A 110081-nucleotide genomic window follows, 5' to 3' on the forward strand; every position below is an offset into this window, starting at 1 on the left:
TTTGAATAAAGCATTTAAACGGTTTTAACGATCTCTAGGAATATACCGTTCTCCTATAATTGCGATTGCAATTAGGCTTATTCCAGTAAATGAAGGTTGTTTTTATTAATATTTTATTGCACATTTTGCGATGGTGGCAGTCTCCATATTAAAATCAATAAATGTGATAGTAAATCGCGCGCAGCGCGAAGAAAAATATCATGCATCAGCATAAATATTCCCAAAAAATATTGTTTTTATGCTGATTTACGAAAAAATTATGAGGCTACGTCAAGTCTTCAAAATTCCGGACATTTGGCATATTTTAGAAATTCCTCCCGGACGCCAGTTTGAACAGTGAAATTCCGGACATGTCCGGGAAATTCCGGACGTATGGCAACCCTACTATAGTTACCATGCATGATTATGACCAAGTAACAGCATGTAATTCTGCCATCGGACAGCACCTATTGCAACACCAAGAGTGTGCAAAACATTACAATATCAATCAGTTTTCCATAGTTGCTCGTGGTCGTTCTCTTTTTCATTTAAAGGTCCTTGAATCAACCATTATAAAGCTGCAAAAGCCGATCCTCTGCCGCCAGAAGGAACATCTCTACACGCTGGGAATCTTCCATTAGTGTTGTTCTGTCATTCGGCTGTTTTACAGCTGATTTTGTGTGTGCTGTACCGTAACCGTGCGCTGTTTACTGCCGTTCGCGACTTGTGTACTTGTCATTATTACGTCATAACGACAAAATTCTTTCCATATTTAGAACTTGGTTAACCTCATTCACTGGCGTTCACTGCTGAAGAGAGCCAGTCGAAAAGCTTCCAGTGGAATAAATTTAACGATATGAACGTATTGTTTGCTGCAATATTTATCTAACAATGTACATGTTTCTCCACGGCAGTCTGCATCAGGGTTGTAACCAAGTCACAAGTCAATCTCACTTTCATAGTTTTGACTCGGGTCGAGTCGAGTCATATTCAATTCACCCCCAAGTCCAAGTCCAAGTCCAAGTCAGCGAGCAGAAGGTCAAGTCCGAGTCCAAGTCATTGTTTTGACTGCTCAGTTTCCAGTTAAGTCTTGTTGAACCGACTTTTTATAACTCTGTTTGTTGATATCGAATGGTTCACAATTATAATATACTCATTTTCCTCACTTTTGGCAGTTTCTGGTCGCATTTCAAAGTGCCAGTACCAATAGACGAAATCCCAATAGTGTGGTTACTTTACCATTCTTCGAAATTACAATGGAATGTCAGTCTTGGCCGCCTGTGTCTCGAGTCATATGACTTGGTTCGAGTCATCAACAATGACTCGAGTCCAAGTCGAGTCAATACACAGATTGACTCGAGTCGAGTCATTTCCGTATTTGGAGAAAATGACTCTAGTCAAGTCATGCTGTGCGCGTTGTTGCTCCAAATCTTCTCTGTGCCGAGCATTTTGCTGCTACACATCTTTTTTACGCCGTGCTTTTTCATTTGCCATTGTTTCATGTAGGCTCGCCATCATTGCCTGCTGCTTCTGGAGCAGCTTTAGTATACGTGAATCCATGCTTTATCTTCGCCGCAGAAATGAATAGGACACCAATTGTTATGTTCTTGATCTTGTTTGAACAATAACTCATACGACGAGGTTGCAATATGAAATCAGTATATTATCAGCAGAGTAACTTTTAAACAGGCGACACGATCCAGAGCAGTGGTACTCAACCTTTTTCACCTCGCGGACCGGCAAAATTTCAAAAAATATTTGGCGGACCGGTGGACTTTCTAAAATTGGAATCAACTCAAAACGTGAAGTATGCAGCCGATTTTTTGCAATTATATGGTGCTGGAGAGTGACAATTGAGGGTTTTGATTGGAATTAATTATGTTCATGATGGCATCCATGTGAGTTTACCGTATAATGAGTCTGGTGAGTCGAGGTAAAATATTGTTATTTTCGACAATATCGAGAGAACAAGCGTTTCGGAGTCGATAACCAAGCACCTCGTCGTTTTACCTTGCTCATTGCCCACTGCCAGCAGACGTAGGTTACTCTGGCTACTATGAATACAATGCGCCGAACGAAAACACCCGACTACAGCTATACCTGGCATCTGAAGGGGGCGCGAAGATGCGTTCAACCGTAAAGAATTTCGCGCTATATGCACGATTTACGCCCAATTCCTAGTTATTGCTCTGTGTATAGTCCTAATTTCATATTTGAGAACTATCTCATCCACATTCATGACCTTCCATGCCATCAAACTATCTGTTGAGATTGCTGGCGTTCTGGTTGCATTTTGTGAAATGATGACAAGGGAGGGGGCGCGAAAGTTTTCACTATTATAAAGGGAGGCGTGTCTAAAAAAAGTGTGAGAACCACTGCTCTAGGCAGCTGGTTTATGTAACATACTCGCGCGGAGCGCTAAAAATTTATATAATTCATGACTGAATCGATCAATAATATTGTTAATACGCATATATATTGCTGTATTTTTTAAGCTCTCTGAATCATCAGATTTTCCGGTAAAGTTGATTGAGGTGGCGTCTTGGAAAATTTAGGGCATGTTATTATTAATAAAATTAAACATAGTCATGTCAATATTTCGTGACCTAATGTCTGTTATATGGCGAGTAGATATTGAAATCACGCAAGCGTACTAAACTAAAGGAAGCACACGATTCCAAATTGGCATTTCTTCACTGGCAAATAACTTTTCTCTGTGGTCTGGCATTTGTCGTGTGGGGTCAGATTGCCAGGACAGGTAAATTCGCACTAGCCATTTTGGAGCCTATGGACAATTAGACATATATATCGAAGTATTCGGTGAACAAGGGCCGGTTCTTTCCGGCCAACGTTATCTCGCTGGCGAGTTTTTAGCACACTTTTCGGAGTCCTATGTTAGTCTAGCTTAATTATGTGTCGGCGCGTCGTGGCTTGGTGATGACTGACGCCGAAATGCCTATTTCTATAAATCAGGAGTATTTCTTGAGGGAAGGACACCCAATAATCAAGACATATAGTGACACCAAACCGCGCGAAGCGTGAAAAGTTTTTTAAAAAAGTTTAATTAAGTTTCAAAGAATGCTATATAAATTATGTTCATTCAAGAAATAATTTTGGGCTCCACTACAATTGGAGGTTTGGGGTGCGGCAGTTACGATCCTTCGCAAAATTAATGAATCGAAAATAAATGATCGAGCGAACTGCACGGTTCAGCGAGTCAGGTCGTACTCGTCACTCACACTTCGTCAAATGAGACGGCTTGAACTACAAGTCAAATCAAACGTGTTTCCAAACGTTACGTTACTTCACGAAGTTCTGAATGAGTATAAAATTTTATGTTTAATTTATTTTATCAATAAGCAAGCCTTCAACATATTGCATCTTGAAATTATGGTATAAAATAGTAATTTACCTCGCGGACCGGCTGGGAAGACGTCGCGGACCGGAACCGGTCCGCGGACCGGCGGTTGAGAACCACTGATCCAGAGTACAGATAAATTACGACTTGGCTCGATAAAATCGTGACTCGAGTCATTACAACCCTGGTCTGCATTCTGCGCTGCCGATTCGCAGAATCCTGTCGAATGGGTTATCTACGGATGCTGATCGTTGTAATTCATACACGTATTCCATGACTTTATAGTAACACAATAGCACGCTCAAATCTGATTCAAATGAAGATAGCTGACAAATTGTGTAGCAACAGCAACATAGAACTTGATGAAGATAGCAGGCACGTAGTGCAGCAACATGCGAATTGATGAAGATAGCAGGCTCGTAGTACAGCAACATTCAACTTGATGAAGATAGCTGACACTTATCACAGCAACAGCAACAAACGGCCGACGAACGTAATAGAAGTAAGATTGACGCAGGTAGGTAATGAACGAACGTAAGTGAGTCGAGTTGGTAAGATTTACAATTAATTTTGCGTCGACGTAAGTAACCAACAAATACGATGGTTCGCAGACGCTTTATATAGCGGTAAAAACAACCTATCTCAGAAGGCTTGATTACAATTGATTACTAAAATCAAGATTAACAAATGAAATGCCTAAGCGCAAACACTCCCCCATTTTACTGATCCCAGTCAACAGAATTATAAATGTTATACACGTTCCGATCACTGGAATCATCATTCATATATAGGCAAAGTGAAGTCGAACAATGAACAACAAACTATAGGAGCTCCTGAACTTTCGATCAAAAAGACGTTCAATATATCACCCGAAATAGTAGAAAGGCGTTCACCAGCTCTACAAGAGACAAGAATGAATAACGTTTAAAATGGTAGCGAGGCGTTCGGCAATTCTATACAGGTGGGGAGAATAACTCATTTGGGATAAATAGGGAAGTGATCAGCAACTCTACACTATAGCGATGAGAATAAATTACTTTGAATTGGTACAGAGGCGTTCGACATCTCTACAAGCGACGAGAATAAATCCCTCTGAATGCTCGCAGAGAATCGAACGCGGCTGCAAATAATAGTTTCACCTAGGCGCGGCATGAAGAATCTCGATGTCGGATGAATCGTATCAGTCTCGAAAAGTCGTCGCCATCGGAGAAGTTGGGATAACCTTAATAGAGACGTCCCTGCAACGTGCAAACGCTCGTAATGAATATCATCGCTGTCTTAAGAATACATCGGACTTTTCTTGGTAGAAATTCTTCGAATATCCGAATTCCTCTCGACAAGTCTCATGAAACGAGTCCAGCAGACGACGTGCGTTATAAAATGAAGGAACGGTAGCGAAGGCGAAACTGGAGGGACTGCGCAGAGAAATAAATGTCTGTGCAAAGAATTGTCCCGTCTCAACCATCGGCTGCCTTGAATCACAGCCCGATTCATCGTCGGGTGAAGTTCTCGATCATCTCGGAGACCGTTTCTGTTGCAACGAAATCACAAAACACAGAATCTGCGTCTTCGTCGGTTTCAAGCAACAGACCAATCTTCCGCATCCAACGGTTCTTCATCTCTGTCAGCAACTGCGACTCAGCCACCCGAGTGAATATGGTCCCGGGTGATATCATCTGCAAAGAGAACAAAATACTCTCCTTGCAGCTGCGCTGCCATCTTTGCAATGATCCTTTATGTGACAGCCATTCAATCGAAGCGACTTTCAGACAAACGGAGATTGCTAAGATCTAACGCATTGTCGAAATACGCAACATGAACTGACGGTATGAATCTACTTCTAGGCTTTTATAAGACACCGCCTACACGGATGAGTTGGTGTTGAGGAGCCTAGATAAAAAAAAATACCTCCAACACTTAGGAATTCTGGCCATGGTAAAACACCATCTAGATTCCCCCATAAGCAATGCATGAGGGTGGTTTCTCGGTAATAAATTCTCGACCACAAGCTCGATCGAGATGATATCGCTACCGTCGAGTTCGTCTCAACGCGCCGGTTACGCTGATATACGATACGCTTCGAAACGATTATAGAAACTTCGACCTATTTTATGTGGTTGTTAGGCAACGGCTTGTCGGATCCGGATAAATCCAGACGCGTCTCTCCGAGCGAGGGACCCATGCAACAGATTCTATACCCCGAGAACTCGTATCTCCGTAACGAAGCGCCGTTTCCGAAATGTACACGGTGGGCGTAACACGTTGGCGCATTCTGTCAGAGAGGTGAAAAATCGAAATTTTCGACGGACCGTTTCTCGGCCGCCACCGGTCGAGGACACCCCCGGAAGGTGTCGGCACGTTCGTCCCGATCCGGTCTTTGCTGTAAACGACAAACCGAATCGATCGGGTATCTGACAGGGTCAAAACGGCCGTTTAAAAAGTCACCGTTTTCGACATATTATCGACCGTCGCCTATATACTGTGCGACTATGCCCGACTACTATCGGAAATGTCCATTTTCGGTAATGTCCATTCTCGGTGGTGTCCATTCTCGGTAGTGTCCATTCTCGGTGGTGTCAATTCCATTCTCGGTAATGTCCATTCTCGGTGGTGCCCATTCTCGGTTATGTCCATTCTCGATGGTGTCCATTCTCGGTAATGACATCCTCGGCAATATCTTTTCTCGGTATTGACCGGACACCGAATAGTACATGGTTCGGTATCAGTCAAAATCTAGAATTTGTTCGTGGACTGCGGATCGTGCGAAGCAATTACGACATTTAAACTCGAAATTAAATTAGGATTATTCGTCTTGTTGAAAATTGAAAGTGTCAGCACAAATTAAAACTCATTTTGAGTTCAAGAATCATCATTTCTCACAGCCCTCCCGCCTATGATATCTCGCCCCCGAGTTTGAGAACCACTGATTTAGCAGTGGTTCCAAACCTTTTTCTACGCGTCGCCCCCTTATTAACCTCGGCACAAATTTTCGCTTCCCATGTTTATTGATCCGAAAATGGGGATATATAAACGTGACATTGATTCGCCTATATCTGGTCGCTTTTTAATTGACCCTAAAAAAAGGTATTTTTGTGAGTATAGATGCTCGGAAAACCGGCTTCCGCGTCTACTTGCCGTTGAGTTGACCTTTTCTTCGCATCATATGCAGAATAAGCCGCCTTCAACTGCATTTTTGGTCATGATAGTTAATTATACCTCACTGGACGTTCTAACATTATAGCCCCCTTCCTCATCGCCCCCAGTCGCCCACTTTAGGAGTTTCGCAACCTTGTTTCTCAAAATCGCCCACTGGGGGGGGGGGGGCGATATCGCCCACGTTGGAATTGGGAAAGACTGCTAGAGTGTTAGATCCTACATTCTTGTCCCTGCTTATCGGAATTAACGCAACGAATCTAACGTATATAACCAGGCCGTGTTATTTTTGGCATTTCAGGAGCCAGATGCCAAAACTGCCAAAAATAAAAATTTGAATATGCCAAAAATAAGCAATTTTTGGCATATGCCAAAAATAACACGGCCTGTCAAATAGTGTATTTCGTTCATGGTGTTGTGTTAATAGGACCGCGTTACAAGCGAGAAGAGCGTTTATGAAAGGCAGGTTTCTTAATCTGGGTCCAGCCCACCCATTAGGGGTGAAAGCATGGTGTCCTAAATGGTGAGGGCACAGCGAGATTGAACGGCTGACTGCTTTGGGTTTACGTCATACTTTCCATTGTCCGAAGGCAATTTTACGACCATTTTTGACCGGCTTGTCGAGCGCTAAATTTGATAAAACGTGTTTCAATGAGAAGCTGCCGCAGTACTGATTATTAAATTATAAATTATATTCTGCTCATGGAACTGGAACCCCCAAAATCAACCACGACTTTTGCATCGTGATCGAGTTGAACATTGTGACGCAACAAACTGTCTGGCTATTTTTGAACTGCATGGTCTCGTTTTGCCAGACAGTCTTGTTGCGTCAATGTTCTTACAAGCAAACCTTCCCAGGACTATTCCCTGTGAGTTGGTAATATTAAAGCCACCTGAAGTGACAAAAGTCCTCTGAAAATATATCGGTAGACTGAAGGAGAAATTATAGTCGGGCTACTAAATAGAATGTGTTGAGAGACAACACAGGTAACTCCTGGAAAAGGATCGGGAAGAAAATTCTTTCCGCGATGAGATCGATGGCACTGGCGAAGTGATCTCTTTTCATGATGCATGGAAGCCGGTTCGGCCCGCCTAAGATTTTGAAGCTCTGAAAACCTTTTGTGGATGACTGGCAACATTCTTTCCCTTAACGGCTACTGTTGAAGCCAATATTTCCCAGATTCGCTGGGCGAGAAATGAATTTAGGAGAAACTTAGCTGACCTGAGTTTGGCGAAGCACTGTTACAGTGCAAACGATTTAAGTCTATTCAACAGCTGTTGAGCGGGTTTGTTAGGCTTTTCTTTATTTTTTTGCTTATTGGCACCGATTCCGATGAATACTGCACATTTTGTGGTTTCGTTTGATATTATTAACCTATGAAATCGTTAGGTTTTTTTTTCTTCTTATTTTTTGTTGGCACTTTTTGTGGTGTCTTCTGACAAACTAGCCCAAATAAAGCGTTTTTGTGACTAATTTGAGGCTGAAACTATCTATTTAGAGGACGATGCCAAAACTGCCAAAAATAAAAATCGAAAAATGCCAAAAATAAGTTATTTTTGGCAGTTTTGGCATATGCCAAATATAACACGGCCTGTATATAACCCTGTCACTCTGCAAAACACCTCCTTACGTATCGGGTGATCTAAAAAAAGTCAACTGCCACAGAGACTGACGTCTTCAAAAGAACCCGGCCGGAGAATCAGACAGACACAAATGCGGAACTGAAAGTAGTAGGCGTCGTGTCTATAACAGTCATAGGGGGCAGTATAGAGCACGGCTGTCTATCAGCGCGTAGATGTGGCCAAACCTCCGTATTATTTACAACCAGAACAGCGTGATATATCAAGCAAAATCCTCAGCAACGAGTATATTTTATGACGAAATATGGTTCCCTCTATGGTTCCATGTCGAATTTTCCTCTTGCTGCCACCGTGATGCGGAATGATAGCAAGTTGAAATCCAAGGAATTTCGATCTTCGATTTTAGACAGAGGTGGTCAAAGTAGTCAAGAATGCTACTCAAGTACAAGTAGAAGTAGCAACGCAAAAATCTACTCAAGTACGAGTAGAAGTACTTTTTTCACAAGCAACCTCAAACTACTTGAAGTAGAAGTAGAATTTGCTGGCTTTAAATCTACTCAAGTAAGTAAGTAGTTTTGAAACGGTCATAATACGTTCGCATGGACTTTCAAAAGCAAATTGAGCTATCCGGAAGGTGCAGAGACCTTCATGTACATAGTACAATAATGCATATTGATGCATCCCAGAAGGTATAAATTTCCGACAGCATGAGCATTCGACTGCGTCATGAGATGCAAATGATAGTTTTGCTATGGAAATGAGATACTAATCTTTTGTTTACTCGAACATCCCGTTTTACAAAATTCATGGCATGTTCCCTCACGCTTATTACGGCCTATAGTTTAGTTGAAGAGCAATACGGAGAAGTTGTATGGATACGATGTTAACACTTTGCGCGATTCGTATACGATGATAAAAAATATGGCGTAACGTAAAAATGCCATATGGTGTAATTGTATTTTAGGAAAATAGACGGTGATGATACACTTGCTTTTAAAGATAAACATGTATGTTCTCCAGACAAAATAACTGAAACTAAATAGAACTCTAAATAATGATAATGCGAATTGAACGAGAACTACCATTACTATATCAGAAAAGCGGAAAATGTATTTTATGTGTTTTGTCAAGACAGTTTTAACGGTGGTCTGCTAAAACAGAGCTAACGCTCAAAAAGTCAGAGCCTACTTTTCCAGATTAGGTCAACGCCATGGACTGCTAGATTACGATATGATGGGTAAATGCTAGATTGCGAAACGGTAGTTACAAACTTTATGATGGGCCATATTTACTGTGATGAAATATGTCATATAGGCGACAATGCAGTGCAATGCAACCTGCAACCTATATAATATTCACTTTCGTGAAAACATATTTGTAACTCTATATCTACTTGATGTGAAGCGCGACGGAAATTCTGGGTTTGACTTAATTTTTCCAAAAATTGAAAGTTAGAACTCCGTGAAAACAGCCCGAGAATTCCTCAGTTTCTCTTTCTAATTGGAGGGTTACACTAATTCTACTTGACAAACTGAAAATAGCGACAAGTAAGTAGGTAGATCACAAAATATTATGAAGTAGAAGTAGAAGTAGCGAACATTCTAACTACTTGAGTAAGTACCAGAAGTAGATGAAAACTACTTGAGTACTTCGAAAAAGTAGAAGTACTTCGTTACTGACCACCTTTGATAATAACTGGAAGGTAATGCTGAAGTAACCAAGTATTCCGGCGGGGGCTCATGTCGTATAAGCCCTACCTATATCTTTACCACCCCTGACGACGTGAGATGCTATGGTAGAGTTGCTTTGGACTGAGTCATATTCTTGATACATTATTACTAGCCTCTGCTTTGTTACATATAATAGAAGTATACCTATCGTTTCGACTATAAAATTTCTAGTTACATAATAACAACTGAAACCACACAATCCATTTACTTCCGTGGGTAGGGGCAATCCCACCAATGACGGCCTACGGCAGGGGTGGGCAAACTACGGCCCGCGGGCCGCATGCGGCCCGCAACACCGTTCTGTGCGGCCCGCGAGAGTCTAAAGAAACTTGGTAAAAATATTGATAAAATGCGTACTAAAAATCGAATTAATGCAGTGTCTTGATTAAACTTTTTCTCGGTATATTTCACCATGATAATTCTAAGGCAGTGGGACTCAACCTTGGGGACGCGTGCCCCTTGGGCCATTAAAGCATCTGAAGGGGATCGCGAAGCTGAGCTCGACTAAAAAATCTTCGCGCTTCGCGCGATTTACTTCCAATTCATAATTGTTGCTCTGTATTTAGTATGAATTTCATATTTAGAAATATCTCATCAATAGTCGTAACCCCCCATGCTACCAAACTATCCGTTAGGTTTGCTATAGCATCCTGGTTGCGTTTTGTGATATGACGATAAGGGGGGGGGGTCTACACATATAGTATAAGCGTGTTTGAAGCTAACGTGGTTATGATGCTGTCAGCATTGTGTCTCCTGAAACTGAACCCAAAGCAGAATTAGTAAATCTATGAACAGATCACTGCTCACAGATTTATATTTCAATCATGTTCTAAGAATCGGGACAACAGACTTTCATCTCTATAGATTTGACAAATTATTGGTTATTGAGGTCGACCGGCCTATGAAATCTCGCTAATTGTTTCTGGCGCGTGTACGATATCATCATAGCAATGTTTGGTTTGTTTCAAATAAGCATTATCTCCATGTCCTCACTATATGATCAAATGCCAGCAATATTGCGTTTGGGTTTATGATCCCAATTTTATATAGTGCGGCCCGCGAATTGATTCAGATGTTGAATGCGGCCCGCGAGCTCAAAAGTTTGCCCACCCCTGGCCTACGGGGACGAGATCTAGTCGTAAAGCATTGGGATTCTTACCTAACAAAATTCTGTTTTAATATATTTGACCACAAGAATTCCAAATGGGTCCACTACAGAAATCATACACTGCGCCTTAAAATGCGCAGTTTATTTTCTGTTTCGCTGCCTTCGGCAGCTCAACACCGCGATCACTATCTTTGAAAATCGATCACCACGAGAGGGCGTTATCAAAGTTTATTCAGCAATGCAGTAGGTGTGACGTCACAGAGCCACAGAAGTCAATTTCACACTCTTTTTCGGAACTTCATCTTCGAGAAGCTCAGGTCGATAGAGGTGGTGACGTTACACAACGCGATTCCCTTGTCGCCTGTTTTGTTGAAATTTCCGTTCAGGTTGCTGGCGTAGCAATGGTCATACCACCAGGCTCCTTCGTAACGAGAAGCGCAATTCACTGACGACCAACGATCGTGATCCGCGCCCTTCGTTGAGAATTGTTGATTGTTGTGATATGCGAGACGATCTCCGACGGTTGCATTCCCGGAGTATCCGGATACGTGCAGCCTGTACTTGTCGGATTTGGGGCCGATGCGGAAGGAGCTGGAAATGAGGATGAAGATGAAAAAACATGGAAGTTAAATTGTGAGTCAAATATCATCAACGAGTCAACGAGCCTTTGTTCGCCGACTTTTATTCCTCCAATTTTTTTGACCAACGTATACGTGTTGGAGGTTTATCTGGGCTCCTCATCGCCGACCTCGCTACTACGGCAGTGCATTGAAAAGCCCAGACTGAAAGTGAGCCGTGCTACAAGTCGGCAGCAGAGACCACGATGGGGACACATGGGAGCGAGAGAGAATGAAGAATGACTGCGAGAGAGATTGAAAGACGTTCCCAAGAATACTAAAGCAAAGACCAATGAACATTATGAAATTCATGTCGTGGAGCACAAGGCGTATAAAGGCGATAAGCTCCACTGTGCTGTGCCCATAATACATACATACATTCCACCAATTCATATTTCATAATTTAAATAGTATATTCATATTGAAATGAACCCGAATATTTTCGGCTGACACTCGTCAGGGGTAATCGTCAGCAACTAGTAGAGAATTGGAAAGAACATTGTATATCAACAATCGTATCACAAAATATGACGTCACCAGCATGGAATTTCGAATGAGAGAGCGTTCAATGTACTATTTTTAGGTGGTACACGAACTCCTTTTGTTGACAGAGTTTTGGTTGGTGTATTTTGATAAAAGTTGATTCCAAGGCACACAAATGGAATTGTGAACGGCCTCGCCCTACGATTCGAAATCGGTCGTCTCGATAATTATTCGCAGAAATCGGATTATCCAACAGATGTTTGCCGATGGCAGAATTAATGGCCTTTGATCGATCAGCATCAATCTTAAGTGGATGAGTTAAGGGTGAGCTTTTCACTGAGCGTGTTCTGATAAATCTGGGGACATGTTGGTTTATGCGGTCCTGCAGACGTCTTGACGTTCTTCCCACGTAGCCACAATCACAGTGGCACCTATATTCGTACACTACATTACTTTGTTGAAATGCAGGAAGCATGTCTTTGCGTGTTGAAGGGAGCAGTTGTGTTGTTGTATAAATCACATTGGTTTTGACTGTGTCGTAACACTTACTGACAGCAGAAATCAATTGTTTTTCAAAGCGGGTGGAAATGGGGCCAATCCAAGGTAGACGGATATAAACATCTTTTATTGTTCGTGCGGTGGGCTCTGTTCGTTTTTCTGCGTTGAATTGCGTTAATTTACTCTCCATGCCGCGGCTGATGACGTGTTCAGGGTAACCGTTATCCAGTAAGGTTTTTCGGATGTAGTCAAGTTCTAAACTCAGTTTGTTACCCGAACATATCATCAACGCTCTATGCACGAGTGTGCCTATGAGGTTAATTTTTCTGCGCCGAGGACTAAATGAATTCCAGCGAAGGTATTGGCCTGTGAATGTCGGTTTCTTGAATACAGACGTTTCAAATTTGTTGGTATTGCGCTTTTCAACTAATACGTCCAGAAATGATAATGAGTTATTGCGTTCTTTTTCTATTGTGAATTGCAAGGCCGGGTGAAGCGAGTTTAAGCGAATGAGAAATTGGTCACACTCCGATTCATTCCTGAATATGACAAACGTGTCATCTACGTATCGGCGGTACAATAGTGGTTTGGCGGACTCACGCTGGGAGAGAAGCTCGCCCTCGTAATACCCTACGAAAATGTTGGCCAAGATAGGTCCCAGAGGACTACCCATGGCTAAGCCGTCTATTTGGCGAAACATGACCTCGTTAAAGCTAAATTCCACGGAGCAAGTTGCCGCTTGTAAAAGTTCAACAAAGACGTTACGCGGGATTGATGGTGGTGGTAACTTACCACCGTACAGCGCGTTGGCACAAATATCAATAGTCTCATGCCACGGAACGTTCGTAAAAAGACTAGAGATATCAAATGAGCTCAGAAACACGTCTGGATTCGGCAAATCCAGGTTTCGTATTTCACCAGCGAACGTGAACGAATCGCGAACACATTCCGTGCCGTACAATTTCCGAACCGGTTCCAAAATGTCAATAACCCATTTTGCCAGCTGATGGTGAGCAGACCCGATCATGGAAAGTATAAATAGGTCTCACTGGGACATTGTCTTTGTGAACGAATCGAGCTTGCCTGTATTTTGCCACCCAATGAATTCCTTCATCTCTCGTGATCATGTTGATTTCCAATTCCATATTCCCGTCCTTTGTCATTTCACGCAATTCCTGGAGCCCTTGAGATTATTTTGCAAACCAACAAAAGATGGAGATTATTTTGCAAACCAACAATATATGATGATCTGGACAGATTTATTCAATTCTAAATTTTTATTCACACTACCTGCGAAGAGCATCGGGACGTGCTTGCTATCGCTATAATCGACAATCCTGATCGGGGTTCAAGAAATAACAGCATGCAACAAAGTGACTTATAAAATTTGGCCCACCTGAAGATGCATTATCATTTATAACTTGCCCTAAATTTTCGAAAGCAATCCCTCAATGAACCCTATCGGTGAATCTGATCACATGGGCTGAGAGAGGATATTCGATAGCAATATATGTGATACTGCTACTATTAATTACGGAATTCATTCGTGAATCTGAAAAATTATCCCGCTCCGCGCGACAATATGCAATCCCAGCATATATCCATAACATTGCGACTCGCAATTTCGGTGCGTACAATAGGCTTTTGTTAAAAATATAATAGTCCAGAGTTCACCGGGAATGGATATATGGACAGATTAACATAGGTATTTTGCGTCCAGTTAGTTCATTACGGCTATGCCCTGGAATGTGCCCTTAGGCTACATAAGTAATTGAAATCGGCCGTGATTAGCAAAAAGGTTGCCTGCCTCTGTATTAGATGATGTGCTCTTTTTGACATGACGATAAGTGTAGGGGGGGTTGGGGCAGGAGAGCAATATTTTTGACCATCCCCGAGGGGGCGCATGTCCCAAAAGGTTGAGAACCGCGCTGGATTACATGAAATTCAAAACCTTCCTACCGAGCCAGAAATCTCCATCACGATCCCCGAATCCTTTCTCATAATCATCCCAACCTAGGTAGAAATCAACGTTTCCGTGTTTTCTACGCTGGAAAACCTGCAAGCAATTCGTCAGGCAATCAAAATCTCACGAATTCTCCAAGTTTGAGGTTCAATGGTTCAGAATTTCATGTCCCGACCTTATCTTAAACCGAGCTTGTTCGTTACGTTACAGACGATGGAATTTTCAAAGATTTCAAAATCGACTCACAGTCCATTTCTTCTCTTCTTCTGATCTGCGTTTAAGATCACTCATTATCTCCGACATCATGTCCGCACCCTACATGAAATGTACACGGAGTAGAACGTTTGTCGGAGACGTAAAGCTACTTGCATACCCACCCCACAATACCCCTCTGAGATCCATTTGCCGTCGACGTAACTTCTCGAGCAAAATTGCGCTGAAAAAGAGACATTTCAATCCGATTTGAAATGGAACACAATTTGTTTGTACCTGACGAACGCGAGCAGACTGCTATCACAAACATACTGAAAATCCAATACTTGAGCGACATTTTTGGAACTGAATTTTATAGGACAGATGGGGTGGGTAGGTGCGCAATAACATGCGACCAACTTCAACTAAGTCACACCCCCAAATGTCTATCATAGTTCCGCGTGCAACAATTTATTAGAAATTTCATTTTTAGATACGCAATCAACTTTCTATCAAGTGCAAAACGTATGTAACTGTGCATGTGTGCAATGACGATATGGTGTGTTGCTTCAGCGCCGACTGTAATTTCGAGGAAAAGTCAGACTCAGACCATCGTTGTCGTTTATTAAATACGTAGAATCGCAATTATCAGGAAGCTCACCTGATGATGCAAACAAGGAAACGTTGACTTTCGAACAAACTGTACGGTTTTGGCGTGGAATTTTCCACGACCTTCACAAAACGGGCAGCAACTATTCGTATCGATAGTGCAGCGGTTCTCAACTATCCATGCATAACAGACGACATTATTGTAACAACGACAGATGCGACGGGCCGCAGAACATTATTGCCATGTATTTGCAATAATTAATTCACTGCATTAACCAGTTTGTTTGTTTTATATTCATAGCATTTCGACTACATTGGTCATTTTACACCAGGCCGCTATTCTTTAATATGATTACGTATTTACCGACTTGTAGCACGGCCCACTCTTAAGCTTTAGGTAAGGTTATATAGTCCGCACCATGCTATCACTGAGTGTTGAGCGCCGCGCGGGATAGATGCGGACCATGTATGTACGAGGAACACAAAAATGAAAATGAAATCGTTTATTAAATACAAAAAGCTCAATGGCGAAAGCGATCGGGTTCTGTCTTGCTCCAATGCGATTTCAGGAACTTTTTTTGACCAGACACGGGGGTCGACTCGGCTCTTTCATCGATTCCGCGCCATTGCGATAACGGACGGAGGCATACTTCGAATTTGGATCCATCAAATCCACGGGCTCACACAAGGCTTCATCTCTGTTGTTTTTTTCGTAGCAGAACAGAATCAGTTTGAAGCAACAAATCTGGTAAAGATTGCCCGAACTTATGCGAAATGCGAAACCCTTCCGTGTGGAGTGCACAGCTGTGAGAGAGAGATGATATTCTTTTTCGCCTGTACCATCGTGGTGCTTTGACGATGGAGTTGCGATACGGCCGTGAGGTTATCTAGTCTGCGCCCCCGTTTTTTTTCTCCTCCATACTACCCGCGATTGCTGAGCGCCTAGCATGATAACTGCGGATACCAATTCCCGATTCTTAGGTATGACCCGACCGGGGATCAAACCTACCGCTCGAGAACCCGGACGCATAACCATTACACTATGTCGCTCGGCGAACATTTCACAGTCATCTTTGCGTAGAATTTGCGATGCCAGCTGAAGTGTCGTACCAGTAAACAGAAGACTCTTGTTTCGTTGGCTTTTACTAACTTAAATCTCGGCGTCAAATAGAACAGTACCACTAACAGTAGCGATTTAAGTAACGGAGGAATAGGAAACTAATGATTAGAAAAGCAATGATTACATGATGCAGGAACGCTTGAATACAATAGAGTATACGAATCACCACAATCTCCCCCACCGAATAAAATTAAATACAAAATAGACACATCAGCACATCAAAATCACTTTACACGGTCGCCGTACCATTCCGGACACTTTCGAACTCTATTATTAGATCGGCGCGGCATTGGCGTATGCGACGAATTGTCCTTCATTAGAGATGTCTCATTTTCGGGCACTTTATCACCCGACGCCTCGGCACGATCATTCGATGTCGGAATCATTTCAGCCCTTGACGTATCGGCTCTCGCTTCCGGCTTCTCCACATCGATGGTGGTAGGGTTCGGAGCCAAGTCTCTCACGGACACGGTGGACTCTCTTCCATCTTCGTGGCGTATTAACGCGTACTTAGGATTCACATCAAGCAGCTCGACCGGGTCGCAAAGCGGTTCTGACTTCGAGGATCTATGAAAACGTCGCAACAGTACAGAGTCGGCGAAAAGTAACCAATCAGGAATCGAGGGTCCAATCATCGAGCGTCTAGTAAAACCAAAAAATCGTTCATGTGGTGTCACGTTAGTAGCTGTACAAAGCAGCGATCGCACGCTATGTAGCGCATCATTCAACACCATTTCCCACGCAGATTCCGGCAGCCGCTCCGTAGCAAGAATCAATTTGCTGGTTCTCCAAATCGTTTGGTTGACGCGTTCACACTGAGAATTACCAGTGGGATGATACGGAGTAGACCTGCTAGTAGCGACACCACGTTTTGTTAAAAATGTAATCAAATCTCTGGAGATAAAGGAGCTTCCTCGATCGCTATGGATATATTCGGGAACTCCTACGAGCGAAAACAGTGTCTTCAAGTTGCGCATCACGGTTGGAGTTGACATATCACGACATGGAAATACAAAGGGAAATCGACTGTATCCATCCACCACAATCAATAAAAACCTGTTTCTCCCAGCCACGGGGCCTTCGAAGTCCATACTGATGCGTTCCCATGGGCGAGTGGCTCTGACAAGCTTATGATGCTCGTTGTTGTTGAAAAACCTAGGCTTCAATTCGGAGCATTGTCTACAGTTACCACAAACGTTACATCTTCCATTGAATCGGGTAGGTTTTTAGATTTAACAAAATGACTCAACCTACGGATGCCCGGATGTCCCAAAATGTTGTGAAGTTCGCGTAAATCAGTGGACAAAGCCGTTAGACTGCAAATCCGAGAGATAGTGTCAGGCGCAATATTTTCTACACCTGGTCTGTGAACAATCTCGTATTCGAAAACACTAAGTTCCAGCTTCCACAGTGTCAATTTAGTATTTTTTATTTTACTGCGATGCTTTTTCTTAAAATGAACGACAGGGCCTTTTGGTCAGTTATCAATCGGAATTTACGACCATGTAAAAGATACCCCCACTTTCTTATAGCATGCATGATTGCGGCTGCTTCTTTTTCGACAGCAGGATAATTTAATTCACTTTTAGAAAATGTTCGCGATGCAAATGCCACAGGTCTACCTCGTTGACTGAGAATAGCAGCAATAGCGTTGTCAGACGCATCACATTCAATTTCAAACGGTTCAGATTCGTCAATATAACAAAGGGATGATTTTATCAAGTCTTCCTTCAGAACATTGAATGAGGTCAGGGCAGGCCCACTCAGTGGAAAAACCGAATTGCTAAGCATTGGTTTGATTTTATCAGAAAAGTTTGGAATCCACTTTGAATAATATGCGAACATACCCAAGATCCTTTTCATCTCTTTATCCGATTTAGGGGGTGGCAACTCAATCAACGGTTTCAGATGATCTGGGTCGGGTTTAATGCGACACCAGATGGCCCAATAGACGCAGTTCACTCACGGTGTAGACGGATTTGTTCTCGTTCAACGTTAGTCGACAATCAGATGCAGCTTTGAGGAAAGCTTGAAGTCTCTCGTCGTGTTCCGCGGCATCTTTACCGAATATAGTGATGTTGTCCAAGTAAGCCAGAGTCCCCTTCAAATTGTATTCGTCGATGAACGAATCTATAAAACGTTGGAAAGCAGCCATACTCCATTGGTGATACCGAAAGGCAATCTGCAAAACTGATAAAGGGAGCCGCAAGCTTCAAAGGCGGTAAACGGCTTGTCAGATGAAGATAGCGGGACTTGGTGATAAGCCGACTTCAAATCAATAGTCGAATATACTTTAATTTTCGACACTTCATTTACGATAGTTTCAATTTTTGGCAAGGGATACGAGTCAAGCGCAGTATACCTGTTTACGGTTTGCGAATAATCAATGACAAGTCTTTTCTTGTGCCTGGAATCCTTCGTAACCAATACCTGAGCACGCCAAGGAGAACGAGAAGGCTCAATTATTCCTCATTCGAGTAAGCGATTAACTTCGTCCTTGATGAACGATTGATCTTCGCGACTATAATTTCTTGATGGGGTGGCGATAGGCTTGCAATTGGAATCTAGGAACCGAAATAGCTGAAGAGGTACTGCCTTAGCAGGGGACAAAGCGCACGATCGACTTTGTATTGTCAGCGGTTCTTCGTTTCCGTCAAACTCGAAGATGACTTTCTTGTGCTTCTTCATGAAATCATGACCAAGAATTACATCAGCGCACAAATCCTTAAAACCACCCCAAATGTGACACCCACATAGTTTCGAGATAGCATTTCGAAAGAAACAGTAAAGGTGCCGGAAACTTCGGCTGTTGATGTCTTGGACGCGAGTGATATAGTAGTAGACTGACGACTGACCTCGTGGCAGGAATCCTAGTTTAATGGCTAGCAACTCGTCCATATAATTTTCGAAAGAGCCCGAGTCTAATAGAACGCCGACAAGAAATTTATGAATTTTAGCTGTGCACGACGCACGCCAGAGACAATTTGGAACTCCTGCTAGAAGCATGCTGGCGGTAGCTCGGATGTCATATGAACGAGGGGATCGACATACCTTTGCAAAATGCCCCTTTCTTCCGCATTTCAGGCATTCGACGTCCTTTGCAGGACAATAGCGCTTGTCTGCCACATGAGATCCGCCACAGAAGAAGCATTTGCGCAGTAATCTCGGTGCTCCAGGCTTTTCTACAGCGGCGGCAGAATCTGTCCCGTGTTCCGGATCGCTTTTCCGAACTGCTGCAATTTCCGTAGAAGCGATGGTATCAGACGAAGGAGGGTTGACATTGTACGAGCTTGCGAACAATTGGGCTCTTTCTAACGTGTCCGCAGTCTGGAAGGCTTTTTGCATAGTTAGTTCATCGCATTCCAGTAATCTCTGTCGAATTGCAGGGGACCTCAGCCCAGTGATGAAAGCGTCTCTTACAGCTTCCTCTTTATGCTTTTGAGCACTTACAGCCAAGAAGTTACAATCTTTAGACAATGTCATCAATTTTCTAGAAAATTCTGACACGTTAACTCCGACCTCTTGCGTTGCAGTTGCTAGCAGATGTCGGGCGTAGACTTCGTTTTTCTTCTTTTTGTAAAGGGACTGCAGCTCGGTAATAGCAGCATCGTAATTATCAATTTCTTCAATAAATGAGAAGACTTCAGGTGATAAATAACCTGACAATATCGCGAGCTTGTTTACATCAGTTGAAGGAGCAGTTATAGCTTCGATTAAACTCTTCAACATCCGCTCCCAATGAGAGAATATCTTCACACTATCTGCAGAGTCTGGTAAAACGTCCAATGTTGGAACTTTAATGTACTTCTCTCCAGACATTACTACAGGCGATCTTTCTCCAAGCAGCGAGATACAATTTAAGTTAGTAAAATTGTCGTACCAGTAAACAGAAGACTCTTGTTTCGTTGGCTTTTACTAACTTAAATCTCGGCGTCAAATAGAACAGTACCACTAACAGTAGCGATTTAAGTAACGGAGGAATAGGAAACTAATGATTAGAAAAGCAATGATTACATGATGCAGGAACGCTTGAATACAATAGAGTATACGAATCACCACATGAAGCTTGACAGTTCTCGATATTGTTTGGTTCACTCTTTCTGGCACACTCCGGCTTTGAAGTCATCAATCGAAAAGGCAGAATTTTTATCCCTGACGAAATGAATCAGCCGCCGAACATAATAGAACGTATCCTTGATACATAAGGATAGGCAAACTGCGACTCACGAGCCTTTGGTTGCGGCTCTTTAATGATTGCATTTTCACAATGCACAATGTACATATACGTTTCGCCATTTTGCTGGTGAGGTTTAACCTGATTATAAATTGATGCATTCTATCACGTACTAACAAATGGGTATTGTTTTCGTGTTGTTTTTGTACTTATAGTTTACGTAACACTTGTAAAATTTAAGGGAAGGTGGCTCTACAGCAGGGGTTCTTATAACCAAGGGTCCGGGGACCCGGTGGAGTACGAAGCACCGAACCAAGGGAGTGCGAGATACATTGTGAAATTAACGCCTATACGCTATCTAGAGCCCAAAATTATTTTGCAAACCAACAAAAAATGGGATTTTCTAGGCAGATTCAGTCAATTCAAAAATTTTATTCACGCTGCGTGCGAATTCATAACTATGGTTTTTTTTATTTTAATATAGGTATAGCATCAGAAGTTGTGTTAAAAATGGACAGGGGGTGCGAGAAATTTTGTTGAAAATCTCAAATGGTACGAGCGCTAAAAAGGTTAAGAAACACTGCACTATACAGGTTTAGACCTTTCCAATTGTACTCTCGGATCGATTTCACATAAACAAACGTTTCACCCGCAACAATGAACTTGATAATTAATTAATTACGGTAGTACAGGTCACGATGCAAAACAAATTTGACTCAATTCCAACCCGTAGAAGCTATAAGTTATTTGAGTTTTTCATTTATAATTCTGAGATTATCCACCGTCGTGCTATTTTTGCAAATCCAGAACTTTCAACTGCAATAACTCCACTTCTACGGGTTAGAATTGAGTCGAATTTGTTTTGCTTCGTTGTTGAAGACAGCCGAACAATTTCATGGGGTTGACGGAATTTTTTTAATAAATTTAAAAAATTAATTGGCTCTGCGGCGGCTTAACTGGTTAACATTGAACCAAATTTGTTGTACGGCGTTTTTAAGGGTAACCTGACAATTTAATCAGCGATTGGGTGGAACACCCTATTGCGCAGAGAATTGTTCCGACTCAACGCTCTGCTGCACTGAATGTCCATTGCCGGACCACGAACTGACCGATCTCACCTTCCGTGACATGCCACCTCATTTTTGTCGCTTGCTGTTTCATATCATCTTCTTTTACTTTACATTCAGTGTGCATGCCTCCTCTTTACATCGCTTAGGACAAGGTGGGTGTTTGATTTCAAAGTCTATAGGCTACTCCAAGTCGTTTCGAGACTTTCCTATCTTTTCATTGTATCGGAATTTTTACACAAAAGTCTGGTGACCGGTTTAGAAAACTGCCGATTCTAAAATTCTCACGGTATATCCTGTTGTGCTGATTTTAAAAAATAGGTCATTTTCCCATTCCTACTGCAGAAATACCTGCTATGAACGATCACATTACAGTTGTCAATTGAATAATGGTAATGGCTGATTTGCATTGGCGTGCGAGCTTCGAGCGGTCATTTGCGCAAGTTTTGCCATTTTGGTTTTGAATCTGCTTAAATCCCTTTGGTGAGCCGTTTTAACTCTTGAAGAGGCGCCCGAAAAGTCTTCGAGTTCAATAAATGTTCTACTACAATGGATGTTGTATTGAAAGCTATATTACAGTTGTCGCGTCATTTATGCCATTTTCCATTTCCTGAAAAAGGAGGGTGCATGGTAGCCCTTGTCACCCCATACACGATACTCGACCGCTAATCAGAATGGCACCAGATACTTACCTTCCATTCCTGTGATTAATCCTCATTCAGCAGCGTGATTTCTACAAAAATCCGCCACAACACGAGCGAAAATCGCCGAAAGTTTCTCAATAATTTATTTCTTGTTCTGATTTGTGATGTAACTCGCGGGAACAAAGAGTTTAACAACACAAACTATACGCATCATAGTAAAACAAACACGCTAATATTTAAATCGGGACGACGACACGCAATCAATTAAGAAACCGCTCTAATTAGGTAAGGAATTAAATGAAAATACGCAGACGATTTATTCACTATATAATAACAGACTGAGAGTGTGTTACAAAGAAACTGCGATATCTAGTGTGAAATCAGAAATACGAGACGTGTAGGGTTGGGCACGGTGATTAGAGAGAGAGAGAGAGAGATGATATTTTTTTCGCCTGCACCGTCGAGATGCTTTGACGACGGAGTTGCGATACGGCCCTGAGGTCATCTAGTCTGCGCCCCCGTTTTTTTCTCCTCCATGCTATCCGTGATTGCTGAGCGCCTAGCAGGATAGCTGTAGATACCAATTTTCGAGTCTTTGGTATGACCCGGCCGGGGATCGAACCCACGATCAACCGATCGAGAAGCCGGACGCATAACCATTAGACTATCTCGCTCGGTACAGTAGTAAATATAAGTATTTCAATTTGAGCATTGGTAAATGTTTTTACGGGTACCGAAATTATACTATCTTTGCGTCTAAGAGTTCTTTACCAACGAAAATTGTAGTTTCGATACTATTTTCATAATGTGGAAGCCTTTAATCCACGACTGGTTGTATCGCAGCATACGAAACATGTATAGTTCGTTGTATAAATGACATATTTGCGAAGGCGTGATCAACCCACAGCATTGTCACAAAGAGCTATGAAATATGAATGCAAAGTGCCAAATATTCTTCGATGTGATGTAGATCTGACATTGTATTCCTTGCGGTCCCATAAAAGGTACATATTTGAACTTGACAGTGACACAAATCATCAAACACATGTCATACTTCTAAATCGAAAGTACGATCGCTCTCTGTATCGTCACTGTTAGGAGGCAATGTCTCTGTTTGTTCGGAGTACAATTTTTTGACGTAATTGACGTGCTCGCATATTCTTTTTGCCGTGTCTTCCGAGTGACACATCACGATCCTCGGCTTTTTAGTTTGATAGCTCAGAGAATGGGTGGACGAGCTCGAATAGCGTATAGACAGTCCGCCGCCGTGACGACCATCCTGTGGAAATAATTACACGCAGGTTTGATATACGCGGAAGTAAAAGCGATTAGTCGGGCTAGGCAGGTAGGACTAGTTCTAGTTGACGATTTTGAAAAATGAGTAGTTCTAGACCTAGTTCCAGTAGCGTATTTTGAAAATCTTGTAAAATGACTAGATCTAATTCTAGTAGCGAGTTTTGAAAAAATGAGTAGTTCTAGTTATAGTTATGAGTTTTGTAAAATGATTAGTTCTAGTTCTAGTTGCGAATTTTGCAAAGTGAGTAGTTCTAGTTCTAGTTCTGGTAGAGCATTTGAAAATCTAGCAGTTTGAACAAGTCCAATAACCAGCAATAACCAAAAAGCCTTACCATTCTGTAAGTTAACAAAGTTGTATGCTAAACAGGTCTAAAGCTAAAAAAAGTCAGAGCCCACTGTTCCAGATTAGGACACGCCATTGACTGCTAAACTACGATATGATAAGTAAATGCTAGATTGCGAAACATCAGTTTCAAACGTTATGAATTTATGATGGACCATATATACGGTGATGAAATATGGGCAACAATGCGGTGTGAACGGAACCACGCAACCCGATACCAAAATTAAATTCACCGATACTTTCGTGAAATCATATTGGTCGCTCCACATCCACTATGCGCGACGAAAATGATGGGCTTTACTCAACTTTTCTGAACATTGAATGTTGATATTCCAGGAAAACAGCCCTGAAATTCCTCAGGCTATCTTCCTGATTTGAGGATTAAACTACTTCTACTTGACAAATTGAAAATAGCGAAAAGTAAGTAAATAGATCACAAAATATTATGAAGTAGAAGTAGAAGTAGCAAAAATTAGTTCTACTTGAGTAAGTACTAGAAGTAGAGGAAAACTACTTGAGTACTTCAAAAAAGTAGAAGTACTTCGTTACTGACCACCTCTGATTTTAGATTACTAGATTTTAGATGACTAGAAAATTCTGGTAATTCACAAAAATGCTCACAGGGTAGAACCTGCCAAGGATGCGAGCGCGAATCTCTGAATGATCAAGGTTCAACCCAACACGAATGTGAACAGAACATTCGAATACTTTGCTAATATTTACCCGAAGTTCAACGTTAACGAAACACACGCACCAACATCACCACCACAGAGGGAATTTCGCCTAGCAAAACAAATAGTAAATGATATGAAGAGCAAGAGCAATTATAAGTGTGTGTGATATGCACCAAAATAATTCATAGAAACCCGGGTGTCGGGTTCGGGTTTACCCTGGTTAAAACACTGCTCCTGATGCAGCTGTCGCTATTGCAATCCCGATATATCAGTATATCCGAGACAAATCGCCGCTAATGCGTAGGAATTCCACGACATGACAGTTGGACTGATATTGTTTGCATTTACATTTCTGAACTGCTTCGCACTTATGTACTCTTCGAGCCTTCCATGTGTCAATAAAGCCATTCCGCTCTCGATTCCGACTGGTTTGGACAACGTTGTCGTAGTGGTCATTAAATATATCTATGATGATGAAATAAAGTAAATTATCTTCGCCAATGACTTGCGACATATTTGATGCGCTGCCACAATCCTCTTGACCAGTGATTCCCAACCGCGGCCCCCACAAAATATTAAGAAATCGAGTATCGACAAAAAATAAAATTTTATATTTATAAAATGCACGTACTTGGCTTGAAGTCTGGAGTTTTTGGGATTGCAGGAAAGTCGTGAGTAGACTGCTAACGTTAGGTCGCTGCTGTTTCAATGCAATGTGCCCTAACTTTCCAGTTGAACGAGCAGTAGCTATAGATATAGGTATAGACATGATCATGACCATAACTGCGGCATACCACACCCTCCAGTGGGGAGGGGCGAGCTCGAAGGGGGCTCAATATTATTTCGTGAATAAGCATAAATTATAGAGTATTTTTTGAAAATTTGTGCATCTTTTTACTCTAGGCGTGATTTCATGCTGCCAAATATCTTGACTTTTGGGTACTCATCCCCCCAAAAATTTATTTATCGATTATTAACAAATTAGCGCCATGTAACATGCGACTCCAAGAAGTATGTCAGAACGATTGGCAGCGAGAAAACCTTGGCCGAAAAGGGCTGTCCTTGCGCTGACCGAATGCTTCGTTATATATACAAAATACTGTCTTGGCAATCTGAACCTCACAAGACACATATTATCCCGCAGGGACAAATTATATTCCAGTGAAGAAATACCAATTTGAAATAGTGTGCGTCTCTTAGTTTAGTAGCCTACGTTTTGGCTATTCTAGATTTTTTGATGTAGCAGACAGGAGGTCACGAAATAACATCGTGTTACGGGGTCGTACGAACGGGTTATACAGTGTCCAATACACCTCACTTAGCTCTACCGGTAAATATGATTACGTGAGAAGCGAGGACAAGAAATTGGTAGCAATATATATGCAATTCCCAATAATATTTACCGAATTTATCATAAATTATCGAAAATTTCGCGCTGGCTCACTTAACGGTACAGCTTATTTCGTGGTAAAAGCGAACGAGGTGATAGGGTTAGGTTTTTCTCCCTATGGGAGCCCAAGACCAAAGTTTTTTTGCGGGGAGGGGTGCTCACGAAGTGCTTTTTTGTTCCTGCCAACGGATATACGCCCGGAGATGTTTAATTATTATTGAGGGGTCTTACCTTTTCAAACACACCTCCCTCGGCTCTTACTGTAAAACTGATCACGTGAGCAGAGAGAGGATAAAAATTGATAGCAAAATATATGCGATTCCCGATCATATTGACCGATTCAATTATGAATTACGGTAAATTTCCGCGCTTGGCGCGTCTAGGCAATAAAAGCTAACTCACTAAACGGCCCCGAAAGCAGCATAATTGGTAGTCCTACAGCTTACGACCCAAGCGTCCGAATAATTTGAAAGCTACTGTCGCACTGATTCCGAAAATACGAGTTGAAATCTAGCCAGGGCAATAAAACTGCTCCGGAATAGCCAACAAAGTCGATTGTTCTGAACAGTGGGAGCGCAGCAACACAATGGCCACAACAATTATGGCCAATGGCTTCGAGCGATTGATCGGAACAATGCCCATTTTCATATTTTGATGACTATTTTGGGTCCGTTTCATTGCCCTGGTATTCGTGCGGCCCCGACCGTACTCTGAAATTCTAAATTTGGCCCCGACACCGAAAAAGGTTGGGAACCACTGCTCTTGACCCTAAACTTTACTTGACTGACTTTTACTTAAGATTAATACATTCTGATTATTTCACGATTTTATCACCAATTCGCGAAGTGGATTCAACACACTCAGTGTTCCAATGTAGATTAATCAAACCTTCTAGCATGGTGGATCTACACTACAGCTTCTATTTTGGACGATGGCGCTAAGTGTCAATGTCGATAGAATTTATTGGCCTGACCTTGCCCGATTAGGCTCGCGGTACCGTTTACATTTACATTATCTTATCTACTGACTCGCGATTATTGCAACGGTCGCCGAGTTCACTATTGCATTTCGAAAGATATATAGGTTTTAGAATTGTGTTCAATTGTGTTCGCCCACATGGTATAAAAAGCCTATATATAGCTATATGTGTTTCATATCCCATAAAACGTATTACTCTCCGTGGCTCACAAAGCCGGACAGCCCTATTGCCTGAATATGCCACGATACTGTTATCAAACACCTGTGTTTGCAAACAACGTTTGTAGCAGTCATGCAACGGAATACCTGAGTTCCTTTGATTTTGATATAGATGATAATAATTATGATTTTCTGCGACCATAAAAAGGACCATTCCATCTCAGAAAATTGGTCTAGTAAGCAGCTCATTGCATTCGCGACAGCGCTCAGCGCGGTGTAAATCGAGTACAACATTTTAATTCAAATTATGCATGTACGTACGTAGGAACGTATAAGAAGGTTGGATTTATGACCGCGATAGAATTCTGAGTTAGGTCTACCACCCGTTTCTGTCCTTTGCGTGTGAATATACACAGTTTTCTTCGCTAGGAGTGTATGCTCAATCTGGCATGATGTAGTCGTACATGTGTCCTCACTTACCCGGTGATAATGAACAGTTAGCACACAGTATCAATATGTTTGTAATGTCAGATTCGAATGACAGATCGCGATGCTATATTGCCACTAGAAAAACCTTGAGAAATGTAAACCCAGTAAACATTGCGTTGCGAAATCCGGTGGCTTGTGGCGTGTACAGCATGCGAGCTTGTTAAAATGTTTAATGTTATTTCAATTTGCCATTTCGACCACAAAGCAGATAGCAAGCGGTCAAACAAAGTGTTATGAATACATCCCGCCCAAATACCGGTACACGCCCAGATATATACGATCAGTCGTAAATAACTAAGTATATTATATAGAAATCTTGAAAATACGCGTATTTTGTCCATTTGCGAAGAGGTAGTCGAGTGAGATGCCTAAACTAAATGTGTTCTGTGACATTCAGAAACACTGTTATAGGTTAATAGTGTTGCTGAAAGTTTGAAACATCAGTATATATGCTGTATGATATTTGGGACTGGGTTTAATGTGGATGGCGATCAATGATCAAGAGATATGCGATGTCCATATTCAAATCATAATCTAAAATCGTTATTGTCGTACCTATAGTGTATTAAAAAGTGTCACACCATTGAACCACAGTACTGTAGGGAAATATAAACCTTTAATAAGCGTCACTTATCCATTCATGGCACAACCAAATCATGGCAGAAGTAATATATGTATAATTGTATATATGTGTGTTTGTTTTGAATGTTTCTTGTAGGGTTGCCATACGTCCGGAATTTCACTGTTAAAACTGCGTCCGGGAGGAATTTCTAAAATATACCTAAATGTCCGGAATTTTGAAGGCTTGAATAAACTCATAATTTTTTCGTAAATCAACCTAAACAATATAATTTTGGGGCAGATTTATACTACATGAAAGTTTTCTTCGCGCTTCGCTTGATTTATCACATGTAGCCGACTGATTTTAATATGGGGACTACCAGCCTCGCAATAACTGCGATCAAAAATAGATAAATATAACCTTCATTTACAGAAATAAGTCTAATGGTAATCGTAATTATAGGAGAATGGTATATTCCTATAGTCGGTTTAAGCCGTTTAGATGCTTTATTCAACGATAGTGGTTCTAAACCTTGGGGTCGTTTGCCTTTATTCTGGGCGTCGCGAAGATGTTGAAGGTAATCGGCTTCCACATTAGGTCGTGACTAAGTCAGGATAAAGGTGCTGACCGACCGATCAAATTTTGAGCTGGGCCACGGAACATTTTCAAATTGGAAATGGAGTCACGACCATAAAAGGTTTGAAACCACCGGATGTGGTGGTGGGATCAGTGGTGCGCCCCGGCATTAGGCTGATTAATAATCTCATCGGTGTGACATGAACATGACTTGACGATGTACAATTACGCTCCCTCATTTTCGAAGTCGTCATCCTCTACCAGCTCTACCTCTATAACTCTAATCATGCGGGCGGAGAGAGGACCAAAATTCTATAGTAATATCTTGAAGAATCAATATTATTGACAGAATTCGTTCAAATCCTTTAAAGACCAGATACATGTAGAAACCAGATGCATATAGTAAGCCTCCAGAAGTTGCCTCGATTACTCTACGGTGGGCCCAAGACCAGTGTTTATTTGGGCGGGAGGAGGCTGGAAAAATGTGGCTTCGGCCCTGGTTACAGCTTACAACACACAACCACTTACCCCTGAACCGGATCGTGACCACCTCTAGTCGAGAAGCAAAGCTTTGCTGGTGTGACGTTATATTGATCGACAATGTGTTCATACCTCATTTTGAAATCCACTCGTGGGCGCTAAAGAGCGCCCGGAATTTGGCAAAAAATATGGTAACCCTAGTTTCTTGCTAGTTGTTGTTGTTGCTGTTATTTATTAAACAACAAGATTTGGCGCTTATCTCTTGTCGGCCTTGTGCACCGTTTCTTGTCAGTAATTATGGCTATGCTGAGATTTGTATGTGGCTTTGGTCTTCTCCTAGCCCTGGCATTCAATATTGTTGCTCTGGCCACCCCGGCATGGCTGATTTCTCCTGGCGCGTCTTCCGGTCTTTTCAAGTCAGCAACTCGCCACGGATCATTGGACAGTAAGTGCAAGTTAGTGTTTCTTCACATGGCATCCGCGGCCAAAATTCCATAATTTATATTTATTTATGCTTGATTTGTAGCGACATTCCTGGTATCGTATGGCCACTCTTTGGGGTCAATGTGGAATCATAACAACAATAAAGAAATTATACGATCGCCGAAGAAATATCATTACCAAGTATCCTATACTGCTCAAGTATAGATTTCTTCTCATAGAGTTTCTCTTATTGAGTTTGCCTCGGTCTATCCTACCTTTTCAACTGTACGACAATTCCTTGTCCCATATAAATTATGTTTTACTTGGCTTATTGGGCTGATTTGAAGGCGTGTCTTCCAGTAGGGAATGAGTCGGCTCTTCATTACAATCACGCAAAATAGAAATGACATAGCGCCTGATCTTAGTCGCAGTAATCGTTCGCCACCAACCTACCTGTATTCTGTGGTTTCGAGGGCTTTACTTTTTAATTCATAACTCAAGTCATCGGGCTCCGCGGCCAGCATGCCCCGTTTAATTTTAAAACAACTTGATTGAATACCAGAGAAAACCACAAGTCTTTTACTTCTGTCTAAGGTAGTTTCTATCGTCTTTATTTTTGCTTATTTATGCTGCTTATGCTGCTTATTGTAATTTAGTAAGAAACTTGCAGGTGAATTTAAATTATAAAAGACAAGCCGCTGCTTTTGTAGGACCGAAGACCGAGTACGAGAAACTCGTGATCGCCTTCAACATCATATCGGACGTTTTTATCATATTTGCTGTTCTTCTCATTATGAAAATAGGAAAGGACGGGCGATTATTGTCGATTGGCCTCGCTCTCTCAGCTTTATCCGGTAAGACAAATTGGTACGACTGAAAATAATAGGATTTTACAAGGAATCCATAATTTCAATAATCATACTTCTACTTCGATGTTGCTTTAAATATAAGTAAAGTCCGTCGAAATTTGACTAGTACTATATTGCAGCGGCTATACAAGGCGGGCTCGTCGATCGTGTTGATTATTTGATAACCAATTTGTGAATGCTTCCGCGTCCCTTTTCAATGCATGCATGTTGATGCGTTTACGCGTCAGTTACTACCTTTGCTCGCAATAAACGGAGCTCTCGCTTCATTGGTGACCCCGACGCTTCAATTTGTTCATAATACAATGTCACTACTGTGGCCTAAAAACAAGTACCTGCATTTACTCATGAAAAATTATCTCTCAAGCCAGACAAAAGAGGCGAATATCACAAGTTTTCTAATTACAATCCTCATAAGATAATCTCACGTTTGCGAAATGATGATGTATTCGCAATATAGCAGTTTAGTTGACAATTTTAACATTCTGACTGCAAAGAAATATTTTACAGCTCTCATGATCTTGATTGCGATGTCCTGTTACACGGCACATTACGAAGACAGGATACGAAACACGGCAGGCGCCGTGACTTGGGGATACAGTTTTGCCTTTGGTTGGACAGCATTCTGTCTGACGTCAATCAGCAGCGTTATCGCAGTCGCGTTGCGGAGATCGCTAGATGGCGGCAAACCATCCTACAGTGACATTGATTGATTGACTTCGCATTTCTGCCCAACATAGTTACATAGATTTATATTTCTAATTTGTGCGGAAGTAATGTATAGCAGCTGAGCCTTGAGAGATTTCTCTCTCACGTATCCATGACAGCCATACAGCCTAATGAGCCTATGCATGATATTTGGCCAACAATTTCTTCAGTTAAAAATACAAATTTCTGTACTATATTGTTAGATTTTTACTGGATCGCAATGGATTTATTTGAGTCTTAGTGGAGAAATTACTACCGTGTTGTCAAAATGCTACCATCACTCAAAATTGTTTCATAGTTCAAAAGAATATAAATCTCGCTCACGTAAGGGAGGATGATGGTTAAATACTGTCTTATACTGGCTCTCTTCGTTTTAGAGTCGAACGTGAATTCATTATTATCGTTCTCGTGCGACAGGCTTGTGCTTAAAACAAAAATCAATTCAACTCAAACATGATTGAAGCAAAGCCCTTAATTAAAACATATTTTCATTGTTCTTGTTTGTTGTTGTTTTTTCAAGCCACGACGCCAGAAATATTCAATTGTGACGTCACAGTGGATTGACATTGACAGTTGAAAATATAGGATAAATATAGCTCCCATGATGAAATATCTACGTACTATCAAAGGTGGTCAAAGTAGTCAAGAAATCTACTCAAGTAGAAGTAGAAGTATCGACGCAAAAATCTACTTCTTCAATAAGCATCATAAAACTACTTGAAGTAGAAGTAGAATTTGCTGACTTTAAATCTACTCAACTAAGTAAGTAGTTTTGAAAACAGCCATAATACGTTCGCATGGACTTTCAAAATCTGCAAATTCAGCAGTGCGGAAGGTGCAGACAGCTTCCCGTACAATGCACATTGATTTATTGGTGGAAATGAGATACTAATCCTTTGTTTACTCGAACATCCCATTTCGGAAAGTGTCATGGCATGTTCCCTCGCGCATATTACGGCCTTTAGTTTTGTCGAAGAGCAATACGGAGTTGTTTGGATGAATACAATGTTAACACTTTGCGCGATTCGTATAAGATGATAAAAAAATATGGCGTAACGTAAAAATGCCATATAGTGTAATTGTATTTTCGGAAAATAGACGGCGACGCTACATTTGCTTTTAGACTTGAACATGTCTGTTCTCCAGACAAATGATCTGAAACTAATTAGAACTCAAACTAATGATACTGCGAATTGAGCAAGAATACCAATACTACATCAGAAAAGCGGAAAACGAATTTCATGTCTTTTTTCGAGACAGTGGTCTGCTAAAACAGATCTAACGCTCAAAAAGTCAGAGCCCACTTTTCCAAATTATGAGACGTCATGGGCTACTAGATTACGATATGATGGGTAAATGCTAGATTGTGAAACGGTAGTTTCAAACGATATGATGGGCCATATTTACTGTGATGAAATATGTGATATGGGCGACAATGCGGTGCAATGCAACCTGCAACCTTAATAATATTCACTTTCGTGAAAACAAATTTGTAACTCTAAATCTACTTGATGTGAAGCGCGACGGTAATTCTGACTTCAATATTCTTATAATTGAAAGTTAAAACCCTATGAAAACAGCCCGGGAATGCCCCGGTTTCTCTTTCTAATTGGAGGGTTACACTACTTCTACTTCACAAAATATTATGAAGTAGAAGTAGAAGTAAGGAAGATTATATCTACTTTAGTAAGTACCAGAAGTAGAGGAAAACTACTTCGAAAAAGTAGACGTACTTCGTTACTGACCTCCTCTGCGTGCTATAGCTGTTAAACGGACTATTTTGATGGCTCCAACTATACCATACGACAAGGGTGGGCAAACTACGGCCCGCAACACCGTGTTGTGCGACCCGCGAGAGTCTAAAGAAACTTATTGAAAATATTGATAAAATGCGTACTAAAAATCGAATTAATGCAGGGACTTGATTTTACTATTCCTTATTATATGTCACCATGATAATTCTAAGGCAGTGGCTCTCAAACTGGGGGTGCGCCCCTCTTGGGGGCGTGAAAGCATCTGAAGGGGGGTGCAAAGCTGAGCTCAACTGAATTTATTTTTCGCGTTCCGCGCGACTTATATCCAATTCATAATTGCCCTTATGTTGACCGTAAACTTTGATGTATATATGTCTAATTGTCCATAATAGGTGCTTAGATCGCTCGTGCCGAATTATCATGCTGTCGTAATCTGCACCCCACAGGCCAAATAACATCCATTAGAGAAAAATTACTTGCCAGTGAAGAAATACCAATTTTGAACCGTGTGCTTACTTCAGTTTAATATGTTTATGTGTTTAATATCTTTTTACTATATAGCGGACAATACGTAACAAAATAACAACTTGTAACGAAGTACTTTGTACCAACGGGCACGCTCAAATATGTTTAATTATCAATTAGCTGGCCTTTATTTTTCAAGAGAACAGCTCACTCAGCGCTACTGGCAAATCTGATTACGTGGGGGCTGAGAGGATAAAAAATTTATAGCGACATATTTTTGCAATTACCAGCAGTTCATTCATGCATTATAGAAAAATTTGGCGGCAAGAGCGACCAGGCCGTGCAAACCTTGCTCACTATCGCAATCACGCGACGAGATTCTTGGGTGCGAAGCCCCAAGAAGTTTGGTTTGTCACGCTATAGGTGGCCAAAACAATCGTTTTTATTGGGACTGGCGAAATGCTGTTACGGCCCACCCTCTTACCCATTGTCTTTATTACAGTCCCTACAATATGGGGTGGGAGCGCTGGAGTACGATAATTTTTGAAAGGGGGCGCTAGAGGAAAAAAGGTTAAGAACCACTGTTCTAAATGAAGTGTTTTAAAACATCATTTGTCTTAAATGCAACCCTAGTCATGGCATATAGCCCTGATATATTGTTATGCCTTCAGCAATCACGGATAATATCGAAATATAGCGTGTACCCTCTCATGGGCCCCTTCTTTAAGTCAGAATCAAGGATCAAATATTGATAATTCCAAAAAACACTGGATAATGGAAAACAGGTAATTTCACGCCTTTAGAATAGGCGCAATTCCACAGAACATTTTGCTCTTTACACACTGCGCTAGTTGTTGCTCTAGCCACACGGATCGAGGAATGGGCGTAATAAGGATCGTATGTTGAATCGGAATCCTTGCAGCGTTGGCTTGCAATCTTGTGTCTCTATAATCTCACCGGGATGGATTTACGGCAGCAACTTCAGTGCCGGACTTTTTGGTGTTCAAGTTGGTTCGATTTTCGTGGAACTTAAGCTATTATGTTATCCAACTTCACAGATCACATACCTTTACCACAGGAAAGAACATGAATGAATTTATTTTACAATAAATGTTTCTTAGCATTTCCGTTCAAGATTTTGGTATGTATATGCCTAATTCGTTTTCCATTCATTTGATAATGCAGGGCTAATATTTTGAGAACGATGTACTGATTTAAACCTGACAGTCAACACAACGAAGTTCCACATGAAGATTTGAGTGATACCGTGTCTTCTGAGCCAATGTCCAAATACTGGTGGTATAGGCACAAGCGACAGACACGCCCGCACTATACTTGTACTTATATTGCAATGGCAATCCTAAGATATATGGCGGCACGAATATTTTTCCGTAGCAATGTCAGTTTTCAGGCTTGGGGGCGATTTTGCACGTTCAGGTGATGCAGTACGAATGCACATTTCGATTGATACCATGATGGTATGCAGTTGATAACCGATAGTCATCCCCAAATACAATATTCCCATCTAGACAAAGGTCCATTGATTGGTTGTACGTACATCAATGTCATTATGGTTATAATGGAGGAAGGGTAATTTACAAATGATTTGAAAGTCGAAATTTGTAGTTTTCGCTTTACAGGGACGGGGTATGACCACGAGAATGTTGCCATACTGTTAAGTGTTGTTATCCCCATTCACGTTAAAGTTAAGAGCTTGGTGCCGAACTAAATTTAATATGAGCTAATCTCTACCACATCCTCAATTTGTTTATTAGTCACACAAAGCAATAAAGCAAAACTCAACCTGCCCGTATTGTCAATCGCAGAAAATTCGGGATGTGTATATCGATCTCGAACCAAATGCTATGAGCCGGTATAGGCCATGCCTGATTGTTGCTATAACAACCTGGATTTAATCCCCAAGATAGCACATACAATTATACCGTTAATTAGTCGAGTGGTCTTATAGTGAAGCCCCAACCCAAAACCCTGCATCGACCACTTACCCATTGTTTTACTACAGTCCTTACAATAGGGGGGCGCCAGACTCGAAAAATTTTTGAAGGGGGCGCGGGAGATAAAACGGTTAAGAACCACTGAGGTCAATTCTCTATTGAATCACGATGTACATCATTTTGGTTGGGTGATGACTGATGAGGTCGGTTTAAATCAGCGGTTCTCAACCTTTTTTGACACGCGCCCCCCTTGGCGATGGACAAAAAAATCGCGCCCCCTGACCCCCTTACATTTATCATCATGTCAAAAAGAGCACATCATCTAATACAGAGGTGGGCAACTTTCCTGCTAATCATGGCCGCATTTCGATTACTTGTGTAGCCTAAGGCCGCATTCCAGGGCATAGCCGCAATGAACGATCTGGACGCAAAATGCCTATGGTAAACTGTCCATATCCATTCCCGATGAACTCCGGATTATTCTACTTTTCACGACGGCCTATTGTACGCACCGAAATCGCGAGTGACAATGTTATGAATAGTTTGCTGGAAGTGCATATTGTCGCGCGGAGCGCAAAAATTTTTCAGAGCCGCGAATGAATTGTTATTTCTTGAGGATTCTCATTCCTGCTTCAATTAAGAAGGGCACTACTGCATTAAAATCGAAAAATGAAGTCTTATTGAATTGCGCGGAGCGCGAAGAAAATTTCAAGATACAATAAAATCTCTCGGAAATTCGGGAGTGAATTCGTAATTGCAATTTGCATGTCTACGGCTGCCAACACATACTAATTGAATTAGGCGTCGACCGCCGCACAAATTCCCTTCTACGGCCGCATGTGCCCGTACGAGCTGCCCACCCCTGATATAATAGTATAGACATAAGGTATATCATACGCCAATTTTGAATCCGCATTACAGTTGTTTAGTCTTTTACATTGCTGACAAACTTCCCCAAACTTGTTTGAAAATAACAAAAAAAAAACATTGAAAAGGACATCAATAAATTTCAAGGTAGGTTGCACTGAGACTAATCCTGATGCTGGTAGTGACTACAGAGAGCACGGCGTCGTTCTGTCCTGCCAAGCTAAGTCTGTCTTAGGCAGTGCAGTTCGCCAGCTATCAACAACAGCTACCTAGCGCACAGAGATTTGGGCTACTGCCAAAGCTATAGAGTAATGAATGACTTGCACGTAGGAATTTCTCTAAATCTTCAAAGAATATCAAAAAATTGCTCAAATGAAGTTGAAGTCAGCCTATACCCCGTTGCGCGCGACTGCTGGAGTTTGAGTTTGTCAAGCTCTCTAGAATACGAATTAGGTTTAATCTTCAATAATCGTATCTTCAGAATAATTGTGAAACACATGTTTAGTTACAATTTATACAGACATTGACAAAATTGTCAAAAATTTCTCGACCCCCCCCTGAGAGCGTCCCGCGCCCCCTGGTTTAAATGCATCTATGGGTGATTTGATTCATTCAAATAGGTCTGTGTGATTAATTGTAAATCATAAATGCTCAGCTACATAATTCAGTGTTGTCCATAGATAAAGTATAACACGCTTTTCAGCTGTTTCAGCAATGTTTATTCTGGTTGGAATGTCTACGCACACCGCATTCTACGGTCACACCATAACTTCCATTTCTGTATTCTCCTGGGGGTACAGCTAATCCTTGGATGGGTTGCGTTTTCCTCGTCTATCACATGTGGAGTGTTCGCTTTGGCGGGAAAATGAGGTTCGCTAGACTGTCTCACTAAATTTGTGTAATGTGAGAGTGTTATCGACGATCATGCAAATGATGAGAGGAAATCACGAAGTGTCCGGACCTCTTTGCATTGTATACCTGCTGACTTATTTTACTCCGAAAGTTCTGTTAACCGTAATACACACTATGCTGCAAGCTGTGAGGTGATACTGGAGGGATAGGAATTTCTCTACACTACATTCCACTCCTTACCAGTAACAGATCAACTCTAGTCGGGACTAGGGACTACTCACACCAGCGTATCCAAGTTCAGTTGCGTTGCCAAACTCCGTGTCGAAGCTCCATTCTCCGCTTCCAGGCTCGGGAATATTAACTAAATTCCTGTTAAGTCTACGCGAGAGCGAAGACGAGCATCGTCCCAATCGAAAACGGCGTTCGCGTGTTCCTCTGGGTCATCTGACCCATGTTCAGCAGTTGTTCATGTGTTCGACCTTTAAAATTCTCGTTTAGTATTTGCTACTGAGACGGCGGGATACGCATGTGGTCCTGACCGGCAACCTGGCACCCACGGGTACCGCATTATTAACCCTGGTCTAAAGTCACAACATCCTGTCTAAATGGTTGCAATTACATAAAAACTACTTAAATTGTTGAGTACTTTGAACAAACAGAAGTACTCCGTTACTGACCACTGCTCATGACTACATCTGAAGACTGCTAGCGCGCTATAATGGATACCAATTAACTTATGGCAGAGATGTAATTTCCTAGCAAACATGTTCAATTGGCAGAAAAACGAATTTGAGAGGATATATCTTACTCACAGTAACCGTTCAACGGCAAAGTTGCGACGCGCTAATGAAAATTAGGTACCTAATGAGAAAAAGATATTTGCACAATAATTTATAAGAAAAAATAGAATGTGACGAAAAGGACATAAAGAGAATCATTTAAAAAGCTTAAGTCAGTGTGATAATTCCGCCAAGAATTGCCAGACTGAATGACAACCATCCAAGCGCAAAACTGTATCCCCACGACAAAGTCACACCGTCCACCTGCATAATTCTCACTCCGGTATAGCTTGCCATCCCAATCATGAGAAAGATTCCTGTGAGAAGAACGAAACAGTGGTTTTTAACCCGTTGTATAAGGTACTCAACCCCACAATCACTATACAATTATACATGCATTCATCGAACCCTGCGAAGTTGGAAATATAAATTATGCATATTTTTAATTAATCTTATAGCGGGCCAGTGTGGCCACACATACAGGAAATGAATGAAATGGGCCTCAACCTGAGCTATCTGTCATACTGATTCCGAGAATGTAAATTTCAATCAATCAGGGTAGCTGGATCCGCCTTAAATCCACCCTAAAATCTGAACATCGTCATTGTTCCGAACAATCGCAGCACCATGAAACAACGAGGCGTTGACACTGAGCTTCCATTATTCAGTAACAATACGCCAGGACGAATTTGATCAGGTTTTTGAGAGACTATTTCAGGACTGGTCGGTTTCAACTTGGAAAGATTAAACCTTCGAATGAATTTTAGTCACATCCATATTAGGCGTTAGATGTGGGTACGATACGGCGAATGCGTTTAGGATATGGACTTGGATTTACATTTACAACATATGTCCTGAACAGACATGGGGTGATTACTAGGGATGGTGTGAACGCGAGGTTCACGTTCGTGTTCTGTGTGTGAACCTCGGAAATTTAGAGGTTCGTGTTCACAACAGAACCTTGGTAGGTTCTGCACTGTGAACCTTTTGGTAAATTGTAATTTTCACTCCATTATAAGATCTTTGGCTCAAATTTATTGCATTTCAACTGCGGGCCACTCCATGCATGGTGCTGGCAGCATAAAAAATCAACGCTTAACGAGCATGCACCATGCACCTTGACAACCTTAAAAGTTTTAGTTGCTTTGTTGCAAAAATTTTCTCGGAATAACCAGCTTTCCGTTTGTGAATATTTAGTGACTATCTGCTGTGAGCTTGACCCGCAATCACACAAGATCACGAGCGATATACGTAGTCAGCGAATGATGCTTATTCATTCAACCAATCAATGATATTGATATCGTCTTCTGATGTAAAAAATCGAACGGGCGTACGGGGTCAATCTTGACTTCATATCTTAACTGTATCATTAAAACCAAATCCGTGCGATTAAAAGGTGCTTGCTACTGCTGCATAACTTGTTGTTGTTTGTGGTATCGGTAGCGAGTATTGAAACTAGTTGTACACACTGCTCAATATCAATGTAGCATAGCAATACTCAGACTCCGAACACATTGTCCGGTCTGGCTAAGACCGTTAAGGCGTAAGCTTATATTCCTTGGTAAGTCCTCGTCGAAATTGTTGGCAAAGCGACGGAATGTATTGATTTTACGCAATCATTATCAACGCTTAACGAGCATGCACCATGCACCTTGACAACCTTAAAAGTTTTAGTTGCTTTGTTGCAAAAATTTTCTCGGAATAACCAGCTTTCCGTTTGTGAATATTTAGTGACTATCTGCTGTGAACTTGACCCGCAATCACACAAGATCACGAGCGATATACGTAGTCAGCAAATGATGCTTATTCATTCAACCAATCAATGATATTGATATCGTCTTCTGATGTAAAAAATCGAACGGGCGTATGGGGTCAATCTTGACTTCATATCTTAACTGTATCATTAAAACCAAATCCGTGCGATTAAGGTGCTTGCTACTGCTGCATAACTTGTTGTTGTTTGTGGTATCGGTAGCGAGTATTGAAACCAGTTGTACACACTGCTCAATATCAATGTAGCATAGCAATACTCAGACTCCGAACACATTGTCCGGTTTGGCTAAGACCGTTAAGGCGTCAGCTTATATTCCTTGGTAAGTCCTCGTCGAAATTGTTGGCAAAGCGACGGAATGTATTGATTTTACGCAATTATTATATCCTTTGATTACCGCTGTTGAGTGTTGATACATTTAGCGACGTTTAACACGCCGACATGTACTTCAGCATTGTGGCATTATGTGGACCGAGTCTTCGCTAGGTATCGTGTACATTAATATAGGCTATCACTTCATTGGAAGATAGGGTTGGAATTAGCAATATGACGTCACGTGACGTCACGAGGTTCACGTTCGTGTTCACACAGAACCTTTCAAAAAGGTTCGCGTTCACACGAACCTGAACCTTTCAGAGGTTCACACCATCCCTAGTGATTACTTCACGAATGTAATCGATTGCGATTACGATTACTTGTGAATCCCGCGATTAAGATTACGATTACGATTACAGCAAAATCAGGAAGTAGTCGATTAGATTACGATTACATTTCAAAAGTAATCACGATTACTCACGAATACATTTGTTTTGCTTCCTAGAACTAATTTCAGAAGAGATATTGGAAGACAATATAATACTTGCGATGAAAAGGTCTAATTAGATAACAACTTTCTTTATAAATCATACGTCATTTGCTTGTTACGTCATAATGCACCCATTGCCCAACTCTATGCAGGACTATTCGTCGCACCCAACGATTTGCATTCTTGCCAGGTCTGTAACTGCCACACCCCAAACTCCCCAATACACTGTAAACGAAAATGGTGTGTTTTCGCAATTCACACCCTAGCGTAAGGTGTGTTTTGGGTCATCACACCTATTGGGTACTAAATTTGTCATTTACACCTAAGCTATTGGTGGAAATGAGCCGAACACACCCCTACACACATATCCCATAAGATATACACCCCAAGCATTGGCATTTGGGGTGAATTGTTAAAGATTACACCTTTTGTCAGACAAATATGAAGTTTGGGATTCAATCCGCGCTAGCCGCTTCCACAAAACTTTACTGTTGAAGTTTTAAGTCTGTGTCGGTCAGAAGCCTGGTTAAGCAGGCAGGGGTGCGGCAAGTCTGCATTCTTGTTAAAAATTCAGTCGAATCACTGTACTGATCATTGTATGGGCACTTGAGAACTTCTCTGCTGTGTCTAACTGTAGGTCGTGTAGGACATATTCTCTTTGGGGTTGAATTATCCACCGAAAATGCGTGTTTTCGCCCACTTTATTGTTGTCCATGTCTTTAAGGCTTCTTGGGTAGGCTTCGGCAATGTTCCATTGTTCAGTTTTTATGGATTTAACCCGGTTCGGTCAAGTAAATTCGCCTACGCATATAGTTTCAGCTTCAGTGACAAATAAGCATTCGTTGTATAACATTCGTGTGCTACATTGACATGAATGAATAATAGCTAAGTCCGCAATATCATATTGTAATTCACATTTATCGTGCACTGCGGTACTCGTACTTTGGCTGAAATTTCACCCTGTCTACTATAGTGTGGCCGATGTATCTCAAGTGTGTGGCAAAAATACGACACATTATGAAGTTGTCACGATACTGGTTTATAATTTCTTTAATGTCACGTCAAATGCACAATTGTACAATGTACATTGTACGTAGCCTATATGTACAAAATATATCGGGCCTATTCCGCACAGCATTAGTGTATAACCACAATATAATGCAGGTTAAGGGTATTTAGAGCTGGGAATACTAGAAGGAGTTAAATTTCAGCCACAAACTTATATGAGCAGTACGCAATATGGGCGTAGCAAGAATTCAAATTAGAATGGAACACCAGGTTACGTCACGGAACAATCATTGAATTGGGCGAAAGAGGGACTAAATTGGGCAAAGTTTCCTGGTTATTTTCATATCTATATTGATGTGTTATTCACTATTTGGTAGCTTTATGAATTGCACACTAAGCCTAACCGACAATTCGCATACAGCTTTCGGATCTTATCAATGGTTCGATCTATGAAGATAAATCTAGTACTGCAAGACTTTTTGAAGCTTATTATGATGCAATCTGCAGCTTCACAGCTATCAAATCCATATTTCCGATAAATCAATTATAGTATACATACAAATATTCCGGAGATCCTTAACTTCAATATAGTTATTACATCAGTGAGTCAATTGTCACATCATAAGGGAATATACAAACCGTCGTCACCAGAACAGCTGCTGCTATGTTTGGCTACAGCTATGTAAAATGTTTCGTTATATGCCGTATTTCCGCGCTGAAGAGACCAGACTGGCTATCGACTGACCGTATTAGTCGTCGTGAATCTGTGAAGAAAGCCTCTTTCGAGATTGAAAATATCTGGATGGTGAGTTACATTTCGTATCTGTACTATTGTAGTAAAGAACATTTGTTCCGTTGCGTTTCCAGTACAGATCCGATTCAGACTGTTACTCAGTGTCGCAGCTGTACTGAACAGAATTATATGTAGCAAGTAGGAATTTTAAACGTACCGGTAGTGACGATACATTGAATTCACATAAATTGTTGTATCACCAGTACCGATACCAATCTCCAAGACACAGTAGCTCAATGTCTCTAATGGAGATACTGTTGACAGGTCCAGCATAAACTATGATTATAAACTACGGTAATTTGGGTTTGAGCGACATCGTTTGTAAGTGCATTGAAAAAAAATCGACTCGATTGTCGTTATATTGATTACCAAAGCACATCACGGCCTGTTTAAGTGTAAAGGGTAGCCTACCACTGACTATGCAGAGCTATGTTTATAGGCCTATCACCCTGTCATTATCACTGAGCTATATACACATTATATATTATGTTATGTTATGGTAGGAAGGTAAACATATTATCTATTCTACTTCAGACTTGCATGGGCAAAGATCGCAAATTTGGGGCTCTTGAAGAATGAAATTATTGATTTCTCCTCATGAGAAAACAAGTGTAACATACAAACAGCAAAGGGCTGAAGCATATGAAGCAATGGTATCTGAGGTGAGCAATGGACATTTGATGAAAGCGTTCGATCCCCGTAAATTGGGGCCAGTAAATGTTAATGATATTATGACATGGGTGAAAATATGACGATGCTATATTGCTATCACTATGAATATGAGAGACTTGACTAGGAACAGGCTTACCTCATTGAACATATTTTGCAGTGGCCAACTCAGACTATCTGTTGAGAGTATGTGACCCATCAACCAGACTACTTCTTTTGAAACTACTTCTCTGAGTTCTGTTCATATATTTATTTTAATTTGAAGCAGCTTGACATGGATTTGACGTAGCCACTTCTATATGCTTGTCATTGAGTAGAAATTGACATCTATGGCTTGAGTAGCAATGCGCACTACTGCGGTCAACTCGGTGTGCAACAATGCACGGATTAGCTGGGTCTTCAATGTTTTGACCAATATGAAGAGGCAAACATAGCCTTGCCAAAGTTTATCAAACTATCCTTTCGATCAATATAAACAAATCATAATATATGCACTTCTTGACTCATGATATGACATACATACGATCTGTGCATATGCACAAATCTGCTTTTTGTTAGATTCAAGGACTGATTGCTATTAGTAGCAGACTCTTACTCTGTGAATGTGAAATCAAATATGTTGTTGGTGAGTAATATACTATGCGTAGGATAGTTACAAAATTGTACTTTAACTCGCTTATTTACAAGCATAAAGCAAGTCAAGGCTACAACATCAGTACACATTTCGGATGTCGTGGGCCTTTCGAATCCAATCCAAATTGTCAACTAAACGTTTACCGTATGCCTCATGGTTATTTTTTCAATTTTAGGATGCTGCTATACAAGCTAATATCATGGAATTTCAACCAAATCGACGTCACATTCAACGGTGGAAGCGTATGCTGCGAAACAGTAAAGGATCGTTATCAAACAGCTTATATTCCAAGGTAATCATTATCATTCAGCTAATTTGCAAATTTCCATGTATAGGCTAAGGCAGTGGTTCCCAACGTGGGCGATATCGCCCCCCAGGGGGCGATTTGGCAGTCTAGGGGAGCGAAAATGACGAAGGGGGCGACAGGGGGGCGAAAATGGACAAAGGGGGCGACGGGGGGCGAAAATAGGAAGGGGCGATAGGGGGGCGATGACGCGTCAAAACGGCTGACCTTTTTTTTTAGTCAACCCACGGAAATTTAGTTACAAAAGTGTGTCTAATTAGACATCGAGCCGAAAATTTGACCTTTTTTTTTAGTCAACCCGCCGGTGATTACAGTTTGTATGCCCAATTTTCGGTACACGAAATTTTGGGGGCGATGATCGGTGTTGACCTTGAAAAGGGGGCGATGGGTCGAAAAAGGTTGGGAACCACTGGGCTAAGGCAAGTCAAGGTTTCCTAATCAGACCTGTATCTGCGGTCGCTTTGAATCCATTCTGAAAGTCAATATTGCCCAACTAGAAAACGTTTCGTGTTTTGGATTAATACCAAGTAGTCAAATTTAAATCAAGTCCATGCATCTCTTTCTCTGATTATTTTTTAAATTTTAGGATGCTGCTTAAAGACTGCATGCTCCAAGAGCAAGATTATATCACTGGAACTAACCGAGTTTAGGAGTATGCTGCGACAACTGAAAGACTCGTTATCAAGCCAGCAGGTATGACAACTTTGTTAACGACACCTGATGTCAACTTTCGTAGTCGCATATATGAAGTAAACCAAAGCAGAGATGGTCAAAGTTACTAGCGTTGCTACTCAAGTCTATGTAGAAATACCCCGTCAATTTATACTCGATTACAAGTAGATGCAACAGATCCCAATACAAGTCAAAACTACGTCAAGTGGAAGTAGAATACGAAATGTCGGAAAAATAGTCAAGTATGGTAAGTAGTTTTTCGGAAGTTTGTACTTTGAAAATTGCAATATGAATCTTCGCGACTAATATAGAATTACTAATGGCATATGACACTACTAACAGGAACAATCTTCAAAAATATATTCAGTTATTCCTGGTACAGGTGGTGTTGCTAGACTTGGACAACTAGATATTCTAGTTGTCTAATTATACTAATTGAAGCTATTCTAATTTGTGAAATGTTTCTATGCTCTAATTCTAATTCTAATCGAATTTATGAAATCTTTCTATGGTCTACGGTAATTTTAATTCTAATCTAATGTCTGGGTTTCCTGAAAAGGCTACAGGAGAACTGTAGAATGCAAAACGAGCCAAGCTTGCGGTGCAGTAGGGGTGTTCAAAAATGACTTTTTATTCTCAAATTCTACTCGCTACTTGATAAAATTGTTAGGTTACCTTATTGAAGCTTGCACACTAACTTTGGTTTGATTCCAACCAGCAGCCGCATTGCTACTGGAGAAGAAAGTTTTTTTAATTTATTATATTAAAATGAGTCAAAATTTTCTGTTCACCCATGAAATTGTTGTCTATAAACGATGCCCACCAAATTTGCCACAATTCAAACCAGCCGGAGCGGAGTTACTGATGTCGAAAAATTTGGATTTGAATAAAATAGTATTTACGGTGGGCACAACTGTAATAACTGATTAAAGAATCGGTCACCGTAAAAATACTATTATATTAAAATCCAATATTTTTCAACGGCAATAACTCCGCTTCCACTAGTTGGAATTGAGCCAAATCGGTTGAGCAATGTTTCTATAGAAAACCTAACAATTTAATGGGGTGAACAGAAAATTTCAAATCTTCTTTTATTCATTTTCATATAATAAATAAAAAACTTTCTTCTCCTGTAGCAATGCGGCTACCGGTTGGAATCGAACCAAATTTTGTGTGTAGGCTTCAATTAGGTAACCTAACAATTTTATCAAGTAGCCAGTAGAATTTGAAAGAAAAAGTCATTTTTGAACACCCCTACTGTGCAGTAGACATTTGCTATTCTCATGCTCATAAGATGAACTATGATTTGATGATAACGGAGTTTGATTCAACTTTTGGCGATTTCAGTAATTCTAATTCTAATCTAATTTGAAAAAAACTGTTAGGTAGAATTATAATTTTAATCTAATTTCCAACTGTGTAGCTCAAATTTTAATTCTACTCTAATTCGAAAAAAAAACTTGTAGTTGTAATATAATTCCAATCCAATTTGGAAAAAGGGAACGTTTTCTAGTTGTCCAAGTCTGCCTGTTACATGCGGCTTGCATGAAAACTATCCATCAATTTCCATCTTGTCGATGCCTAATTGCCCACACATACAGTGATCGTGTGTGAACATGTTTCCTATAGCGGTACGTTCACCCTATCGGACCACAGTCTGTGCTGCAATTCCTTAGCAAGTGTAACATCTGATTTTTTGCAAGTACTTTGTGAAAATATATATACTTTGTAATGGCTTCTATTTTTGTGGTCTTTCATTAAGTTATGCATGTCAGCATATGTGCCTGTTATTTGGGTTGTGAATATGCATTTTGATTTCAGGATGATGCCACAAGTTCTTGCTGAAGATAGTGACTCAGCCTTCGCCGTACAAGAGTGTTTTTCGGAAACCTGGAGGAGGCGACTTCCCAATACTACATGGGCAATGTTCTTCGAGCAGTATTTTCAGTGAATTTTTTCTCCGTCGCTGGGATCTCTGTTTTTGTTATTTCACGAAATATGTTTCCATTTTATGTTATTATGGTTCAATTGATATCGAATATATGCAATCAAGAAAGTTTACTTGCAATAGCGTGCCATTTGGAAGAAGATGCAGGATTTCAAGTGGGGTGTATATATTGAAATTCCGCCCCAATCAATTCTAATGGCTAGGGTGAGATATCCGATATACACCGCAAGGAATGGGGTGGATTCTGGTCATTCACACCGGCAGGGTTACGTAAGTTCTGTTTTCGTGTACCACCTTTTGGGGTGAGTATAACCACTCTTTTCGCTAAGAGTGTAGGACCGGGAGCGAGCTCTAAGGGGACTCAAAAGTATTTTCAAAAGAGTTAATTAACTCGAAAATTTTCTTCGAGCTTCGGGATTTAATGTCTCTAAATAACTTGATTTTGAAATGCATACCGCTCTTCCTCAAGAAAAAAAAAGCGTGCATAATTTATAGGAATAGGCATTTCGGTGGCGGTCATTACCCCACCACGACACACCAAAAGACGTATGCAATTACGGGTTTACGGCCAACATGCAGCTCCCCAAAGTGTGCTACCAAAGAATGACCTTGGCCAAAACATTGGGTATGTGTCCATTGTCAGTAGCGGCGATCTGTGGGCGTGACGAATAGTCCGGTCTATCTAATCTGAGCCCAAACAATACAAATGCCAACCGGGGCAGTCACAGAGGAATGAAGACATGACAATTTGTGTGTGCGTCTCACGAAAGTTTTTCTTTTAGTCTGCTACGTTTGGCGACTACAGTAACTTTTGATTATATAAAAGACGCGAGGTCACGAATTAACAACATACAATAAATTAATTATAACAACATGCCAGATGCTATAATTATAAATTACGTGCCCCCAGCTCTACCGGTAAATCTGAATGAATAGCAGTATCATGCAATTACCAATACTATTTACGAAATTCAGTCATCAACTTGAAAACTGACCACACTATGGGTTCGACTCGAGTCGCGATATTTTGGTGGCTAGATCTGACTCGAGTCATTTTTTGAAATGCGTAAATTGACTCGACTCGAGTCAATTTTTATATTGACTCGACATGTACTCGAGTCATGCAAGTCATATAAGTCATATGACTCGAGACTAAAACGGCCAAGACAGACATCCCATGTAACTTCGAAAAATAGTAAAGTTATCACATTATTTGTATTACGTCTATCAGTCCTGATACTTGGAAATGGGGCCGTAAACTGTGAAATCTGATGAAAATTACGATATTATGAACACGAGCCATTCCATATCACTCGAGCAGAGTTGAAAAAAGTGGGTTGAACCGGAATGATCTGAAAACTGATCTGAGAACATAACTACTTGGATTCGTACTCGAGTCAAACACTATGACACGGACTCGACCCTCTACTAGCTGACTTGGACTCGGACTTGACTCGGGGGTGAATTGAAAATGACTCGACTTGACTTGGAGTGAGATTGACCTGTGACTCAGACAATTGTGACTTTGGTTACAACCCTACCAATACCAATGTTTGGAGTGGGGGACGAATTGCTGTTTTGGTCCTGATTGTACCTACAACCCACGTGAACATGGTGTACAAGCGGATGGCTATGGGGACAGGTATAAATGTCGAGTGAAGAATTGTGAAATAACTACTGGCACCCGCTCCAAGTAGAGTCATATGAGAATAAGATGAAGTGAACTTAAAATTCTACCTTACACTTAATACAGATACTGAAATATGCCGTTACGAGAAACGGCAAAGAACGGCTCGGTTACGAAATATATCACCAGCTGTTGATTTTAACCATCGCAATGTTTTACTTGAGGAGTACAAAATTTCAAATCTCTGTCCGGTGTACGTACAATACATACGTATACTACATAGATAGGCCAACTGCTCGTCAAGCAGGAACGGTTAGACTGTGTTTAACTAAGCATAACCAAATACCAATACATAAATTACTATTTGAAACTATAGGCAGAGTGGTGATTATATTATCTACTGCGAGGTAGTGGCGTCTGGAGTGTCTTGATAACCTGATAAGCAGCTTGGTTTACACCGGTGGTTCCCAACGTGGGCGATATCGCCCCCCAGGGGGCGATTTGGCGATCTAGGGGGGCGAAAATAACGAAGGGGGCGATAGGGGGGCGAAAACGGACGAAAGGGGCGATAGGGGGGCGAAAACGTTGGAACGTTCGGTCAAATATGATTCATTATGTGCTTGGTTTATTGAGCAGTTCAATTTATATGAGATCGATGTTGATAGAAAACTGGCTCAATACTTGACCCATTCCAGCCTGCGATACCTGAAATAAATTTCAAGTTACGTAAATTTGCCTCATATTACACCTATTTTTCATTTCTTTACGAACTCTCTGAACCTCGTACCGTCGGGTTGTTGGCGTGCGTTTATTCTCGATGGATATACAGCAGTTGTTACATCATAATCAAATATCAGCTGTTTCTGCGTGAGCCACCATGCACGAACACTTTCTGTCAAAACTGCTAATTAGTGTGTCATTGCGAAGTATCCAGTGTTGCCAATTGGCGCATATTGGGACCAAATTTTGTAATATTGGTACATTTTCACGTTAGTTGGCACCAGAATTTCGAGTCTAGCACGTTGGCACTATTTTTGCTCGTTCGATTTTCTTCAACTATCACTGTGAAAATTTGTTTTCAGCATTTTAGATAAGTAGCAAGTATGGTCCTTACCCGCGCACCCAATGAAATATTGAGGTTGTTTTACATAATTTAGACCTGCAGTAGGCATACTAGGGTATTACGTCTTATAAATCGTTGTCCTATATTACATCGATATTATAGGTCCCGAGTCACTTTATCTGCTACTCACTGCCAAAGCCGATTTGTTATGCAAGTCATTTAGGCTACCAGGTATCCTCTAGCTGGGATTTATGAGCCCGCCCCGAGTCTAGATATGGAGGCCGTATATATAATTCGTGATGTAACTATGCAAGCTGATATATTGGAAAACTTGCTGGTTCGTTTTCGTGCCGATTTGGTTGCAGAATTGTTGACGTCAGTAAATGTAACTTGACGACCTTATGCACACGGAAATTAATTCCACGAAAGTGTAGCCTACTTTCTTGCAGCGTAATTTTGATCGTAAGTTAAGCGTAATTGAACCATTGAAACTGATCAACACGTAAAGACATCTCAAACGATTGAGATAATTTGGTTATATTTCAGTCAGTTTGGCATTATGTTATGAAATATTTGACTCCCAGAGCCTTCCCGCCGTTGGCAACCCTATTTATGACATATGAAGCAAGCGAAACAGTTGATTCTCAATTACCGATGTAGTTTTAATTGGTGTACTTTTTAGACGTAACACAATAGCATTGCTTCTTGAAGAAGCCATATTTTTATCGCCTACTAGTAACTCCAATGATTGCCAAGACATTGATAACCCTGTGCGGTTAGATTTGTGGAGGACAGTATGTTGTTATGATACCGAATAGTACAGTAATGGCCATCTAACTTATCGTCGAACGTTAAGGTTTTAGGCAAAACGCTGTCGCTGTATGTGCGCACTCACCAACTCACAGCGCGATCCCTTGGACAGCAGTGCGTTACGACTAAAAAAAGGTCATCCCTTTGATTGGACTGCGGAATTATTCGTTAATTTTGTGGTGTTGACTAAAAAAGGTCACCACTTCGGCTTTTTTGTGCGCAGCTTAGATTTTCTGTGTGCAGATACCGTGTTAGCACTGTGCAATTGCGCACGCTCGCAGCTTAGAGGGAACAGTGGTCACGAGATGTTAATAAAACTCGGATTTGCGTCGCCTTGTTATAGGGGGGCGATGAAAATGTTTCGAGCGTGATAAGGGGGCGATGAGTCGAAAAAGGTTACGAACCACTGGTTTACACTGTTCTAACAATCACACAACAATGTACATCAAATATATATTTACTACGTGTGGATACTTCTTACGCAAGGAATAGCAAAGCTAATACTTCTTGACGTAATAATGAGCAGTGACGTTTGAAAATCAACCGTTTGCGCTATCAATAACCTGATCTAATATCTCTTCCATGTTCACGAATGTTCGGTTATGTCATATTCATTGTACAAATAAAAAGTAATCGTTCTTTCACAAAGAAATCGATTAGATATGTGAAGTAGTCGATTACGATTACGATTACTTTGGATTTTTTTCGAATGTAATCGATTGCGATTACGATTACTTGAAAATGCTGTAATCGTCGTAATCGATTACGATTACTAATCGCGATTACCCCATGTCTGGTCCTGAATAGTAATTGACTTGGGAAAAATATAATCATACTAACCCCTGTAAATTACAATCAATGTTTGTTATTGGTTCGCTGTAAAGAGGTCATAGTATATTGTAATGGAACGAAAATTTTCCACGGCTAACTCACTTCCATACTGTACCAATATTCATCTATATTCTATATTATATTTGATACATTTTCCATATTTTATACTACTACCAACCAATGTGATAGACATATTGTCAATCAAGGCTTCGTGAGCTTGGACGCAGACCGTAATAAGGACGTGCAAAATACCACGATTCAGTATACCATATTCAGCTTTGTACCAAGAACGGATGTATTTATTTTTTTACATGCTAGACTTGAAACCTTCCATACCATATATATATTTCCATGTTCCATACCGAAATTTCGTTCCTTACCATATCATACTATGCTATGCCCTGGCTAACGATAACAGACTGTGTTTCTTTTAACGCTGTCTAATTACGCCATAATTGCTTTAAAGGCGACCCAATTACGCGAAACAAATCTTATTTTCGCACCAGTGTTAGGATCAAGTCACTGCCTTCGAGTCACGAGTCATCTCGGGTCATTGCACATTTTTACTATAGTCAATTCAAGTCAATCGATTTTCGAAGGTGACTCGAGTGAAGTCACGTCAAGTCAAGTCACAATTCCAGTCAAATTGAATTATCGAAGTATGAATGATGAATATAAGTCATTACATTTTGCTAGCTGTGTAAAATACAGATTGATTGGCCATTTATCTTGAATCAAATAACGAATTTACACGCGTGGAGTTGCTAATAAAGTAGTGAGCCGAAATAGAGGATCGAATACGATGTCTTGAGAAGTTGAAACAAATTGGTATGGTTCAGTTCATCTACCTACACATCCGCGAGAATATAAACGCATGGGCTATATTCGTTCGCTTTAAATCATACGAGAGTGTTGGTTAAGGTGAGCACTGCGTAATGTGTACACAGAGTCGTCCAAGGAACAAAGATACGTTGTTATTAGATTAATCTATTGCTAGCACATTAAGGCAAGCTTTGGCCCTTTCGTTCGCGTTCAATTTATTTTGATGTGACAATGGGGTATCTGTTCAACGTACAATCCGTGAATGACTGGTTGCTCTTACAAGTCACACATGCGTGTCGCGAACAATACCAACATAAACAAGATAAAGTCATTTAATCGACACCGTTTATTTGATGACTTGAAATTGGCTAGTAAATTTTGCTCCGAGTCACCAGTCAATCTACGTTACTAAAGCGCCGAGTCAAGTCGTTTTTACAAAGTGACTCAAGTCACGTCGAGTCATACGAAAAAGGAGTTAGACTCGAGTCAAGTCATGTCTCGAGTCATCCCAACACTGTTTCACACCAACACAGTACATACACCTATTCGCATCGTAAACGTCAATGCAATATCCTTCGCAATACCTGAGCGTAACACACCAGCCATTCGTTAACAGTATTCCCAACTCGCACACAAGTCAACACGGCCTTATCGTACTCAATCAACGTTGTTACCTGCTACAATTCCCAAGACGCCGCCTAGGATTCCTGTTATACCGTCACCTTTTTCGAGAAAAGCAAACGCATTCGCTGCTATAGCCACGAGTAAAAGCACATCAGCTATTATGCTGAGAGCGAAGACAACGTTCTCGGCGGAGGTTCGAGTGACTGTATGTGAAAAAGGACCATGTTTTTAATGAGTCGGGTCAGCTGTTCTGATACACTCACAAGAGACGGAATCAGCTCCGGATACAGATTGAAAGAGACCGAATGCTGTTGTCGAAGAATAATACCATCCGTGCGTAGAGAGCGCGATAATGTTTGTAATCAAAGCTGATATAAATATCAGGGTACCGATGACCTGCCCGCTTCCCATGCTGGAATTCGCTTTTCAGTGCACAGTAAAGTTGGAATATTGATGACCCCACTATACCACTCATAGACACACCATCATTAATATTAACGATTCTGAAACTGCAAACTGAATGAACAATACGTGATGTACTGAGAATGTTTGCGATAAGGTAACTCGTTATTTTTTATCATTTCGATTTTGTCACTAAATATATCGACAATATCACCGCGGCTAGAGTATCTTCAAAGCGTCACAAACACAATTCTGTGTTACAAAATCCTTTCAATATTGGTTCATTTACTAGGGAGGCGATACTTATTTCCCATAGATTATTAAGATTTTTGGCTACTACCTCGTTTACAGCGGTTCGATTTGACATTCATTTCCAAGCACTGATATGGTACTTGACACCATTTAACTAGCGACTGCTTGGACATTGTAGATATATGGATACCAGAATAGGCAACCAATCAGTAACCCGACAATGGCTGTAACTGGGTACAAAACCGAATTGTAACCCTCGAGTCGATTGAGTAACAGATCCCATTTAACCGCGACGAGTCTATTTTAAGTGCAGTACGCAACCGAATCCTTTACATAGGCCTATATCAATCAATATTGCCGAAAATGTCGGAGTACCTGACGTACCACTGATCTCTGTTGGATTCCGCTCTGCCATATAGTATATTGTAACATACGGGGAATAAGTTTCTCTGGGATTACTCACATCAAATGCGACTCATTTCCGTACACATGTTCTCCGTTGTAAATATTTATTCGCCCTATTTATCACGACCTAACCTCATGCTAACGACACGACGATATATGATTGAAACAAAACAAAAAGACATGTGTCGATCGTAACAAGCTTCTCATCCTGACTCTGGTTTTACCGCCCGATCTATCACGAAAAAGTTCAAGAAGGAATTCAAGTGTTCTCAGCAAATATTAATTCTTAGTTTAGAGTCCTGTGTAATCGCATTGTTCTAGTAAAGAGAAAATATGATCTGTAGTCGCTTTGAGACCTCTTATTAAAGGCGTGCGCTGTCCAAATACTATTATTCTCTTGGATGTGAAATATAGGCCACGAGAAATACTTATGTCACTAGTGACGTAAGGCGTACAGCTCATCATTGGAGTTTAATCCGAAAAGAGCGTTGTCATACTGGTATCATATTCTCACACGGGTGTCTGTTTAATATCATAAAGCTCGGTGGACCTGGACGTTTTTGTCTCCGAGGACCAGGCTCCGTATGATAATCCTGATGCGCCAGAGTAAAACTAAGTGGGCAATGCTATAATACAGCAGCTCAGGAATCCTATGCACGAATATTGACCTGGTGTAATATAACCACGAATGCCGAACCATCGTGATTACAGAGAACGACAACAACGGTTGTTCGTAAAGATGCTGAAGGAATACGAAGGTGTACCGCCTGTAGCAACTTGTTTTGGGTTTCATGAAGGAAAGAAACGGACACCAATTCCTATCAACATTATCGCGATTTATCCAATTAGTGGGTCCACTCTAATAGAGAACTCCTGGTCTATAGGTTGAAACCGTTACAACGTCACCGAAAACCACATTTGTATTCGTTTAAATTAATTATTCGTTGCATATACGCAAGTAATCGTTACCTAATTCATCGCAGTACATCATATATAAGAAAACTGAGACATGAGTTCATATATTCAAAAAATAACCTAACCGTTAATATCGCTGGTCAGCCCGTTTCCAACACAGATAATGCCAAATATCTCGGAGTTTTACTGGACTCGAACATGTCCTGGAAGAGTCATATTCAGTCCCTAGAAACTAAATTATCACCGAAGTGCGGCCTGTTCTACAACCTTGGGCGCTTCATGCCAGCATGGGTTCTCCTGATACTCTTTAAATCCTTAATCCAATCGAAGTTACATTATGGCATCCTCTGTTGGGGGGCTGCCAGTAAAACTGCACTCAAGCCACTGCAGAAACTACAGCATAAAGTGCTCCGAATCATAGCTAGGGCCCCAAAGGGGCCTGGCTGCCCATCCAATAAGTCGCTGCTGAAGAGATTCGGCGTCCTAAACATAGAAGATATGCGGAAACTAGAAATCGCCAAGTTTATGTATCAGTTTCACTGCGGTCGTTGCCCCGAATATTTCAATGACTTCTTTACCTCTGAATCAAAAGCGCACAAGTACAACACACGCGCGTCCACGTCGTCCAAATATCATATGATCGACCGAAAAGTTCATCGCTCCATCAAATATGCCGGACCTGATGTGTGGAACAGTATCCCGCCGGCCATCCGACAGTCGACGAGCATGTCCACATTCAAGTCGAAATACAAGCAATTACTACTAAATAAATACAGTCCATCCTCAAGATTACCGGACCACGACTGACCTATCGATCTCGCTTCCCATGACATGCCGCCCTATTTCTTGTCGCTTTCTTTTTCTATACTGTATTCTTTACTTTCATTCAGTGTGCATGCCTCCTCTTTACTACGCCTAGGCCAAGGTGGGTGTCCGATTCCATTGACAAATCCAAGTCGCTTCGACATCTTCCTGTCTACTCATTGCATCGCATTTTTTGTGGTGTATTGAACTGATAAAATTGCTAATAAACCAATGATGATGATGATGATGATGATATTTTGACTTAAAACTACAAGCATTCACCATACGTTTTTGCGTGACTACATATTGTGTTGTGGATGCCCTGTGCCCGCCCATGATAGGTGACCAGGAGTATTTTCAGAAACTCAGGTAACAGAGATTTCACACTTACAAGGATAAATTTATTATCCAACATCTTCCGATATGCATGTGATCCGAATAACTTTAGTTCAACAGATTCGCGGCTAATTTGTGGCGGAATACAAGGGCATTGCTATCATTACAGCCTTTAACCTCCCATTATCATTTCCGACATCTATACGAATCGCGGTCCTCTATGCTTCATGCCGAATTATACGGCTGTCACGGTGGTTTTTGTCCGTATCAATGGTTGGTCACGCTCGAGTATCCTCGCCGCACGCAAGAAGAAACCGGATCACGAAACGTTCTTTCCGAAAGCGGTCGTGCTGTAAACAGGGCTTCCACGCCGCTCTGAATCTGACTCCAATTAATGTAATTTCTCATTTAGAGTATATGCCAGCGTATTTTTTAACGGTATGATATAGTTTGGGTTGTTTGATCGATATTCTACAATACACACAAAAGGAAACTTATTGTGTCCGGACTTACTAAACCAGTTAAGTATACTCAGTCAGTCATTCCTCGCAACGATTGCTCCAGTCCAACTCGCCGTCGAGTTGCAACAGTTCTGTGAAGGACTGATTGTGTCAATAACAAGGACAACGGCTTTAACGCACGTAAAGACGGGGACATTGACACCCTCTTTGATGGGCCGCAGCATAGGTGTCATGAACGAGTCCGAGGAGATAGAAGGGTGATATAAGAAGATATACCAAATCTAAAATTCCTAACAATGGACATCATAACTTTCGATGACTCATCGAGACGATATTTTAAGTCAATAGAATCTTGGCTCTTGATTCGAGAAAAATGCTCTCCCCCTTTCGGAGCCATCGTCAACTTCGGTCCTTCCAGCTGTGTCGAACTATAAGTAGGCCGATATTGGGGATTTCCGGATACACACCTAAATGGGACGAAAAACTTTGGAACTGCGTATACCAAGCGATGCTTAGCCAGCAAGTATCCTTGAACACATTTCATTGCAAGTAATCTTATATTGGTACAACTTTAATATTGTATACGCCAGACTTGTCAAACATACGGCACGCGGGCCGCATCCGACCCGCGGCAAGATTCTGAAACTTGCCTGTTTCATCCAGTACATTTCTAACAAATGTTGAAATTTTTAGTAGGAAATACTTTCATCAAATAATCCCTCACTGTAGAAAATGCCAAGTATGTTCATTGTTCATGTTCGTAGGCCACATTATAATCATACAACAGCGGTGTTGTGATTGCACTTTAGTAACCAATAAAACAGGGGCGGCCAGCTTCTCCAGTCGGCGGGCCGGTCTAGGAAAATTAAGTACTTGGTGGGCCGAATTGCTGAATCGATACATTCGCCATTTATCCACATTAGGGGTGTTGGATGTTCAAAAATGACTTTTTTCGCCAATTCTACTGGCTACTTGCTAAAATTGTTAGGTCACCTAATTGAAACCTGCACACCAAATTTGGTTCAATTCCAACCAGTAGTCGCATTGCTACAGCAGAAGAAAGTTTTTTATTTATTACTTTAAAATAAATAAAGAAAATTTCACAATTTTCTGTTCGCGCCATGAAATTGTTCAGTTGTCTATAGAAACGATGTTCACCAAATTTGGCTCAATTCCAACCAGCGGAAGCGGATTTATTGATGTCGAAAAATTTGGATTTGAATAAAATCGTATTTACGGTGGGCACAACTATAATAAATATTCAAAGAATTTGTCACAGGAAATACTATTTTATTCAAATCCAAATTTTTTCGACGGCAATAACTCCGCTTCCGCTAGTTGGAATTGAGCAAAATTTCGTGAGCATCGTTTCTATAGACAACCTAACATTTATTTATAATGAATAAAATACTTTCTTCTCCTCTAGCAATGCGGCTCCTAGTTGGAATTGGACCAAATTTGGTGTGCAGGCTTCAATTAGGTAACCTGACAATTTTATCAAGTAGTCAGTAGAATTTGAGAAAAAAAAGTCATTTTTTAACACCCTTATTCCACATCTACAAGGCAACAGCAATGTCATATCAAAGCCAATTCTCGTCGGTTTTGACGAAGACCATGTGGATTTGAGAACAGCATTGTCATACAGGCACCGCCATGTCTGCTTCCCTCTGATCAATCAACGCGCGGTGCAAGATTTCAAGGCGTTCGATAAGCCCGGTACCCCAAATTTATCAAAATATCAATTCACTAGGGTTGAGTAGGTGGAAAGATAGCGTGTTGGCGTAATCCACAGTTACAACACCAGCGGGTTGTGGGTTCGAGTCCGCCCGAGGTCGACTCCAGAATTTCTACCTAAGTGCTGGAGGTTTATCTAGGCCACTCCTCGCCATCTCAATTGTATAGGCGGTCTCTAACAAAAGCCTAGAAGTGTGCCGTGCTGCAAGTCGGCGGCTACGGAATCAAATGTAATACATATCGGCCTGATGTAAATCACCATTGTAGTCGACAAACACCATGATTACCACAAACAACATTAGGGTTGGGTAGATCGTAAATGCCGATAACGCAAGCCTTCTCCCTTCGACGAACTTACGCGTAAGCTCCACTCTCGCCCGCTGCGCACACCCCACATACGTATATATTAACATAGAGTCACTAAAATTTGACGTAGTAGGCAAGTATAGCGGAGAATATCGGCATACTAGGGCTGCGGGCCACATTATCATGGAAGACAGGAAACTGTCCGCAGGCCGGACAAAATCCCTTCGCGGGCCGGATACGGCCCGCGACCGTATGATGCCTGACCCTACAATTAAGGAAAAAGTAGCTGTCATTGACGCCGATTCAGAGAAGGCAAAAAAGTACACATTGAGTTCACAGTTTTATGGAAAAATGGACGAAAGTACTTACGTGCAGAAATGAAAACGTCAATTAGAAACCGATTTCTGAAGGTTACATGACTCCTCGGCCTCCAGAGAAACCCGAATCGCGATATAATAATAATGAACCGAATTTCAACGTCTGCGTTCAGGATTAAATCGGTTGTATTCCTCACAATGCAGGCCTACACATGGCTATATTGTCAGTTTATGACTGTAACCAAGCAATCATAGCAATGTGCCAACTTATATGGTCGGCAAAGCCGCTGATTTCGCAGTATATAAAACTGTTAAAATCGGCCAATCATCGTAATTTTTCCAATTCCATTGTTTGCGGATAGATGTGTTGATACCCTGATAAGAACGTTATGGTCCGTGATAGACGGAAATGATTATTATGCTTATAGGCTTGATATCTGATTATTCCAGCGAAAAACAAGCTCATAGATTTTGAGGTAACATTTTGGAATCATTTGACAGGTCCGGCTCGCGACGCAAGTGGAGTTTGACACCCTTGGTATACGCACAGAGCAGGTAGCTATGACAAGGCAACAACATCATATAGAAATCTTTAAAACTAACAATAAAGCGAATACCTTCAATAATAATTTTGGTAAAAAAAAGCAATTCTACATAGTCTCCGACAAACAGATATATACCAACAATCTCTATTCGTCATCATTTCTACTGTATTGCCATTTCGACGGTAATTTCATAATTGCATACAATACGGATGCCATATAACTACGCTACGCATTAGTCGAATGTGGTACTGCGTCAGTAGGGTCTAAATCAAGGCTACAATTCCTCCGATAAATGCCAGAACGAAAGAAGCCCATCCAAGAGCGAAGCTGTAACCCCATGTTATGAAAACGAAGTCAACCGTGGTAGTTAATTTTAGTCCGGTATATACTGCCATTCCCATCATGATGAAGAGGGCTGCAAAAAATAAACGAAAAATTAACGGATGAACGAATGAGGTTAACTGACAAAAGGGGACTGAGACATATTGCATAGACAATTTTCGGACTATACGATGATGCGCGCACTTACAAGTCCTCGTTGACTGGTACGCTATACTTAATCCTTGTTTGCGTCGTTGCTTACAATATTTAAAGAAGACATTTGGGGTACAGAACTTCAGATTAACCCGAAACAAAAACTATTTTGTCTATAAGACGTAATAATGACAAAAACAAACAAATAGTTGACAGACAAGATACGGCATACAAAATAGTTCTGCATTTCGAATTTAATTTACCCTATTACTGACGTTCGCTACTGATGAGCGTCAGCCGCAGGTATTGTTCTGACCATTTAAAGACTGAAGCCAGGGGTGGCCAACCCGTCACCCGCGGGCCAAATGTGACCCGCGAGAATGTAATTTATTGTGAACTTGCAAGGCCTGCTTGCAAGGGATCTTGATGACTAAAATATCAGTTCCGCCGCATTAGCGTTGCCAGGGGCAGGTCATATTTTCATAGACCGTCGTATATGGTCACTAATTAGATTATTTCGTGGCATATTTATTTGACCTGATCTTTCTCTTAGCACTGCGCGTGATTTATTGTCAGTCGACCCTTGCTTTTAATATGGGAGAACATATCTTTCAACATGCGACTTCGCGTCTGCACTCGCAGAAAAATCGTCGGCGAGGAAAGCATTGCACAAAATGATCTACGCGTCTTCGGTGTTAATATGTCCACGCGACGAATAGCCCTATCCTTGCCAAATGGGTCCAGTGGTAGTCAGAGGCGACCTGCAATATATGCAAATGACGTAATGATTGACCGAATTCAATTAACTTAGATTTTTCCGCGCTTGTCGTGGTTACAACATTGATGCGCACTAAATTTCGGTGACATAATTGCTATCGATGTTGATGCATAGTGATAGAAGTCTTGTTTTCACCGTTACCTGATCCTGTTCGCACCCATTAAACGGCTAAAAAAGCTCATCAGCATTCATGTGGCCTTTTGGCCGAAAAGGTTGGCCACCCCTGACAAAAGGGCTAGTTTTATTAGGATTAAGTGGGTTTTGGCAATGTTAACACGGAATCTGTCGTAAAATAAATCCCATATACATCGACCAACAGTGACACACAATGAAATAACAGATTCATATAGGTAGGTCCAGTGGCGTAGCAGCCACTTGGCGGTTCTGGCTCTGCGCCAGGGGCGGCAGGCTCCAAGGGGGCGGCAAAATGTGGTAGCACAGTGAGAGAGAGAGAGAGATAGATAGATATGGTATTCTTTTTCGCCTGCGCCATCGAGATGCTCTGACGACGGAAATGCGAGACGGGCTTGTTTTTATAATAAGGTCATCTAGTCTGCACCCCGGTCTTTCCCTCTGTGATTGCTGAGCGCCTAGCGGGATAACCGCGGATACCAGTTTTCGAGTCCTTGGTATGATCGGCCGGGGATCGAACACACGACCTACTGAACAAGAAGCCGGACGCATCACTGTTGCACTATCTCGCTCGGCACAGTGTACACAGCCGGCTGAAAGAAGCGTTAATTGGTAGTCCTATAGCTGGCGTGCCGTGAGCTAAAATTTAATCAAAGAGATCTCAATCGAAAGCTAGTGTCGCGCTGATTCCGAAAACACGAATTAATATGTTACATGGCGATGGAACCACTCCGAAATAGCCGTCAAGGCCGATTGTTCGGAGAGTTCGCAGAAAAGGAGAATGCCTGGCGAACAATCAGAAGATTCTTGCCTCAGTGTTGTTGAAAAAGTTAGACGATGCATGTTTCAAGCTTTTTAGACAGCTTTAAACTTGAAGCTGAAACTAGGTTTACCGGCATACACCACTTAAATGATATGTTTGGATTTTTGAATTCCCACGCGCTGCTGCAAAGCGAAAGTCACAATTTATTCACCAGCGCTTTTAGAACCACTTATGACAACGAGGTGGACTTTTTGGAGTTAGCTGCGAAAATTGTCATGCCTTATACCTTCGAATTAGGGATCATATAAATCAGAAGATTGCTAGCTTTTCGTACAAACCAATATGAGGCCTAGGACGAACACAAATTAAGATATGATCATATGAAGTTGTTCAACTTGAGATTTTAAAAGGGTTAAGAGGCTGGTGCGGAGCAGTGAAACCACGTTTGATCGTAGTGCAACAGCGTTTGCTGTTTTACAGTGGTTAGTTAATGCAAAGCTACTTGATTCGACACCATATTTATGCTCGTGTCTGAAACTTTATCTGACCATTGGGGTTTCAATTGCGAGCTGTGTGAGGCGAGCTTCTCAAAGCTCAAACTGATTAAGTTTTATTTACATTCTACCATGAATGATGATCGGTTATCAGCTCTATCCATTCTGTCTATTGAAAGAGATTACGTTCAAAAACTTGAATTTGAGGATCTATCGCTGATTTTGCTTTGAGGCGGCTATTGATTGTCTATTTGCACAACACAATCGTTCGCTATTTCTTGTCTTTTTATTTATTGTTGAGACTGTGAGGCTGAGACGCGGCATTTTTTGTAGTTATTTTTATTGACAAGGTTGCTTGGACATGAATCTATGTCGAAATTTGCTGCGGTCTACTTAGGGGAGGGGGCGGCATTTCAGGCGAGAGCCAGGGGCGGCAGCACATGCTGCTACGCCAGTGGGTAGGTCTACTTCTATATAGTTGATGCAATGTAGATTCCGCAAGCTCCAATCCACGGTACAATTTGTTGCCTATAACTGTGACTTCGTTCGAGTAGTATCGACAGTGAGCCTATTAAAACGCTTACACGCCGAAAGACCGAGCAGACCACCGAGTTTTTCCACGATGCCGACTAAATCCTTGCAAGAAGCTATAGCAACCACGACGATTGCGGCTATCAGGAAGACATCGGCGATGATGCTGAACGCAAATGCAACATTTTCCGAGGCCGCTCGGGGGACTAAAAATTAATAGTGTTAGTGCCTTCTACTGTGACTTCATGTCTAGGAACCGTTACCTTCCAAAGACGTCGATTCAAACAAAATCGTGAACAGGCCTGCAGAATACGTCGGCGATGTGTTTATGACATAAAACCATCCCGGCGTTGCAATCGCGACAAGGTTAGCCGCCAATGCAGCGAAGAATAGCATAAGGCCTGCAATCTGACCGACGCCCATGTTGTCAAAGTCAGTGTAAATCAAAGCCTTTAAAATCACAAATATACGTGGAGCAATGTGTCAATCTGGTATTTAGTTCTATACCAAATTATTGGCCATACATTAATAATACTAATAATAGTCACTGGCTGTCCCAGCTGATCACAACATACAACAAAAAGAATCAGAAAAGCAATCCAACTACGCAGACCCCAAAATGGAATGTGAAAAAATGTGGTGATGCAAAATAAACATTGTACCGATAGTCATTGGCGCTACAGGGGTCGTAAGCAAAAAACTCGTGAGACATATCCAACAGATTCCGGGTAACGTTCGATTCGACATGATCCAAAAGATTTCGTTATTGGGCACGGTGCATATTCTTGAATGCACCACTGGACTGAAATTACACTTGTGAATCACAGCATAATTTCTGTAATTTCGATTCTTCATTCTCAATCATCTCTACCTCTGCTCTGTAACCCTTGCCAATTCTTTATCTGCTGCAATTCTGTAATCTGACTTGTCCATGTATTGCATAGGAATAACAATTTGAAATTTTAAAAATTTACTTCAATCTCGCCATTTTCCTTTAGGGGCAGGTTGTTCCCCGGATTATGTGTGTATGTACCAGTTTTACTGTGAATAAAGAATATAATAGTTCGAGTGAACTCGAATTCCCAAATAACATATTCATACTAAATGCGAACGCCAACCTATGGTGTGATATGCATCGATTGCGAATTTGGATGTAATTCATCTGAAACTTCAAATCAGCCAACCGAACAGCCAATCGTGGTTTATAATATGAATATCAAATTATATTTAAAATAAATTATTACTATCAAATTATAATTACAATATATTATTCCTATGTATATTGAATATTCGTACCGAAGACCACCTATTCATATAACCTTCTGACAATGCGGGGACACTTCTTCAAAAATGCGTAATTTAGATATTGAAAAGGAATCGCGATCATTGATATAGAATATATAAATGATATCAACTAGAAAGGTAGTTTTTCATGGTTTTCACTTATTTTTATGATTTTGCTTGGGCACCAGAGGCTTTATTGGCGGGAAATTGTTTTCTAATGAGCAAAGTAATATTGTCTTCTAAGAATATTGCTCTATTTCACTGTGATATCTCGAGCAAATTGAAAACAACTATTCAGTTCACAGATATACATTCCAAGATCATGGCTTTTATAGGCCTGCTATCATGGCTTTTATAGGCCTGCTATCTCCTGCGCAGTTGGAACAAGTGGATATATTATTTAATCCCTTCGTGCCCATTGCCCATGCTCAACTTGTTACCTTCAATACGTTTTTAAAAAAGCTATACGACTGATCAAAGCGTTTACTCGCCATTAATTGGCGTGACGAAAATCTATCAACACATCCGCAAGTAATTTTCAGTTATGACCAGCCCTCTTACTGGCTGACGGTATTTACAACTGTCACGTGTATTTATAGTGAACCTGGACGCTCTGCTGGGAGAAAACTCCAACGCTATGTTAACTTCAAGAACCATTTAAGCGTTTGATAATATTTCAACATCTTTGCTGTTTCGATCACTATGATTATTGCGCCTAATTGCACAATTGTATCAATACCTTTCTACAATGAATATAGGATAATTGAAATTATACAAAGCTTGAATTGTTCGAATACGTCGAACCGTCGGCCAACCTCATTGAACAAACATCCGTCATTAATTGTTCATCTTATTCTTGTCATCTGTGAGATAAGGGATTTTCAGAATTTACTATGCCCAGTACCATCTTCCGCCATTATAAAGAGTGTATTCTACAGGTAAGTCAAATACTGAGACCTTATTCACTGCCACGTCTGACAAACCATAAGACACAATGTCTAATCGGTGTCAGATTTACATTGTACAATGATAAAACTGTAATTGAGAACACCATATTTTATTTTTAGTCAGGAGCGATCGGAGGATGTCAATAAACTTAATAGGTGACAGCTACAGTCAAAGTAATTGTTCACGATTGGATGATGATGAGGAATTAGTTACCACTCCCCACACTTCGACCTATATCATGTCTGCAACTCGCCACAGCCATATGGTATATAAAGGAACACTGCGCTATAACTATGATGCGGTCTCAAATTAAAGTTGAAATTGAGAAGAAAAAAGACATTTTAGCAGCAGTTTTTTTTTTCTATGGGGTCACCGTATCCGGACTATACAGTCAAAAGATTTTTACTAGTAGTACCATTCCAATCCAGATATCACTGGTGTTTTAAAAAATAAATTCTGTTCAAATTGTGTGTAAATACTTTCGAAGAAAACATGTAGTATGATCCTAATGAAGATGATGCGCTCCCGATATAGTCGACGTATACTATATAGAACAGTGATTCCCGACGTGGACTATTTTAGAAACAAGGGGACGAAAATTCCAAAGAAAATGTTCGGACATTTATTAAGATGTATGTAATTAACACGGCCAAAAACGCCTGTGCGAGGACCGCTTATTCGGCATATGATGCGAAATTCGACTAGAAAAAGTCAAATCAACGGAAAGTAGGCGCGAAAACTGGTTTTCCGAGCACCTACTCCGGAAATGTACCCTTTTCTAGTTAATTTTTGATTCCGTAACTGCCGACTTGTTGCACGGCCCACTACTATACTTTTCGTAAAACACCGATCACGCAGATCATTGGGCGAGGAGGAGCCTAGGTAAACCTCCAACAGTTAGGTTGGAATTCTGGAGTCGACTTCGGTCGGACTCGAACCCACGACCCATTGATGTTTTAGCTGTGGATTATACCATTGCGCTATATCTCGCCACACCTCTGACTTGTGTGTGACTCTTGACGTTGTGAGGAATGGAAACACGGTCGTTGGAACTTGCTCCATAGTATTATATCGCGAATCGAGTTTCTCTAGAGGCTGCTGGAAACCTCTAATATATTTTCCATGTAACCTGCTTACCAGGGTTCATGGCGTTTTCCCTTCTGTGAATAACTAATCTTTCGTCAGTGAAATGAGATCGCACTTTCTTACCTTCTCGGAGGGTGTCAATGTCAGCGACCTGGTACTAATGGTGACTATAGAAACCACAACGCCGTAGTCTGGTGGTTATAATGTTGTCCATAAACATGCTCGACATGTGCTATCTTTGGGGACTATATATTGGTTATATTTCTTACTAAAAATCTCAACATCTTTTAGAAATGCTCTGGAAATGAGAAGCATTTATCAATCTACTCAAAATTGCTTCGCGGGCCGGATGTTTGACACCCCTGGAGTAAACAGTATAGTACAACCGCAACACGCAAAGGAATTTAATTCACCCTAATTTGAAATCGCGTGCGTCAGACATATTTTGTAGAGCTGTGTTGGATAGAATTATTGTGTGCGCTTTCTGTATGTCATGCATGTCCGTCACATCATAGCATACTACTGTAATATTAAAAATGAATTCTTTTTTATGGGTGAGGCTCGGGTCGCGAGATGCCACAAAAACTCAGATGTTGGTGGTATTCAAAATAACTGCTTTAGCGTTATTAAACCGCCATGAATTCTCAAGTTATATTGAGCTAAAGAGCAGAACACACACGATTTTGTCCACCAAGCATTTTTCACTCTTGAAAAATACGCTGTATGTTGAATAGGAGTGCAGAACAGACTTCAAGACCTGGTCATCCAAGCACTAGTAGAAGGGCTTTAGTGAAATAGTTGGAATCAAAACGAGCGACAATAGTAGCCTATTTTATGAGACACTTAATAGCTTGAGATTATTAATATTATTATTGATGAAAAGTTGAGTGACGCTTTTCGCCTGTGAGGCCAGGTGCGTCACGGACTAGAATGAGCGATCGATATACCAAAATGTAGGCAAGAACCGATTTACAAGTAAGTACCACAAGATAGAACAACTTCTGCAACATGGGATACCATTTCGGGGATGATCAGTAGATTTTCGAGTGTTGCAATGATTTTGAGCTCGCGTGCCCTGTCTAATAAAAAGTTCCGATGAAAATCATATCGACTGCAGTGCAGCAAAAAATGCTCGACTGTTTCAGGTACTGTACAATGGTCGCATAGGTCGGTGTCGCTACATCCAATTTTGTATAAATGCGCTTTCAGGCGGCAACGGCCTGAACGAAGCCGAAATATTAATCGTTCATAAAGCCTATGTCGATGCATCGATGGAAAGTGGCCATCAGTCAATGACCTATGGAAATTTCGATAGTGACCTCCTCGTTCATTTCGTTGATATTCGGCGTTCCCGCTTAAGATAGCTTAAGATAGATAGTAGCCAATTTGTTGCACTTCTGAGCAAATAAATGTTGTATTTTCATCTTCTTTTTGTATAACAATATTAGGTTAGTTTGTGCGAATGAAATTTATTTTACAAAAAAAGTGCGAATGAAACTCAAAAAGGTGGAAAAGCACTGGTCCAGAGTATCGAACCTATAGCAGAGTGATGACTATGGCGCATAATAGTTGCCCACTATACCTTCCGTCGCCGAAACACCAATCTGTCACGAGTTCGAGTCCGACTGAGGTCGACGACAGCGACAACAACAACAAAATTAGTTTGTCAAAAATTTGAAGGAATACGCCTGTAGCAGGATATTTGAAACTGGTGTCTATAGAGGAAAGAAACCATAATTTGTCATCAATTAGTTATAATTTTACAGCGTTTAATCGAATTAATGGGACTAATCTATGTACTACAGCAGGGGTGGGCAAACTTTTTAGCCGCATTCAGCATCTTAATCCATTCGCGGGCAGCACTATATATGACTAGGTTTATAAACCAAAACGCGATATTGGTATTTGATTATATAGTGAGGATATGGAAATAATATTTGATTGTTTTTTAAACCAACCAACCATTAATTTGATGATAACTTACGCGCGTCAGAAACATTGGCAAGGTTTCATAAGCTGTTCAACCTCAATAACCAACTTTCAAAACTAAAGATGGAAGTCGGTTGTCCCGATTCTTAGAACAGGATGGAGATATGAATCTTGTAGCAGTGATCTGTTTATAGATTTGCTGATTCTACTTTTAACTTAACCGCAGGACACATAATGCTGACAGCGTCATAACCAAAGTTCCCTCTAAGCTGCGCAGTGCGCACGTTCGCAAATGCACAGTGCAGAGACGGTATCTGCGCACAGAAAATCTAAGTTGCGCAAAAAATTCCGAAGTGATGACCTTTTTTTAGTCGTTACGCACTGTTGACCAAGGGTATGCGGCATGTGCAGTGAGTTGGTCAGTGTGCGCATACATTGGTCATAACCATGCTAGCTTCAAATATGCTCCCAGTAAAATATATAGATTTTATTAATAAAAGTTCTTCTGCACATACAGAGAAAGAATCTACCTAACCCACGCGCGAATCTATTTTCCAATAGCAGCACTAAAAGTAAAAAACTTGCTGGAGTAGCCAATGTAAAACTACACTCGTGATCCTAAAGTCATTTCCGTTTTGACTTTCTGTGATGTTTAGCAGTTGAAACCTTTTAAAATGGGTCGGCATTGAGGTCGGGCTACATTGCGCCAGCAAGCAAATAACATTATACTCTAGCAAGAATGAACATATAATTGTCGTGGTAAAATAACATATGAGAAAGTTTAATCGAGTCCCTGCGTTAACTAGATTTTTAGTACGCATTTGATCAACATTTTAATGCATTTCTTGAGACTTCCGCACAAAACGGTGTTGCAGTCCACATGCATGCCGTAGTTTGCCCACCCCTGTACTATAGGTTGAGACCGTTACAACGTCACCGAAAACGAAATTTCATTTACGTTCAAATTAGTTAGTCATTGCATATACACTAGACTTACCATACGTCCTCTTTTAAGAGGATTTGTCCTCTTTTTTGACTTTTGTAAAAGTGTCCTCGGGGGACGGCCTTTTGTCCTCTTTTTTGAGCTTTTGTCCTCTTTTTAGACAATTTAGGTCAGATTTAGAGCAAATTGCGAGTGATATGCCGCATATTAGCACAAAAGTGAAGCGCCGGCGGGTATGTCGGAGTGAAAAAGGGTGATTTTAGCCCTGAGCGAAAAGTTGACCAATTTTTTTTAGTCATCCACCTGGCAATGTGGAGAGAAAAACGGTATTTTGAGGTCTGAGCGGAAAGATGACCTTTTTTTTATTTTTTTTAGTCAACCGATCACAAAGTGGGAAAAATTCACCGGTTTTGCAAGTCTGGAATTTCTGAAAAAGTGTCCTCTTTTTAGATTTCCAAAATATGGTAAGCCTAATATACACCAGTACACCACCAATACACCACATCGTTATCTAATCCATCACAGTCCATCAAATAAAAAACTGAGACATGAAATCAAATAATGTGACTGAAACCCATAAGCATTGTACATACTCGTTGGTGCGGATATACATTGTGTCATGGATGCCCGGATTGCCCGCCCAACATGTTAGGTGGCAAGGAGAATTTTCACAAACCCAGGTAACAGAGATTTAATAATTACAAGGATGAATTTATTATTCAACATTTTGTGATATGCATGTGAATAAATAGTTCAACAGATTCGAATTTGTGACAGATAACAAATGTATCGCCATCATATTACAGCCTTTAAACTCCCGTTTTGATTTTCGACATCTTACGAATCGCGGTCTTCTGCGCCATACCGGATAAACGCCGTTTTTAAAAGGTTCTAGTTCGCATGAGTTCGAACTTTCCGCGACTTGGCGCCGTCACTATGAGCATCAGCTGTTTTCAGGTGGAGTCGTCGCATATCTTTCAATGAGCAGGCTCAGGGAATCTCGTTCCTGGGTGATTGATCACATATGCAAATAGAAAACGCTAGATCAGACGTCTCAAACATGCGGCCCGTGAGATCATTTTGTGCGGCCCGCGACGACCTTTTAACTGCCATTCTTTAAAAATTTGAGAGCTTAAAATTCGCTCTGAAACTACTCCAGAATCTTGAAACTACTCATGAAACTTCACTATTATATAGGCTTACCATATTTCGGAAATGAAAAAAGAGGACACTTTTTCAGAAATTTCAGACAAGCAAAACTGGAGAAGAATTCTCAAAAACAGGTAAATTTCACCCGCTTCATGATCGGATGACTAAAAAAAAAAAAAAAAGGTCATCACTTTTGCTCAGAGCTCAAAAACACGTTTTTCACTCCACATTGCCAGGTGGATGACTAAAAAAAAAAAAAAAAAAAAAAAAAAAAGGTCATCACTTCCGCTCAGAGCTGAAATCACCCCTTTTCCCTCCGAAATACCCGCCGGAGCTTCACTTCTGCGCTAATTTGCGGCATATGACTCGCGATTTCCTCTAAATATGACCTAAATTTTCAAAAAAGAGGACAAAAGGGCGTCCTCCGAGGACACTTTCAAAAAAGTCAAAAAAGAGGACAAATCCTCTTAAAAGAGGACGTATGGTAAGCCTACTATTATATCACTTTTGAAAGTTACGACGCAGTGGAAGGTTACCTATTACGTCACATTACTTGTTTAGGAATGTTAAACATGACCCGTTAATGATTCGTACCGGTATTTGTGATTTGGACTTGGGCGAGACCTGTTGTAGAATTGCTTGAACTCGAACTCAATGGGTGATAAAATAATAATGAGTCGAGTTAAGTCGCGTCAGAAGATGCAATGAAACTCGGAACGACTTGACTTGGTACAACCACGTACGCGACAAACCATCAAACAGGTATGGAGAACAGTAAAATATCATATCATATAAATGTCATAGCTTGCGTTTCGTAGCTTATTTAGATATATATGCAGGTCGGTATGGCAACCATTGGTATTATGTTGCCCTTTTGATGTATTGTTGATTACATCCTGTGTCACCATTTGTCATTGATCTGTTCAAATACTCGAAGGTAAATCTAACGATGATTTAATTCGACTTCGGTAATGACATGATCAATAGCCTAGTTATCAGGAGTAACCCGAAACCCGGATTAGGCTGTACTGCCCCAATCCTCCAATATCAGATCAATCTTCGTAAAATTCTAAAATTCTACCTATAATTGTGGTACGTCAAATGTTCGCGTGCTGCGAAATTATCACGCGACAGTTTTTACGATGTCCTGATGCATTTGAACTCTCGCTTGGTGTCCACAATTAAATATTTCGACAAACTATGCCAAGTACAGCAACAATTTTATTGAAATATATAGAAATGTTATTTTTTTCGAGCCAGCCGAGAATTCACAGTAGTAAATCACATTTTTACGATGCGTGGGGAATGTCAGTTTGCAAGGCCCCGTCAAATAAGGCCTACTGGGAAATACATTGAATTTCGCTATTATTGGTGCTACGGCCCGCGGCGCCATCACAAAACAGGAAATTGGCCCGCTAGCACATTTGAGTTTGAGACCTCTGCCTTAGATATACGTTTTCGGTCGTGTTATACGGTTTTAAAGTATGTAATAAGGACGACGAGATCATTCTCTTTGGTGGGCCGCAGCAGAGCTGTTATGAACCGGTCCTAGGAGACAAAAGGGAGATAATATGAGAAGTTATGCCAAATGTAAATTTCCTGACAATAAACATCATAACTTATATGGCTCATCGAGACGATATTTTAAGCCAGTAGACTTTGGGCTCTGGATTCGAGTCAAAGGGTCTCCCCATTTCGGAGCGATAGTCACCTTCGTCCTTCCTGCTGTACCGAGCCATAAGTACGCCTAAACCGGACGAAAATCTTCGGAACTGCGAACCATGCGATACTGAGCTATATATTGTCTTTCCACAATTTTGGCAAATCAAGTATCCTTGAACACATTTCATTGCAAGTAGTCTTATATTTGTGAAACTTCAATATTGTATACGCACAGTGTAGGTATAGATGTGTGACAAGGCAACAACGTTATATAGAAATCTTAGAAAATAACGATAGTGCAAAGGACTCAAATAATGACTTTGGTCAAAGAAGCAATTTTACATAGTCTCCGACAAACAGAGATATACCAACCGTCTCTATTCGTCATCATTTCTACTATTGCCATTCCGATGGAGATTTTACAATTGAATACAATATGAATACCATATAAATAGGCTATGCATTAGTCGAACGCTGTACTGCGTAGGGTCTAAATCAAGGCTACAATTCCTCCGATAAATGACAGGATGAAAGAAGCCCATCCAAGAGCGAAGCTATATCCCCATGACTGCAGAGCGAAGTCAAACCCGGCTGCTATTTCTAGTCCGGTATAAACTGCCATTCCAATCATGATGAAGAGAGCTGCAAAAAATGAACAAAAAATTGAAGGATGAATGAATGAGGCAAACTGACAAAAGAGGACTTTCAAATTAAGATGTTACGTGCATACTTGGACAACTAGAAAATTTTAAGCGTTTCCAAATTAGATTAGTAGTAGAATTAGAGCATGGAAACATTTTACAAATAATATTAAAATTAGATTACTGGCATTTCGCTCTAATTTAGTGAAATTAGACAACCAAGAATTATTTAGTTGTCTAAGTCTGGTTGTGTGCACTTTCCAGCCCTACATTTCGAATTTGATTCACACTATTAACTGACGTTTGTTACTGATGAGAGTCAGTTGAAACTATTGTTTTGCGTTATTTTGAATATTTAAAGACTTCAGGGCTAGTTCTATTCGGAGTAGGTGAATTTTTGCAAAAGTGAACGCGGAATCAGTGGTGACGCATTTGAATGATATATTCTTAATTATTCCCGAAGCTTATCGTGTGACACTCATCAGGGAATACAATCAGCAATAATGCGAGCATTCGAATAACTATGTTCAACAACAATCGGTATCGCTGATTATGACGTCACACTGGGTAAATACAAAGTTCGAAAAACGAGAGAATTCTATCAAAGGCACGGTGACAGCGAAACAAAACAAGTTAATGCGCGATTTCTCATGATAAACTAATTCTTTCTGTTCGCCCAGGTCAGGGCCGGCCAACCCGTGGCCCGCGGGCCACATGTGGCCCGCGAGAAGGTTTTGAGTGGCCCGCGAGGTAATTTCCGAAATTTCGATTATCAAAAATGGATTGCACAGATTGTGAACTTGCAAGGCCAACCAAAAATTTGATTAGTTTGGCCGCAACACTTGAGATGTGATGACTAAAATATCAGTTCCGACGCATTGACAGATCCATCAGCCAGTCACATATTGGTATATCTTCGTACACTACAATAAAGCAGAATAATTTGGGATGGATTTATCAAAAGTAAAAATTTTCTGCATGCTTAGCGCAACATGTTGTCACTCGATTCCTTGTTTTTAATATTGCTGCCCTTTTCGTGAAAATGGAAGAACGCCTGATGTATCAGATTGAGTCTAACTATATTCGCGATTACGGGACAAAGTGTCGTTCAACATATGCGACCTTGCGTTTGCACTCACAGTAAGATCGTTGACTATGAAACCTAGGCACGGAAAGATTGACGCATGTTGGTCGCAGCTTTCGATATCGATATGTCCATGCGCCGAATAGCCCATTACCCGCAAACTTAGCCCAGCGATATACGGCAGGCTCGCAATATAGTCAAGTGACAATATTATTGACCTATGAACTTCAAAAAATTTTCGCGCTTCGCGCGGTAAGTGGCCCGCGCAATATTTCGTCAATCGAATGTGGCCCTTTGGCTGAAAAGGTTGGCCGGCCCTGGCCTAGGTCAAGGATCACCAACCTTTTTACAACCAAGAGCCACTTCTTGTGTACTGATTGAAGCGACGGGCTACCATTTACTGCCTGCGTTTACCGTACCAGACGGAATTTCCGCTTTGATATTCATAGCACTGGGCAGGAATCACGTTGCGTTAAGACTTCTAAGAGATTGAGATAGTGAGGGAGTGAGTGTTCCAGATGTACATTGGTGAGGCGTGTTCTGTGTTTGTTTTTGATGACGTTCGTGCCCGAAAAGGCTGGTTCACAACGATAAGTTGAACCAAACCTGCTTGCAACCTTCATAGCTGCTGCGCATACACCATTGTACTTTTCCGTGCTTCCTGCAACGCGCAAAGATGTTCTTTCTGCTTCTCAACAAAGCAATATAGTCTATGATTTCAAGTGCCACTGTGATTGTCGGTACGTGGGAAGAACAACTCAGCGCTTGCAGGAACGCATCAAACAACATGTTACTAGCGTTATTAGATCACGCACATTGGACTCTCGAAGAAGACGCAGCCGTAACTGATCTACGATTACTAGAACGTAATCAGGCCATGGCTATGAACTCTGCCATCGACAAGCATTTGGCTGAAAATGCGACTTGCGCTTCAAAACTATCGCGATGAAAGATTTTCTATATTAGGTAGAGGCCGCACTAATTTCCATCTGTCTGCACTGGAATCGACTTACATTAAAGTCAACCGACCGCGCTTGTGTCAGCAGAAGGAATTTTTAGTGACTCTAAAAATTGGCCACTAGTTGCGCTCGCCGTGTGCCTGTATTTCATGTTGTTTGTTTAGTGGCGAGATAGCGCAATGGTATAATCCGCGGCTGCAACACCAACGGGTGCGGGTTCGAGTCCGACCGAGGTCGACTTCCGAATTCCGATACCTAAGTGTTGGAGGTTTACCTAGGCTCCGCCTCGCCACCTCATCCGCGTCAGCGGTGTCTTACAAAAGCCTAGAGGTGGGCCGTGCTATAAGTCGGCAGTTACGGTAAATAAGAAGAATATCGGCGTGGTGTAAATGACCATAGTAGTCGACAAACACCATGAATACCCCTAAACAAAACAAAACAATGAAATGTTGTTTGTTTCTGTGACGTCATAATTGGTTGCATGCAATGTAGCTAGATGCATGTTTTTGAAATTCGCCATTTGCCATTGCCCTTGAAAAGTGTCAGCTCGAAAAGCTTCGGGTTTTAATATATTTTACTATGAATATATTATTAAAATGTATATTAAAGTTCTGTACCCCAAAGAGTCTCTTCTAATGTTGGTATATCACTGATTGTAATTAGGGATATTTGATATCATCATTTCAAGTGTTTATATAGACGTATTGTCATTTGTAAGTTACATGTTGTGTGATTTAAACAAGAATCAAGCTAAATCAATCAATCTATATATTTGAAAGCTCACTGGTAATAATCTGGCTAATATTCGTAAATGCTGCTGTTCGATCTATTTTAGAACAGACTCGCGAGCTACTCATCTGGTCCTCGCGGGCTTCCTGGGGCCCGCGGGCACCACGTTGGTGACCCCGGGACTAGGTTGACTCATAGTGATGATGGTGGACTCAGGAACAGACAAATGAAATAAATTGCGACCCTCATCCAATATAGATAACACATGTAGCAGCACATGTATGATTCGCGCATTATTGTGGACGGTGTCCGCTGATGAGTGTCAGCCGAAAAGCTCCGGAAATATATATTGGTATATTATTCAAATGCGTCATGAAGCTATGTACTCCAAAGGAATGAGTCGTAAAATGCAATATTGATATACCAACAGTGACACACAATGAAATAACAGATCCATGTAGGTATAGGTCTGCTGATGTATAGTTGATGCGATATGTCTCACGTTACGATATGTTGCCTATAACTGTGACATCGTACGAGTAGTTTGGACTCTGAACCGATTATAATACTTACACGCCAAAAGACCGAGTAGACCGCCGAGTTTTTCCACGATGCCGACTGGATCCGTGCAAGACGCTATAGCAACCACCACGATTGCGGCTATAAGGAAGACATCAGCGATGATGCTGAAGGCGAACACAACATTTTCCGAGGCAGCTCGAGCAACTTGAAAATACGAAGAGTGTTAGTGCCTTCTATTGTGGTTTTATTTCGAGGTATTGGTACCTTCGACCGCCGTCGACCCAGTCAAACTCGTGAACAGGCCTGATGAACCTGCAAAGTTATACTCCCATCCCGGCGTCACAATTGCGACAAGGTTAGCCGTCAATGCAGCGACGAATAGCACAAGGCCTATAATCTGACCGACGCCCATGTTGTCAAAATCAGTGTTAACCAAACACCTTGAAATTCACAAAACGTGGAGCAATGTGTTACTCTGGTATTTATTTTGTATCAAATTATAGACCACATATACTGTGAATAAAAGATAATAATAATTATAACTGACCGCGAAATCAGGAGCAACCGCCCGGATATGATAATCAAACTAAAAAAGAGAAGAGAATGCTTATTCATAGAACTGGCCGTCCCAGCTGATCAAAACATACTACAAAAAGAATCAGAAAAACAATCGAAATACGTGGATCTCAAAATGGAATGTGAGAAAATGTAGCGATGCAAAATAAACATTGTACCGATTGTCCGAGGGGTCCGAGACCCCAATCCTGGATACGCCGCTGTATTGACCTCTCAAAGACATGTTTATACTGCCACGAGCATAATTATTCTGGCAGTGCGGAAAATCAGGGATATATAGAAACTAGGGTTAGTTTCTAGATATCCCTGCTGAAAATGTATTAACAAGGTGCTGTAATATCGATAAATTAGTACAAGAATGAAAATTTGGCCAAGAGCCATATCTTTCACCCAAAAGAGCCCTTAGTATAGAATAGATGATATCAACCAAAAAGGTAGTTTTTCGTGGTTTTCACTTATTTTTATGATTCCTCTTGGAATTGGAGGTTGCAATGGTGAGAAATCGTTTTCAAATGAGCTGAGTAATATTGACTCTTAAGAATATTGTTGTATTTCACTGTTATATCTTGAGCAAATTGGAATCACACATGCTGTTCCAACAGTTATACATTCACAGATATGCATTGCAACATTGTTGCTATTATGAAGGCCTACTGTCTCCTGCACAGTTGGAACATGTGGATGTTAATTAATTCCTTAGTTCATGCCAATTGCCCTTGCTCAACCTGTTCCCTACAAGTCGTTTTACAAAGCTCATTCACCCTTACCTGGCGTGACGAAAATCTATCAATACATCCTCATATAATTTCAGGTAAGGCGAACCCTCATACTTGCTGAGGGTATTTACAACTGTCACGTGTATTTATAGCGAACCTGGACGCTATTCTGGGAGAAAATTCCAAAGCTGTGCTCGCTTCAAGAATCTTTAAGACGTTTGATAACATTTCAACATCTTTGGTGTATTGTTCGCTATGATTATTGCGTCGTTAATGACAAAGTGGTTTACGCCTAATTGTACAATTCCATCAATAGCTTTCTACAATAAATAGGATAATTGAAATGAGACCAAACTTGAATTGTTCAAATACGTCCCATTGTCATTCAACCTCCTTGAAAAAACATCCGTATTGTTCATGTTATTCTCGTGATCAGTGAGATCACGGATCATTCAGATTTTACTATACCCAATACCCACTTCCGTCATTGTACAGCGTGGATTCTACAGTTAAGTCAATACTGAAGACTTATTCACTGTCACGTTTCGACAAACTGTGTCATAAGAGACGATGTCTAATCGACGTCAGATGTTCGTACATTGTGCAATGATAGAGCAGGAATTGAGAACACCTTCGCGTATTTTTAGCCAGGAATGAACGGATGATGTCAACAAACGTAATAGGCGATAGGTTGTTAACGATTGGACGATGATGACGAATTAGCTACCACTCCCCACACTTCCACCTATATCCTCTCTGCAACGCATCACAGTCATATGGCATATAAAGGGGCCCTGCTCTATAAATATGATGTGGTCTCGAATTAAAGTTGAAATCGTGAAAAAAAAGCATTTTAGCAGCAGCGATTTTCGTATGGAGTCACCGTATCCAAGCTACAGTCAAAATGTCTTCACGAGCTGTACCATTCCAATCCAGTGATCACTGCTGTTTTAAAAAATAAATATTGTTTAAATTGTGCGTAAATAGTTTCGATAAAAACACGTATTATGACCCTAAAGACGATGAGTTCCCGATATGGTCGACGTATTCGATATAGAATACTGGTTCCCAATCAACTTAGGCTATAAGTGTGCGATTTTGACAAACAAGGGGGCGGAAATTCAAAAGGGGACGAAAATGTTCGAACGTCTATTGAGATATAGGCCGGTGTATTTAATACGGCCAAGAATGCATGTGAGGTCCGCTTAATTTGCATATGATGCGAAAATCGACTAGACAAACGTCAACTCAACGGCAACTAGACGCGAAAACCTTTTTATATGTACTCTTTTCGGATCCGTAAATATGGGGGGACGAAAATTTGTGTTCAGCTTCATACGGGGGCGATGAGTCACAAAATGTTGGAAAACACTGATGTAGATCATTCGCACGGAATGGATGTTCTGATGATCGACCGTAAAAATGCTACATAATGATGTAGTCTAGGTCAAAGATATTTTTCGTCCTTTTAAGATATGGATCGGAAGCCTTTTTTGGTCGTCTTTACCCTATATTTTCAATCGTCAGTGTCAATCCATTGTGATGCCACAATTGAAGATCCGTGGCATGGCTTAAAAACAAATAAAAAACAATAGCAAACATATTTTAAACTATGGGATCATGTTTCATACATATTTGTTTTACCTTGATTTTTGTTTTAAATGCAACCCTACGTGTCTCGCTTCGTAACCCTTTGCCAAATTTCTTCGCCGTTGCGTGTTCTCGATACGATTAAGGCAGGGAAGTAAATCTAGATAGCTGTCAGCCAATGAGGAACTGTGTCTTGTAAAGTACGTGGATTAGTTACGGTAAGTTATGACACGGTACCGACGCTCAACAGACTACGTCACAATGGCGACTGAAAGGGAGTTGGTATTCTGGTAACAAACTCCACACGCAAATATACCTACGATTAAAAGTACGGTATATACACAGGTATGATGAGAATTAAACCAATTTGTCGTGTTGAAAACTCATACCATGCGTTTCATGTATCGGAATCATTCCTAGTCACCAATCTATCACTCCCCCACCGCCCAGTGCGTGATCTGAGGCAAATAAAATAGTACCGTATGTGCGAACACGTTTGAACTAGAACTTAAGTTCATACACACATTTCAACAACACTGTGGTTGTTCAAACACGAGGTTTGAAGCTGAACGATTCATTTATGGAGAGCTTTATTATCACGAGTTTGAGCTCTAGGTCTCGGGGATGTTTGAACGCGAATCTAAATTCGTTTTACACACCCTACTGTATTCTCGATGGCAGTTAAAATATCATTAGAGGGGCTATTGGGAGTCAATTATCATATAATGCGTCATAACCCCCACGGTATCACCATTATTCATGCACGTAATGTTATGTGAATTGTTACCTATATACTTGGTGTCGCATGTGGTTGATCTATTTATATACAATAATACACAGCTGCGACCAACTGTTCTCTATGGACTGATTCACAACTCATATATCCATTCCATTGTTGACATATAGCTCCTAATTCTCCATTCGAGAGACATGGTAAAGACGTATGGGTAACCATCGAATTATCGGGGCAGGAATATTAACTTTGTCCTTATGCTTAAACCTTGTCTGTGTTTTCACGCCTGGTTGGTTATATGACGCTGGGGGAAAATTCAACGGAAAAGAGGTAGCTGACGGCCTATCGCAGGGACTATTTTTGCAATTCTCTGGCAACGCTACTTCGTACGGTGAGTTATACAAACAGAGTATAAACCTACGAAGTGTGTTTTTGGGTGACTGACTAAAAAGTACGATGAATTGTAGTGGATCGCTGTTGCTAGGTTTTGAATTTTCGACAGAGCACTGATCAAACTAGTCATTGTTGGTACTCAAATGTACAAGTAGAAGCAGTTCCCTAATTTCTACCCAATTGCAAATACTATAACCATAGAAGCAAAAATGGAAGGATCTGAGAAGTGCTAAAGCGAGCAGCATTTGATGGTAAATTAAAAGGATGTGTCACGCACTTGCATAAACCAACAGTCGTTGACAGATGCTAAAATTGCAAGATGCATCTTCGAGACTAATGCAAAAACACTAATAGCGGTGGAAACAGATGCAATTTTTGAAGTAATGGTCTTTCACCATCACACAGGATCTGTGTCGCTCAGTTTTCGAAGTAATTACGAAAATATAAATTTTATTTCGCTCGTGGCCCTAGAACTCCCACAATCAGCCTCGAATTTTTCATTGTTATGGAGATTGGCATTGGGACGCAACAATGGTGTCTGGCTCTTTTTCTCTTGAGCTACTCTCTCGTTTCGCCAGACAGCATTGCTACGTCCCAATGCCAATCTCCATAACAATGAAAAATTCGAGGCTGATTGTGGGAGTTCCAGGGCCACGAGCGAAATAAAATTTATAATTTCGTAATCAGTGTAGAGTCAGCTTTCGATTGATACCCGTTTTACTAAATTTAATGCTCGGCAAGCCGGTCAAAAATGACCGTCAAATTGCCTGTAGCCAAATGGAAATTTGTGACGTGATACAATTTCACTGAGGCGTGAGTATCCTGTGTCGACACCATATAGGACACTATGTTTTAATGCTCGCGTTATTGCTGACGGCATCCTCTGATGAGAGTCAGCCGAAAAGCTTCAGAAATAATTATGAATATATTATCGAACCAGTGGTTTTTAACCGCCGGTTCCGCTGACTCCTAGAAGTACGCGAAACATTTCCAGGGGTCCGCGAATCCCCTAAATTTGCAAAATGGTTGATAACCTATTTTGTATCACGAGAATCACGGGAAAATTTCGCTTCATAAGCGCTAAAACTTCATAAGTAACATAAATGATGAAATAGTCTACTGTGTAAACTCATTTTAATTGCCAAATTGCCAATTGCCTACTCATACCAGCATATTGCTGTTTAGATACGTATTTTTCAGGGTTATGGAATAAATTTGGTTGCAAAAATCCATTTTCTCCTGTGGTATACATAAACGCTTTTCCAGAATAACTTCAAGATGAGCGGCTGGATAGAAAATACTATGCTGGACGTTATATGTTCACTAACAATCTATTCCTCAATTTTGATGTCATATATGTTGTGATGGTACCCGAAGGTGTCGTCAGAAGCGTTGCCCGTTATTATTATATTCGGCGCCAGCACCTATTTTTGTGGAAATGGATTTTCGGCAGTCGTCCATATCAAATAGACAACGCGGATTTTAAAGACACGACCGCAAAAAAGAAATTTAGCTACAGAATTAGCTTTGAAAACGTCTTCTCAATTTCTACATAAATAGCAGGCTATGATGTTATTTTCAAGAATGCTTATTTTATTGTTTTCTATCACGAGCATATTTGCACAGGACAGGTGATTGGTGCACGATAATAGAGATAAAGTTGAAGTTAAGCTTTGGGGGTCCGCGGGGGTCCGTAAAGACAAAAGGTTGAGAAACTCTGCCATAAACTATAGGGGTTGAGACTAGAGGTCGACCGATTATCGAGGCCGATATTTAGAGCTTTCCGGATTATCGATATCGGCCTATGAAGGCCGATATCGCGGCCGATATTTTATATTTTAAAAAAATTCAAAAATTTCGGAAATTCAATGCTCCGTGTTCTTAATCTCAAGCAATCGACGACGCAAAGGGCGATATATGACAGATTTTCCCTTGCAGGACGAGTTTAGCTGGGTGAGCATGCAGAGAAACTATGCTTCCTGCATTGCAATCTACCTTTTCTGGACTGATCTGCAATTCTGTATCATATTTTGCTTTTCGGGTTATCCCAAATTTCATCGAATGTGCACAATTAAGCAATAACTCAATTTCAGTTTTCTCGTTTGTTGTTCAGCTTTCTGTGGCATGGACGACTGTCATCTTGCCTAATATATAATATTTTTGGTGAAATTATTCTCTGCTCTTTCCATATTAATATCGGCATATGATATCGGTATCGGCCTTGTGAGTGAGCCGATATATCGGTATTGGTATCGGCCTGTAAAAATCAATATCGGTCGACCTCTAGTTGAGATCTTCACTCCGTCTCAAGTTTGAACTTGCATGTCCATTTGTTATTGAAAGTGAATATTGTCAACATATGGCTTGACAAGTCCCTCTTGTCGGGCAATGGCATATTTCCTTTGGAAAATCAGAAATATGTTAATAAATCGTTATTTTTCGTTTTTATAGTTCATCTGGAACCGACTGAGCTTGTCCTGCTGATATTCAGTCTGGTTGGGGATATCGTGCTTGTTACCGCTGTTATAGCGTCGATTTACGGACACACACAAAACGCAAAGCGATTTCTTGGAAAACTAGGCGGTTACCTGGGCGTGATTGGAGGTACGTGATATGAAGTCATCCGAGAGTCATGCCGCGGCCTGAATGAACTGACAACAAAAGGGGGCTAAAATAGCCATCTAAGCTATTCAAGTATAGATAGAATGTGGTAGTATATCATCAATACTACCGGAGAGGTGATTTCCAAACAGACCGAATATATTCGATGATAAGAAGGAGAATGGTTGTCCAACCACAACACTTTGGTTTATAAATATTTCTCAGCGATCGCGATCCTTTTGGCGTGGAAAAAAGAAATAGTTGTTCAGTGCAGCCTGTGACGTGAACACTTAGCATAGCATATGCCGCCACCCCTTCTTCCGTTCAAAATATAGTTTCGTGCTCAACCAATCTTTTCAACAAAAATAATTACAAATAATGCGCCTCGTCTCAGTCAGAAGTTCTATATTGTTTGCGAAATAAGCCTCACTTTATAAGAATTACAGCAAAAATAAAAGTCAAAAAAGGGTGAACAAATGTAGTGGGCAAATACAAGATCAATAGCCGCCTCAAAATTGAACTTTTCGAGCTTTCGCTGAAGCAAATTCTGCGATAATATTTTAAAAATCAAGTTTTTGAACGTAGTATCTTTCAAAAGAAAGAATCGATAGAGCTGAGAGCCGATCGTCATTCATGGTAGAACGTAAATCCGACTTTATCATTTTGAGCTTCGAGAAACTCCTCTCACAGCTCGCAATTGAAACACCAATAGTAAGACATGGTTGCAGACAGAAGCATAAATATGGTGTCGAATTAAGTAACTATGTGATTCAGCTAACCATTGAGAAACATCAAACGCAGTAGGATTACGATCAAACGTGGTGTCACTGCGTCGCACCAGCCTCTTAAATCTGCCAATTTCCACAGCTAACTCTAAAAAGTCTATCTCTACGTCCCGTGTCAACTGTGTGCTGCTTTATTTTGCTGCCCCTGTCGCAGAGCCACAACCGAGACGTGGCTGCTGTTACACTGAGTACAACACGATGCCATTGCTTCAGGCCACGTTCAGTAGAAATATATTCCTATAAGGGCCATCTCTGAATCAATTGCAATGATAACACTGGTCAACAGAATGATTTTTTTTAGGCAGACATCTGAGAGCCGTTTCTGGGGGTTTTGAGGTTGCTAATTTCGAATATCACATTAGTTTTGTGAGATTGGCTCTTTGTCAGAAGATATTTATGCCCCTCAAAAAGCCCAAAATTACTGTATTTACCCTTAAATATTTCACATGGTAGGAAGAAAAACGTAGTTTTTTCTAATTTTACACTGCGCATAAATAGCTAATTGACTATGAAGAACCCTTATGTCATTCATCAGTCATTCTATCAATATTAACATGACATAATGCGAAATATTTGTTTGTCAAAAAAGCAGTTTGTCAAGCCTAAAAATTGTACTTTTGCACACATGCATACATATTCTACTGTATTAATTGGTCATTCTACCAAGATTAAAGAGGAGTATAAAACTATAAAATTTGTCCTTGTAAGGCATAACTACAATACTCATATGCGTCTCATTTCTTTTGACTGGTAAATGGATAATTTTCCACTGAGTCAGCAAAGTGGGTATACCTAGTAACCCTATTAAACGAGAAGCTTAAATCTGGTATCTGGTATATTCGAATACCGATGAAAGATTCCAATTTCACATCAGGAAGGAGTTCACTGCATGTAATTTTCCCCAAGATGTAGTAAATAAAACTTTTAGATGATCACAAAGCATCCAACTACTACAAACAGTAGGTCCGAAAATTCGTACCTGTATCGAAAACTTGAGCACAAACATCAGCATAAAAGTTCACTTCCTGTTCGGTCATCTTGATATATTTACTGATCATCTTGTTGATTAGCAAGCGGAGAGGTCCTACCTAGACATCAGAACAACAGAAGAAAAATATCCGCGCAAATGAGATGAACAATTGAATATATTATGCCAGACCATTGCCGGATCTTTTTGAGAAACTGCACTAAATAGCTTACAGGCAAAAATCGAACAAAAAGCAACTGTGATTTAAAATATATCAATAATATTATATTCCAACTGATTATTTCAAATTTATTATAGGTGGTTGACGTAAAACTGATTGAATTAATGCCACGTTATTTGAGTATCTAGGTAAATACTTATATACATGACTGGAGTTCGATTATGTACATGATATCCATGAAAGTCTGTAACTATGATAAATCAATGACCCCTAAATATAGTGCTGTCGCTGCATTTTGATTTAAAATAGTGTTCTGTGTGTAAAAAAACAAGCAGATTGAATTTCTAAACTTTATAGTACGACTGGGCCGATTTTATATCTAGTCATTACCGCGAAAATGGGAGATTTTGGTCAAAATAGCCCCATGGGTTATCTCCACAACAAGAGTCAATTTGAAAAAACTTGGGTCATTTTCTGAATCAGCGCCCTTCAGAGCCCCCAAAACCATTCTTACTTTTTTTGCCTAAAAATAAGTGTTGACCAGTGTAATTTATTGATGTTGATGTCCATCTTTCAGCACTTCACATATTGGTCGGCCTAATTTGCTTCACAATTAAATGGGACCAGAACTCCGTGAAGAAGTTGCGAGCGCTGTGGGGCTACAGCTACGCGTTCGCCTGGTTCTCGTGGTGCTTGGCGGTCATCGGTAGCGTTATAAGCTACGGCATGCATTCAATGGCTAATACTTCGAAATGAAGCGACTAGTTCCAGTGTCGCAGAGAAATCATGAAGTGATAAAGAAAGGGGGATCGTTAAAAGTATACGCTTTCAAGCCTAGTGCGATGAATTCGAGACTTGAGTAAGCTACTACACGCCATCGTATATCATAATTTATCCCGTGTGTTATCATGCACTTCTGCAGTATGAAACTGCTTCAAGTTGATTGTGGAGCAGAGAATAAAATAATGAAATAAAATGCATCGACCTCTGACTGCACTGGTGTTGTTTGTGGCATTCATTGTCTTTGTCCACTACAATGGTCATTTACACCAGGCCGATACTCGTTATTTTTGATTTCGTAACTGCCGACTTGTAGCACGGCCCACTTCTATGCTTTGAGCGAGGAGGAGCCTAGGTAAATCTTCCACACTGGAGTCGACTTCGGTCGGACTCAAGCCCACAACTCATCGGTGTTGTAGCTGTGGATTATACCATTACGCTATATCTCGCCACACCTCTGACTGCTCTGATTTGCTCCTTAGCTTGACTCCTTGCATATATAGATATACAGCTAACATATCTATATGGAGGCCCCTATCTGCGGACCGTATATTTTAATTTCCATATCAGGGTTGTAATGACTCGAGTCATGACTCGACTCGAGTCAGACTCGAGTCACGTTTTTTTTGTGACTCGACTTGACTCGAGTCATTTTCTTGAAATGGGAAAATGACTCGACTCGACTCGAGTCAATATTTGGATTGACTCGACTTGTACTCGAGTCATTACGCATGACTCGACCCAAGTCAATGACTCGGCTTATTTTATATGACTTGAAGATGAATAGATTTGCGAATCGTAATGGCTAGTTCAACACATCTGACGAATTGTGCCGACATCGCTATTTGTCACCACTGCTTTCGTTGCACTCGTCTGATATCAGATATGCCGCCGCAAAAACAACAGACAATGGTACCATAGTGTCTTATATGGCGTCGACACAACCAAATCTCACGCCTCAGAAATTGATTCACGTCACAATTTCGATTTGGCTACAGGCAATTTGAAGGTCATTTTCGACCGGCTTGGCGAGCATTAAATTTGGTAAAACGGGTATCAATCGAAAGGTGACTCTGCACTGATTACGAAAACATAAATGTTATTCCGCTCGTGGCCCTGGAGCCCCCACAACCAGCCTCTCGAATTTTTCATTGTTTTTGAGATCGGCATTGGGACGCAATAATGCTCTCTGGCTCTTTTGCTCTTGAGCTACTCTCTCGTTTCGCCAGATAGCATTGCTGAGTCCCAATGCCAATCAGGGTAGTACCAACTACCAACCCTGCTCTCTCTCTCACTCTACAACCATTCAATTAAGCACGCTATCACTGTCAATTACTTGCGCGCATTAGTGGAAGCATTGAAAAATTCTATTTTAAAGCGTTTTGCAGTGGTGTTTGTAAATGTGAACATGATCACAACTGATTGGTCTTTGGATTGGCCTATCGGTAATCCCAAACCGTTAGGTGAAACCATCTTCTTCACATCATGCGTGTTCGATCCGAAATTTGCTTTCCATTAGCTTATGGATCTAAATTACTCAGAACAATCCCGAATTGCACTGCGGCAGAAAATAATCGATTTGATGATGACTGGGCCTGACACTCATTCATAGAGGATCACCAGCCAAGGTACAAAATCATCAGACGAAGAGGTACTAGATCCTCCGCAATCAAAGTATTTAGGACTTTTCAATTATACAAGCAAACAATCGAAGCAAAGTTCAATTGGAGCCAACGCAATGACTCAGATAGTCAAGTAATTGGAAGAGACCGATAAGCTTATGTGTAGATTTGAAAGCGATGATTCTTTGCAATTTCGGGCGACTCGAAATAATGAGTATCCTATGCTCTTCACCAGGGGTGGCCAACCTTTACAGCCAAAGGGCCACATTCGCTTGACGAACTATTGCGGGGGCCACTAGCCGCGCCAAGCGCGAAAATTTTTCGAAGTTCATAGGTCAATATCATTGTCATTTGACTATATTGCGGGCCTGCTGTATATCACTGGGCTCAGTTTTCAAGGTGTGGATTATTCGGCGCCTGAACATATCGATATCGAAAGCTTCGACCAATATGCGTCACTCATTTTGTGCCTAGGTTTCATCATAGGGATGTATATGGTGTCGACACAAGCAAATCTCACGGCTCAGTGAAATTGTATCACGTAACAATTTCCATTTGGCTACAGGCAATTTGACGGTCATTTTTTACCGGCTTGCCGAGCATTAAATTTGGTAAAACTGGTATCAATCGAAAGCTGACTACTCTGCACTGATTACGAAAATATAAATTTTATTCCGCTCGCGGCCCTGGAACCCCCACAATCAGCCTCGCATTTTTCATCGTTATGGAGATTGGCATTGGGACGCAACAATGCTGTCTGGCGAAACGAGAGATTGGTATTGGGACGCAACAATGCTGTCTGGCGAAAATCTCTCGTTTCGCCAGACAGCATTGTTGCGTCCCAATGCCAATCTCCATAACAATGAAAAATTCGAGACTGATTGTGGGGGCTCCAGGGCCGCGAGCGGAATAAAATTTATATTTTCGTAATCAGTGCAGAGTCAGCTTTCGATTGATACCAGTTTTACCAAATTTAATGTTCGGCAAGCCGGTCAAAAATGACCGTCAAATTGCCTGTAGCCAAATGGAAATTGTGACGTGATACAATTTCACTGAGCCGTGAGATTTGCTTGTGTCGACACCATATAGGACACTATGGTTTCATAGTCGGCGGTCTTTCTGCAAGCGTATACACAAGGTCGCATATGCTGAACGACGCTTTGTCTAGTAATCGCGAATATAGCTAGACTCAATCTGATACATTAGGAGTTCATTCATTTTCACAAAGGTGTAACAATATTAAAAGCAAGAAATCAAGTGACAACATGTTGCGCGAAGCGTGTAGAAAATTTTTACTTTTGATTAATCTATCGCAAATTATCCTGCTTTATTGTAGTGTACGAAGATTTACCAAAATTTGAGTGGCTCACGGATCTGCCAATGCGTCGGAACTGATATTTTGATCATCACATCTCAATCACCAATCACCAATCATCACCAATGGATGCGGGTTCGAGTCCGACCGAGGTCGACTTCCGAATTCCGATATCTAAGTGATGGAGGTTTACCTAGGCTCCTACTCGCCACCTCATCCGCGTCAGCGGTGTCTTACAAAAGCCTAGAGGTGGGACGTGCTATAAGTCGGCAGCTACGGAAAATAAGAAGAATATCGGCCTGGTGTAAATGACCATAGTAGTCGACAAACACCATGAATACCCGAAAACCAACAAACAAACATCTCAAGTGTTGCGGCCAGACTAATCAAATTTTTGGTTGGCTTTGCAAGTTCACGATTCATGCAACTCATTTTTGATAATATTACTAATTTCGGAAATTACCTCGCGGGCCACATGTGGCCCGCGGGCCACTGGTTGGCCGGCCCTGCTCTTCACTATGGTTCAAAAATGCTTATTAATTCCTGCATCTAGTCTTGTGCACCAGTGCAACGTGTATTCAGTAGAGCTGGATTTATTCTAAGGCCATGCCGCTCTAATATATCTGAGGATCTCCTTTCCACTTTGGTATTTTTAAAGTGTAACTCATCATTGATGTGATATGTTGTCTGTGAAAACACACAATACCACCTGTCTGTTTGAGGTTTTGTTAGGTATATGCATTGTGCACGTGAGTAATAATGAATGGCTAATGCTGCATGATGTTTGTAGAATAGGACTGTTCAAAAGTAACTTCTTTTTTGTTTTACTCGGTGGCTAATTGATTACGTTGCATAAAAAGAACATTGAATCTAGCTCAATTTTAAAAAGAAGAATCAATGATATGATAGGAGAAAATTTTGGATTTGAAAATAAATGAAGTATTTTTAGTGAGAAATTCTTTCATATAATATATTTACATAGTAGTAGTAAGCCGACTATTTTTTCATATCCAAAATATTCTACTCTAATAACTTCATTTCTTCTAGTTGGAATTTGCTATGAATCATATTTTTACACAATGTAACAATATCATGAGATAGCCGGTAAAAGTCGAAAATCTCTATTTGTAATTAATCTAAAATTTTCTTTCATAGCATTGCTTTCTACTGGTTGAAATTGAGCCAAATTTGATTTTTTTCGGGCAATCTAACAATTTTAAGGAGTAGCCGGTAAACTTGAAAAAATGTTTTCGAACAGCCCCATTGTACAATTATTTCTCCAATGCTGATGCTGCGATGTAGTCTGTAATGTAATTGGGAAAACCTTAAGTAATATCAAAAGGTATCTGTTTTTTGTCACTGCACAATGCACATCGCTGCATGCACGCTTTTACAGCATGCTGGCTTGGTGTAAATACCTCTACATAAACATGCATCTGCTGATTCTCTATCAGCTGGCATCTCCGTGAATTCGTTGGTTATCTATCAGCAATTTATGAGCTATCGTCGATGTGCTTATCATAAAAACTGCATGAATGCTTGAATTGGTGATGTATCAGACTGACAAGACAGATATTTGATTTTACGTTCTAACTTAGTGAAGTTATCTGTAGCATCGGTAAATGAGGCCAGGAACTGTCCGTTAACTGCCTAAAGAAACACGTGCCAAAACTCTGATTGGGAGAAAATGAGCGTGTTTGCCAAGCTAGGAATTCGATATCACCCAAGCAGGATTGAAAACATGAGCTGAACATGACTTCAATACTGTGACTTGGACTCGACTCGAGTCATAACACTATGACTCGGACTTGACCCTTTAAACGGTGACTTGGACTCGGACTCGAGTCATTGATGAATTGAAAATGACTCGACTCGACTCGAGTCAAAACCACAAAAGTAAGATTGACTCGTGACTCGGAACCATGTGACTTGGTTACAACCCTGTTCCATATAACTTCGTACATATATCTTCATGCTGTTAATCTTTTTCACAATGCTGACTCCGCCCCGCACAAACTTAGTGAATGGTAGGTCCGCTTTAGCAGCCGCTAGGAGTATTATATCTATATGAGATTTTCCATGGCTTCTAAAACCTTATATCCTCCTTCCAGTCAGAGGTCTCGCGGTTTGGTTGAGTACCATGAAACACTCTCTCTTTTTTTATCCCTTAATATATAATTTTTTTATCCGGTAATATATAATAATAGTTATTGTTGTTGTCATCATCTGTTTTGCCGCCGTCTTATCGAGCCATAAGTTGCGGTCGACTTCTAGGGGAGACATTGGTTTCGTGTTGGCGATTTTACAGTGCTTCCGCGGTATAGCATACAGCATATAATTTGCGCAATGGGAACACGGTAAAGACACTACTATAGTTATGACAATATTGAAGAGAGCATATATAACATATATGGTAAATAAAAAGAGAATGTAAAGAGTAAATTATTTTAAGAGTGTGAAGGCCTCTTATATTTATTCCGGTCATAAAAAGTTAATTAAAGAAATAGCATCCGATAAACTGTGCGAATCCAAGCACCTATGTTCGTCCTCATGTCTACACTTTTTGGAAAAAGTGATTGCATAATTGATTAAATTAAGGAAAGTATATATGGACTACATATCGAAATATCATAAAGACTAAATCAAGGCAACAATTCCTCCAATCAATGCCAGGCAGAAAGAAGCCCACCCGAGAGCGAAGCTATATCCCCATGATATCAAAAAGAAGTCAACTGCTGCTATTCGCAGTCCTGTATAAACCGCCATGCCGATCATGATGGAAACACCTGCAAAAGATAACCTAGAATCAATGGCAATCGCTGAATGTGCTTCTCTATATGATTGTTGAAACGAGACACGAGATAGCCTACTTATTTCAGAACCTACGTTAAAATCTCCGTGCACTTAAAATCTGTTATTCTAATTACTATCTTTATTAAGACAGCGTATTTTCAACGACCATGCACTGTTAATGTGGGAATGTAATAGTGATATCGTATCACTCAGAAATACATATTATCGTCTGTCAGTATATGGTGGTCCTGGTAGGTCCGATAGATGTGGTTGCACCCTTTGTTGTCTTCAACCACACGCTGGCTTCACACCTTATAGAGTTTGTAGAATTTGGATTCCGGAGTGATTCAGCTTGTACTGAGTTTATATAACTTGGGTAATCGTGTGAAATTCAGGTCGATATATGGACGTTAGGGTTGTCCATAATTTGGAAAGTTTCAAAATCGATCCGTATCCATGTCTCATTTTATAGATTTCAAATAACGTCAATGAGCCTGCAATAAGCTCACAGGAAAGTCGTTAAGATTTGTCTAAAAGCGATTCAACGTAGATGCCATAGAGTGGGCGTATCAGCGGCCATAGAACGGCGAGAAGACTAGTAATCACGAAATTATGGCGCTTAATTTGTTAATCAGCTATGCTTGAATGATCACGACGGCTTGCTGATTATGTGCTTGTAATAGCTCAAGAAGTTTGCTATAATCTATAGAATGAGTCATGGATATACATCATTTTTGAGATTTTCCAAATTATGGACAACCCTAATGGACATTGCATTCGCAGTAAAATCAAGTTATGTAGCCACATCGGTATTATTGTGTGCACGGGGCTCTACGTCAATGGTTATTTGACATCCGCCCGATGTTTACACGGGTTATGCCTGGGACGCCGACTTGCAGCTATGGATTGTGCTTATAATGAATATAATTCCAAACACAAATGTTTGAAAACAGGCCGCTTGTTAATGCATGTGTTTATTGTTTGTGACCTCCAATATATGAAAAATGAGATATATAGTAACATTCACCTTTTATGACGCAATATAGGTACCATTGCAGTGTTTCTTAACCGGTGTTCCACGGAACACTAGGGTCCCGCAAACCATTTTCAGGGGTCCCGCGAAGATCAAGAGACAATATGATTTGTGATGATACGTCAGTCTTTGCCAGCATAGGTTACAGGTAATTAGGCCTGATTAGTAGTCGAATTGCATCTGCTGTGGTGGTGCGTCGCGTACAATGGCGTATGCAGGCGTGGTGGGGGTGGATTGTGTTAGATTTTTGTTTTTATGACTCATCGAAAATTTGGGGTTCCGCAAAGGCTTGAGGATTAGCGTAAGTGTTCCGCGGGTTAGTGAAGGTTAAGAGCCCCTGTACTGTTGCAATCTCACTTTGACTGTGGCAGCAAATAACGTGATTTTCCATAGTGCATTGGTAACCTCACCAGCTAAAATTCCCATGACGCCAGCTAACTTCTCGACCAAGCCGACTGGATCCGTAGCAGATGCGACGGCGGCCGCCACGATAGCAACAACCAGCAAGACGTCCGCGATGATGCTGAACGCGAAGGCGGCATTTTCTGCGGCAGCGCGGACAACTGACGGATGAAAAACCGTGTTAGTTCTGTTCGTACCAGGAAGTTGCAGGAGTGAAGTACTTACTTTCAACCGCAGTTGATCCCGTTAGACCCTGAAATAATCCGACGGCAGCGTTAGCGCTGTACAGCCACCCCGGAGTGGCGATTGCGATAATGTTGGTCGCCAAGGCAGCGACGAAAAAGACAATACCTATGATGTGACCGACGCCCATTACGTTATCAGATTTGGAACAGATCAATCTATACACAGAACAATGGTTCGATCGGATCAAAAGGTATAATTAGCTTTCGATTTCGTAATCGGTATGGCGCGGGTGCAAACTCTTATGATATCGTACCGGAAACTGCTTCGCTCACGCGAGTGTAGGCCTACTGTACACCAGTACGTCCCTTGCATCCATTTCTAATTCTATCTGAAACTTAGGCATACCCCGGTTTTGGTTATCATGATGTGAAAGAGAGAGAGAGTCTTTATTTTCATCCAACCAAAATACATAACACACGGCAGTGATGGTGGTACAGAAAATATGCTTGCACAGTATTCGGTATTAGATAGGAATGATCGATAAAACCGTGACCATGATGTGAATATATTTATTAAATTTCAATTCAGGTTCCGTCGCCCAATATACTTATGAGAATTATCCGTAACATCGAAACTTCACGTTCATCGTTTCCGCTCGTGGTATGGCATCTCGGAAACCTCACTAGGATGAATGAGCACATGGCCATGATTTTTGAATGAGCTTGTTGACTGCTAAAGCAATTGACGTTCTTGGATACTCTATAGATTTTAGTTGAAATTGTTCTCGGAACGCGAGTTCCCTCGCAGAAGTCAGCGAATGGTTATAAATCACTGTTATCAACAAAATTTCTTTGTCCGATTACAAACTACCATTAGCACCCTCAATGCGACTATTGCTGTTGATTCGATTCGGCGTGCCTGATTCGAACCACAGTACACGAATAATTGGTTTGAATTAATTTCGGATCAGTGATTCGTTTTACCCACGCCATTCTACCCTCGCTTGTTTGAAAGCACTCTTTTCAACGCGGACACACGGTAAACATGTTACCTACCCTTTAAAAGTCAGTTACAATATTCACTACGATTAGCCTATATAGCAATATCTTACTTGTTACCACCGCACATACTTCCGTAGTTGGAAAATTGTAAATGGGCCTACATGTTTCTATTGTAGATTACCCCACACGAAACCTCATCACTATACTGAGAACCGCTTGCAAAGCTACTGTCTGGCCATATAGAGGTGTCCACAGTTTATGAAGAACCCGCTATTCTGGTCGTCACCTGATCCTTACCGGACTTCAGTGGTGTGAAAGATTGAATGATTTTCTCTATAGTCTATAGATCTCCAGATTATTTGCATGAATCTATTTATGTTGGACTATTCATTACACCTAAGCTTCTCGTTATACTAGGAATACTTTGCAAAGGTGTCTTGACCTTAGTGAGTTCTTTCGTCGATTGTTGACCGTTCGACATCTCGATTATTTTGGTGTCCCCTATTGTTACGTTGATAAAAGCACATTAGTCGACGCCTAACGCACAAATCTTCCAGAGCAAATACTTTATTCACGTTTATTTTAGTTCATATCAATGCTGGCATATGTTGGAATTCATCGAGTCGCAGTCCATCCCCATCGGTCAAACATCCGAAACTATGAAGCTACACTCATTTGTTTCTATGGGTCGATATGAGCTTATTTTATGACTGTACTATTCATCGTTGGAAATTATTGTTTGAGAAGGTGCTAACTCCTGAATGGTTCTGATTCGTCTATTAAACACTAACGTGGGCACGAACTTACGACGTAGCAAGCAATACCAATTCCAAGTAAATGCAGGACTGTACGATTAACACGTCTACCTACCTATACATATATATTATGGTTTGTAGATCCTACAATCCCTACTTGCAGGACCGTAACCGCCGCACCCCAAACCAATTGGGGCGGCGAGCTCGAAATGACCCCAAAATTAGTTCGTAAATCAACATGAAATATACAATATTTTCACGTAGAATTATCAAACTCGATATATTTTCCGCGCTTTAGTGTCGCTTCGTGTTTTCATTCTAATGTGGATATTGGGTACCCGCCCCCAGTATTTCAATTTGAGGAAAGGAAAGGCCATTACCGCACCTCGACGCACCACGGCATGTGAAATTTCGACCATGAGACTCCGCGAAGTGTGCTGCCAAATACATCGGCGGCTAGAAAACCATTGCCGAGAACGACCACCTCATGTTGGCGGAGACCTCCAATATCGATTTATATGACCATTGTCCATGTTCAATGATCATATAGGCGCCTAAATAGCCGGTGCCGAATAGTCTTGTCCTGGTAATCTGACATCCACAGTACATATGCCAACCGCAGAGGGAAATGATGCAACCCGTGAAGAAATGTAAATAACATGGAATCGTGTGCTTCTCGCAAAAGAGGTTTTCTTTTAGTGTAGTCCGGTACGCTTAGGCCAGTGCTTTTCAGCCTTTTTGAGTACCATACGCGTTTTTTTGCAAAATAAATTTCATTCGCACAAACCAACCGAAAATTGTTATACAAAAAGAAGACAAAGATACCTGACATTTTGTTCAAATGTGCAACAAATAGGCAACCAGCTTAGGCCCCAACGTTTCTAGTTAACATGACAACTCTTTTCCCTCGTTTTGATTTCAACTATAGTGAACTAAAACCCTTCTCGACCAAATAAGTTGCTGGATTTTATACAAGAGCGTCTACTAGTGGTTGGATGGCCCGGTCTTTATAAGAACCATCCAGTACTCCTATCCAAAATAGAGCGTGTTTCACTGCGTGAAAATGCTTTCTGATAGAAATCGTTCTAAGAGATGACACAGAGGCTGCAATTCGTCGAAAGGGTGAAAAACCCACATGTTTGTGTTGAGGCCTACCTAGGCTTACCATATTTTGGAAATCTAAAAGGGGGACACTTTTTCAGAAATTTACGACTTGCAAAACCGGAGAAGAATTCTCATAAACCGGTGAATTTTTCCCACTTTGTGATCGGTTGACTAAAAAAAGGTCATCTTTCCGCTCAGATCTCAAAATACCGTTTTTCTCTCCATATTGCCAAGTGGATGACTATATCACTCGCAATTTGCTCTAAATCTGACCTAAGTTTTCAAAAAAGAGGACGTATGGTAAGCCTATACCCTACGGCCTTAAAAAGCGGGACGTTTGGCTGACTGGTCGGGACGCCGGGACAAGACGTTAAAAAGCGGGACTGTCCCGCCTAAAACGGGACGTATGGTAAGCCTAGGCCTACCTGATGGCTTGGAAAATAAGCTCCAAAGTTATCCAGAAGAGTAGACCGTATGATACGTTGCTACAATTTGTCTGTTTTTATTTTCAAGTTACCATTTCCTGTCTCGCGAGTAAATGAAAAGGGCAAAGCGAGTCGCGATACCGTGTGTTCGCCTCTTGAGCTCAATCGAACTTCAAAGTTCATAACAGTTCAATAACCTTAAAACAGCTTTTTAAATCACGAAGAAATCTGAGTTTTAGTGGCATCTCGAGACCCGAGCGTCACACATGAAACAGAATGCCTTTTTAATAGTATAATTGTAGCCTATACTGTAATTTTACGGACATGTATGACATAAAAAACGCGCACACGCTAATTGTACCCAATCCAACACAGCTCTACGAAACAAGTCTAAGGCACGCTACTTCAAATTGGGGTGAATTAAATTACTCTGCGCGTCGCATTTGCACTACTGTCTACTCAGATTATGCGGTGCCGACTACCGACCCTTTCGACGACGCAGCATATTCATATCGAAAGTTTTGGCCAACCAGAGAAGGTCGTTTTTGGCCAAGGTTAGCTGGTACCGTATTTTATCAGTGGTATTATGGTTATTTGAATTATCTCACGTCAGAAAAAGTAACAATTATATATTAATAGTTATTTCGGCACTTCTTCGATGGCAGTCAGAGATCGAAAAGTGTTCACCATGATCACCAATAAATGTTTTCCATGAACACGAACAAAAATTTATAAACGTCAAAATAAATTGTTTTTTTTTGTGCCTTTGGAGCAGTGGTTCCCAAACTTTTTCGGCGTGAGGGCCAAATTCAGAATTTCAAAGTACGGTCGGGGCCGCACGAATACTACGGCTACGAAACGGACCCAAACAGTCATCGTGGCTATTTCGGAGTATTTTTATTGCCCTGACGAGATTTCAAAACTGTACACTGTTTACCGCTACCTATCTGCTGCATTGGGTGTCCGTTGAGTGAATCAGTTTTCATGACCTAAACGCGCGAAGCGCGAGAAATTTTTTTGATTTCATGACTGAATCAGTCAATATGATCGGGAATTGCATGTATTGCTATCAATTTTCATCCTGTCTCTGTTCACGTAAACTGATTTACCGGTAGAGCTGAGTGAGGTGTGTTTGAAAAGGTATTGGCCCCCTCAATAGTATAATAAAACATGTCCGGAGACAGGAATGGCAGGAATGTAACAGCACTTCGTCAGGACCCCAAGCTCCAATAGGGGGATAAACTGAACCCGCATCACGTTGTTCGTTTTTCCACGAAATTAGAGTTGTACAGGTTAGTGAGACAGCGCGAAGCGCGAATATTTCGATGATTCATGATAAAATCGTTGAATAAGATCGGGAATTGCATGGTTGTCCTCTTTGCCCACGTAATCAGATTTACCGGTAGAGCTGAGTGAGAAAAGTGTCTTTGAAACTGCAGACTCCGTAAAATTAAACATCTTCGGGCGGGCGGGCGGACCCCTAGGTATGACTTCTTTACTTACATGATGTTATTTCGTGACCTCCTGTCTGCTATATCAAAAAATGTAGAATTGCCCACACCTACTAAACTGAAAGATCACACGATTTAAGATTGGTATTTATTCACTAGCAATTAAACCTGTATGTATTTTGTATATATACCGAATTTTCTGATATTTCAAAGTTTTTGGTCAGCATAAAAAGAGTCCTTTACGGCAAGGCTTTCTCGCTGCCGATCGTTCTGACACACTTATTGGAGTCACATGTTACATGGCCTAAAACTTTATATGTCTGGGTGCGTTGTGGTGCGGTCATGACCAACGCTGATATGCCCATTTCTATAAATCTTGCGTATTTTTTTGGGGGGGGGGGTGGAGAGTACCCAATACTCAAGATATGTGCTGAATTGAAATCGCGTAATGCGCGAAAATTTTTTGAAAAAGTTGCATAGATTTTCAAAAAAATACTCTATAATTTATGCTAACTCACGACATAATTTTGTGCCCCCTTCGAGCTCGCCCCCCTCAATTTGGGGGTTTAGGGTGCGACAGCCCTGACGGCCCTGACTATAGGACTACTAATTATGCTGCTTTTAGCCGGCTAAGCAGTATGCATTTCGGCGTATTCAACCGCGAGTCACGTGTTGCACATCTAGTTATCTTAGGGTTAGGCTACCATACGTCATCTTTAAAGATGATTTATTGTGCTATTTTTCGTTTTTTCTTTAAAGTGTCCTCGTAGGACGCCCAAATATCTTCTTTTATTGTGATTTTGTCTTCTTTTTTGAGAATTTTGGTTACATATAAGGGCAAATTCGACTAATATACATCAAGTCGGCACAACCATTTTTTTCAGGATTTTCCTACGGTTTTGAAAGTTATCAATGCCTATATTTATATCTATAGCTACTGCCCGCTCAAGTGGAAAGTTTGGGCAGATTGCATCGAAACAGCAATGACATAACGTTAGCAATCTATACTCACAACTAGCCTATAATTCTATAATTAAAAACTACTGAGGCCTAGCCAAGCAAGAGTGTTTTATAAATATAAATTTTATTTTTTGTCATAAATCGATTTCCTAAATTACTTTGGGGGCCGCAAGAAGGCTATCTGGGGGCCGCATGCGGCCCTCGGGGCCGCACTTGGGAATCACTGCTTTGGAGAGACGGATATTAGGTTGGGGTGGGTGGTATTAGGGTGGGGGAAAGGGAGATTGGAAGTGGGTTAGGGTCAAAGTTGGGGTTGGGTATCCCAAGATTAGGGAAGGGGGATATTAGGGTTGCGGGAGGGGGGATATTAGGGTTGTGGGAGGGAGTATATTAGGGTTGCGGGAGGGGGATATTAGGGTAGCGGGAGGGGGATATTAGGGTTGAGGGAGGGGGATACTAGGGTTGGGGGAGGCGGGATATCAGGATTGCGAAAGGAGGGATATTAGGGTTGGGGTTAGGGGGGTATTATGGTTGTGGGAGGGGGTATAAGGGCTGGGGTTAGGGGGATATTAGGGCTGTGGGTGAGGGTTAGGGGAATGGGAGATTGGAGGTGGGTTAAACCCCGGTTAGGGGTAATCTAACCCCAATATTGAACCTAACACACCTCCAACACCCCGAACCTAATATCCCCCCTTCCCCAACCCTAATCTTGGGATACCCAACCCCACCTCCAATCTCCCTCTCCCCTAATCCTAATATCCCCTACCCTAACCCTAATATCCTCCCTCCCGCAACCCGTATATCCCCCTCCTGCAACCCAAATATCCCCCCTCCCACAACCCTAACATCTCCCTCCCGCAACCCTAATATCCCCCTAACCCCAACACTAATATCCCTCCTTCCGCAATCCTGATATCCCCCTAACCCCAACCCTAATATCCCCCTTCCACAACCCTAATATCGCCGTCCCGCTACCCTAATATCCCCCTTCCGCAACCCTAATACCCCCCTCCCACAACCCTAATATCCCCCTAACCCCAACCCTAATATCCCCCTCCCACCCTAATACTCCGGCCATGTTATTTTGGCATATGCCAAAACTGCCAAAAACAACTTATTTTTGGCATTTTTCGATTTTTATTTTTGGCAGTTTTGGCATCTGGCTCCTGAAATGCCAAAAATAACACGACCTGCTAATACTCCAACCCTAATCTTGGGATACCCTAAACCCAACTTTGACCCTAACCCTCTCTAAACGCAAAAACAATATATTTTGACGTTTATAAATTTTTGTTCGTGTTCATGGAAAACATTCATTGGTGATCATGGTGAACACTTTTCGATCTCTGACTGCCATCGAAGAAGTGCCGTTATTTCTTTATGATTTTCATCCACTTTCATTCGGATTTCATCCGCACCATTCGCACTGCAATTTTTCTCATTCGCACAAGTGGGTACAATCCCACAGGTTGAAAAGCACTGGTTTAGGTGATTCCAAAATCCTTTGATTAGGCAGAGGTGGTCAAAGTAGTCAAGAAAGCTACTCAAGTAGAAGTAGTGACGAAAAAATCTACTCAAGTACAAGTAGAAGTACTTCTTTCATAAGGAACCTAAAACTAGTCGAAGTAGAAGTAGAATTGACTGACTTTAACTCTACTAATGTAAGTAAGTAGTTTGGAAAACGATCGTAATTCGTTTGCATGGACTGTCAAAAGCTGCAAATTGACGTATGCGGAAGGTGTAGAAAGCTTGATTCATATTGATGCATCCCAGGAGGTGTCAATTTTTGACAGAATAAGCAGTCGTCCATTTCCTTTGGATGTAAATGATAGTATAGATATGGAATGCACTGCTATTTCTTTGTTTACTCCAACACCCCGTTTTAGAGAATATCATGGCATGGCGCCCTCCCCCGTATTCTAATGTCCCTAGTTCAGTCGAAGAGCAATACGGAGAAGTTGTGTCGGATACGGCTTTAACATATTGCGCGATTAGTATGCGTTAATTAAAATTATGGCAAATCGTACAAATGCCATATAGTATATAGCTTTATTTTCGGAAAGTGTAAGACTTGCTTTTATACTTCAACATGTATGTTTTTTAGACAATAGAACTGAAACTATGATTAGAACTCAACGTATAATACTCCTAATTGAAAGAAAAATAAAAACACTACTTCTAAAAGCGGAAAATAGATTTCATGTCCACTGTTCAGAAAGTTTCAACGGTGGTCTGCTAAAACAGGTCTAACGTTGAAAAAAGTCAGTCCACTTTTCCAGATTAGGGCACGTCATGGGCTGCTAGGTAAAATAGGTTATTGCTAAAGTGCGAAACGATAGTTTCAAACGTAATGGGAGGCCACACTTACTGTGATGAAATATTTTGTATAGGTGACAATGCGGTGTGAACGGAACCACACAGCCCGGTGTCTAAATTATATTCAGCGATACTTTCGTTAAAACACAATTCTCACATCATATCTACTGTGCGCGAAGCGCAACGAAAATTCTGGGTATTACATGACTTTTATGAAAATTAAATGTTTGGACTACGTGAAAACAGCCCTGAAATTCCTTAGGCTATCTTTCTTATGGGAGGATTAATCTACTTCTACTTGACAAACTGAAAATAGCGAAAAGTAAGTAATTAGTTCACAAAATATTACGAAGTAGAAGTAGCGTAAAAAAGATCTACTCGAGTAAGAACCAGAAGTAGAGGAAAACTACTTGAGTACTTCGAAAAAGTAGAAGTAATTCGTTACTGACCACCTCTATATAGGAGTCGATAGTTCACGAAATAACAACATGCAGCAAACAACGATCAGGTGAAAGACGGATACAAGGTTAACGGATGAAAAGAGCAAGGAAAAAAGTAAGATACCAGAAAGATCAAGTTCGAACATTGCAGTTACATCGGACATTAGTCCGAGGTGGATGTTGTATTGAGATACCCTTCATGTTTGCTTCGTCATCCTCCCATCTGTTTATTACATCGCATTGTGTATTGGTGTATCGCATCGTAGCGCGGGGCGAACCCCGACTGTATCAGGAAAACAATGAATCGGGTTCCAATCCGGCCCAAAAATGAAAAAAATGTGGTCGTATATCCACTCCGGCTTCGATCCACACCTCGATCTATAGTGCGGATGTATCGAAAAATTCTGGTCCGACTCCGATCCTGTTTCTTGAATTCGCTGGTCCGGATCCGGTCCGACTCCTAGGTCGGATTCTTGAAATGATCCCTATCCGGTCCGATATATAGTAATAATCATCTACGAGTACTTATTTCTAGTAAACTTTAAAAACAGTAGATTATATGGTGCGGGTTCATGCTATAAATTGAATGTGACAACAACAACAACAACAAAAACATGACAATAAAACTTCAAAGTTTTGAGTTGAACAGAGGTTCATATTGCCGGCTACTCGCGCGTAATTGGTATAGTTACAACAGCCATGCTCCTCAGAATAGCCTCAAGAACGATTCTGACCATATCAAAAAAGTGTGATCCGGGTCCGATTCGACTCCGGCCGCATCCGAAAAAATATGAATCTGGCTCCAATCCTGATCCTGCCAAAAATGTGTGTCTTTAGCGGATGAAAACAATATTAGAGAGACACTGATTATGATTATTATTATTGATATGGCATTGTGATAATATAGATTACTAACACCGTGCCGTCGTGCACAGTATTAGCCAGAATAAACAAGTTCCTTCACTTCGCCAGATAGGAGTTTAGTGTCCGATAACGGTTGTCAGTTACATGTATAGGTAGTAGACAAACAAACAATCACGCTCAAAATCATGAATCTGAGCAACAAATTCACTTCAATATAAACATTCCTTATCATACAGTCTCAGCGCACTCGCGCCGAGACGTTATATAGAGAGGAAAACGGTGGATTGGTAAATTCTACGAAGTAACCGTAGAGTGTCGACTAGTGTAAGATACGATAGTCAGGTGGATGGAAATTGGGACATTGGCGTCGGTTTCATTGGGAAGTAATTATTCTAGTTCAGGGGTGGGCAACTTCTCCGGTCGGCGGGCCTGATATGGGAAAAGGAAGTAGGCTGCTGGACGCGCCAGATTACACAATCGATACATTATTCGTGTATTTATCCACCTATATAAGGAATAAGTCGTATTTAATGTAAACTTCAAGGTTAAAGCATAGGGATCAAAAGCAGTACTTGATGAATTTATGAACCTAACGTACTGCAATAGCCGTTGAAGTCAATCACGACATCTGTGGTCGATCAAAGTTGTCAACAAGTTCTTTTTCCTCCTGGTGCATGTCGGATGTAGAAAACCTTAGTAAAGACTGCACGTGAACATCAGTTATATTGGAACGCAGCTTTGTTTTGGTAATGTCCATGGTCGAAAATGCTTGCTCGAAAATGTATATGTAGACCGGAACAGAACAAGCAGTTTCATGACCATCTTTCTCGCGTTTGCAAACTTGGATTCCTTCTGCGACGCATAAAATTTGTCAACACTATCAGATTAGAATTTCACTTCCATGGTAGAAACTCTCTGTTGGCCGCTCAAAGTCCGTCGCGGAGCGGATCCGGCTCGCAGGCCGTATGTTGCCCGCCCCTGTTCCAATCCTTTATTACAGCTGATTTAATGAGTGTTAATGCAATTTATGAAGCTAACAAAGAAAAAGTGATATTATCGTATAGTTCGGATTGAATTCGTTGCATATAGTGAAACAAGTCGATATAAATAAATAGTAGTTTTGTAAGAAGAATGAATATGGATAGCAACTAGGTAGTGTCTTCGAACACTGGTACTTTAACGTGCGCAGATAAGCAACGATCATTAAATTTTTGCAGCCATGGTTCTCTCCCTTTATGGATATTAGGGATTACAGAGTATCAAGAATCCGTTTTCAGTTATATACTCGACAAACCTAGTTTATACCACATTCTGAACAATATGGATATAATTATGGAGTTTGCCGCCGTCGGGCTCTTATCGTTTGCACTTCTATTTAATATCATATCGGTGGCGACGCCTGGATGGCTATACTTTCCGCCAGAGGCAGCCCCTGTAGAATTTCCTCAAGGATTCGCTTTGGGTTTATTCGACGGAATCTACGGCGACACCAGCACTACAAGTGAGTAAATATGTTACTAGCTACATGTAGTTCCGTAATTGAATATTTGAGTAAGAGGTTACATATGTTGTTTGGAATTTCATACGAAGTTCTGGACTCAACTATAATGTAGTGTGTTGGTACTGCCCGATTAATGACAAGCAATTATGAAAATATGGAATCCATGACCTGCAAACTACAAATGTATTCTAATGTTCATGGTCATTCATTTCCTTAGCTGCGATGTAAATTTCGTCAATATAGTTTTATGTTAATTTGTTTTATATGAAACCTTTTGCGTTCTTTATATCAAAATGAACCAAAATCGTACATCATCAGAACCTTGTGGATCACCGGATAAATTATTAAAAACTACTTCAAGTATAAGTAGAATTTGCTGCATTCGTAAAGTGTAAAGTGAGTAAGTAGTTTTGAAGAACAATCATAAATACGCTCTCATGTGCCGCCAAAGCTTGGGAACTGACGTATGTGGACGGTGAAGAGATCGGGCTTTGTGTTGCTTCATTCCATGCAGGTAATATATAATGTCAAGAGGGGCAGTTATTCTCAACCTGCGTACCGCGGCACACTAGCGTGCCAATTGGACTGTTCAGGGGTGCCGCGAACAAATGTACTAAACTAAGTCGACAGATAACAAATATTAAGGAATCCAAATATTAAGTGTGGCATAATCGGTGATTCTATTATCAATCGCTCAAGATACACGCAGTGGCGTAGCAGCCACTTGGCGGTTATGGCTCTGCGCCATAGGCGACAGGCTGAGGGGCGGCAAAATGTGGGGTGATGACCATTTTTTGTTCTTTTAGTCAACAATACAGAAGTACTGAAAAACGTGGGTTGATACTATTTTAAAATTTGGGCGGCATTTTCAACGAAAGCCATAGGCGGCAGACTATGCTCCTACACCAATGAATACGCGGTATAGAATGCGATGCAATGAACAGATAGGGGAGATGTGGTACCGATGGATCACTGGGACCGAAAATACTTTGAAAATTCTCTATGATAATTCCATGATTACACTCCGTGAACTTTTCTACAATTGCATGCTGGCAACATCTTTCCTCACATACAAAAAAATTCGACGTGCGCGAACTATGGGGTCTCTCACAGATGTTTTTTGTTTTGGGGGGTGTAAACTAAATTTAGATCGACATATACATTTTTCTTTGTAACCTTCAACACGAACAAACCAGCAATCATTCTTATTGTGAAGTCTAGGGCTTGTATCAGGCTATATAATGGAACCTATTATTTTTTTCAGTTCTTTCCTTGAGTGGAATTTTTTTCGATTCATGTACAAAATTAGTAGGGAGGGGACCGATGATACAACAGCCAAATCAAGCAAAATAATCAAGCATACTAATCATGAAACAAATGAAACTTGACTACGTACAGAAAATCTTTATGTAATAATTGAATATGATGTTTTATCGCTATAACGAGGTCTTTGGAAGTCACATTGTCGATTTTTGGGCAATATGTATGTACCCTCAAATTTATAAGTCCGAGCCTAAATCGAAACGTGATTTTATGACAACATTTGAGTCAATATTTAATCTATTTTTTGACGGTTGCGACCGAAAATTCTTCTTTCGCTTGCTGTAGCTTAGATTATAATACTGAGCAAGAAAAGTTGTCACATCTGAGTTTTTTAGGGTATATGTGTCATAGGTCCCCGGGTCGTGTGCTATTGGACCCACCGGGTGGGGACCGATGACACGTTCGAGCAACAAATTTTAAACGTCCATAAATATTTTTGGAAAAGACGGATATTCATGTATATGTGCGCGATAGGTAGAGATGGTATCAAAGTGCTGAGCCAGCAAAAGATCTGCTGTTTTCGGCTGAACATTTTGGGGCCAGCGAACATTTTCCAATTTTTGATCCATCGGTACCACATCTCCCCTACAATGATGTCGAAACAACCAGTCACGATCTCTCAATCTAGCATCCCCGTCAGCCTAATGTCAGGGCTCGATCATCCTCGCTTCCTTGCTCATTTAATCCTCTTCCTTGTTAATACCCTGTGAGCACAGCGACGTAGGGGAGGAGAATCTCAGATACTCTCCGCCGTCAATGCTGGTGATACGCTAATTCGCCCACATATGGTAGCATTTGGTGATAACTATAAACAAGGTCATCACTGGAGCAATTGGGTCGTGATGTTGAGGTGTGACCGTAGTCACCCCATCTTAACCGTATGTTAAACAGTGACATGACGCAAGTTGATGACATTTTTCCAAATTTTCGACATCTATGGTCAATCTTTACCATACCGATATTATACGCTGATTTCTTAGATGCCAACTTATAACACGGCCTACTTTCGCTCGAAACCGTTTGTAAGACGCTGCTTATACAGATCGGAGGGCGAGGAGGAGCCTCGATAAACCTCCAACACAGTGATTCCCAACCGCGGCCCCCCGCTAGCCTTCTTGCGGCCCCAACAAAATATTTAGAAATCGATTTACGATATAAAATAAAATTTGTATTTACAAAATACTCTTGCTTGGCTTGGAGTCTGGAGTTTTTAATTAGGATTGCAGGAAAGTTGTGAGTAGACTGCTAACGTTACGTCACTGCTGTCTCGATATAATGTGCCCTAACATTCCAGTTGAACGAACAGTAGCTATTATACGGATAGATGTACAACACGTGACTGACGGTTGAATACGCAGAGATGCGTACTGCTCAGCCGGCTAAAAGCAGCATAATTGGTAGTCCTATAGCTCGCGACCCAAGCGTCCGAATAATTCGATATGTCCGGTCTTTATCGAAAGCTAGTGCAGCACTGATTCCAAAAATACGAATTGAAATCTCGCCAGGGCAACAACACTACTCCAAAATAGCCGCCGAAGGTCGATCGTTCTGAACAATGGGAGCGCGGCAGCACAATGACCATAACAATGACTAATGGCGTCGAGTGATTGTGTGGAGCAAGGCCAATTTTCATATTTTGATGACTATTTTGGGTTCGCTTCATTGCCTTGGCCATATTTAAATTTAAATTTTCTGAATCAGTGCAACACTTGCTTTCGATTGAAACCAGACATATTAGACATATTAAATTTGGACACTCGGATTACCAGTTATATAGGACAACCAATTATGCTGCTTTTACCGGGCTCAGCAGTCGGCAGCAGCTGTCCAGTTCTCCTCGATTTTACTCTATTTTGTGAACTTTTTATTGATCTAAAGCAATCAGAAATTCTTTAAAGCTGCAATAGGTTATTCAGTCATTCGGTCAAGTGGGTACGTGTTTTGATGCTTTATAATAGGGTTACCATATTTTGCGAATCTAAAAAGAGGACACTTTTTTAAAAATTTCAGACTTGAAAAAGTGGTGGAAAATTCTGAGAAAATGATAAATTTTCCCCACTTCGTGGTCGGTTGACTACAAAAAAAGGTCAAGTTTCTGGATCAGCTCCCGAAATACCCGCCGGAGCGTTCTACTTCAGTGATGATTTACTGTATCTCAGTCGATTTTGCTCTATATTTAACCAAAATTCTCAAAAAAGAGGACAAAATCTTTAAAAAAAAGACATTTGGGCGTCCTCCGAGGACACTAAAAAGACGACAAATCCTCTTAAAAGAGAACGTATGGTAACCCTACTCTATAATCTTTGCTATACTTAATGAGTGTCTTGGTGTGGCTCCAACCATACTCTGAAATTCTAAATTTGACCCTGACACCGAAAAAGGTTGGGAACCACTGCTCCAACACTTAACAAGGGATTCTAGACTCACGGCCCATTTGTTTTGTAGCGGTGCAATGTACCACTACGCACTCGCCACTCAGGGCACTCAAAGTGACATGGTCTGCCGCGAACTATTTTCCCCTGTGAAAGGGTACTGCGAGATCGAAAAGGTTGAGTACCACTGGGCTACGGATTCGATCTCATTATGTGATAAAAATTACCGCTTTTCCATAGAACACTAGTTCTATACTTATTTTCATCCTAGTGCCCTCTTTCAGAAAATATGACGGTTTGCATCGTATACTAAATTGACGTTTCACGCGATATGATCGTATAATTCCAAACGTTTTGCTGAGCTCTGTGTTGACAGAGACTTTCATGGAAACAGATTGGTGACTCCATGCATATTAAATGTGCGAGGGATAACGAACAGATTGGACTATCCGCAATAACAGGCCCCAAATGTCTCCATTTCGGTCTATCTCACTCAATCTCTCTCTCACCCTCTCTTTCTCTCTTATTGGAAAAACATATACTGTAGTGTAGTACTTCTACTTGACAAAATGTCAATAGGTAAAAGTAAGTACCTAGATCACAAAATATGACGTAGTAGTACAAGTAGAAATCACGGAAAATGGGATTTGAGTAAGCACTGCAGGTAGAAAAAATTACTTGATTAGTTGGAAAAAGTAGATCTGCTTCGTTACTCACCACATCTGGCTAGCACTACTATAGATACCGATAACCGATGCTCATGTTTAAGGGGCGCTGAAATCCAGAGATGATGTGCTCTCAAATTAAAGTTGGAAGTGTGAAAAAAAATTTGGCATTCGCCATTTTCCTCAGAAAGCCACGGTATTCGAAGTGCAGCTATAATATTTTCACGAAAATTACCATTGCAATTCGACTATCTCTGTGGTTTCAAAGTCACGTTACGCCTCGTTGCCTTTAACCCCTTATAAAATTACTGTCACGCATTTCTTCACTGCTTCACTGCTACATTTTCTCTACAATGTTTATTCAACGATAAGGTTATGAGTTCAAATACAATGCTTTTTTAATAGTTTCTCGTGGAACTGCGGAAAGGACGGCATTTGCCTTCGACGTGTTAGCTGAATTTACATTGATGTTTGCTATTGCATTCTACATCATGACGCGAACGGGTAGATCACAATATCCGGGAATGCTCGAAATAGGAAAGGTTTTTCTCCCATTCGTAGCAGGTATATGATACTCATTATTCCACTATCTGTAAGCGCATTTTCACCACATTCCTTTTCTCCAGCTTTGTTTATCATGATTGGTATGTCAGTGTATACTGCACTGCAATCACACGGAAAGGTAAAATATGGTGGATCGTGGGGGTACAGTTACGCGTTCGGATGGATGTCATTTTGTTTCTCTTTGCTCGGCGGTACGGTAGCGGCATACAGACAGTTTATCCTCAGAAGAAACGAGAATTGAACTCTGAGAGGACAGCTCCAGCCTGAGCAAGAATGTAATTTTATTGAAATCCATATTAGGATATTTATAGTGGCGATAGTGACCTTATTGAAAATGAAATTGGTATGTCAAACTAAGACGGAATAGGCACAATAGCGGAGAGTCAATCGTCCTTCTCGGGGTGTAATTCTGGTGGATCAATATGCTTATTTCTATTGCGTTCAGAAAAATAAATAAGTTATGTACCTGCAAGTAGCTTCTGAAAATTCTGGTCTTCAGCTGTGTATTTGAATTAACTCAGACAAAAAGTATTGGCTCGTTACACAGTCGTAAATATGAGAACGGTTATATGATATTGATAAAATCCTGGTCCTGTTCCGATGACCATCAATCTGGATCTGTACTCACCGTTCGCAATATATCCGTTAGATGTCAGTATTCGGAAACATTTATTACGAGAGCCAGGCCTACGCAATACTCATACGCCAACTTTACGAAAAATTAAAGATCGCAGTCTATGCGTTTTTGCTCGCTTTTGAGCATCAAATTATAGGAGTCTAAGTCTGGAGGCCTCGGAGTCAAAGTCCTAAATTCCAGTTGAAGTAATTCCTGGCTAATCGATTCTATATGTTTGAAATATTGTCCTTTTTAGTTTAGAATCATTTCAAATCTTGTGAACTGCGATGAAACCACGTGTTGCTGCCTGTTTTGTGACTGTATGTTTGTAATTGGTATTTTAGCCAGCTAACCCTGCTATCACGCGTTTTGCATCTCTTGATTAGAGTTCGCGTTAGTATGGGCGTTGTGTGTGTGTATGTGTGTATGTGTGTGTGTGTGAGTGTGTTTGTGTGTGTGTGTGTGTGTGTGTGTGTGTGTGTGTGTGTGTGTGTATGTGTGTGTGTGTATGTTAGTGTGCGTGTGCGTGTGCGTGTGCGTGTGCGTGTGCGTGTGCGTGTGCGTGTGCGTGTGCGTGTGCGTGTGCGTGTGCGTGTGCGTGTGCGTGTGCGTGTGCGTGTGCGTGTGCGTGTGCGTGTGTGTGTGTGTGTGTGTGTGTGTGTGTGTGTGTGTGAGTGTGTGAGTGTGTGAGTGTGTGAGTGTGTGAGTGTGTGAGTGTGTGAGTGTGTGAGTGTGTGAGTGTGTTTGCAGTTACTCATATTATCATATTATACCGACTGATATTATATGAATGACACACAGTCGCCCGCTCTTTGTTTCCTTGTTGGTCTGGTAGCACACTGCTGCAAATGAAGATACCACTCAAGTTAAGCGTGAATGTACCTTTTGTGATTTGGTCATACGCTTATATTTTGGCCGTAGCAACGGCTGTTACCATCGCCGAGCTTTTTTTTATATTTAACGTGTCCCTGTCCTCGCATCTCACCTTTGATATCACACTGCTGATACCGCCACACGTCATGGTGACACCTAGGGAAGTGAGAGAACTCATGTTGCAAATCTCCGAAATACCAGTGCCATACTCCTAAAGAACGCAGTAAATCGATTGTGCATATAACAGTTCGATATGATGCTCCATTTTGATGGAGCTCGTGGAGTTCCCAGAATCCAACGTCAATATCTGTGTCTGCCGTCAACCATGACGCACATTCCTTGATAAAAATATTTTCACCTCATCAATTTTTCTGTTGGGTCAAAATTTATTAAAACTGTAGTCTTAGAAGCCCCGATATTTCGTCACAAAACAAAGCACAGGTTTGTGTATACTGCGTGCAGATTTACGAAATATCGATTAATCACCACATGAACTAAACGTTATCGTCAATGACGTCAAGTGCTTAACAGAAGCATTGAATGTTGCTGAATCGAGGTGGTAGGCTACACATATGAATATAAAATATGTTTAACACCGGAATTTCAATCAATCAGTCATTTTATTAAAATTTTCATCAGCTCAAAACACCACAAGATTACGATATAATGAAAAGATAATATCGAGGTAACAAGGAAATTAGTGATGAGGTCTACCTGTAGCGTAAATATAGAGATGATGAGGTGCGCAAACTAGGTGCTATCATTGATATTCAAATCACGGGATGAAAGTGCAGTAACTGAAGCACTGCCTACGTAATGTCTGTCACGTAAGCTTACAGAAACCTCTCGACCGAAGTTGCTAACATTTGACTTAAACATTCCCGCTGCATGCTCCACAGCGCTGCTGACGCAATCCCTGTTTCATTGCATGTTACCGCAGCCCATGTCACCCAACTGATCACAGTAATACCAACTACAAACACACTGTTGTTGTGGTCTCCAAGACCTCCGGGATGGTAGTACCGCGACATGAAAGGCCTGGTGAAGATTGTGTAAACAAGCTTAGAAAAATGATCCGAATTCTATGCATTATTATTGATCCTGCGGACGAATCTATTGTTCACAGGTTTAAGACAATACAATACAATGAAATGATCTAAGCAGATCTGTTTTCACGACATTGACTATAAATTGTGAGCGACATTGGTACAAGGAAGAACATCCAAATTAGATCGGCATTATGGCTAGCCAGTCTGTTTTGAGACGCTACAGGTATGCGTAATTCTAACTGACAAGCTTGTATATGAGCGGAAGCGGGTC

At 40.9% G+C, this 110081-nt stretch overlaps 11 protein-coding genes and 3 long non-coding RNA genes across 18 annotated transcripts; 5 read left to right on the forward strand and 9 right to left on the reverse strand.

Annotated features, from left to right (window-relative positions):
- Window positions 1–11187: 11187 nt before the first annotated feature.
- LOC145457610 (ficolin-1-like) lies at window positions 11188–13180 on the reverse strand. The gene is made up of 2 exons (XM_080335828.1): window positions 13137–13180; window positions 11188–11500 (listed from the first exon to the last, which is right to left on the reverse strand). The coding sequence occupies exons 1-2, from the start codon at window positions 13178–13180 to the stop codon at window positions 11188–11190; spliced, it is 357 nt and encodes a 118-aa protein (XP_080191954.1).
- Window positions 13181–13490: 310 nt separating this feature from the next.
- Window positions 13491–15177, reverse strand: LOC145457611 (microfibril-associated glycoprotein 4-like). Its single transcript, XM_080335829.1, has 5 exons — window positions 14960–15177; window positions 14848–14906; window positions 14717–14785; window positions 14467–14563; window positions 13491–13690 (listed from the first exon to the last, which is right to left on the reverse strand). Exons 1-5 carry the CDS (start codon window positions 15018–15020, stop codon window positions 13491–13493), a joined length of 486 nt encoding a protein of 161 aa, XP_080191955.1. The 5' UTR covers window positions 15021–15177.
- Window positions 15178–16375: 1198 nt separating this feature from the next.
- LOC145457950 (uncharacterized) lies at window positions 16376–17392 on the reverse strand. Its single transcript, XM_080336241.1, has one exon. The coding sequence runs from the start codon at window positions 17384–17386 to the stop codon at window positions 16616–16618; it is 771 nt and encodes a 256-aa protein (XP_080192367.1). The 5' UTR covers window positions 17387–17392; the 3' UTR covers window positions 16376–16615.
- Window positions 17393–18860: 1468 nt separating this feature from the next.
- On the reverse strand, window positions 18861–20210 carry LOC145457612 (uncharacterized). The gene has a single exon (XM_080335830.1). The coding sequence runs from the start codon at window positions 20208–20210 to the stop codon at window positions 18861–18863; it is 1350 nt and encodes a 449-aa protein (XP_080191956.1).
- An 8071-nt stretch (window positions 20211–28281) lies between these two features.
- On the forward strand, window positions 28282–55055 carry LOC145457525 (uncharacterized). The gene is made up of 4 exons (XM_080335748.1): window positions 28282–29668; window positions 30357–30500; window positions 31023–31517; window positions 54759–55055. The coding sequence occupies exons 1-3, from the start codon at window positions 29521–29523 to the stop codon at window positions 31223–31225; spliced, it is 495 nt and encodes a 164-aa protein (XP_080191874.1). The 5' UTR covers window positions 28282–29520; the 3' UTR covers window positions 31226–31517; window positions 54759–55055.
- LOC145457528 (epithelial membrane protein 1-like) lies at window positions 37843–52934 on the reverse strand. Its single transcript, XM_080335752.1, has 3 exons — window positions 52537–52934; window positions 52324–52476; window positions 37843–38209 (listed from the first exon to the last, which is right to left on the reverse strand). The coding sequence occupies exons 1-3, from the start codon at window positions 52682–52684 to the stop codon at window positions 38061–38063; spliced, it is 450 nt and encodes a 149-aa protein (XP_080191878.1). The 5' UTR covers window positions 52685–52934; the 3' UTR covers window positions 37843–38060.
- On the forward strand, window positions 40682–46604 carry LOC145457529 (uncharacterized). Of its 3 annotated transcripts, none has more exons than XR_013920914.1 (4): window positions 40682–42281; window positions 42804–42931; window positions 43748–43864; window positions 44463–46604. It is a non-coding gene; the product is annotated as an uncharacterized LOC145457529 (long non-coding RNA). The 3 variants fall into 3 exon arrangements; XR_013920912.1 differs by having other exon boundaries at window positions 40685–42281; window positions 44170–46604; XR_013920913.1 differs by lacking the exon at window positions 40682–42281 and having other exon boundaries at window positions 42288–42931; window positions 44170–46604.
- A 3154-nt stretch (window positions 55056–58209) lies between the features above and the next one.
- Window positions 58210–75799, reverse strand: LOC145457527 (uncharacterized). 2 transcript variants are annotated; one of them, XR_013920911.1, is made up of 4 exons: window positions 75123–75799; window positions 74910–75062; window positions 71347–71565; window positions 58210–58913 (listed from the first exon to the last, which is right to left on the reverse strand). XR_013920911.1 is itself a non-coding variant. In XM_080335751.1 (3 exons), the coding sequence occupies exons 1-3, from the start codon at window positions 75268–75270 to the stop codon at window positions 71414–71416; spliced, it is 453 nt and encodes a 150-aa protein (XP_080191877.1). In that variant the 5' UTR covers window positions 75271–75796; the 3' UTR covers window positions 71106–71413. The 2 variants fall into 2 exon arrangements, 1 of the variants encoding a protein (XP_080191877.1); XM_080335751.1 differs by lacking the exon at window positions 58210–58913 and having other exon boundaries at window positions 71106–71565; window positions 75123–75796.
- On the reverse strand, window positions 58920–63275 carry LOC145457526 (uncharacterized). Its single transcript, XM_080335749.1, has 3 exons — window positions 62186–63275; window positions 61976–62128; window positions 58920–59165 (listed from the first exon to the last, which is right to left on the reverse strand). The coding sequence occupies exons 1-3, from the start codon at window positions 62343–62345 to the stop codon at window positions 59014–59016; spliced, it is 465 nt and encodes a 154-aa protein (XP_080191875.1). The 5' UTR covers window positions 62346–63275; the 3' UTR covers window positions 58920–59013.
- LOC145457530 (uncharacterized) lies at window positions 71634–75847 on the forward strand. The gene is made up of 2 exons (XR_013920915.1): window positions 71634–72244; window positions 72975–75847. It is a non-coding gene; the product is annotated as an uncharacterized LOC145457530 (long non-coding RNA).
- Window positions 75848–78602: 2755 nt separating this feature from the next.
- Window positions 78603–92673, forward strand: LOC145457523 (uncharacterized). Of its 2 annotated transcripts, none has more exons than XM_080335745.1 (3): window positions 78603–78864; window positions 81318–81470; window positions 83978–84391. In XM_080335745.1, exons 1-3 carry the CDS (start codon window positions 78684–78686, stop codon window positions 84154–84156), a joined length of 513 nt encoding a protein of 170 aa, XP_080191871.1. In that variant the 5' UTR covers window positions 78603–78683; the 3' UTR covers window positions 84157–84391. The 2 variants fall into 2 exon arrangements, with proteins under 2 accessions (XP_080191871.1, XP_080191872.1); XM_080335746.1 differs by lacking the exon at window positions 83978–84391 and adding an exon at window positions 92120–92673 and having other exon boundaries at window positions 78643–78864.
- On the reverse strand, window positions 86172–87213 carry LOC145457531 (uncharacterized). Its single transcript, XR_013920916.1, has 2 exons — window positions 86897–87213; window positions 86172–86272 (listed from the first exon to the last, which is right to left on the reverse strand). It is a non-coding gene; the product is annotated as an uncharacterized LOC145457531 (long non-coding RNA).
- Window positions 89386–92674, reverse strand: LOC145457524 (uncharacterized). Its single transcript, XM_080335747.1, has 4 exons — window positions 92643–92674; window positions 91571–91746; window positions 91354–91506; window positions 89386–89903 (listed from the first exon to the last, which is right to left on the reverse strand). Exons 1-4 carry the CDS (start codon window positions 92657–92659, stop codon window positions 89755–89757), a joined length of 495 nt encoding a protein of 164 aa, XP_080191873.1. The 5' UTR covers window positions 92660–92674; the 3' UTR covers window positions 89386–89754.
- Window positions 92675–102063: 9389 nt separating this feature from the next.
- Window positions 102064–107744, forward strand: LOC145458042 (uncharacterized). The gene is made up of 3 exons (XM_080336351.1): window positions 102064–102348; window positions 107114–107272; window positions 107335–107744. Exons 1-3 carry the CDS (start codon window positions 102168–102170, stop codon window positions 107511–107513), a joined length of 519 nt encoding a protein of 172 aa, XP_080192477.1. The 5' UTR covers window positions 102064–102167; the 3' UTR covers window positions 107514–107744.
- Window positions 107745–110081: the final 2337 nt, after the last annotated feature.

Source organism: Botryllus schlosseri, chromosome 15 (genome assembly GCF_051294905.1).
Source record: "Botryllus schlosseri isolate E-star chromosome 15, Bs_hap1, whole genome shotgun sequence".
NCBI lineage: Eukaryota > Metazoa > Chordata > Ascidiacea > Stolidobranchia > Styelidae > Botryllus > Botryllus schlosseri.

What these genes read in the sequence shown, in the direction of transcription:
- LOC145457610 (XM_080335828.1), bottom strand. Translation starts at nt 13,180, where the DNA reads ATGGGTAGTCCTCTGGGACCTATCTTGGCCAACATTTTCGTAGG. An exon ending in TTGGCCAACATTTTCGTAGG is followed by an intron (nt 11,501 to 13,136) that starts GTATTACGAGGG and finishes CCTCATTTCCAG; the next exon opens with CTCCTTCCGCATCGGCCCCA.
- LOC145457611 (XM_080335829.1), bottom strand. Translation starts at nt 15,020, where the DNA reads ATGTCGCTCAAGTATTGGATTTTCAGTATGTTTGTGATAGCAGTCTGC. An exon ending in AAGAAGAGAAGAAATGGACT is followed by an intron (nt 14,564 to 14,716) that starts GTGAGTCGATTT and finishes AATTGCTTGCAG; the next exon opens with GTTTTCCAGCGTAGAAAACA. An exon ending in TGATGGAGATTTCTGGCTCG is followed by an intron (nt 13,691 to 14,466) that starts GTAGGAAGGTTT and finishes AATAATCTCAAG; the next exon opens with GGCTCCAGGAATTGCGTGAA.
- LOC145457950 (XM_080336241.1), bottom strand. Translation starts at nt 17,386, where the DNA reads ATGTCAACTCCAACCGTGATGCGCAACTTGAAGACACTGTTTTCGCTC.
- LOC145457612 (XM_080335830.1), bottom strand. Translation starts at nt 20,210, where the DNA reads ATGTCTGGAGAGAAGTACATTAAAGTTCCAACATTGGACGTTTTACCA.
- LOC145457525 (XM_080335748.1), top strand. Translation starts at nt 29,521, where the DNA reads ATGGCTATGCTGAGATTTGTATGTGGCTTTGGTCTTCTCCTAGCCCTG. An exon ending in TCGCCACGGATCATTGGACA is followed by an intron (nt 29,669 to 30,356) that starts GTAAGTGCAAGT and finishes CTGCTTTTGTAG; the next exon opens with GACCGAAGACCGAGTACGAG. An exon ending in CGCTCTCTCAGCTTTATCCG is followed by an intron (nt 30,501 to 31,022) that starts GTAAGACAAATT and finishes AATATTTTACAG; the next exon opens with CTCTCATGATCTTGATTGCG.
- LOC145457528 (XM_080335752.1), bottom strand. Translation starts at nt 52,684, where the DNA reads ATGGGAAGCGGGCAGGTCATCGGTACCCTGATATTTATATCAGCTTTG. An exon ending in CGGAGCTGATTCCGTCTCTT is followed by an intron (nt 52,477 to 52,536) that starts GTGAGTGTATCA and finishes TTTCACATACAG; the next exon opens with TCACTCGAACCTCCGCCGAG. An exon ending in CGTCTTGGGAATTGTAGCAG is followed by an intron (nt 38,210 to 52,323) that starts GTAACAACGTTG and finishes TTCTTCTCACAG; the next exon opens with GAATCTTTCTCATGATTGGG.
- LOC145457526 (XM_080335749.1), bottom strand. Translation starts at nt 62,345, where the DNA reads ATGGGCGTCGGTCAGATTGCAGGCCTTATGCTATTCTTCGCTGCATTG. An exon ending in TGAATCGACGTCTTTGGAAG is followed by an intron (nt 62,129 to 62,185) that starts GTAACGGTTCCT and finishes ATTAATTTTTAG; the next exon opens with TCCCCCGAGCGGCCTCGGAA. An exon ending in TCTGCTCGGTCTTTCGGCGT is followed by an intron (nt 59,166 to 61,975) that starts GTAAGCGTTTTA and finishes TATTTTTTGCAG; the next exon opens with CCCTCTTCATCATGATGGGA.
- LOC145457527 (XM_080335751.1), bottom strand. Translation starts at nt 75,270, where the DNA reads ATGGGCGTCGGTCAGATTATAGGCCTTGTGCTATTCGTCGCTGCATTG. An exon ending in TGGGTCGACGGCGGTCGAAG is followed by an intron (nt 75,063 to 75,122) that starts GTACCAATACCT and finishes CGTATTTTCAAG; the next exon opens with TTGCTCGAGCTGCCTCGGAA. An exon ending in TCTACTCGGTCTTTTGGCGT is followed by an intron (nt 71,566 to 74,909) that starts GTAAGTATTATA and finishes CATTTTTTGCAG; the next exon opens with CTCTCTTCATCATGATTGGA.
- LOC145457523 (XM_080335745.1), top strand. Translation starts at nt 78,684, where the DNA reads ATGGGTAACCATCGAATTATCGGGGCAGGAATATTAACTTTGTCCTTA. An exon ending in TGGCAACGCTACTTCGTACG is followed by an intron (nt 78,865 to 81,317) that starts GTGAGTTATACA and finishes TCGTTTTTATAG; the next exon opens with TTCATCTGGAACCGACTGAG. An exon ending in TTACCTGGGCGTGATTGGAG is followed by an intron (nt 81,471 to 83,977) that starts GTACGTGATATG and finishes TCCATCTTTCAG; the next exon opens with CACTTCACATATTGGTCGGC.
- LOC145457524 (XM_080335747.1), bottom strand. An exon ending in GGGATCAACTGCGGTTGAAA is followed by an intron (nt 91,507 to 91,570) that starts GTAAGTACTTCA and finishes TTCATCCGTCAG; the next exon opens with TTGTCCGCGCTGCCGCAGAA. An exon ending in CGTCATGGGAATTTTAGCTG is followed by an intron (nt 89,904 to 91,353) that starts GTGAGGTTACCA and finishes TATCTTTTGCAG; the next exon opens with GTGTTTCCATCATGATCGGC.
- LOC145458042 (XM_080336351.1), top strand. Translation starts at nt 102,168, where the DNA reads ATGGATATAATTATGGAGTTTGCCGCCGTCGGGCTCTTATCGTTTGCA. An exon ending in CGGCGACACCAGCACTACAA is followed by an intron (nt 102,349 to 107,113) that starts GTGAGTAAATAT and finishes CTTTTTTAATAG; the next exon opens with TTTCTCGTGGAACTGCGGAA. An exon ending in TTTTCTCCCATTCGTAGCAG is followed by an intron (nt 107,273 to 107,334) that starts GTATATGATACT and finishes CCTTTTCTCCAG; the next exon opens with CTTTGTTTATCATGATTGGT.